The sequence below is a fragment of the Hemitrygon akajei genome, chromosome 9 (assembly GCF_048418815.1).
Source record: "Hemitrygon akajei chromosome 9, sHemAka1.3, whole genome shotgun sequence".
Classification (NCBI taxonomy): Eukaryota; Metazoa; Chordata; class Chondrichthyes; order Myliobatiformes; family Dasyatidae; genus Hemitrygon; species Hemitrygon akajei.
Genome location: NC_133132.1, coordinates 143443944 through 143566877, shown reverse-complemented (window position 1 = coordinate 143566877; position 122934 = coordinate 143443944). Strand labels below are relative to the sequence as shown.

The window sequence follows — 122934 nt, the reverse complement described above, 5'->3', positions numbered from 1 at the left end:
TGCTGTTCGCCAACCTGACCCCCAACTGTAAACCTGTGGCAACTAAATGCAGGAGGTACAGCGCGGGGGACAGGGCCTTCATTAAGTCGGAGGTGCAGCGGCTGCTCAGGGAGGGGATCACTGAGCCAAGCACAAGTCCTTGGAGGGCCCAGGTGGTCGTTGTTTGGACCGGGCAGAAAAATAGGATGGTCGTGGACTATAGCCAGACCATCAATAGGTTCACGCAGCTTGACACGTACCCCCTACCCCGCATCGCGGATATGGTCAATCAGATAGCTCAGTACAAGGTGTACTCGACCATAGACCTGAAATCTACTTACCATCAGTTCCCCATCCACCTGGAGGACCGCCCCTACACCGCCTTCGAGGCGGGCGGCAGGATCTATCACTTTCTGCGCATCCCCTTCGGTGTCACAAATGGTTTCTCTGTCTTCCAGAGGGAAATGGAACGGATGGTGGACCAGTGCCAATTGAAGGCCACATTCCCATATTTGGATAACATCACCATCTGCGGTCACAACTGGCAGGATCACAACATTAACCTCCAATGATTTTTCCAAGCGGCCAAAGCTCTTAACCTTACCTATAACAGGGACAAATGTGTGTTTGGAACCACCCAACTTGCCATCCTTGGGTATGTCGTGGAGAACGGGGTCATTAGCCCTGACCCCGACCGTATGCGTCCCCTGTTGGAACTCCCTCTTCCCACCACCCTCAGAGCCCTCAAACGGTGCCTGGGCTTCTTTTCCTATTACGCCCAATGGGTCCCTCACTACGCAGACAAGGCCTGCCCCCTGGTCAAGTCCACCACATTTCCCCTCTCAGCTGAGGTCCGCGCGGCCTTCAGCCGCATTAAAGGGGACATTGCCAAAGCAACGACGCATGCGGTGGACGAGACCATTCCCTTCCAAGTAGAGAGTGACGCCTCCGATTTTGCGCTGGCTGCTACCCTCAATCAGGCAGGATGGCCGGTAGCATTCTTTTCTCATACCCTTCAAGGCTCTGAAATTTGGCACTCCGCGGTGGAGAAAGAAGCCCAGGCCATAGTGGAAGCTATTAGGCACTGGAGGCACTATCTCGCCAGCAAAAGGTTCACCTTGCTGACCGACCAGCGCTCAGTTGCGTTCATGTTCAGCAACCAACAGCAGGGCAAAATCAAAAATGATAAAATTTTGAGGTGGAGAATCGAACTCTCCACCTACAACTATGACATCCTGTCAATGAGCCCCCTGATGCCCTATCCCAGGGAGCGTGTGCCAGCGCACAGCTCGACCAGCTATACACCCTCCATGCAGATCTTTGCCACCCGGGGGTCACCCGACTTTACCATTTTGTGAAAGCCCGGAACCTGCCTTACTCCCTTGAGGAAATCAGGACGATGACCAGGGACCGTCAAGTCTGCACTGAGTGCAAACCGCACTTCTACCGTCCTGAAAAGGCACAACTAATCAAGGCCACCCGCCCCTTTGAGCAACTGAGTGTCGACTTTAAGGGCCCGCTTCCCTCCACCGACCGCAATGTCTACTTTCTCAACATAATCGACGAATACGCGCGGTTCCCCTTTGCCATCCCCTGCCCCGATACCGCTGCCATGTCCGTCATAAAAGCCCTGCGCCAGCTCTTCACTCTGTTCGGATATCCCTGCTATATCCACAGTGATAGAGGGTCCTCCTTTATGAGTGACGACTGCGTCAATACCTGCTGGCTCGGGGCATTGCTACTAGTAGGACCACGAGCTATAATCCCCGGGGAAATGGACAGGTGGAGAGGGAGAATGCCACGGTGTGGAAGGCCACACTCTTAGCCCTTAGGTCAAAGGGATTGCCGGTCTCTCGCTGGCAGGAGGTCCTCCCTGAGGCACTCCACTCCATCCGCTCCCTGTTATGCACGTCCACCAATGCCACCCCTCATGAGCGACTCTTTTCTTTTCCCAGGAAGTCTGCCACTGGGACCACCCTACCGGCTTGGCTGACGTCCCCAGGGCCAGTGCTGCTCCGGAAACATGCGAGGAGCAATAAATACTCCCCGATGGTCGAGAGGGTTCACCTACTTTATGCGAATCCCCAGTATGCCTACATGGTCTTACCTGATGGGTGGGAGAACACGGTCTCCGTCTGCAACCTGGTGCCCGCAGGAACACCAGACCCCTACCCCGAACACTCCACGGTGACTATGAACTCCATACCCACCGATGTATATACCCATGAGACACCGCGCACACCAAGCCCTTCACAGACTCCTCACGACACTCCCATACCGGGCACCACGCACACGCATGAGGGATCACTGACGCCTAACGGGCTGGCACCTCAAGTCAGGCCGGAGCCAGCACAACCACCGTCACCGGTGCAATCACAGCCAGTGCTACGTAGATCGCAGCGACAGACTCGACTGCCTGATAGACTTAACCTGTAAATATACTTGTGAGAAACTTCGCCCCGTGGGGACTCTCTTTTAAAACAAAGGAGGGGTGAATGTGGTAAACTATGTGTATACCTGTCTGGACACGCCCCTCTGCTGACTGCTCCTGTGGCTCCTCCCACAGACCCCTGTATAAAGGCGATTGGAGGCACTGCTCCTCCCTCAGTCTCCAAGATGCTGTGGTCACTTTTGCTGCTAATAAAAACCTATCATTCGCCTCCTGTCTCCGAGAGTTATTGATGGTGCATCAAGTATGTAATGTGAAACATTGTGTTTCAGACAGAGGCCACATGTTTAACACATGAAATTTTTTAATTGTTCAAAGAATTGTGGAAGAGAATTGCTGGTTACTTTAATTATCTTTATCACTTTTATATTTTAATTTAATTCATTGCTTCTTGGGCTGTAGATGTGATGGATCTACATGTGGAACAGTATTCACGAAAAATTCTATGGATTATCTTTGAAATCCAGTTCTAATGTATGATTTGTTTGTCCTTCCATATAATACAAGCATCGCTTTCTTGTAGAAACATGAAAGCAGCTGCTGCCAGTGCTGAATACTAATGGCCAGTGTGTCTTACTGTTCCTCACATGGGTTAAGTTGACATAGTAACCTATTCATTCTGAATGAACACCCACTGAAAGAGAGTGACAACTAAACCAGTAGGAAGTTCCTCTTCGCAGCCTTGTCTGAATGGAGATAATCTGGATAAAATGAAGCACAATAAGATATGCTTTGGTTTACATATTAGAAAGATACTCGACATCATGGGTCCTCAAGCTTCTGTTGAACTAGCAGTACTTCATCTAACAAAACTCATACACTTGAGTTCCCTTCACTCAACCAGTTCAGTCATTTAGAATCAGTACAACCTGAAATAAAATTGCAATTTCCTTTCTCTTTAGGTTAAGAATTTATTTTCTACTCATCAATATTCTTATGAATATTGCACCTATGATTTTAAAATTTTCTCTCCTTTAGAAAATAGTCTTATGATTTTATTCCTTCTACCAAAGTGCATGACCATACACTTCCCCACACTGCATTCCATCTGCCTCTTCTTGCCATCTCCTAATCTGAGTAAGTCCTTCCACAGCCTTTCTGCTTCTTCAACACTACCTGCTCCTCTACCTATCTTTGTATCTTCCTCTAACTTAGCCATAAAGCCAAGTTGTCTCAACGTTGACGCCTGTGGATCAACACCGGCTACCAACAGCCAATCAGTAAGGGCTCCCTTTATTCCCACTCTTTGCCCCCCCCCCGCCAATCAGCCAGTGCTCTATCTATCCTGTAATATCATGCACTCTTGCTAAGTAGCCTCATGTGTACCACTTTGTCAAAAGCCTTCTGAAAATCCAAGTAAGCAACACCCACCGATACTCTCTTATTGTTCCTGCTCGTTATTTCCTCAAAAATACCAAAACTCCAGCTATTGCTGTCCTGCTGTCATCTCAGCTAGCGTTGCCTTCCAATCAACTTTGGCCAGCTCCTCGCTCTGCCTCTCTGATTCCCTTTACTCCACTGTAATACTGATAAATCTGACTTTATCTTCTCTCTCTCAAACTGCAGAGTGATTTCTGTCATATTATTTTAATGCCCTGCTAAAGACTTTACTACCAATGTTGTAGGGTTTTTCGTGGAATGGTTTTCTGTAGAAGCAGTGTGTTGTGCTGGCCGTGTTTGGGTTACCGTTAAAAGATAAGGGATGCTTAGGAATGTTGTGTCATCCAATCAGGATGGTGGAACTGGGAGAAGGTTCTAGACAATGCTGAGGGAGAGTTTTTTTGACAGACACTGAAGTGGGTCGAGGTCTTTTTCAGCAGGAGGTGGAGAGAGAAGAGATTGAGAGAACCGGCAGGAAATAGGATTTGATCCGGAGGGAATGCACGATTTGATAGTGTCCAAGAGGCGGAAATCTAGTGGAGATTTGTAAATATGGAGTTGGCGCTGTGAGTACGTCTAACTTATCAGCTTTTGGAAGATTTGAGCTCCACCCTGTACAGATTTGACTGTTTTAATTATAATGGGCCCTTTTGCTTTTTTTCTTTCTTTTCTTTGATAACTGTTTGGTTAAGTTAACATTCATAAATGTACTTTCTTTATAATTATATGCAGTGTACAGTCCATTATTCCTTGCAGATGGGTGATTACATGGGACAGAAATGACACAGTATTCACACAGATCGGGGTTCGGGTGGGTAAGATATCCTAACCTCCTGGGTTTGGTGGGACCCAAATCATATCTACCCTAGACACACGGAGTCTGGTGAAAATAGTTTTCACACCACTGAGTCCGGTGGCTGTTGGCGAGGGGCTAAAAGGCACATCTCTAGAAATATCCAGTAAAAAGGGAGTTCATTATGATCACTGCCTCCTAAGAGTCTTTTACCTTAAACTCCCTAAGCAAAACTGGTTCATTACACCGCACCCAATCCAGAATTGCTTTTCCCCATGTGAGATCAACCACAAGCTGCTCTAAAAATCCATCTCAGACTTTCTACAAATTCCCTCCCTTGGGATCCAGCACTGGTGTGAGTTTCTAGGAAAAATAAGGAAGGTGCAGGATAGATGTATTCCAAAAACAAAGCAATTCTCAAATAGTAAAATATTAGAAGGGAAGTCAAAGCTAAAGTAAAAGCTAAAGAGAGGGCATACAATAGAACAAAAATCAGCGGGAAAATAGAGGGTTGGGAAGCTTTTAAAAACCTACAGAGAGCAACTAAAAGAATCATCAGGAGGCAAAAACTGAAATATGAAATCAAGCCAGCAAACAATATGAAAGCAGATAGTAAAAGCTTTTTCTAGTATGTAAAAATTAAAAGAGAGGTGAGAATGGATATAAGACCACTAGAAAATGAGGATGGATACATAATAATGGGGGACAGGGGGCAAAGAGATGGCAGATGAATGAAATGAGTATTTTGTATCATTCTTCACTGTGGAAGACACTAGCAGTGTGCCAGGTGTTGAAGGGTGTGAGGGAAGAGAAGCGAGTGCAGTTACTATTACAAGGGAGAAAATGCTCAAAAAGCTGAAAGAGTTAAGGGTACATAAGTCACCAGACCAGATGAACCAGCCCCTAGGGTTCTGAAAGAGCTAGAAGTTGCGATTGAAGAGGCATTTGTAATGATGTCTCAAGAATCATTAGACACTGGTATGGTGCCAGAGGACTGGAAAATTGCAAATGTCACTCCATTATTTAAGAAAGGAGGAAGGCAGCAGAAAGGAAATTTTAGAACCTGTTGGAATTCCTTGAGGAGATTACTAGTAGAATAGAAAAAGGGGATGCAGTGGATGCTGTATATTTGGATTTTCAGAAGGCCTTTGACAAGGTGCACACGAGGCTGCTTACAAAGTTAAGAGGTATTACAGGAAAGTTACTGGCATGGTTAGATCATTGGCTGATTGGTAGGAGGCAGTGAGTAGGAGTAAAAGGATCCTTTTCTGGTTGGCTGCCAGTGACCTGTGAAGTTCCGAAGGGATCGGTGTTGGGACCGCTTCTTTTTATGATGTATATCGAAGATTTAGGTGATGGAATAGATGGCTTTATTGCCAAATTTGCAGATCATATGAAGATTGGTGGAGGGGCAGGTAGTGTTGAGGAAACAGGTCGGCTTCAGAAGGACTTAGACAGATTATGAGAATGGGCAAGAAAGTGGCACAGTGTTGGAAACACAGTGTTGGAAATTGTATGGTCATGCACTTTGGTTGTAGAAATAAATGTGCAGACTATTTTCTAAACAGGAAGAAAATCCAAAATTCTGAGATGCAAAGGCACTTGGCAGTCCTTGTGCAGAACATCCTGAAGGTTAACTTGCGGTTTGAGTCAGTGGTGAGGAAGGCAAATGCAACGTGACCATTCATTTCAAGAGGTCTAGAATACAAGAGCAGGGATGTGATGCTGAGGCTTTAGGAGGCACTGGTGAGGCCTCACCTTGAGTACTGTGAACCGTTTTGGGCTCCTCATCTCAGAAAATATGTGCTGGCATTGGAGAGGGTCCACAGGTTGACAAGGAATGATTCCAGGAATGAAAAGGTTATCGTATGAGGTACGTTTGATGTCTCTGGGTCAGTACTAGATGGAATTTAGAAGTATGCGGGGGGATCTGATTGAAACCCTTTGAATGTTGAAAGGCCTAGACAGAGCAGATGTGGAAAGGATGTTTCCCATGGTGGGGGAGTCTAGGACAAGTGGGCACAGCCTCAGGAGAAAGGAGCATCCATTTGAAACAGAGATGTGGGGAAATTTCTTAAACCAGAGGGTAGTGAATTTGTGGCATTTGTTACCAGAGGCAGCTGTGGAGGCCAGGTCATTGGGTGTATTTAATGCAGATTGATAGGTTCTTGATTGAACATGGCATCAAAGGTTACGGGGAGAAGAACAGGGAGTGGGGATGAAAAGGGGAAAAAAGGATCAGTTGTGGCTGAATGGCAGAACAGACTCGATAGGCCCAATGGCCTGATTCTGCTCTTCTCTCTTATGGTCTAAACTAACCTCATGTGTTGCATCTTGTCAAAGGCCTTCTGAAAATGTAAGTAGACAATATCCACCGATACTCCCTTATCTATCCTGCTTGTAATTCCCTCAAAAAAACCCAAATTCTAGTTATTGCTGCACTGTTGTCATCTCTGCTAGCGTCCCCTTCCGATCAACCCCGGCCATCTCCTCGCTTTGCCTCTCTTGATTCCCTTTATTAATCACTGTAATACTGATAAATTTGACTTTATCTTCTCGCTCTCAAACTGCAGGGTGAATTCTATCACATTATGATCACTACCTCTTCAGAGTCTTTTACCTTAAACTCCCTAAGCAAATCTGGTACATTACAGCACACTCAATCCAGGATTGCTTTTCCCCAAGTGGGCTCAACCACAAGTTGCTCTAAAAATCAGATAACCATATAACAATTACAGCATGGAAACAGGCCATCTCAGCCCTTCTACTCTGTGCCGAACGCTAACAGATCACAGACGTTGTTCTACAAATTTCTTCTCTTGGGATCCTGCACCAAACCAACCTGATTTTTTCAATCTACCTGCTTATTGACATTCCCCATGACTATTGTAATGTAGCCCTTTTTACATGCTGTTTTTATCTCCTGCTGTAATTTATATCCCACATCCTGGCTATCGTTTGGATGCCTGAATATAACTCCAATAAAGTATTATTTTTACCCTTGCAGTTTCTTAACTCTACCCACAAGGATTCTACATCTTCCAATCCCATGTCACCTCTAAAGATTTGATGTCATTTACCAACCATTGGAGCCATCCCACCCCCTCTGCCTACTGGCATATCTTTTCATACAATATGCATCCTTGGATGTTATAATCTCCTTTCTGGCTAAACTCTGATGCCCATGATGTCACACCTGCCAATCTCTAACTACACTACAAGATCACCCACTGTATTCTGTATGCTGCGCACTTGAAATCTATCACATTCAATCCAGTATTTATCACCCTTTTTGATTTTGCCTCCATGTTACACTTCAACTGACTGCAAGTTTGTCCTGTCACCTGCCTGCCTTTCCTCCATCTCACTTCACACTGCATCTACTTGTGTATCAACTGCCCTATCATCAGTCTTACTACACTATTTCCCATCCCCCGGCAAATTAGTTTAAATCTTCTCCAACTGCTCAAGCAAACCTACCCACAAGGATTTTGGTCCCCCTTGGGTTCATGTGTAACCTATTCTTCTATTACAGATCAAACCTTACCCAGAAGAGATCCAATGATCCAGAAATATGCCCCCTGCACCAATTTCTCAACCACACATCCACCTGCCAAACTATCCTCTTTCTACCCTCACTGGTGTGTGGCACAGGAAGCAGTCCAGAGTTTACTACCTTGGAGGTCCTGCTTTTTTCAGCTTTCTACCTGACCCTCTACCTATCCTCATATCGTCTGCAAACTTTGAACTTGAGTGTATGGAACATAAGGAATCTCTGATTATGGGACAGGGCAAACAAAAAACTCAGGACTATACAACAGTGCTGCACAGGAATTATCCAATCTATATACATTTGGAGTCTTCAATGCAGAGGAGACCAGATTTGTGAACACAATGCAGTAGGCTAGACTAAAAGTACAAGAAAATTGTTGCTTTACCCTTAAAGACTATTTGGGTCCCTGGATGGTAGGAAGAGATGAAGGAGTAGGTACTGTAAGTCCTATGCCTATTTTCCAAATAAATCCCAGGCACATTTCTTCCTAGTGCAGAATGGTAACAGGCTCTTCCAGCTCAATAAGCCCGCGGTCACCAATTACACATGACCAATTAACTTACTAACCAGTATGTCTTTGGAGTGTAGGAAGAAACCAGAGCACTCAAAGGAAGTCCACGAGGTCACAGTGAGCACACACAAATTCCTTACAGACAGCAGCAAGCATTGAACGCCAGTGGCTGGCGGTATAAAGCAATGTTCTAAACACTATTCTGCCATGCCAGAAGATTTAAGTTAGATAAGCTTCCCCTATGACATCCTTAATTGGGATCAATTCACTAACCATGAAGTTTGTTTTGGGAGCTGTCACACAAGATGTGACACTTCTCTATTGAACTAGAGTGGTGGAGTTGCACTAGGTGTAGAGAATTAAAAACTTTAATTTACACATTGCACAACTAATATACAGTAGGAAATAGTTTTTACTATGTATATTTTTTCTTTGAAGAGAAAGGAGAGGATAAAAATTTGAGTGGATTTTAAGTATATGGATCTTCAGAATACTATTAATAAGAGAAGTAGAGATAATGGTAGATATAATTCTGCCAAAACTGCTGAGGTTAAATGTCCTACTTCAGCACCCTTACTTATGTTTTTTTTTAAACAACTCAGAGTGGAGGTCTGATCATACTCTGATCACAAATAGAATCAGAGTCAAGTTTATTGTCATTGGGATGTGACGTGAAATTTAAGTTAGCAGCAGCAGTTCAATGCAATACATAATCTAGCAGAGAGAAAAAATAATAAGTAAAATAAAACATAATAAACAAGTAAATTACAAATGTTTGCAATTACATACATTGAATAGATTTTTAAAAATATGCAAATCTGAAATACTGTACAGTATATTAAAAAAAAGTGATGTAGTGTCCAGAGCTTCAATGTCCATTTAGGAATCAGATGGCAGAGGGGAAGAAGCTGTTCCTGAACCTGAATCGCTGTGTGTGTGCTTTCAGGCTTCCGTACCTCTTTCCTGATGGTAACAGTGAGAAAAGGGCATGCCCTGGGTGCTGGAGGTCCCTAACAATGGATGCTGCCTTTCTGAGACACCACTCCCTAAAGATGCCCTGTGTACTTTGTAAGCTAGTGCCCAAGATGGAGCTGATTTTAGAAGATTATGAGTGCATTTGTTGACATGCCTAGTTTCTTCAAACTCCTAATAAAGTATAAGCTGCTGTCTTGTCTTCTTTATAACTACATCGATATGTTGGGACCAGGTTAGATCCTCAAAGATCTTAACATCCAGGAACACAAATGACAATAATTACTGTTATTCAATAGCAGTATAGGCTACTGATACTGGGACATGGTGATATTTGAATGTTTTGATTTTTCAGAAATATAAAGCATGCACCATACACCAACAATTAAAAAGCAAAACCTGCCTTCAAAATATCCACATGAAAGCTGCCAAGGACCCTAGGTGGTGCCAATATGTTTGTGAACCCTGTAGATTTTCTCTATTTCTGCATAAATATGAACTAAAATGAGACCAGATCTTCACATAAATTCTAGAACTAGAGAAAGAGATCCCAATTAAATAAATTACCTGAAAACATTAACTTGTTTATTTATTGAGAAAAATGATCCAATATTATTTGTATTTGTTGGAAAAAGTATGTGAACGTTTGCTTTCAGTAACTGGTGTGATCCCCCTGTGCAGCAATAACTTCAACCAAATGTTTTCAGTAACTGTGAATTGGTCCTGCACATTGGCTTGGAAGAATTTTAGGCCACTCCACCTTATAAAATTGCTTCAACTTTGGGATTTTGGTGGGCTTCCTTGCATGAACTGCTTGTTTCAGGTCCTACCACAACATTTCTATAGGATTAAGGACTTAGCCATTCCAAAACACAAATTTTCTTCTTTTTAAACCATTTTGTTATTGACTTATGCTTGTTTTTCTGACCACTGTCTTGTTGCATTATCCAACTTATATTAAGCTTCAGGAGACAGACTGCTATCCTGACATTCTCCTGTAAAATGACTTGATACAATTTTCAATTCATTGTTCTCTCAGTGATTGCAAGCTGTCCAGGCCCTCAGGCAGTAAAGAAGCCACAACTAGGCTTCCACCATGCTTCACAATTGGGATGAGGTTTTGGTGCTGGTGTGTAATGCCCTTTTTCCTCCGAACATAGCAACTTGCATTTCTGCCAGTAAGTTCAATTTTTGGCTCATCTGTGCACAGAACATTGTCCCAGAAGTGTTGTAGAATATCCAGGTGGTCTTTTGCAAACTTGAGACTTGCAGCAATGTTTTATTTGGAGGCAGTGGTTTCCTCCGTGGTGTCCTTCTGTGAACACCATTCTTGTTCAGTGTTTTTCTTATAGTGGACACATGAACAGAGACTTTAGCAAGTTCTAGAGATTTCTGCAGCTCTTTTTCACCTCCTTCAACACTGCATGTTGTGCTCTTGGCGTGATCTTTGCAGGATGCCCATTCATAGGAAGAGCAGCAACAGTACTGAGTTTCCTCCATGTGTAGCCAATTTCTCTTACTGTGGACTGATGAACACTCAGGTCTTTAGAAGTGTTCTTGTAACCTTTTCCAGCTTCATGCATCTCTACAATACTTCTAAAGTCCTATGAAAGTTGCTTTGATCAAGGCAAGGTGCATATAAACAGAGCAGGCTCTGTCAGTATCCTGACTCTACAACCCACACCTCCAATCCCATCTCACTGATTGGTACAGCTGACTGCAAATAACTTTTGTAGAAGGCATTATCTGAGGTTCACATAATTTTTCCAGCAATAGTGGATCATTTTTCTCAATAAATAAATGAACAAGTATAATTTTTTTGTGTTATTTATTTAATTGAATTCTCTATCTAGCTTTGGGACCTACATGAAGATCTCATCACATTTTAGGTCATAGTTATGCAGAAATAAAGAAAATTCTTCAGTATTCACAAACTTTCTAGCACCACTGTATATGACCTGTAAAAATACAAACTTGCCAATAAGGTTAGACAACATTAAATTTCTGTTCTTATATATACAGTATCTACAGAAGGTGATTATTGGTTTCAACTTTACTGGATATTTTAAACACATATTATGGAGAATGCCTCATTTTCAATTGTTATACCACTGAACATTAAAGAATTCCAGCCTATAATCACAATTCAGCTGCTTCTCTGCTGCACTCAACAGGATGTGCCCTTACACTGCAACCTATTCTTAAAGTCTGCTGACCAGCCTTTGTACTATTCCCTCTAAAGGAAAATATTCAAAGTTCATAGTTTTACAATAAGAATGTTCATAATGGAAATACTCATCATAAATTATTCTTCTAAAGATCTTCGAGATATCATCTTTGAGTTCCATGGAAATTGTCGTTCTTTGGGGAATTGTGGAATTTGTGGCATGGTTAGATGCTCATCAAGTCTTTGCTAACAACTGAAGTCGTGCCTATCCAATTTCCAGCTCTGTCCACAAACATAGCTCACAATCACACACTTCAAATTATGAAAGAGCAACAGAACCTTAGGATATATAGCTGAAATATATGATTTAAGCTAAGATGATGTAGAGGGAATTTGTAGAATGGGAGGTTGGGATGCAGAAAAATAAATTAACTAGGAAAGCTAGAGGTTGCGCGAGTAGTGTATAAAACCCAAATATCAGCCACACTGCAGGAAGAAGTATAAATCAAGGGAAAATATGGCATGCAAAAAAGTGAAGTGTTTCAATCAGAAACAATTTAAATCTTCAAGCATATTCTGTTAATCAAATTGGAAATGAGATCCACAAGAATGCATTTGAAATAGTTGCCCGGAGAAATTCAAGGTTTAAAGTTCAAAGTAAATTTATTATCAAAGTACACATATGTCACCATACACAATCCTGAGATTCCTTTTCTTGTGGGCATACTCAATACATCCATAATAGATAACTATAATAGAATCAATGAAAGGCTGCATCAATTTGAGTGTTCAACCAGTGTGCAAATACAAGAAAAATAATAATACTACAAATAAATAAACAAACAATAACTATTGAGAATGATGAAGAGTCCTTGAAAGTGAGTCCGAAGGTTGTGGGAACAGTTCAATGACGGGACAAGTGAAGTTATCCCTTTTGATTCAGGAGCCTGATGTTTGAGGGGTAATAACTGAGTCCTGAGGCTCTTGTCCTTTCTTCCTTATGGCAGCAGCAAGAAGAGAGCATGTCCTGGGTGGTGGGGTCCCTGATGATGGATGTTATGGTGGAGAGGGCTTTATGGTGGAGTGGACCATATCTACTACTTTTTGTAAGATTTTCCATTCAAGGGCAATGGTGTTTCCATACCAGGCTGTGATGCAGCCAGTCAATACGTATACTCTCCACTACTGTCAAAGTTTTGTATGTCATGCTGATCTTCATAAACTCCTAGAAAGTAGAGGTGCTGCTATGCTTTCTTGGTAACTGTAGTTACATTCTGGGCTCAGGACAGGTGCTCTGAAATAGCAACACTGAGGACTTCAAGGCTGCTAATCCTCTTCACCTCTGATGAGCATTGGCTCATGGTCCTCTGGTTTCCTCCACACAAAGTCAATAATCAGCTCCTTGGTCTTGCTGAGATTGGAAAAGAGGTTGTTGTTATGGCACCACTCAGCCAGATTTTCAAACTCACTCCTATATGCTGATTCGTTACCATTTTTGATTTGGCCATGACAGCAAACTTGAATATGTCTTTGGATCTGTGCTTAGCCACACAGTCATAAGTGTAAGTAGAGCAGAGGGCTAAGCACACAGCCTTGTGGTGCACCTGTGCTGACGGAGACCACAGAGGAAATGTTGTTCCCAATCCGAACTGACTGGGTTTGCAAGTTAGGAAATCGAGGATCCAAATTGCACAAGGAGGTATTGAGGCCAAGGTCTTAAAGCTTATTGACTAGCTTTCAGAGGATGATGGTATTGAATGCTGAGTTTTGGTCAATAGAGAGCACCCTGCTATATGGATTTTTGCTGTGCAGATGTTCCATGATTGAGTTAAGGGCCAATCAGATAGCAACTACTATGGACCTGTTGTGCTAGTAGGCAAATTGGAACAGATCAAAGTTGCTTCTCAAGCAGTTGTTGATGTATTTCATCATCAACCTCTCAAAGCACTTTATCAATGTGGACATAAGTACTAATGGATGATAGTCATTAAGTCAAGTTCCCACATTCTTCTGAGGCAGCAGTATAATTGAAGCCTGCTTGAAGCAGGTGGGTAACTCAGACTGCTCAAAGGAGAGATTCAGGATCTCAGTGTGCACTCCAGCAGTTAATCAACAGCACAGGCTTTTAGTACTTGGCCAGGTACTTAGTCTGGGTCGGATGCTTTCCGTGGTTTGACCCTCCTGAAGGCTGCTCATATGCTGGCCTCAGAGACTGAAATCACAGGATTATCAGAGACTGTTGGAGTTCCTGATGGTTCCACCATGTTTCGATGGTCAAAGCAAGCATAATACAGCTAAGCAGAGAAGAGATTCTTTTGGATCTGGTAACGTGCAACCAGCAGGTTTAATAAATTATCTCCAAGTTAAAACATACCTGAAGTAGTGACCACAGTGTGATATAATTTAGCATTCAGACTGAGTGTCAAAATCTTGGATATAAAGCAATTGCATTAAGGGGAATTTCAAGAATAAAGACAGGGTAGTGTAAAGTGAGCTGACCAAGAAGAGCATCAGGTAGCTAGCTGAAAACAGATCTGGATAAGAGGCTAATGTCCAAGCTGGAAACCTGTTAGCAACATAATACAGCAAGGAAACAAACTAATGTAAAAGCAAAAGAGAGGACATACAACAATGCAAAAATTAGCAGGACGATAGAGTATTGGGAAGCTTTTAAAACCTACAGAAAGCAACTAAAAGAATCATTAGGAGGGAAAAGATGAAATATGAAAACAAGCTAGCAATCAATATCAAAGTGGATAGCAAAAGTTCTTTCAATTAAGTAAAAAAAAAGAAAGTTGAGAGTGGGTATAGGACCCCTTGAAAATAAGGCCAGAGAAATAATAACAGGGTTCAAGGAGATGGCTGATGAACTAAATTAGTATTTTGCATCAGTCTTCACTGTGGAAGACACTAGCAGTATGTTAGATGTTGAAGGGTGTGAGGGAAGAGAAGTGAGTGCAGTTATTATTACAGGGGAGAAGGTGCTCAAAAAGCTGGAAGACCTGAGGGTGCACAAGTCACACTGAACAGATGAACTGCACCCTAGGGTTCTGAAAGACGTAGCAGTAGAGATTGTGAAGGCATTAGTAATGATCTTTCAAAAATTATTGGACTCTGGTATGGTGCCAGAGGACTATAAAATTGCAAATGCTACTGCACTCTTTAAGAAAGAGGAAGGCAGCAGAAAGGAAGTTATAGACAGATTAGCCTGACCTCAGTCATTGGGAAGTGTTGGAGTCAATTGTTAAGGAGGTGGTTATGGAGTATTGATGACAAAGGACAAGCTCAGCATAAAGGGAACCTATTGGAATTTTTTGAGATTATAAGTAGGATAGATAAAGGGGATGCAGTATATATTTGGACTTTCAGAAGGCCTTTGACAAGGTGTGACACATGAGACGGCTTACCAAGTTAAGAGCCCATTACTAACATGGTTAGAGCATTGTCTGATTGGTAGGAAGCAGTGAGTGGAATGAAAGGATCCTTTTCTGGTTGGCTGCCAGTGACTTGTGGTGTTCCGCAGGGATTGATGTTGGGACCACTTCCTTTTATCCTGTATATCAATGGTTTGCTTTGTTGCCAAGTTTGCAGATAATACGAAGATTGCTGGAGGGGTAGGTAGTGTTGAGGAAACATGTAGGGTGCAGAAGGACTTAAGACAGATTAGGAGAATGGGCAAGAATGTGGCAAGTGAAATACAATGTTGGAAAAAGCATGGTCATGCACTTTGGTGGTAGAATTAAATGTGCAGACTATTTTCTAAAATGGGGAGAAAATCCAAAAATCTGAGCTGTGAAGGGACTTAGGAGTCCTTGTGCAGAACACCCTAAAGGTTAACTTGCAGGTTGAGTCAGTGGTGAGGAAGGCAAATGCTATGTTAGCATTCATTTCAAGAGGTCCAGAATACAAGTGCAGGGATGTGATGCTGAGGCTTTATAAGGTACTGGTGAGGCCTCACTTTGAATATTGTTAACAGTTTGAGCTCCTCATCTAAGAAAGGATGTGCTATCATTGGAGAGGGCTCAGAGTAGGTTCACAAGGATGATTCTAGAAAGAGCTATCATACGAGGAACATTTGATGGCTCTGGGTCTGTACTCATTGACATTTAGAAGGATGAGGAGGGATCTCATTGAAAGCTTTTTAATGTTTTAAGGCCTGAACAGAGTAGATGTGGAAAGGATGTTTCCCATGGTGGAAGAGCGCACAGCCTCATTTTTGAGGGGCGTCCAGTTAAAACAGAGATGTGGAGAAATTTCTTTGGCCAGAGGATGGTGAATGTTACTACAGGCTGCTCTGGAGGCTAGGTCATTGGGTGTATTGATAGGTTCTTGACTGGACATGGCATCAAAGGTTACAGGGAGAAGGCCAAGGAGTGAGGCTGAGGCATTGATTGACTGATAGCATAATCCTTGGGTGCGTTGGTTGTTAAAGCAAATGGCGCATTTTACTGTATGAATCTAAATCTAACGTCACCAAGTTTGCAGAAGATACAAAAAGTAGACAGAAAGGCAGACTGTGAGTAGGATATGGTTTATGCAGAAAGAAGGTTGAGCGAGTAGTCATAAAGTTGACAAATCGAGTACGACACTGGAAAAAGTGCAGTTGATTACTTCGGAAAGAATGAGAAACATTGATATTTAAATGGACAAAGACTGCATGTAATTAAAACAAAATGATTTGGAAGATCTTTGTACTGTACATGAAAGTCTTCGCAGAAGTGTAGCAGGTAATCAGGAAATGTAATGGAATGCTTGCCTTTAGTTCATGGAAACTTGGGAGTATAAAAGTAGGGAAGTCTTAGTGCAATTGTATAAGGAACTAGTGAGACATCTACTGTTCTAGTCTCTTTCATGATCAGAGTCAGTTCACTCAGACAATCCTAAGTATGGAATGACTAACTTCAGATCGGTTAAACATATTTGATCTATGTTCAATGGAGTTTAGAAAAATGGAAGGAGCTCTCTTGAATAATTATTAATGGTCTAGACTAAATGTTCAAAGGATGTTTCCAGAACCACAAAGAGGGTGCCCATTTCAGAATGAGATGAAGAACTTCTCTCAAAGCTAAATCCTTAGAAACATTTGACATATCAAATGCAACACACAAAATGCTGGAGGAACTCAGCAGACCAGGCAGCATCTATGGAAAAGAGAATAGTCGACATTTCGGGCCGAAACCCTTCAGCAGGAGGGTCGTTTCCTCCAGCATTTTGTACATTGCTTGGATTTTCAGCATCTGCAGATTTTCTCTTGATTGTGACCTATCAAATGATTTCCTGAAGTGAAAAAATAATTTTGAAATTACAAGGATCATGTGTTTCATTACTTTCTTGCTGATGAAATTAATAATTTTGCCAACAATTATGTTAACTCATTTGTAACTTTCCATTTTCCCTTACCGATTTTGTTTTGCAGTATTACACATTTTCCAATAGAACCATGGAAGATTTTAACTCTAGTTCTATCATGAGAACTATATGATTTGATCTACCAGGTCAATTTGTCTGCTTATAATCCCTTTAAGGTTCTCCAGTATTTACCCATTATTAAAAATGATGGAAACATTTGTACCATTGTTGTGTTCTCAGTTCCCTTCCATTTCTGCTATATTGAGTCTTCTAGAATAAGGCAAACCATATCATGCCAATATTTCTTCATTGAATTAACATTCCAAGACTGCTCTGAAAATTGCTTTAAAATCTGCAAAATATTTCAAACAGGGAGTGGAGTGAAAAAGTATAGAATAATGGCAATTTCTAGTTTTTAAATTTGTCAAAGAGTAACAAGGCAAAGGTAATGGAATAAGTAAAAGCTCCGTCTGGATAAAATACTGGAAACACTAAAATCAGGAAGCACTCACATAAATGAAAGATTGTTGGTCGAAAACATTAATACAAAATCGTTACCAGCAGCTACCACCCAAAAGAAACTTGGACTAATGGTAAACCAAAATTTAAATTACATCCCATTAATTCACTTTCAAGGACTCTACATCTCATGTTTACTGTATTGCTTATTTTTCTCTTTTTGCATTTGTATTGGTGTGTTTTTTTTTTACATACATGGCTGTTGTCTGTCCTGTTGGTTGTGGTCTTTCATTGATTCTATTGTTTCTTGTATTTTCTGTGTATTCCTGCAAGGAAATGGGTATCAGGATTGCAAATGGTGACATATATGTACTTTGATGATAAATTTACTTTGAAGATATTCTGCAGATCTTGGTAACAGTAAAGATGAAAACCTGTTCCAAGAGTGTCTATTCAGCTTTCATGAAGTGACAGAGAAAGGACACATCAGACTAGGATGTGGGTAAAACAAAATGATTTTCAATTGAAAGCTCAGAGCTACAGTATGCCTGCATTATGAACATTCATTCAAAAGGCTGGATATGCATTTCCTGCTCTTGCAATGGGAAGGCGAGTGGGTATTGGGTGATCTGCAACATCCAGGAGTACAGGCCCTTAAAGAATATTGAGAAGAGGTGAGTGAAGGTTTGATGGGAGTGTTACACAAACTAAAATAAATAGAACGCGAAGACAAGCATACCCTTAGTAACGTGACACAAGGAAAGCAGTGAGCATCCAGAATTGAATTTATCAATTGAAGGGAATCCTTGGCTAATCATGTTAGAAACTATTTCAAAGACGGCTATAAATATTGCTGACAATATGGTAATGTCAGAGAAAACAGAAGTTGAAAATTGTTCTTAAGAGGCCGAAGATGGTTGAAGCTAGTCAATGTGTATACTCTAGCCAGGAAGTAGCAGCACAGATAATGTATTCAAAAACATAATTAACACAAGACTGAGGCAAAATGTTCCATGCATTCCATGAAAAAAGAAACAGGTATTGGAGGGGCCACAACTTGTTCGCACAGAAATATCTTCATTTGGAAATGGGGAATAGAGTTCAGACAATTTATCAGTAGAATGGATCCAACTATCAAGATGGATTTTGTTTAGCTGCAGATAATTTTTGGACAGCTCAGATGCAGAATAACTATTCTCATAAAATTGCATATCACAAATTGCAAAGTGAAACCTTTTTAATCTTTGTCAGTGTACATGATATATTTGATTTATGACAACCTTCATCTCAGTTGTGAATGTGTGCAATTAATATCTGAACTGAAATGTAAAGCAATTACTGCAAAAACATCACACCAAAAACTATGCTATGGATGTACAATACACATCAATACTGACCATTAACACAAACTAAATCATGAGACAGAAAATTTAGAGGTAAGAATTCTTCTTTAAAATGGAGCAATGTTAACAACATGGATTAAAAATGTTTTAATAAAAGGCAAAATATGCAGTTGAAACAATTCCTACACAGGAATACTGCAAAGATGAAAAATTTATTAAAATAATTTGACATAAATAGACCCCAAAATAAATATGCATTTGATCTAAACTAGAATATAGCATTGCTATATGCTGAAAAGAATTATGCTCTCCATGGTCAGATAATTGTTTTTTACCTGAATATTGTGCTAAGTGGATAATGGATGTTGCAGCTAAATGCATAGGAAATAAAAGTTTGAATTAAGACATATTTGTATGCATCACTGACCAAAGTGTACATTTCAAAACAACTTAGTTTCTGGTGTCATCCAAAGGACATACCTTGCAATGACTGCAACTATAATACTGCTAATCTTGGAAACATCAAGAAAACTCAACTTCAGTTGCCAAGTCATCATACTTCTCTACAGTGGTTCCATTTCTAACTGGTAAAAAGTAAAATTACATGTAAAGCATCGCTTTGTAGCACATATTTCAAAACAAAAATTTGTGACATGGCTTTTATTTCTTCCTTGCCCACCAATTAATTGAATCGGGACATGTGTAGTAGATGTTTGCTGGAAAAATAAAAGAAAGCAACTGAATTACTGTAGCCCATGCAAAAGGGCTAAAACTGGCATGGAAGTAGATGTATGATCAAGCTATAATACAAATACCATGAGTGACTACAGAAAGGAGGTTTTGGTGAGTGCTATTATACTGCATTTCCATGATGCATATCTGGGTCAGAATCCTGAACTTAACTTTAAATTTCAGTACCATCAGACAATTCAGCTGACAGTGCACAAATAGACCAAATGTTTGATCCATGTAACTAATAACAGATTGCAGCACTTTTCAGTCAAATGGCCAATCATTCCCTCTATCATAGTTCAGTCTACAAATTGAAAACAATGGCTAAAACTTCATAAAACTACATGGGATTTGTTTAGTGCCTCATCAAGCTTAAAATTTAAACACAATGTATAAAAGATCATAACTTTTTAAGTACAGTTCTTATACATAAAGGACCAGTTTCTGTGACAGCAAATGATGGGTCAACTCCTCAGAACTGGCATTTTGGAATTTCTACCTATTTTTGATTGAAAACGCAAACCTCCAATGCAGCTGCCAATAATCAAGTACATTTTTACAGACTGCAATAAAGTATCTATGAGATAATTTGGCTGCTTACTTATCAGAAGGTTTTAGGTCAGGTCTTGCTGCAAAATTCTGGCCAATATAATTTGGCGAGTATTGTGCAAGTTTAAGATTACAAGTGATTTCAACCTCAATGTAGCCAAAGTAGTATCTCAATGTCATTTGATGAGGACAAAAACTAACTCTAATATTCTTAGAGTGGGCTATGTGCTTGATTACTCCTGTCACATCCCTCAACATTCCCTACATTTCCCTATATTTGCTGTCTTTCACTAAGACACAGCTGTACTTCCCCAATTCCTTTGCAAAATTTAATAGAAGGTGATTGCTGCAATTATACTGTACACCCCCCTCCACACACACATACACACACACACAGCTCAGACTTCCACTATCTTGGGTACATACGATTAATGTTTAACATCTAGACTGGGAAACAAAAATGCAGTTTACCAGAACAAATGTCACTGGCATTGAACTCAAAATTTTAAACATGACACTAATTATAGGACAGTAACTCCAAAAACAATTATACTGATATAGTAGCATATTGCAATTGAGCTTACAACTCAAGAATACAATTAAAATACTACTAAATGACTTCATGCCAAAACAACAGATGGGCTATTGAAACATCCACAACCAGTCCTTACAAGAAAGCAAGTGGCTCCAAGGACCATTATACTGGTTTTACTTGTAAAACCCATTAATTCAGATTGAGGTTTACTGGGATTACATGCTACACAAAGATTTCACACAGTCTGTCCACTGCACAATGTCACATACAATTAACAATACAATACATGCAATGGTATAAAATCCTGGAGGATTCCAATAAATAAATTTGTAGAATTAAAATGGGTGAAGGCATCATTCATATGCAATCTATATACAGCACCCAAAAGGACAACTATCCAAGTTTTAAAGTTACTATTTGCTGTAGTTTCATGACAAATTTATTCTTCACTTCAGTTTTCATTAGATGACAACAAAGCAGCATGTAACAGCAAAAATATTCAATTAAATCGGTCATGATTGAATAGTCGTTTTTAGAATGTCATTTTGACTTTTAAAAATATTTGCATTGGGTGTGCATAAATATACAGGACAGTTTAAAAAAGTATCAATATGCAGACACACCACTGTGGTGTACCCTATTATTTTTTTGTGTTGAAGAAAATGAATCCTAATGTAATATCACAATAACAATTTCCTTTTAAAAATCGGGAGATAAATATTGATATTGAAGGAAAATACACTTTTGCAGAAATTCTTAAAGCACCTGACTAGCAGCAGAATGCCAAGTCTACTGCAACATCCTGGCATCTCCCAAAAAAAATTAGCTAATTGAAGATTTTTAAAAAGTCATATGCACTAATGATAATGCATTGCAGCAGTGTGCAAGTACAAATCATTTTTCCCTTAATGGTACGCCAACTCTCTTGCATCTTCCCCAAGGAAATAATACATTACCTATTTTGGTCACACTCAGACAAATTTATAGTTACGTTTTATGTGCAGTCATATGCAGATGAAGTGTACAGTTTAAAAGCTGACACAGGGAGCATCTATCAAGCTGCATATATGCTATAGAGTAGGGACATTCAAATTGTTAGAGCGACAGGAGAAAAACTGGAATTCTGTCCAGAATGGTATTGAATCATCCCTGACATCACAGTATACTGTACTATGTAACCTTGTGCAGATGGGGTACAAAACCGTGTGATAGGACCAGGAAGGTCTTGCCCACTAGTGGAACAATCAAGCCTAACAACTACTGTTACAAAAAGGTTTGAATACAAATATGCAATATTATCTACAATAAAAAAGTTATATGGCATGATTTCATGTTCTTCATTTTGTAGAAATGTTTTAACAATTCATTTAAATATTCACATTGTAGTAAACTTCATTAACACATCTGTATAAGAAAGATGTCTTGAAGGCCATTAACAGGATGTGCAAATATTTCATTTTTCAAGATGAATCATGATCCATACTGCAACCAAGGGCCTCAATATCATGGCTAATGTCAGAGATCATTTTGTCCCATTCATCACCTTCGGAAGGCACTGATTGATCATCTGAGCCTGCAGTCGCTCCATTGCCATTGGTGGTTGAATTGGATGCATTACTTAAAGTCCTTCTGCATCGGCCAAAACTGTCTGTAATAATGCCCCGTCCATCTTTGACACCAATGGTTTCTAGAAAGTTTTCAAAGTGTAAGCTGTCTTTTTCTGGAATGAAAGGTCGGAGCCCTAGAAAACATAATGTGAGTATTTAAAAATAATTAAAATGCTGCCATCAGAAATTAAAACAATTTAGAGTAAATCAGAGCCTAATACCAGATGATTGGTTATTCTAAATACACCTGATTTATGGGAATTGATGGTTGCTCATAGTTTTTAATCATAAATAAATAAGCAATAAATATCTAGAACATGAAATAAAGAGTCCTTGAAAGTGAATCCATAGGTTGTGGGAACATTTCAATGATGGGGCAAATGAAATTGAGTAATGTTATCCCTTTTGGTTCAAGAGCCTGATGATCAAAGGGGTAATAACTGTTCCTGAATGTACTGGTATGAGTCCTGAGGCTCCTGGACTGTCTTACTGATGGTAGCACTGAGAAGAGACCATGTCCTGGGTGGTGGGGGGGTCACTGATGATGTATGCTGCTTTCCTGCAACATTTCATGTAGATGTGCTCAATAGTGGGGAGGGCTTTACTGTAATAGACTGAGCTGTATCTACTACTTTTTGTAGAATTTTCTGTTCAAGGGCAATGGTGTTTCCCTACCAGGCTGCAATGCAGTCAGTCAATATACTCTCCACTACACATCTATAGAAGTTTATCAAGGTTTTAGATGTCATGCCAAATCGAAGTAGAAATGTTGCTGTGCTTTCTTCATAATTGCACTTACGTACTAGGCCCAGGACTGGTCCTCCAAAGTAATAACACCAAGGTATCTGAAGTGCTGACTTCCTTCACCTCTAATCTTCTGATGAGAACTGTCTCATGGACCTCTGGTTTCTTTTTCCTGAAGTCAATAATCAGTTCCTTGGTCTTGCTGACATTGAGTAAGAGATTGTCGCTGTTATGGTACCACAGCCAGATTTTCAATCTCTTTCCTATATTCCTGACTTTTCACCACCTTTGTTTCAGCCTGCAACAGTGGGGCCATCAGCAAACTTGAATACGGTACTGGAGCTCTGCTTAACCAGTCTTAAGTGTAAAGCAAGTAAAGCAGGGGTCAAAGCACACAGTTTTGTGGTGCACATTTGTGCTGAAGGAAGATTGTGGAGATGTTGTTGTTAATCAAAACTGATTGGGGTTTGCAAGCAAGGAAATCAAGGATCAACTGCACAGGGACATATTGAGACCAATGTCTTGGAGCCTATTGATTAGTTTTGAGGGGATGATGGTATTGAATTCTAAACTGTAGTGGATAAAGAGCATCCTGATGCATCTTGGCTTTGCAAATGTTCCAGCGTTGAGTGAAGAGCCAATAAGACCATAAGACAAAGGAGCAGAAGTCGGCCATTCAGCCCATTGAGTCTGATCCGCCATTTCATCATGAGCTGATCCAATCTCCCCTTTAGTCCCATTCCCCTGCCTTCTCACCATAACCTTTCATGCCCTGACTACTCAGATACCTATTAATCTCTGCCTTAAATGCACCCAATGACTTAGCCTCCACTGCCACCCGTGGCAACAAGTTCCATAGATTTACCACCCTCTGGCTAAAAATTTTTTTCGCATCTCTGTTCTGAATGGGCGCCCTGCAATCCTCAAGTCATGTCCGCTCGTACTAGACTCCTCCACCATGGGAAACAACTTGGCCACATCCACTCTGTCCATGCCTTTCAACATTCGAAATGTTTCTATGAGGTCCCTCCTCATTCTTCTAAACTCCAAGGAGTACAGTCCAAGAGTGGTCAAACGTTCCTCATATGTTAACCCTCTCATTCCCAGAATCAATCTAGTGAATCTTCTCTGAACCCTCTCCAGCGTCAGCACATCTTTTCTTAAATAAGGAGCCCAAAACTGCACCCAGTATTCCAAGTGAGGTCTTAACAGCGCCTTATAGAGCCTCAACATCACATCCCTGCTCCTATACTCTATTCCTCTAGAAATGAATGCCAACATGGCATTCGCCTTCTTCACCACCGACTCAACCAGAAGGTTAACCTTAAGGGTATCCTGCACGAGGACTCCAATGTCCCGTTACATCTCAGAAGTTTGAATTCTCCCTCCATTTAAATAATAGTCTGCCCATTTATTTCTTCTACCAAAGTGCATGACCGTACACTTTCCAACATTGTAATTCATTTGCCACTTCTTTGCCCATTCCCCCAATCTATCCAAGTCTCTCTGCAGACTCTGTTTCCTCAGCACTACCGGCCCCTCCACCTATCTTTGTATCATCAGCAAACTTAGCCACAAAGCCATCTATTCCATAATCCAAATCGTTGATATACAACGTAAAAAGCGGCCCTAAAACGGACCCCTGTGGAACACCACTGGTAACCGGCAGTCAACCAGAATGGGATCCCTTTAGTCCCACTCTGTTTACTGCCAATCAGCCAACGCTCTATCCACGTATGTAACTTTCCCGTAATTCCATGGGTTCTTATCTTGTTTCGCAGCCTCATGTGTGCAACCTTGTCAAAGGCCTTCTGAAAATCCAAATACACAACATCCACTGCATCTCTCTTGTCTAGCCAACTTGTAATTTTCTCAAAAAATTGCACTAGGTTTGTCAGGCAGGATTTTCCTTTAAGGAAACCATGCTGAGTTCTGCCGATCTTGTCATATGCCTCCAGGTACTCCGTAACCTCATCCTTGACAATCGACTCCAACAACTTCCCAACCTCCGATGTCAAGCTAACAGGTCCATAATTTCCTTTTTGCTTCCTTGCCCCCTTCTTAAATAGCAGAGTGACATTTGCAATCTTCCAATCCACCGGAACCAGGCTAGAATCTATAGACTTTTGAAAGATCATTGCTAATGTCTCCGCAATCTCCACTGCTACTTCCTTCAGAACATGAAGGTGCATTCCATCTGGTCCAGGAGATTTATCTACCCTTGGACTATTCAGCTTCCTGAGTACTTTCTCTGTTGTAATTGTGACTGCACATATTTCCCTTCCCTGACACCCTTGAATGTCCGAAATATTGCTGATGTCTTCCTCAGTAAAGACTGATGCAAAATACTCATTCAGTTCCTCCGCCATCTCCTTATCTCTTGTTACAATTTCTCCAGCATAATTTTCTATCGGTCCTATATCTACTCTCACCTGTCTTTTACTCCTTTATATACTTGAAAAAGCTTTTAATATCCTCTTTGATACTATTTGCTAGCTTCCTTTCATAGTAGGCAGGTGAGAAGAAGTGAAAGTTCAGAGTGGGGAATGGGGCGGGGGGGGGGGGGGAGGAGAATCATGTTCACTGGAAGGAGAAATCGATACTTATACCATCAAGTGGAATATAAAGTGTAGCTCCTCCACTCTGAGGGTGGCCTTGACGGCGCAAGAGGAGGCCATAGAATCAACACAGCGGAGCAGGAATTGGAACTAAAATATTTTGTCATAATCTGCTTGTGGCAGATGGTGCAAAAGTGTTTGATGAAGCAGTCACCCAATTTATGGCGAGTCTCACCTATGTAAAAGAGGCAGCCTTGGGAGCACTGGACACAATAGACAACGCCAACAGCTTCACAGGTGAAGTGTAGCCTCACTGCAAGGACCATTTAAGGCCCTGAATGGAGGTGAGGGAGTTGGTGTATGGGCAGGTATAGAACTTTGCCACTTGCAGGGATAAGTGCCTGGAGGGAAATTAGTGGAGAGGGATGAATGGACACAGGAATCGTGGAGGAAGCTATTCCTGCAGAAAGCTGAGGGTGGGGAGAGATAAAGATAAGTTTAGTGGTAGGGTCCCTTTGGAGATGGTGGATCTATATGGGAAATTTATGGGAAATGGAGGCAAGGGCAGCATCAATAGCTCCGTTCTTTAAAGGAGGGGGACATCTCTGATGTCCTGAAGTGGAAAGGCACGTCCTGAGAACAGATGCAATAGAGACGAAGAAACTGGGAAAGGGGAATATCATTTTAGCAGGAGATAGGGTGGGAAGAGGTAGAATCCAGATAACTATGGTAATCAGTAGGTTTATAAAAGATGTCGGTTGACAGTTTGCACTCTAGTGAATTTAAGGGCAAGGTTGAAATTAGAGGCAAAATTGATGAAATTGACGAGCTCAGCATGGGTGCATGAAGCAGTGCCAATGCAGATGTCAATGTAGCGAAGGAACAGGTGGGTAGCATACCCAGGGAAGTCTTTGAACACAGAATGTTCTACATAGCTGAAGAGGCAGGCATAGCTGGGCCCCATGTGTATACTCATGACTACCCCTCAGGTTTGAAGTAAGTGGGAGGAGCCAAAGGAAAAATTGTTCACGGTGATCACCTTCAAAAGGCGATGCTTCAAAAAGGTAGCATCCATCATTAAGAACCCGCAGCACCCAGAACATGCCGCCTTCTCAATGCTACCATCAAGGTGGTGGTGCTGGAGTCTGAAGAGACACATTCAATATTTCAGGAACAGCTTCTTTTGCTCGACCATCAGATTTCTAAATGGATAATGAACTCATATGCACCTCCTCACCTTTCCTTCTCTTTCTGCGCTATTTATTTTATATTGCAATTTATAGTTTTTATCATCACGTATAGTAATACCACGGCTGCAAAACAACAAATTTCACAATATTTGCCAGTGATATTAAACCTGATTCTGATTGTGTTTCCATTGAAAAAAAATACTAATGCCAGTCTTAGGTAGTAACAGAGAAAAGTGGAGACTCTTTCCAGTAACAGAGGGCCCAAAATCAAAATAAGACAAATCAATAAATAAGCACAGTTAACAGATAATATAGCAGCTCTAAGTTAGAAATGTAGTGCATTGTTAAAATCATTAAGATGCAATTTATGAAAATTTGAAGGCATAGGAATTAGTTAATCTTCATAATCAAGCAACATATTCAGTATCAGTTTAAAGGTTAGTTTTGCAGAAAAGCTGCAGTAACAAAGCTCCTTCATAGATCGAAAACAATATACCCACCAAAAGCAAGTATATTTGCAATATCTGATCATAGTCTAACCCCCTCATCTCTGGAATCAACCTGGTGAACCTCCTCTGCGAGGCCCTTTAAGAGCTAAATCAGAAAACTACTGATAAAGGGCTGCGGAAATTTGTAACTTAATAGATGCTACATCAACTGAAACTTTCAAGCTTTAGAAAACCTCAAATAATCCTGGAATTTAATCAGTAACCTACCAAGTAATAGAAATTTTCTACCATCACCGTACAATTGTCGAAGACTAATGCAAAATTCATGAATTGAAGCACCATTTCGATATTCATGCAGAAGCGTAGCAAACTTTTGGATTTCTTCAGAAGTCAGCTTTGTTCTCAACTACAAAAACATAGTTCACAATTATTACAGTAATGGATTAGAGTTAACAATCAGAAGCAATCTGAGTAAATGCTATTCTAATACTATACAATACATCTTCACAAAGAATTAGGCAATAAAGAGGTTTTACATAATTCACAGCAACTTAATTCTCAAGTCCATAATCATATATGCAGGTAACTATCAGGTTGTTCCTGAACATATTACTTGAATCTGCTGTATTTCTTACCAAGCTGTCAAATTTTTAATGACAGAATTTAATAAAAGAATGACAGCTGATCTAGTGTCACCCTTGAACATTCACCAGATCATCTGTTTCCCCTTTATTGCAAAATTGTGCAGCTAACAGTTTAGGATAGCAACAGAAATGAAATCCAGACTACAGCGTGCTGTTGAAGCTACAATTAAAACTCCTGTACATCTATTTACATCGATATTTTTAAACATTTGTAAATTCCACACAATGTTAAATATTTCAAGTAAATTTTACAAAATAAAACAGTATTTTGGGTAGTGAATAAAACTATGAATGCCTTTCAACCTGGAGTTTACAGAGTGGAGATCTGCTACCAAATGGTACTTTCTTATAATTATAAAATTAGAGAAAATATGGGGGTGGGTAGTGATATTTTTCAATCTAGAAAACCAAGGACTTTAAAACTTATAATTTGCTTCAATGTTGATTGAAAGAACAATCAAACTTCTGACCTACTGCCAAAGGTCAAATTTATCAATTAGCTGCAGCGTAAATTCTGGAATATCTGTGGTTGTTTGGTCACTATTTCAAAAGGTTGTGTATTTCCAAACTTTCTGCATTCCTACCCTCAAACTACCACCACCCTATGCACATCAACCCAACAGAAAATTAGTGTATATGGATTTCTTTAAATTAAATGTTCACCATGTTTTGCAAGTACAATAGCAGAACATGTAACAAATTTTTGAAATATTTGTACATAGCTACAGCCATTTGGTCAATATATCAAGAAAATTAATAATTTAAAAGTTTTGCTTTGTCAATGAAATTGCATTTTCAGTACATTTATGTGTACCCAATTGATAATTACAAATTGAGAGCTGTGGTTATACTCATGCTGTCAATAAAATGATTATTAAAAAAAAGGAGTTTTAAAGGGCTCAGATCACTTATGATTCATATCAATTTCTAGGATGATAGAGCCAATGTCTAGACAGCACTAGAAGTCAGAATTGAACCCAGATTGCAGGAGCTAAGCCAACAACTCAAATAGCTACAGCACTTTTCTGCACCCTGCTTACCTATACATATTCAAGACAAGCATTCCACGTTTATTTCTGTCAGGTATATTTCAGGGATGATATTCAATTTTAAGCATTTCTACTGGCCTTAACAGAGGTCAAGCACGAATAAAACAGAACTGAATAGAACTTTATTATCATTGCTGAAGACAATGAGATTATGGATTACAAAGTGAGATTACAATGAAAAAGCCTGTGTTCTGATGCTTCGAACAGTAACTTACTGTCATCATATAATCCTGCAGGAGTTCAGCTGCAGAAGCACTCAGTTCACTTTCACTGACATTTTTTATCTGAGGAGATGGTAGAGTTGAAGATGGTGAATTTCCTCCAGTATCAGATCCCTGAAAAGACCTGCAGGAACAAAAGAAAATAATTTAACTCTATGCAAGTTGCAACAGCCAAAAGTAATCAACTCAGAAATTAATTTATATATTGAATGTTACATTTGATAATGCAAAGCGAATATTGTTACGTATTCGGGCAACAATAATATAGATGAGTTAGGCAAGGGGTTTATAACGAATAACACGTTTATTAAACACAGATAACAAACCCCCTTCAAAAGTAAACAAACCCAAACAATGACCCGAAACCAGCTGCTGGCAGCTGAATCAAACAGTTCTTAATAGCGTTGCAGTCCCAAACAGTCTTTAAAGCAGTATTGAAAAGAACTCAGTTCTCTAAAGCGAATTGCCGAATGAAAACAGTTCAAAGAACAATATGCCGACAGTTCAACAGCTCACGGTACTTTTAAAAGGAGAGACTTTTTAAAGCGATGTAAATTCTCTTCCACGTCGATGTCCTTCGATTCCCAGCGTCGAACTCCCACGTCGAATTTTATTAAATATAACAGCTTAAAGTGACTGACCTTCCTTCCACAATATTCTCAATCTCCCGCTTTTTCCCGCGGAGACTATCGTGAGAATAGTAAACGAAATCCTTCCGAATGAGGATCACACAAGGTCGAAGTCAATCCATCGAAAATCGATTCTTCTCGATTTGTCTTCCAAACTTCACTCTCCATCAGCAAAGAAACCGTTGGCTCTGACCTTTTAAACTTTGGGCATTATATAAAACTTCATTTTTAACTAAACTGCATCATCACATTAAATCACGCAGCAACATGAAGTCATCTTGGCAAATCCTGCCACGAACTGCCCCACCTGACAGGGTGGGTCTTCCTTTTATACCCTGTAGAAAAAACCTGTCACATGACCTCTACTGGCGGGAAAATGACATCACTCCACCATCACAAAACCATTACCTCATGTCCAGTATAACTTCAACCCCAGTCACGTGACAAGGGTACCACTGTCACGTGTCACGGGTACGTAACACCTCCCTCCAAAAAAAAACATTTTTGGTCTGACAAGAACAAAAATTTTAATAATCACTTACAAGAAAAACAAATGTATAAATTATATAACATACACAATATACAATACAGTAGGAGTGTTACAATAAAAAAAAACACTCCAAAAAAAAAACATTGTACATTCAACATCGAGATAGACAATCAGCAACCACATTATCTCTACCTTTAATATGAGTTATCACAATATTGTACTCTTGTAACATCAAACTCCAATTTAACAATCTTCTGTTTTTGTTTTTCATCTTACTCAGAAAAACTAACGGATTATGATCAGTGTAAACAATAAGTGGTTTTTGAGTTGTACCAACATATACCTCAAAATATTCCAAAGCTAAAACAAGAGATAACAATTCTTTCTCTATTGTTGAATAGTTTCTTTGATGCTTATTAAATTTCTTAGAAAAGTAAGCTACTGGATGATCAACCTCATCACCCTCATTCCTCTGCATCAATACTGCTCCCGCAGCTTCATCACTAGCATCCACAGCTAATGAAAAAGGTTTTTCAAAGTCAGGTGCCTTAAGCACAGGTTGTTCACATATCATTGTTTTCAATTTTTCAAATGCTTCCTGACAAAACACTGTCCATACAAACTTTACATTCTTCTGCAGAAGATTAGTTAATGGAAGGGCAACATTAGCAAAATTCTTACAAAATTTTCGATAATATCCTACCATTCCCAAAAACCTTCTGAGAGTTTTTTTCCCTGTCGGAGTGGGAATTTCCAAAATTGCCTGAACTTTTGCCTGAACAGGAGCTACCTTACCTTGACCCACAACATAACCAAGGTAAGTCACAGTAGCATGTCCAAATTCACTCTTGGCTAAATTAATAGTCAAGTTAGCTTTTGAAAGCTTTTCAAACAATTTCTCCACCGCAATAATGTGTGCTTCCCAAGTATCATTTCCTGTCACTAAATCATCAATATAAGCATCAGTATCTTTCAAACCCTGAATTACAGAATTAATCATCCTCTGAAAAGTACCTGGGGCATTCTTCATCCCAAATGGAAGAACATTATACTCATATAACCCAGATGGAGTTACAAATGCAGAAATCTCTCTACCTCTGTCCGTTAGTGGAACACACCAATACCCTTTCAATAAATCAATCTTTGTAAGGAACTTTGCTTTTCCAACTTTATCTACACAATCATCTACTCTAGGAATTGGATATGCATCTGTTTTCGTTACAGCATTCACCTTCCTATAGTCCGTACAAAACCTAATACTACCATCAGGTTTTGGCACCATAACACATGGCGAACTCCAATTCGAGTTAGAATGTCTAATAATATCATTCTCTAACATGTATTCAATTTCTTTCTCAGCAAGTTCACACTTTTCCATGTTCATCCTATATGGATGTTGTTTAATAGGTTTGGCATCTCCAACATCTACATCATGTGAAGCTATAGTAGTCCTTCTCGGAACATCTGGAAACAAATCCTTATACTTAAAAATCAATTCCTTCATCTGTTGTTTCTGCTCTAGCTGTAAATGTGCTAATTTCTCATCCATATTTTCCAAAATAGTCGAATTAGGTAACCTAACAGAAACAATGTTAGATTTAGAATGAAAGTCAGATGAATCATCTATCATGTTCCCAGTTAAATCCAACTCATTCTCCCTAACCACAACAGTCACAGTATCAGATTGTTTCTCAAAATATGGTTTAATCATATTTATGTGGCAAAGTTGTGTTGACCTTCTACGATCTGGAGTTTTTATTACATAATCCACATCATTAACTCTAGACACAATTTCATAAGGTCCATGAAATCTAGCTTGTAAAGGATTTGTCTGCACTGGGAAAAGAACCAACACCTTATCTCCAGGCTTAAACATCCTCATCCTAGCTTCCTTATCATACCAAGTCTTCATTTTCTCCTGAGCCAACTTCAAATTTTCCTTGGCTAAGCTACAAGCTTTATGTAACCTGTCCTTAAATTTCAAAACATAGTCCAACAAATTAGTATGCACTTCCTTACTAATCCATTGTTCCTTCAATAAAGCTAAAGGTCCTCTAACTCTATGCCCAAACACAAGTTCAAATGGACTAAACCCTAAAGATTCCTGTACCGATTCCCTTACTGCAAATAAAAGTAAGTTTATACTCTCATCCCAGTCACTTTCATTCTCCACACAATATGTCCTAATCATATTCTTGAGAGTAGAATGAAACCTCTCCAAGGCACCTTGCGATTCTGGATGGTATGCAGACGAAGTAATTTGCTTAGCTCCCAATTTATAAACTATCTGTTGAAACAATCCAGACATAAAATTACTACCTTGATCAGTTTGTATTTCCTTAGGCAATCCAAAATAAGTAAAGAATTTTATAAGAGCCTTCGTCACAGTTTTAGCTTTTATATTCCTAAGTGGTACTGCCTCTGGAAACCTAGACGAAGTACACATGATAGTCAACAAATACTGATAACCAGTTTTTGTCTTTGGTAATGGACCAACACAATCTACAATAACTTTAGAAAACGGTTCACCAAATGCTGGAATAGGTTGTAATGGAGCTACTGGTGTAACCTGATTTGGTTTACCCACAATTTGACAAGTATGGCACGTCTTACAAAACATCGCCACATCTTTTCTTAAACCAGGCCAGTAAAAATGTTTTAAAATCTTGTCCACAGTTTTCCTTACCCCTTGATGTCCACCTAAAGGCACACTATGAGCTAAAGTCAAAATCTCATTCCGAAAAACTTTAGGAACAACCACCTGGTAAACAACATTCCATTCCTCACTTGCAGGAATTGTAGGCGACCTCCACTTCCTCATCAACACTCCTTTTTCCAAGTAATATCCTACTGACACCTTCTCAATTTCACTACCTAATAAAGCTTGTTCCCTTAATTTTACAATCTCAGGATCTCTATTCTGCTCTGCTATCATCTCCTTCCGAGACAAAGATAAATCTTCATAGTCAGACTTACTCCCAGAATCTTGTTCAAACAACGAAGGTAAGAAAGTTTCTGACACATCCTCAAAACTCAAATCCTGAGTTGAACAGTCATGAGTAACAACCTCATTCTGCACATCAATTTTTTTAGCCATTGCTCTAGTCACAACACAAGAAGAATCTGTGTTAGAATTCACCTCAGGTACCTCTGACTCCATTGTCAAATGCACTTCAGGAAAAACTTGTCCACCTGCCAAGTCATTACCTAACAATAAAGAAATACCCCTCACAGGTAAGCTATGCTGTAATCCTACCTTAACAAATCCTGTAACTAACCCTGACTTTAAATTTACTTCATGTAAACGTACAGGCATAAAATCACTTCCAACACCTCTTATGTAATTTACCTCACCAGTATCACTCTCTTCATTAAACTTCAACACACTATCTAACATCAGTGATTGAGAAGCTCCAGTATCCCTAAGAATTTTTATTGGCACCAGAGTAGATCCTCCTTTCAAGGATACAAACCCTTCAGTTATAAAATGATCATATCCCTTTCTAACTTTGTCAGACTCTAACAAATCCTCATTTGTGTTTACCAAACCCTGTAACTTTACAGGTGCTTTAGTATGTTGCACACAAGCATCTGGAACTGCTTCCTTCTCTTTCTTTTTCAATTTGAAACAGTTAGCTATTACATGGCCAGGCTTCTTACAATAGTTACAAATAAGACCAAACTGTCTTTCCTTCACAGGTTTTCCTTCCTCCTTACCTCTCTCATTAACCTCTAATTTAATTTCTGATTTACCTTGAGTCTCCATATTATTTTTCCTCTTAAAAATTCTACCCTGAGGAAATTTATTCTTATGGATTAAAACATACTCATCAGCTAATCTAGCACAGTCCTGCAATTTATCAGTATCCCTCTCATTTAAGTAGGTCCTTACTTCAACAGGAATGCTTCTTTTAAATTCCTCCATTAAAATCAGCTCTTTCAAAGTCTCATAGTCCTCATTTACATTTTTAGAAGAAACCCATCTCTCAAAACACATAGCTTTATCATGGGCAAATTCCACATAAGTCTTTTCCACAGACTTCTTCAAACTCCTGAATCTTTCCCTGTACGCTTCTGGGACCAACTCATACGATTTGAGAATATTTTCTTTCACAATATCATAATCTAATGCTTGCGCAGCAGTTAAAGCTGTGTAAACGTGTCGTGCCTTGCCTTTGATTACACTCTGTAATAACACTGACCATTTATCTTTCGGCCACTCTGACATCCGAGCAATAGTTTCAAAATGTTGAAAATATCTCTCCACTTCTGTTTCACTAAATGGAGGGACCAATTTAATTTCTTGGCTAGCAACAAACGGTTTTCTAGAATCAGAAGACTGATTCTCAGACCTTAAATTCACCATTGCATATTCAAATTCTCTTTTCTTCTGCTCAGATTCCAATTTACACCTCTCTAACTCTGCTTTACTTTGTTCCAACCTCATTTGTTCAATTTGCAACTGCATCTCCAGATTACTTATTGGAAACGATTCTAAAATCGATTCTTCAAAATGACCCGAAGCCACAAAATGTGATGCGATCTTTCTCTGAATTACAGCTTTTGATGTAGTTTGCAAAATCCCTTTAAGATGTAACCGATTAGCAAGTTCAGAGACTTCAGTTTTTTTCGCCTTCGCTAACAAATCCGCGACTGGCGAATCCAGAAACTCATCAATATTCATCGTTGCCGAATACCACTCACAAGCCAAACAAACAAAAAGAAATCGAGCAATCCCCGTTACCAAAACACCGACTCAAAATTCAAAAAACTTATTAAACTTAAATAATTCAATCCCGAACGTAGCCCCCATAATTATGTTACGTATTCGGGCAACAATAATATAGATGAGTTAGGCAAGGGGTTTATAACGAATAACACGTTTATTAAACACAGATAACAAACCCCCTTCAAAAGTAAACAAACCCAAACAATGACCCGAAACCAGCTGCTGGCAGCTGAATCAAACAGTTCTTAATAGCGTTGCAGTCCCAAACAGTCTTTAAAGCAGTATTGAAAAGAACTCAGTTCTCTAAAGCGAATTGCCGAATGAAAACAGTTCAAAGAACAATATGCCGACAGTTCAACAGCTCACGGTACTTTTAAAAGGAGAGACTTTTTAAAGCGATGTAAATTCTCTTCCACGTCGATGTCCTTCGATTCCCAGCGTCGAACTCCCACGTCGAATTTTATTAAATATAACAGCTTAAAGTGACTGACCTTCCTTCCACAATATTCTCAATCTCCCGCTTTTTCCCGCGGAGACTATCGTGAGAATAGTAAACGAAATCCTTCCGAATGAGGATCACACAAGGTCGAAGTCAATCCATCGAAAATCGATTCTTCTCGATTTGTCTTCCAAACTTCACTCTCCATCAGCAAAGAAACCGTTGGCTCTGACCTTTTAAACTTTAGGCATTATATAAAACTTCATTTTTAACTAAACTGCATCATCACATTAAATCACGCAGCAACATGAAGTCATCTTGGCAAATCCTGCCACGAACTGCCCCACCTGACAGGGTGGGTCTTCCTTTTATACCCTGTAGAAAAAACCTGTCACATGACCTCTACTGGCGGGAAAATGACATCACTCCACCATCACAAAACCATTACCTCATGTCCAGTATAACTTCAACCCCAGTCACGTGACAAGGGTACCACTGTCACGTGTCACGGGTACGTAACAATATTACCAATTTCTTCATTTATTTTCAACAAGATGCATACAATTGCATGGCTAGTATTTAGTGCCTGTTCTTAATTGCACACAGGACCCCAAGACAGGAGCAGAATTAGGCCAAGGCCATTCGACCCATCAAAACTGCTCTGCACTTGATCATGGCTGATTTAGTTACTTTCTCAATCCCATTTTCCCGCCTTCTCTCCATAACCTTTGATGTTCTTATCAAAAACCTATCAAAGTTCACCTTAGATACACCCAACAATTTGGCCTCAACAGCCATTTATAACAATGAATTCCACAGACTTGCTACTCTCAAGCGAGAAAGTCCTCATCTGCTCTACAGTGATGTTCTTCCATTCTAAGGCTGTGCTCTCTGGTGCTTTTATAAGGTAATGTAATGGGTGACAGAAAACGCACATTGTTTATAGAAACTATTCTACATAATTCACAAACACCTACACTGAGTTGTTGTGTTTACTTTAAGAAACTGTGTCTGATGACACCGTATAAGACAACTGCTTTTGGTTTGTTCGTAATGGAAGGAAAGGGCAGCAGCTTTTGTTGAGCACATAAAATGACTCTCACGTTTTATTCACAAAAAGTTGCTACAAAGGCATATGGTGTGTTGGCCTTCATTAACCGTGGGATTGAGTTCAAGAGCTATGAGGTAATGTTACAGCTATACAAGACCTTAGTTAGACGCCATTTGGAGGACTGTGTTCAGTTCTGGTCACATTACAGGAAGGATGTGGATACTATACAGAGAGTGCAGAGGAGATTTACAAGGATGTTGCCTGGATTGGAGAGCATGCCTCATGAAAATAGGTCGAGTGAACTTAGCCTTTTCTCCTTGGATCGACACACGATGAAAGGTGACCTGATAGAGGTGTATAAGATGATGAAAGGCATTGATCGTGTGGATAGTTAGAGGCTTTTTCCCCAGGGCTGAGATAGCTAACATGGGGGGGGGGGGGGGGGGGGGTCATAGTGTTAAGGTGCTTGGAAGTAGGTACAAGGGGGATATCAGATGTAAGTTTTCCCTACACAGAGAGTGGTGGGTGCATGGAATACATTATAAGAGACTTTTAGATCACTACATGGAGCTTAGAAAAATAGAGGGCTATGCGGTAAGGAAATTCTAGGCAGTTTCTAGAGTAGGTTACATGGCCAGCACAACATTGTGGGCCAAAGAGCCTGTAATGCGCTGAGATTTCTATGTTTCTAAAATCCTACACTAGACTGTCCTACAATTGGAAACATCCTCTGCACATGTACTCTATCTAGTCCTTTTGATATTTGGTAGGGATCAATGAGATCCCCCTCATTCTTCTAAACCCCAGCAAGTACAGGCCAAGAGCCGTCAAATGCATGTTATACTCTCATTCTCGGGTCCACTCTTGTGAACCTCCTCTGGACTTTCCCCAGTGCCAACATATCTTCTTAGACAGGGGGCCAAAAGCCGCTCAATGCTCCAATTCTGGTGTGACCACAATTACGCATTATTACGTCTTTGCTTTTATATTATAATACACTTGAAATGCATGCCAACATTGCATTTGCCTTCTTGACTACCGACTCAACCTGCAAGTAAACCTTTATGGAACCTTGCACTAGGATTCCGATGTCTCTCTGTAGTTCTCAGAGTTCACTCCCCACTTAGAAAATAGTCTATGCATTCTTTCTAGCAAAGTGCACAACCATATTCCTCCCTACAAAGCATTCCATTTGCCACTTCTTTGCCCATTCTCCTAATCTGTCAATGCTCTCTGCAGACTCAGCTTCCTTACCACGGTCTGCCTCTCCACCTATCTTTGTATTGTCCATAAACTTGGCCACACAGACATTAGCTAGATTATTAACCTATATGAAAAGTAGCACAACAAAACCAAACCCTGTGGAACACCATTTGTCACTCAAGGCCAAACAGAAATAGACCCCTATATTCCTACTCTTTGTTTTCTGTCAGCCAATTTTCTATCTATGCTAGGATCTTTCCTGAAATACCATGAGCTCTTATCTTGTTTAGCAGCCTCATGATCAGCACCTTGTCAAGAGCCTTCTGAAAATCCAAGTAAATCCACTGATTTACCTTTGACTATCCTACCTGTTATTTCCTCAAATAATCCCAACAGCTCTGTCAGGCAAGATTTCCCCTTATGGAAACCATGCTGACTTCAGCCTATTTTATTGTTTGATTCCGAGTACCCCGAAACCCCATCCTTAATAATCAACTCTAAAATCTTGGCAACCACTGAGGTCAGGATGACTAATCTATAATTTCCTGCCTTTTGCTTCCCTCCCTTCTAAAGACTGGAGTGTCATTTGCAATTTTCCAATTCTCCAGAACCATTCCAGGATCTAGTGGTTTTTGAAAATCACTAATAATGTCTCCACAATCTTTACAGCCACTTCTTTCAGAACCCTGGGGTGTCAGCACAAGGAGCTGGAGCTGAGCTGTCAAGGTAAACTGCTGTGGTCCTTTTTGTGAAGGAGCTCCCACAGAACTGCTAAGGAATTCCAGGTTTTAGCAAAAATATTTTAACACTTCACTAGATTTAAGTTATGGTGTGTGGAAAGCAGCAGGTGGCAGTATTTTCATGCTCCTCTTTCACTTCTCATTTTTAACAGCATAAGTAAAAGATTTGAGAGTCTGATAATTTAGTATACTTTATGAATGTACAGATTTTAGCCAATGGTGTACCAATACAGGAAGAAACAAATGAGGCGTGTAACAGCACGCCTTGGACTATGTTAGCTTTCAGTCAACGCATTTTATACCGTAAGACAGAGCAGAATTAGGCCATTTAGCCCAATGAGTCTGCTCCACCATTCCATCATGGCTGATTTATTATCCCTGTCAACCCCCATTCTTCTGCCTTTTCTCTGTAACCTCTGATGCCCTGACTAATCAAGAACCTATCAACCTCCACTTGAAATATACTCAATGATTTGGCCTCCACAGCCATCCGTGGCAATAAATTTCACAGATTCACTACTCACTGGCTAAAGAAATTCCTACTCATCTCTGTTCTAAATGGATGCCCCTCTATTCAGAGGCTCTACACTCTGGTCCTAGGCTCACCCACTATAGGAAACATTCACTCCATATCCACTCTATCTAGGTTGTTCAATATTTGATAAGTTTCAATGAGATTGCACCTCATCCTTCAGAACTCCAGTGAGTAGAGGCCCAGAGCCAAACACTGCTCCCACATTAACCCTTTCATTCCCGGAACCATTCCTGTGAACCTCCCCTGGACCCTCTCCAATGGCCGCACATCTTTTCTTGGATAAAAGGCCCAAAACGGCTCACAATACTCCAAGTGCAGTCTACCATTGTCTTTTATAAAGCCTCAGCATTACATCCTTGCTCTTATATTCTAGTCCTCAAAATGAATGCTAATCAAGCGGTATAGGTGACAACAAGGCTTCAATGCTCGCTTTGACTGTCAAAACATGGTGGTACCTTCACGAACTCCCACAGTCCCCGATGACCCTGTGACTTCAGTCTCTGAGGCTGACCTGAGAGCATCCTTCAGGAGGGTGTACCCACAGAAAGCATCAGGCCCAGATGGGATACCTGGCTGAATACTAAAGACTTGTACTGAACAAGTGGCCGGATTGTTCAGCAACTTCTTTAACCTCTTGCTTCGGCAGTTTGAGGCACACACCCACCTGCTTCAAGCAGGTTTCAATTATATCATTGCCAAAGAAAATGGTAATCTGCCTCAATTACTATCATCCAGTAGCATTGACATCCACTGTGATGAAGTGCTTTGAGGGGTTGGTGATGAAACATTAACTCTTTCCTGAGAAGTGATTTGGATCCGCTCCATTTTGACTTCCGTCATAACAGTCCCACAGGAGAAGCCATTTCCTTGGCTCTTAACTGAACCCTTAAACATCGAGAACATTTGGACAGTGAAGGTGCATATATCAGTAAGCTCTTCATCAACTACAGCTCAGCATTTAATACTATCACCCGCTCAAAGCTAATCAATAGGTTTCAAGACCTTGGCCTCAATACCTCCTTGAGCAACTGGATCCTCAATGTCGTGACTAGCCAACCCTGGTCAGTCTGGACTGGCAAAAGTATCTCCATCAGCACAGGAGCATCCCAAGGTGGTGTGCTTAGCCCTCTGCTCTACTCACTTCACATTTATGACTGTTGATTAAGGACAGCCCCAATTCCATATTTAAGTTTGCTGACACCACTGGTATTGGCTGACTCAAAGGTGGTGATTCATGGGGGGGGGGGGGGAAGAGATTGAAAATCTGGGTGAGTGGTGCCACAACAACCACCTCTCACTCAATGTCAGCAAGACTAAAGAGCTGATTATTGACTTTAGGAGGAAACCGGAGGCCCATGAGCCAGTCCTCATTGGAGAATCAGAGCTGGATAAGGTCAAGAACTTTAAACTCTTCAGGGCTATCATCTCAGAGGATCTGTCCTGGGCCCAGCAAGTGCCATTTCTAAGAATGCAGGACCTCTACCTTGTTAGGTTTGCAAAGATTCAGCATACTATCTAAAACTTTGAAATATCTCTATAGATGAGTGATGGAGAGTATATTGATTGGTTGAATGGAAAATCCAACAAATAGTAGTAGATACAGCCCGGTTTATCACAGATAAAGTCATCCCTACTACTGAGCACATCTACACAGAGTGCTGCTGTAGGAAAGCACCATTCATGATCAAGGACTCCCACCATCCAGGCTCTGCTCTCTTCTTCTCTGCTGCCATCAGAAAGGTTATATTGGATCCTCAGGACCCACACCAGGTTCAGGAACAGTAAATACCTCAACTTTTAAAACTATGGGGATAACTTCACAGACCTACAACCTATAGAATCTCTTTTAAGGACTCTTCATCTCATGATCCTGATATTTATTGCTTATTTATTGTTTTTTTTCCCTTGGGGCGAGCTGTTAAAACCTGAGGTACAGGCTTAATCTAGCACATTCATTTAAAAAAACTGCGAGTCTTTGGGCTATTTAGTGGTATTTAGTATCATATACACACAAGACTGGAGAAACTCAACAGGTCAGGCAGCACCTATGGAAAAGCATAAACAGTTGACCTAATGGGCCAAGACCATTCATTGGGACTGTACAGTGGCAAGTTGACTGTTTACACTTTTCCACAGATGCTGCCTGGCCCGCTGAGTTCCTCCAGCATTGTGTGCATGTTGCTTTGGATTCCAATATCTGTAGATTTTCTCATGTCTGTGGTGTTTAGCATTATGGCTTTCTGGAGATTTACATAAATATTTCTGTGTCGGCCTAGTTGTTTAATGCTATTGCGTAGTGACTTTTGGGTGATACCAGTGGTAGATATTACTACTGGAAGATGTTTATGTTCTATAATCTTTCAAACTCCTCCTAATTCAGCATATTTCCAGTGATTTCACTTATTGATTTTTGTATGTAATGTGCATTTGGATGGTTATAGCTATCAAGTTGTCTTGCTTACTTATCCTGTAATATTATATCCAGATAGTTATGACAGATCATCTTATATGTAATAATGAAATCAGTTGTAGTCCAATTTGTGGGGCTCTAACTCTAAAACTGGATCAGGCTTGTATTTACAGTAAGATATGGTGTACTTTATAAGTTTGTATTTTAAAGCAAGGTTTTGATGAATGTTTGCCACTTCATTGCGCCTGTGTAAATAATCAGATTGAGTTAAAACTGCTGCAGGATCCTGCAATGTGTTGGATTGTTCCTTGATTCTCTTGGCATATTCTGCATTTATTGTCTTGAATTTGTTGATCTTTTATCATGTATTTCTGATTTTTTTTGTGTTAACCACCTGTTCCTGTATTGCCACAAGGAACCTCTGTTTATGGGAGGAGATCTCCAACTCTGAGCCAGGTATTTGATGCTTCCTTATCAACAAATAGTCTGCTCAGATTGTGGGGATGTCATCCATGGAGGATCATGTCCTTCTTCTAGAAGAACTTCTCTTCTAGTGCGATAATTTCTTCATTTTTCTGGGTTGTACTTTCATTTACGTTTAGTAGTGAGTACTTATTAGAATTGCATATGCTCACATGGAGTGCTGAATCTTTTTTCTCTTTGATGAAAATGTAACCTTAGAAGTGCTATCTGACTGTGGTGTAAACTTATGTCTGTAATTCCTCTTCCTACTGCTGTCCTAGGTAGTGTTAATCTAAGTGTGTTTGAGTGTACACTCTGTCTTCTAAAATCTGTCATTTCAGTTCTTAATTTTCTTTGTAAATTTTCAAGATTGGTTTTGGACCAAGATATTATACCAAAAGAATACGGAAATATGGTATAGCGAAATTGTTTATTGTATTGTTGTAGATTTTACTATTGAGCTCTGCTTGGCAGATTTTTTAAAGTCTTTTTGAAGTAAATTCTGCTGCAAGTTTTCCCTTTATCACACAGATCTATTTTCTTTGTTTTGCTGACATCCCAAATACTTGTTTCATATTTATCCACTGCTTGTCGTATCCTGCTGCTGTTTTATATTCTACTAGCTCTATTGCACTTTCATGTTTAATGTTCTGCACTTATCTAGTCCAAAGTTATTATTTTCTTTAGTACTTGCAGCTTGTCATCTTTTGCACATTGGTTGTTCATCCATCCTGCTGAGTGCAGTCTTTCACGGATTCTATTCTGTTACTTGGATTTACTGTGTCTGCCCGCAAAAAAATCACAAGATTGTATATAGTGACATATACGTACTTTGATAATAAATTTACTTTGAACATTGTATTTGCTCTCCTTACCACCAACTCAACCTGCAAGTTAACTTGTAGAGAATTCTGCACGAGTACTCCCAAGTACCTTTGCACATCTGATTTTTGAGTTTTCTCCCTGTCTACACAGTTACTGCTTCTACCAAAGTGCATGACTACACAGTTCCCTACACTATATTCCATCTGCTACTTCTTTGCCCATTCTCCCAATCCAAGTCCTTCTGCAATCTACCCTTCCCTCCATCCATCTTCATATCATCCACAAAATTGGCCACAAAGCCATCAATTCTGTCATTCAAGTCAACTAATTTAAGGTGAAAAGAAGCTGTCCCGACATCGACCCCTGTGGAACACTACTAGTCACTGGTAGCCAACCAGAAAAGTACCCCCTTTATTCCCACTCTGCCTCCTGCCAGTCAGCTAATCTTCTCTACATGAGTTATTTTTTGCAGTAATACCATGGGCTCTCATTAAGCAGCCTCATGTTTAGCGCCTTGTCAAAGGCCTTCTGAAAATACAAGTAAAAATATCCAATGACTTAATCTACCCTGTCTGGTATTTCCCCAATAGAATTCCAACAGTTTATCAGTCAAGATTTCACCTTAAGGAAACCATGCTGACTTTGTCCTATTTTATCATGTGCCTCCAATTACCCCGAAACCTAATCCTTAGTTATGGACTCCCAACATCTTCCCAACCATTGAAGTCAGGCTAACTGGCCTACAATTTCCTTTCTTCTACCTCTCACCCTTCTTAATGAGTGGAGAGGCATTTGTAAACTAATTTGCAAGGGGGATGGGACCCAGAGCGATAGAGCAGTGCAAGAAGTGCATGGAGTAAAGCCAGATCTAACATATAGAGAGGCTTTGAGGAAAGAGAAGCAGAATAAAGGGTGTAAAAGTAGTAAGGTAGAAGGGCTAAAGTGTGTGTACTTCAATGCAAGAAGCACCAGGAACAAAGGTGATGAACTGAGAGCTTGGATACATACATGGAATTATGATGCAGTGGCCATTACAGAGACTTGGCTGACACCAGGGCAGGAATGGATTCTCAATATTCTTGGATTTCAGTGCTTTAAAAGGGATAGAGAGGGGGGATAAAGGGGAGGAGGGGTGGCATTACTGGTCAGGGATACTACTACAGCTGCAGAAAGGGTGGGTAATGTAGCAGGATCCTCTTTTGAGTCAGTATGGGTGGAAGTCAGGAACAGGAACGGAGCAGTTACTCTACTGGGGGTATTCTATAGGCTCCCTGGCAGCAGCAGAGATACCGAGGAGCAGACTGGGAGGCAGATTTTGGAACGGTGCAAAAATAACAGGGTTGTTATCATGGGTGACATTAACTTTCCTAATATTGATTGGCACCTGATTAGTTCCAAGGGTTTGGATGGGACAGAGTTTGTTAAGTGCGTCCAGGACGGATTCCTGTCACAGTATGTTGACAGGCTGACTAGGGAGAATGCCATACTAGATCTAGTATTAGGTAACGAACCGGGTCAGGTCACAGATCTCTCAGTGGGTGAGTATCTGGGGGACAGTGATCACTGCTCCCTGGCCTTTAGCATTATCATGGAAAAGGATTGAATCAGAAAGGACAGGAACATTTTCAATTGGGGAAGGGCAAATTATGAGGCTATAAGGCTAGAACTTGCGGGTGTGAATTGGGATGATGTTTTTGCAGGGAAATGTACTATGGACAAGTGGTCAATGTTTAAGGATCTCTTGCAGGATGTTAGGGATAAATTTGTCCCGGTGAGGAAGATAAAGAAAGGTAGGGTGAAGGAACAATGGGTGACAAGTGAGGTAGAAAATCTAGTCAGGTGGAAGAAGACAGTATACATGAGGTTTAGGAAGCAAGGATCAGATGGGTCTATTGAATATAGGGTAGCAAGAAAGGAGCTTAATAAGGGGCTAGGAAGAGCAAGAAGGGGGCATAAGAAGGCCTTGGCGAGTAGGGTAAAGGAAAACCCCAAGGCATTCTTCAATTATGTGAAGAACAAAAGGATGACAGGAGTGAAGGTAGGACCGATTAGAGATAAAGGTGGGAAGATGTGCCTGGAGGCTATGGAAGTGAGCGAGGTCCTCAATGAATACTTCTCTTCGGTAATCACCAATGAGAGGGAACTTGATGACGGTGAGGACAATATGAGTGAGGTTGATGCTCTGGAGCATGTTGATATTAAGGGAGAGGAGGTGTTGGAGTTGTTAAAATATATTAGGACGGATAAGTCCCCGGGGACTGACGGTATATTCCCCAGGCTATTCCACGAGGTGAGGGAAAAGATTGCTGAACCTCTGGCTAGGATCCTTATGTCCTCGTTGTCCACGGGAATGGTACCGGAGGATTGGAGGGAGGTGAATGTTGTCCCCTTGTTCAAAAAAAGGTAGTAGGGATATTCCAGGTAATTACAGACCAGTGAGCCTTATGTCTGTGGTGGGAAAGCTGTTGGAAAAGATTCTTAGAGATAGGACCTATGGGCATTTAGAGAATCATGGTCTGATCAGGGATAGTCAGCATGGCTTTGTAAACGGCAGATCGCGTCTAACAAGCCTGATAGAGTTCTTTGAGGAGGTGACCAGGCATATAGCTGAGGGTAGTGAAGTGGATGTGATCTACATGGATTTTAGTAAGGCATTTGACAAGGTTCCACACGGTAGGCTTATTCAGAATGTCAGAAGGCATGGGATCCAGGGAAGTTTGGCCAGGTGGATTCAGAATTGGCTTGCCTGCAGAAGGCAGAGGGTCGTGGTGAAGTACATTCAGATTGGAGGGTTGTGACTAGTGGTGTCCCACAAGGATCTGTTCTGGGATCTCTACTTTTCATGATTTTTATTAACAACCTGGATGTGGGGGTAGAAGGGTGGGTTGGCAAGTTTGCAGATGACACAAAGGTTGGTGGTGTTGTAGATAGTGTAGAGGATTGTCAAAGATTGCAGAGAAACATTGATAGGATGCAGAAATGGCAGATGGAGATCAACCTGGAGAAGTGTGAGGTGGTACACCTAGAAAGGACAAACTCCAAGGCAAAGTACTGTTACGCCTGTGCCCAACTCTGAGGGGCCGAGGGGTGCAGAGTGGCCCCCTCCTTTTTGAGAATCGCAGGATCACTATTGATTCGGGTCAGGAGACCCAGGAAATGAGAGAAAGACATGCAGAATCCACAAAGGGGTTTGAAATGTCCTGGCCCGCAGCGATACAAAGCAACGGGAAGCGGCCATTGTCTCTTGGAGACGGAATTGTGTATTGAGAACTGTGCTTCGTGGAAGCCCTCAGGCAACGTGGGCTGGTTGGGGGATGGCATCATTCCACCCTGATTGACATCTGAGACCCTGTGAGTCAGGATAAAAGAGGGTCTGGGGAACAGCCCCTTTAGACGCACCAGAAGACCCGCTAGAAATCTCGTAACAGCGACAGCCGGTGGAAAGCCCACGTGCGTCCTTTTCCTTTTGCCTCGGAATTAGTGGGCCTTACCACGGAAGAACGGCTTTAGCTAAAACAAAGGAGAAATCAGCCACAACGACTCTCGAAGGATTGACATCATAAAAGGAATGGGCAAGTTTTAAACTCTCTCTCTTGACTCCAACCAAAGGCTGCAGCCTGCATAAACTTGAGAGACTTTTATATTTCCATTGGACACTACATTATCCCCTAGACAACGATAGAGCTATTTCTTATTATTATTATACCCGCGCTTTTAGATTTAGTATTGACGACATATTATCTGTATGTTGGCATTAATCTTATTTTTGTGCCCCTTTATCAATAAATACTGTTAAAAATAGTACCATCAGACTTCAACGGACCTCTCTATCTTTGCTGGTAAGTGACCCAGTTACGGGGTACATAACAGTACAAAGTAAATGGTAGGATACTTGTGAGTGTGGAGGAGCAGAGGGATCTGGGGGTACATGTCCACAGATCCCTGAAAGTTGCCTCACAGGTAGATAGGGTGGCTAAGAAAGCTTATGGGGTGTTAGTTTTCATAAGTCGAGGGATAGAGTTTAAGAGTCGCGATGTAATGACGCAGCTCTATAAACTCTAGTTAGGCCACACTTGGGAGTACTGTGTCCAGTTCTGGTCGCCTCACTATAGGAAGGATGTGGAAGCATTGGAAAGGGTACAGAGGAGATTTACCAGGATGCTGCCTGGTTTAGAGAGTATGGATTATGATCAGAGATTAAGGGAGCAATGGCTTTACTCTTTGGAGAGAAGAAGGATGAGAGGAGACATGATAGAGGTGCACAAGATATTAAGAGGAATAGATAGAGTGGATAGCCAGCGCCTCTTCCCCAGGGCACCACTGCTCAGTACAAGAGGACATGGCTTTAAGGTAAGGGGAGGGAAGTTCAAGGGGGTTATTAGAGGAAGGTTTTTCACTCAGAGAGTGGTTGGTGTGTGGAATGCACTGCCTGAGTCAGTGGTGGAGGCAGATACACTAGTGAAGTTTAAGAGACTACTAGACAGGTATATGGAGGAACTTAAGGTGGGGGGTTATATGGGAGGCAGGGTTTGAGGGTTGGCACAACATTGTGGGCCGAAGGGCCTGTAATGTGCTGTACTATTCTAATTTCTGTGTAATTCACCAGTACTCCAGAACCATTCAAGAATCTAGAGGTTCTTGGAAGATTATTACTAATACCTCCAGAATCTCTTCAGCTAAACCCTTCAGAACAATGGGGAGTAGTTCATCTAGGCCAGGTGATTTATCTATCTTCAGACCTTTCAGCTTCCCAAACACCTTGTCCTTAGTAATAGCAACTACACTCACTTCGGCTTCCTGACACTCTGGAATTTCTGGCATACTACTCGTCTCCCCCACCGTGATACCGATGAAAAACACAAGTTCATCCGCCATTTCTTTATTCCCCATTACTACCTCTCCAGCATCATTTTCCAGTGGTCCAATATAGACTCTCACCTCTCTTTTACTCTTTATATCCTCTTATTTTGTTGGTCAGCTTACCCTTCCTATTTCATCTTTTCTCTCCTTAATGCCTTTTTAGTTGTCATCTGTTGGTTTTTAAAAGCTTCCCAATCTTCTAAGTTCCCAATTTATTTTGCTATATTATATGCCTTCTCTTCTGCTTTTATGTTGTCTTTGACTTCCCTTGTGATCCACAGTTGCCTCAAGCTCCCATTAGCATACTTCATCTTTGGAATGGACCTATCCTGTCTTCCAAAATGCCCCCAGAAACACCAACCACTGCAGTACTGACATCATCCCTGTTAGTGTCCCTTCCAATCAACTTTGACTAGCTTCTCTCTCATGCCTCTAATTCCATTTACTCCTCGGTATTATTGATACATCTGACTAGCTTTTAACTTTTAAACTCCAGGGTGAATTCTAACATATGATCATTGCCACCCAAGGGTTCTTTTACTTAAACTCCCTAATTGAATCTTGTTCATTACAGAACACCCAATCCAGAATTGCCTTACCTCTAGTGGGCTCAATCATAATCTGCTCTCAAAAGCCATCTCACAGGCATTCTACAAATTCCCTCTCTTGGGATCTATCAACCTGATTTTCCCATCATATTCCCATCTACCTTCATATTGAAATCCCCATGACTATTGTCACATTGCCTTTTTTATTCCCAATTTTAATTTATTTCCCACATCCTGGCTATTGTTCAGAGGCCTGCATGCAATTCTCATCAGGGTCTTTTTAACCTTTCTGATCCTTAACTCTACCTATAAGGATCTTCCAAGGCTTGTTACCTATTTCTAAGGATTTTATTGCATTTTTAAACTAACAGAACCACCCCACCTCCTCTGCCTTCCTGCCTGTCCTTTTGATACAAGGTATATCCTTGGATATTAAGGTGCCAACTACGATCATCTTTCAGCCATGACTCAGTGATGCCTACATTATACTTGCCAACCTTTAACTGCACAGCATGATCATCTATCTTATTCTGTATACTGTGTACAGTCAAGTGTAACACCTTCAATCCTATATTCACCCTTTTCAATTTTGTCCCCATATTACACTTCAATTCATCCCACTGACTAAATCTGACCAAACATCAGCCCGTCCTTTCTTATAGTTTCACTACACACTGCATCTACTCGTCATTTTCAGCCCCATCACTCCAGCTCCCTCCTCCCTGCCAAATTAGTTTAAATACTCCCCAACACCTCTAACTAACCTGCCTGCAAGGATGTTGGTCCCCACAGGTTGAAGTGTAACTCATTTTCGCACAGGTCATACCTTCCTCAGAAGAGATCCCAATAATCCAGAAATCTGAAACCTTGCCCCTAAACCAGATCCTCAGCCACGTATTCACCTGTATTATCATCCTATTTCTGTCCTGACCAGCACATGGGATTGGGAATAATCCAGATATTACTACCTTGGAGGTGCTACTCTTTGCTTTCTTCCCTATAACCCCCTACACTCACTGTGCAGCTCTTCTGCTTTTGGTTGCTCACCCTCCCTCTTGAGAATATCCTGTAGCCACTCTGAGCCATCCTTGACCGTAGCACCTGGGAGGCAACACACCACCCTGGCATCTTTTTGGCTGCCACAATATCTCCTGTCCACTCCCTAATTATCCAGTCTTCTATCAATATCGCAGTACCTGACTATCTTTTTCTTCAGAGTCAGTGCTGTTCCCTCTGTGCCCTGATAGGACACTCCCACCAGCAGTATCCCAAGGCATATAATTGTTGAAGAAAATGGTCATAGGGAAACACTGCACTAACTGCTTACTCCCCTTACTTCTCCTGGTGGTGACCCATTTGCTAACAGAAGTTTGGACTCTGGGTGTGACCACCTCACTAAGAATCTCATCTAAGGTTTTCAGCTTCACAGATGGTGATGAGTACATTCAGCTCCAGTTCCTTGACCTTGTCAGTCAGGAGCTGAAGCTGGATGCACTTCCTGCAGAAGTAGTCATCAGGGAGACTGTTGGGTACTCTGCAATCTCGCATCTTACAGGAGGCACATTCCACTGCCTTAACTAACATCCTGCCTACACGTTACACTTTTGGCTCTAACTTCTTAAGTTTAAGTTCCACAATCAACTAAATTACTCCAAGTGACTCAGCACCTTTAGCCTACACCCAAGTTTGAGCCAAGCCTTGCCACTTCCACGCTGAGCTGCTCTGTTTACACCTCCTTTCTTTTTTCTCAAATTGGCTTAAATAAGTCTCACTCTTGACCAGTGTTTGATGGCTCTGGGCCTGTACTCAATGGAATTCAAACGAGAGGTGACCTCATTGAAACCTATCAACAGAGTGGATGTGGAGAGTATGTTTCCCATGGTGGGGGAGTCTAGTCTAGTCTCACAGAACACAAAATAGAGGGACATCTTTTAGAACAGAGATGAGGAGGAATCCCTTTAGCAAGAGAGTGGTGAATCAGTGGAATTCATAGCCACAGGCGGCTGGGGAGGCCAAATTATTGGGTATATTTAAGGGAAAGGTTGATAGTCAGGGAGGATACATGGAGAAGGCTGGAGATTGGGGCTGAGAGGGAAAATGGATCAGCCACGATGAATTAGCAGTGCAGACTCGAAGGAGACTTACAGTTTTCAAATGGCCCTAGCCCTGCAAGATGTCGCTCTCACTCACTTCTACATTTTACTCCTGACTTCTGCACTATAGGTGAAATGGTTTTGCAGAGTTAAAAAGGTGAGTTATTACTGCAGAAAACAAATCTCTGACACGTACACAACTGGTCCAGTAAAGTTTCAGTTCCACAGTGATGTCCATAATGCTGCTGGCATGATAAGAGTATCTTACTACAATTAAACAAGGTAATGGCAAGGTCGCACCTCAAGTAGTGTATAAAATTGATTTTTGTACAGAAATGTCCATGAGGAAAAGTTATTAGGAAAGGGCCTGCATTCCCTTGTCATGTTACACAGGTATTTTTTTTTTTAAATAAAGGACACAAGGAGCACCTTCATGATGGTGAGTATTTGGAATGAGCTGCAGAAAGAGAGGTTGAGGTACACAGATAAGCAATGTTTAAAAGCCATCTAGGTAAGTACAACCACACACAAGATGCTGCAAATGCAAGCAACATACACAAAATGCCGGAGGAACTCATCAGGCTGAGAAGCATCTATGGAAAAGACATTTCAGGCCTAGACTCATCAACTACATTGATAGGAGAGGTTTAAAAGGCTATGGGTCGAACACAGCTAGCAAAGAGTAGCTCACTCAGCAACAGTCTGTAAGGATGAATTGAGCTGAAGGCCTGTTTCCATTCTGCAAGTTGCTAAGACTATGACAAGTCATGTGATACAAAAATTCTGAAGGAGGTTACTAGGGTTTGTCTGAGGAAGTAATTCCCCTTGGCTAGACAATCAAAAATTAAGAAACAAAGCCCTAGGACAAGGAGTACGAAATTTACAGTTTGGAGAAAGTTCCTCACTCAGAATTGCAATGATCCCCAACTCCATGTCCTGAAATACTGTGGAATGTTCTTTGTTTTTTTTAAACTTCCTTGATACTTTGTTTTTACTAGTCAATGGTTTTAAATGAGATGTTGCAGAACGTTTCAAAAGAAAGCTTTCAAAACTAGTTTTGCTGTCTGTTAAGGAACCATAATTTCTGAATATCAAAGAATATGAATACTGTACCAGACATCACTGTTGTGCAAGAGGGCTGCAGCCATACAGGCTGTTGTTTTGAAGACAACACTGGATTGCTAGGAGCTACCCATCTTGAGATCAACAATACCTGTCACCCAGAAACTACTATCAAGGATGATTGCAACGTTGCCACATTACACTTTTTTTAAAAAAAATTCTTTTTTCTTTTTAGCATAGAAATCTCCAGCACGTTACAGGTCCTTCAGTCCACAATGTTCTGCCAACCTTGTAACCTACTCTAGAAACTGCCTAGAATTACCCTGCCGCATAGACCACTATTTTTCTAAGTTCCATGTACCTATCCAAGTCTTGTGATTTATAACAATCACAATGAGGAGGGGTTCCCAGAACAGATCCCTGTGGACCACCACTGGTCACTGACATCCATGCAGAACACTAACCATCTACAACTTTCTGTGGGCAAGCTAATTCTGGATCCACAAAGCAAGGTCTCCTTGGATCCCATGTCTCATTACTTTCTGAATGAGCCTTGTATGGGAAACCTTATCAACTGCCTTACTGAAATCCATATACACGACATCCACTGCTCCACCTTCATCGCTGTATTTTGTTACATCCTCAAAGAATTCATTCAGGCTCGTAAGGCACGACCTGCCCTTGACAAAGCCATGCTGACTATCCCTAATCAGATTATGTCTCTTCAAATGCTCATAAAACCTGCCTCTCAGGATCTTCAATAACTTACCCACCACTGAAGTAAGACTCACTAGTCTATAATTTCCAGGGTCATCTCTACTCCCTTTCTTGAACAATGGAACAATATTTGCAACCCTCCGATCCTCCCCGTCCTTTTTGAAACATCTAAAGCTGGGTACATTCAACAGCTATTCCTGCCTCGAGACATCCAAGCCTCTGTAATGGCTACAACGTAACAGTTCCACACTTTAAGTTCATCCATCTTTTTTTGTGATACTCCTTGTATTAAAATATACACATCTCAAACCATCAGGCTGAGTGTATCTTTGCTCTATCATCTGCCTATCCTTCTTCACAAACTCCCTACAAGCTGTCTCTGCTTGTGCGCCAACCGCCCCATCCTCTGCCTCTTTACTTCAGTTCCCACCTTCCTGCAAATCTACTTTAAACCTTCTCCAATTGCACTAACAAATCTCCTCGCCAGGATACTGCTCCCACTCAGATTCAAGTGCAATCCATCCTTTTTGTACAGGTCAAATCTGCCCCAGAAGAGGTGCCAATGATCCAGAAATCTGAATCCCTGCCCTTTGCTCCAATCCTCAGCCACGCATTTATCCATCACCTCATTCTATTCCTATACTCACTGTCTCGTGGCACAGGCAGCAATCCCCCGATATTACTACCCTTGAGGTCTTGCTCCTCAGCTTCCTTCCTAAATCCCTGTATTCTGCTTTCAGGACCTCCTCCCTTTTTCTCTCCATGTCGTACCATGACCTCTGGCTGCTGATCTTCCCAGTTCAGAACATTGTGGACACATTCAGAAACATCACAAACCCTGGCACCATACTATCAGTATTTCTTTTTTGGCTATATCATCAAGACGTGAAGATCAAAAATATAAATCCTTTATTTCTCATGTCAGCAAAACCACACTTATAAGACTGATTAATATCTTTAGGTTATTTTATTGACTCTTGACATTGATATGCTTTTTGTGTTATTTTAGATGTGCTTAGTTTTATTTGTTTATATTGTTTTAATATTTTAATAATGGATACGTTTTAGTTTTTATGCTCCACATACCAAATGAAAACTAACTGAGCATCCTAATCAGTTTCATCAACCCAATTTCATTCAAATCTATCTTGTTGCAGTCTTGAAGCTAATTTATAGTATCCTTACCAAACTTGTACAACAACTGAACCAAGGTTCTTTTGGACATGGACAGTTCAATTACAGTTTTTAACAGAACCTCTGGGGGAAGGGGAAGGGGGCAGGGCGCGAGCAACAGTACCAATGCAATGCTCATCGTGGCCAGTCACTTGAACTTGTTTTCCAGAGTTTGCACAAAATCCACATACAATTATGAATGGTGGTAAGCTAATGGAGGGAGATTCTACAATTAAGCATGAGAATGTATAAGTACAGCATGTAAGTGCAGAAGGCTGATGTGTTGCCATTTATGTTCAACCAAAAATGCTGAATAGCCAATCTGTTTCTGCTTTAAGGACTCAGCATTACAGAAGGCAGTCTGGTAAAATGGAACTAAACATCAAGCCAAAAAATATTTTTGCGACTGTAATGAGAAGTTGCACTAAAGGAGGTTCAAATTTTTGGCAGATAATTATTTCACTTTAAGATCAGAAATTCTTCATAGTTATGTCTTAGTCCCATCTTGTGGGAGAGAAAGTGGGGATAATTCACAGTCAACTACAGAATGACTGGTTTCCTTCTCAACTCAGATGGTGAGGCACTCCATAACCACATACAGCTAAGATCTCAGAAAGAATTCAGACAGATTAATGTGGAACAATCTGGCATCAGATAAATGCAGGACAATGACCATTTCCAAATAGAGTTCAAACACCTGTCACTAATATTCAAAGGGATTTCTATGAATGAACCTTCCACTACCATTATCTAACAGTTTGCCAAAAACCCAGAAACTTACAGGGTTACAATAAATAGCTTGGCCACAAGAACTGGTCAAAGAATGAGTATTGTCCACCTAATGATGATCTGCACACATCCCAAAGGCTTCCAAAAATCTACATGGGATAGAACTGTAGCAAAGTCATGATGTTACCGTCACCTACTTCAAATCATCTACCATCCCAGCTAAGAAATATTAAGTTGAAATCCTAAAATTGCTTGCTTCATACAAAATGGGGGTGGACTGCTTCTCAAGATAGCTTCTCACTAATCCTTTGAAAAGGCAGATACAAGCAGATATTTAATCACAAACTATACTGCAATGCCACAGAATTTAAAAAGTGCAGAAATCATCAGTCAATTTGAAATCGGAAGCAAAACAGCCAAGGATCTTATTACCTTATTCCTCAAAGTACAAGCAGCACAATTTTCTTTTAAAATTGTCAGAGTGACAAACACATTACTCAGGATAAAACAACTTGACAATTTAAATAATTAATGTGATTTTAATGGGATGGCAGCATCCATTATCAAGGACCCACACCACCTAGGACATGCTCTCTTCTCACTGCTATCAGAAAAATGGTACAAGAGTTTAGGACTTGCACCATCAGGTTCAGGAAGAGCTACCCTCAACCATCAGGGTCTTGAACAAAGAGGATAACTTCACTCAACTTCACTTGCCTCATCACTGAAATGTTCCCACAACCAGTGGACTCAATTTCAAGGACACTCTTTCTCATGTTCTTGATATTCATTGCTTATTCATGTTATTGTTTTTCCTTTTGGACTTGCACAGTTTATCTTCTGCACTCTGGTTAAAAGCCCTAGTTTGGCGATCATTGATTCTGTTAGTTACAATTCTATAGATTTGTGACTCTATCCACAAAAGAAAAATAATCTCAGGGATGTATATAGTGATATGTATGTACTTTGAAAATAAAATTTACTTTGAACTTTTGATTTTAAATGCAGAAACATGGAATTACACTTATTTCTCATGTTATTAAAAAGTTGAAAGCCAAAGCAAATACTTACAAATTACTAATTTCTGCATCATACGGCTCTTTAACATCTGCTTTACTTGAATCATCTGTTCCAAAAGAAATATTAAACTGAATGCAAGGAAGTTGAAAATTTTACATTAGAGCTTCGTAAACTGCAGTTATGAGTACTAAAACAAGCCTTATGACTGACCGAAGTAGTAAATTTACAAATGATAAAATACAAAATTGAAAAAAGTAACATCCTTACAAAATAATAAAATTTGGTTTGATCTGCCAGATAAGACAAAGATATTTGAAGTACAGCTGCAACTTGCTATGTTGAAAATGTTTGCTGGACTATAGCCAGTAACAAGCAACACACAAATTGCTGGGGGAACGCAGCAGGCCAGGCAGCATCTATAGGAAGAAGCATTGTCAACGTTTCGGGCTGAGACCCTTCGTCAGGACTAACTGAAATTAAAGATAGTAAGAGATCTGAAAGTGGGAGGGGGAAATCTGAAATGATAGGAGAAGACAGGAGGGGGTGAGGTGAAGATAAGAGCTGAAAAGGTGATTGGCAAAAGGGATACAGAGCTGGAGAAGGGAAAGGATCATGGGACGGGAGGCCTAGGGAGAAAGAAAGGGGGAGGGGAGCACCAGAGGGAGATGGAGAACAGGCAAAGAGTGATGGGCAGAGAGAAAAAAAAGGGGGAGGGGGAAAATAAATCAGAAATAGGGAAAGAAGGGGAGGAGGGGCATGAACTGGTTAGAGAATCCAACCTGAGTGTGGCTTCATCTTGACAGTAGAGGCGGCCATGGATAGACATATCAGAATGGAAATGGGACGTGGAATTAAAATGCGTGGCCACTGGGAGATCCTGCTTTCTCTGAGATGGACAGAGCGTAGGTGTTCAGTGAAACGGTCTCCCAGTCTGCGTCGGGTCTCACCAATATATAAAAGGCCGCACCGGGAGCACCAGACACAGTATACCACACCAGCCGACTCACAGGTGAAGTGGCCCCTCACCTGGAAGAACTGTCTGGAGCCCTGAATGGTGGTAAGGAAGGAAGTGTAAGGGCAGGTGTAGCACTTGTTCCACCACACTCAGGTTGGAGGAACAACACCTTATATTCCGTCTGGGTAGCCTCCAACCTGATGGCATGAACATTGATTTCTCTAACTTCCTTTAATGCCCCTCATCCCCCTTCTTTCCCCATCCCTGATTTATTTTCCACCCCCTTTTTTTTCTCAGCCCATCACCCTTTGCTTGTTCTCCATCTCCCTCTGGTGCTCTCCTCCCCCTTTCTTTCTCCCTAGGCCTCCCGTCCCATGATTCTTTCTCTTCTCCAGCTCTGTATCCCTTTTGCCAATCACCTTTCCAGCTCTTAGCTTCACCCCACCCCCTCTGGTCTTCTCCTATCATTTCAGATTTCCCCCTCCCACTTTCAAATCTCTTACTATCTTTTCTTTCATTTGGTCCTGACGAAGGGTCTCTGCCTGAAACGTTGACAGTGCTTCTCCCTATAGATGCTGCCTGGCCTGCTGTGTTCCACCAGCATTTTGTGTGTGTTGCTTGAATTTCCAGCATGTGCAGATTCCCTCGTGTGAAGCCAGTAACAAGTTACTTTTCTTTGTCACTGCAGTGATTCTATGAAGGCTCTCCAAGGGTTAAGAGATTAATTTTTGTCTCATTGTTGATTTTCTACCAGGTTCTGATCTGGTCCACACAATGCATAAGCTATCAATCAAGAGAAATACTTCTCAGCTGTAGGACAAACTGGCAAGCAGAGATAAAAGAAATAGGGATAGATTCAAAGGGCATTGAACTGCTCAGTAACTATTTACTTTGCAAACTAGGAGAAAACAAAGGTTTAGTTTCAAGACGTTGGAGAGACCTGACTTCGCTATAAAGGTAAGACAGGACAGAACACACTGAATGTTCATGAAATGGGAAGGAACCATTTTGCAAGGATGCCAATTCAACCAGATAGTCATCAGTTGAGAATAAAGGCAGAGTTTGCAGACGTTATACTTAAAATAACCAGCTTCTCATATTTGTTATACAACAGTTCCCAAAAATTATGCCCCATGAAGAGTTAGGGCTCTTAGAAACTGATACTAGAAAGTGATTCTACACAAGTCAAAACATCTTTCTTAGCTTTCATCATCCAATTACATTTGCTTTCAATGGATTAAGCTTGGGTAAAATCAAAATTTCAATCAAGCAGGTAGAATTACATTGAAAAAGATCAGAATAAAAAGCCTGAAGTTACTACCACCTTCCCCCAATGAAGCAATGTTACCTACCACTGTATATGGACATGGGCTTAGTTGGTGTAGAAGCACCATCGAATATTGCTCTATCCAAAAAGTCTATTGTGGACTCTGTGTAAACAACTTGGAAGACTTGACTAAGAAGCGAACAGAGTTCTTCGGCAGCTGCCTACAAGAAAAATTCTGAGTTAATTCAAAAGCAGGAGTGTTGAAAGGTTGTAGAATATTACTCTCCTCCCACATCCCATGATACAAACTTATTCTTTATTCTAGCATGGAGGAAAATAACGTGCTGAGAGAATGATTTTATCTAAAGCTCTGGGAATGAGTGTTTCATCATCAAAAGGAGCCTATTCAGCTATCAGAAACTAGTTTCAGGCTTCCAAGTTTAATTTCATACAAAATTCTTCAGCAAAATTTAAGTGTTGTATACATACACTGGATTTAAACCCAAATCCCAAGATAATGGCACAATCTAGTAAGGTTTTATGGGTAGAACTGAGAAATAAGAATGATATGACCACCTTAATGAGATTATATTATAGACCACTCAATAGTTTGTGGGATATAGAGGAGCAAATGTGTAGAGATTGTACACTGTTGCAAGAAACACAAGGTTGCAATAGCGGGCGATTTTAACTTTCCACATATTGACTAGAATTCCCATATTGTAAATGGACTGGATGGGAAAGAGTTTCTCAAACATGTTCAGGAAAGGACTCTTAATCAGTAGAAGTCTGAAAGAGAGAGAGTGCGATACCAGATCTCCTATTAGGGAATGAGACAATGCAGGTGACAGAAGGCTGTGTAGGGGAACACTTTGTATCTAGTGATCGTAATGTCATTAGTTTCAAAGTATTCATAGAAAGGAATCTGGCAGTATGGATTGAGATAGGTTGTTTTCTGGCAAAGGGAGGCCTTGAAAAGTGACATTTTGCGAGTACAGTGTTTGTATGTTACTTTCAGAATAAAAGTTAGGGATAACAGGTTTAAAAACCTTGGTTTTCAAGATATTGAGATCCTGGTTAAGAAAAAGGAGGTGCATAGCAGGTATAGACAGGTTGGAACAAATGAGATAACTTGAGTACAAGAAATGCAAGAAAACACTTGAGGAGAAAATCAGGAGAGCTAATATAAGAACAACGCACACAAAATGCTGGCGAGCCCGAAAAGTCGACAGTGCTTCTCCCTATAGATGCTGCCTGGCCTGCTGTGTTCTACCAGCATTTTGTGTGTGTTGTTTGAATTTCCAACATCTACAGATGTCCTCGTGGAGCTAATATAAGACATGAGGTTGCTCTAGCAGACAAGGCGAAGGAGAATCCGAAGGTCTTCTAGAGACATATTAAGAGCAAAAGTATAGCAAGGGACAAAATTGAACCTGTGGAAGAACAGTGGTAATGTATGCACAGAACCAAAAGAGACGTGGGAGATCTTAAATGGATTTTTTTTTGCATTGTAGCGGTGTGCTACATGCAACACTGCAATAACGACACGTAGTCGGTGCGCTGCAGTTGCAAAAGAGATTTATTATTCAAACTTCGCGACCTCGCTTTAAAACCTTCCTGATCCCGCCCTCCCCGGGCAGGAATGCTGTAGGGGGCGCGTATTCACAGTCCCGTCCTGCCCGCGGGCTTTTCCCCTTGCTGGTGAAGCAGGCTTGGCGCCCTCTTTGGGACCAGCCTCAATGCCGGTGCGCGCCACTTTGTGAGCCGGTTCGAGTGCGCTGGGAAGTGGGTCGCCACATAACCCCCCCCACCGACCCCAGAACCGGCAATACACCCCCCAATGTCCACAGTCTGGGTCAGACTCTGTTTGGGAGGTCTGCCTCTGCGCCGCGATGCCTGAATCTCGACTGGCTGCGCCAAGTCCACATGGGCCAGTTTGAGTCAGTCCACCGTGAAAACCTCCTCTTTCCTCCCAATGTCCAGCACGAATGTGGACCCATTGTTTCTGATCACCGTTAACGGCACCTCGTAGGGCCACTATAGCGGTGCCCGATGTCCGCCCCGTCGTACAAAAACAAACTTAGAGTTTTGCAGGTCTTTGGGTACGCAGGTCGGGTTCTGCCCATGCTGTGAAGTAGGTATGGGGGCCAGGTTACCAAGCCTCTCGCGTAGTCTGCCCAGGACTGCTGCGGGTTCTTCCTCTTGCCCCCTTGGGGCTGGTATGAACTCCCCGGGGACAACCAGGGGTGCGCCGTACACCAACTCGGCCGACGAGGTGTGCAGATCCTCTTTGGGCGCCGTGCGGATTCCGAGCAGGACCCAAGGAAGCTCGTCCACCCAGTTAGGCCCTTTGAGGCGGGCCATGAGAGCTGACTTCAGGTGACCGTGGAAACGCTCCACTAGTCCGTTCGACTGTGGGTGGTAGGCAGTTGTGTGGTGCAGCTGTGTCCCCAAAAGGTTGGCCATAGCTGACCACAGGCTGGAGGTGAACTGGGCGCCTCTGTCGGAGGTAATGTGGGCCGGTACACCAAAGCGAGATACCCAGGTGGCAATCAGTGCCCGGGCGCAAGATTCGGAGGTGGTGTCGGTGAGTGGGACTGCCTCTGGCCATCTTGTGAACCAGTCCACGATAGTCAGGAGGTGCCGCGCTCCTCGTGACACTGGCAGGGGGCCCACAATATCCACATGAATGTGGTCGAAACGCCGGTGGGTGGGGTGGAACTGCTGCGGCAGAGCTTTGGTGTGCCGCTGCACCTTGGCTGTTTGGCAGTGCATGCACGTTTTGGCCCATTCACTGACCTGCTTGCGGAGTCTGTGCCAAACAAACCTGTTAGCTACCATCCAGACGGCTGTCCTGATGGAGGGGTGCGCTAAGTTGTGAATGGCCTGGCGTTTCCTGGGAACTTGCAGGGCGGGCTACAGCGGCGAGTTTCTGCGCCCCACTGCTGGTGGTAGAAGCACCATTGTTCGTTGGTCTCCTCACCCCTGCATCTGGGGTTAGCGGGCTCTGCGGCCGGGCCTGGTCTGGTGACCTGTGCAACGGACGCCCCACTCTCCTTCTTGGCTTTCCACAGCACGTCCGCCTGGGCCGCCACCTTCCGGGGGTCGTTGAAATCCACGTCGGAAAGCAGCAGGCGTATGTCCTCGGGCAGCTGCTCCAGGAACGCCTGCTCAAACATGAGGCAGGGCTTGTGACCTCCGGCCAGGGACAGCACCTCATTCATCAAAGCCGACGGTGGCCTGTCCCCCAAACCGTCCAGGTGCAATAAGTGGGCAGCTCGCTCGCACCGTGAGAGTCCGAAAGTCCTTATGAGCAAGGCTTTGAATTCTGTGTATTTGCCGTTCGCTGGGGGGCGATTGTATGAACTCCTCAACCTGGGCGGCTGTCTCCTGGTCGAGGGAGCTCACCACGTAGTAGTAACGTGTGGCATCCGAGGTTATCTGCCGAATGTGGAATTGGGCTTCTGCTTGCTGGAACCATAGGTGAGGTCGCAGCGTCCAGAAGCTTGGCAGTTTTAACGAAACTGCATGAACAGATGTGGCGTCGTTCATCTCCAGTCGATGAGCTGCAGCTGCAAAAGAGGTTTATTATTCAAACTTCGCGGCCTCGCTTTAAAGCCTTCCTGATCCCACCCTCCCCGGGCGGGAATGCAGTAGGTGGCGTGTATTCACAGTCCCGTCCCGCGCGCAGGCTTTTCCCCTTGCTGGTGAAGCAGGCTTGGCGCCATCTTTGGGACCTGCCTCAATGCCGGCGCGCGCCACTTTGTGAGCCGGTTCGAGTGCGCTGGGAAGTGGGTCGCCACAGCATCTGCATTTACTCAGGAGATGGACACTGTCTATGGAAGTGAGGCAAAGCAGCAGCAGGGTCATGGACCCTACACAGATTAAAGAGGAGGTGGTGTTTGGTGTCTTGAAGCAAAGTAGGGTGGATAAAATCCACTGGGCCTGACAAGGTTCTCTCCAACCCTGTGAGAGGCTAGTACAGAAATTTCAGGGGCCCTAACAGAGATCTAAAACATCTTCAGCCAGAAGACTGGAGGATAGCTAATATTGTTTCATTGTTTAGGAATGGCTAAGAATAGGCCAGAAAATTATAGGCTGATGAGCCTGACATCAGCAGTGGGAAAGGTACTGGAAGGTATTCTAAGGGACCAGATATATAAATATTGGAGAGACAGGGACTGATTAGGGACAGTCAACCTGGCTTGGTAAGTCGTATCTATCGAATCTTACCAAATTTTTCGTGGAAATTACCAGGAAAGTTGATGTAGGCAAGGATATTGCCTATATGGACTTTAGCAAGGCCTTTGACTTTAACAAGATCCAGCAAGGGAGGTTGGTCAAGAAGGTTCAGTCATTTGGCATGAAGGATGAAGTAGCTTCTGGGGAGCAGCCAGAGAGTGGTAGTGAACGGTTGCCTCTCTGATTGGAAGCCTGTAACCAGGGGTGTGCTGCAGGAGTTAGTGCTAAATCCATTGTGTTTGTCATCTGTAACAATCTGGATGATAATGTGATAAACTGGATTAGCAAATTTGCAGATGGCACCAAGAATGGGGATGTGGTGGACAGTGAGGAAGATCAAAGATTGCAGCAGGATCTGGACCAGCTAGAAAAATAACTTATTAATGTAATCCAAATCTCTATGTACCATTATCAATATTGATATGTTTATTAATTTGAAATTTAATAAAGATTGAAAAAGAAAAATGGGCAGGGAAAAAAAATAGCAGTTGGAAGCTAATAAAGACAAGTATGGGCGGCTGCACTTGGGTGCACCAAACAGGGTAGGTCTAACACGGTGAGCAGTAGGGCACTGAGAAGTATAGTAGAACAGAGGGATCTGGGAATACAGATCCATAATTCCTTGAAAGTGGTGTCCCAGGTAGATAGAGTGATAACGAAAGCTTTGGCACACTGGCCTTTATAATACGATGTATTAAGTACAAGAGTTGGGATGTTATGTTGAAATTGTACAATATCCTGGTGAGGTGTTATTTGGAATAGTGTCCACTTTAGGTCACCTACCTACAGGAAAGATTTAAATCATTGACTTGAGGATCTGAGTTTATAGGGAAATGTTGAATAGGTTAAGAGTTTATTCCCTAGAATGTAGATGACTAAGGGGAGATTTGATAGAAGTATACAAAATTATGAAGGGTACAGATAGGGTAAATACAAGCAGGTTTTTTCCAGAGATTGGGTGGGATTCTGAAAGGTGGAATGCTCAAGTGGAACATGAGGGGTAGTGTCTTCAGAGAGTCATGAGAGTGAGGAACAAGCTGCTAGCACGTGGTGGATGCAGCGTCAATTTCAACATTTAAGAGAAATTTGGATAGGTAACGTGGATGATAGAGTCATGGTTGGCTATGGTCTGGGTGCAGTTTGATGGGCATGTTTGTGCTGTAGTGTTCTATGACTCTGTACACCAATGTTATAAGTCATGGCAGATTTATTAGGGACATCGAAAAAACAGATAGGCACATGGATGATAGAAAAAATGAGAACTATGTAGGAGGTAAATGTTAGATTAATCTTATAGTTAAAAGTTTGGTACAACATTGTGGGCCAAAGGGACTGTGCTGCGCTGTATTGTTCTATGTTATAAATCAAGAACTTCAATACAGTTTGCATGGCCTGATGAACCAGACCCAAATCAGCAGTTTTCTTAGGACTAGCCAAGTACCAAATGGGTTTACAACCTTCAAATGATTAAGAGCAAGTGTCCACAAAATAATCTCCCAATTGTGAGATGCAAACCTCTTCAGGAATCTACTATAGCTGATCTTTTTGCTTTCTATGGACTGCTGGTTAGAATGCATGCAGCCTTTAAATAGATTATAATTTCAGAAAATTATAACAAATAATTGGCCATGGAACAAAGCTGAATTACCAACCACTGTGAACCAAAATTGTACTAGCCATTTTTTTTTTTTTTAAAAGAGTGTATTACTGCAGAGTTTAAGTGTTATTTAATCATTAACTCATTTTCATGCAATTCATCAGGTTCATTAAACTGAAAACTTCTTACTTTGTTCTCTACGACAACAACGATTAGACTACATGCTTCCATGGTTCCAGCTCTACTTTCTGATGTCTGTATTTTAGTGAAACCTTCAGTGCTCTGATTGGTTGAATTTCCGGAGTCGCTGGCTGAAAGAAAACACCAACAATGAAATAGTTTTATGTCTGTCCCAGCCTTAAGATGTTGGAATGCAACTGAATTGCAGTATACATTGAACAGGATCACTGTTATTTTTAAGAGAAGGAATTCACAGCTTGGACTAATGATACAGAGACTGGAGTACAAATCTTTCTATGGCATTTGAAATTTAAATTCATGAACCTTGAGAGAAAAGTCAACATTCAGCATTGGTGACCATGAAACTACATTTCATTAAATATTCTTCAAGGTATGAACCCTGCTACTTTTACTTAAAGTGTCTACCAATGACCTCAAATCCAGAGCAAAAAGGACAGCTCTTAACACACTACAAAATAGCCCAGCAAGTTCTTCTAGTTCAAGACAATTAAAATGAATGCTGTTCTTGCCAGAAACATGCAATTAATTTGCAAAGACAGTATGGTGACAATGGTTTGATATCACTTTCCTTTAAAAATTACATTGATAGAGAAATGTTGACAAAGTCACCAGACCTCTGAGTTTTTGAAAAGTGCAAGAGAATGTGAAAGATGAGAAGGTAGAAAGAATCTCTGTTCAACACCTAGATCTGAAAAGTAGATCTTTTGATTCAACACTACAGAATTCTCTGGATTTTTGACTCAAGTCCCTGTGTAGAGTCGATATCCATACTCCTTATAAACGATGAGGTTATGCATACTAATATCTTGCCTCCAAATCAGAAAGTTCTACTTTTGGAGGGTCAGGGTGGGAATGTGAGCTCACCTGGAGTGCACAGTCCAGGCTGGCACTCTATTACAGTACTCAGTGAACATTTCGCTTGCTCACTATGTGCCATGTCATATGATATGGTCCTTACATGATTCTTGGCAAATTTTCCTACAGAAGTGGCTTGCCTTTGCATTCTTCTGGGCAGTATCTGTACAAGACGGGTGACCGCAGCCATTATCAATACTCTTCAGAGATTGTCTGCCTGGCGTCAGTGGACTCATAACCAGGACTTGTGATATGTACCAGCTGCTCATACAACCATCCACCACCTGCTCCCATGGCTTCGTATGACCCTGATTTGGTTGGGGGGGGGGGGGGGGCAACAGGTGCTATACCTTGCCTCAGGGTGATCTGCAAGCTAATGGAGGGAAGGACAGCCTTACACCTCCTTAGGCAGAGACACATCTCTACCCCACCACTCTCAGTGAACATTAGACTTGAGTAAAACCAGATCAGACAGTATCTATGGAAACAGCAACAATTCAAGACAATGACCCTTGTACAGGCATTGTATCCAGATATAAAGACTAAATTACAGAGCTTAAATGAGAAAGCATCAATGGACACAAATCAATATCTGAGTTGTTTATGCGATCAGCATTTTTAAGGCTTATATATTAATTTTCTATTCATGGACACAGTTTCAATTAAAGCTTGTCTAAATGGTAGAATATATTCTGTCCACTTATTCATATTCTGTTCAAGATCCAATACTCATTTCATCTATAATAAACATGTCATTTATCATCAATCAATTAATACAGTAGTTTGATTATTTCTTCTACTATTAAAATCTTGGAGACTGAGATGAGTGCACAACTTAAGTGCCCCTCTCCAAATTAGTGCCACTTAGCCCTTTCTGCACCCATTGACTACCACCAAAATCAACCTTTGCTGAAAAGCTTTAGCTTTTCTAAAGCTCTGAAGAATATCTACTCTAATCAATAGTTCTTGGCCTTTAGAAAATGTGTGACGTTTCAAGTAATTCTTATTCCAAAAGAAAAAAAATCAAATCAAACCTATTCATTTGCACATATCAATAACTTGTTCACTGATGTTTTTGCTTAATCCGTACTATTACAGACAAAAAGGTGAGAATATCTCGACAAATGCTGCCTTGATGCCAGTATCACAAAGTGGCTCTTTAAAAACTCATTTGGGTCTAGTAGAAAACTTTGTTGATGGAATTAAACAATCAGGAAAACATATATAGTACTGAATTAGGTCAATGGGGATGAATAAAGTATCTATCTATCTATCTAAAAATTGTTAACAAGAATGCTAAGTGAGGTTTCCTTAAAATGCTCGTTCCATTTACTTTTATTATTTGACTCACCACAACAAACCTTAAGCTATACATGAAAAAACAAAACAAACCTTGGCATTTTATTATGCCACGTTACAAAAGCTGTACCAAGCAGTTTGAACTGAGGATTTAATCCAAAAGCATAGGACTTACCAGTTTTAAAAATAACCAGATGAAGGGAATCATCTCGAATATAAGAGACTGCTGCAATATCATGGATTGGAACTCTAAGGATGATATCTTCTCCATCCCGCCATACCAATTTAATATTGTATGCAGACACGGTAATTACTGCATCTTGTTCTTGTGTTAGTGGTCCTGGGATTTGATGTGCCCTCTAAATGAAATTGTAAATGAAGGTTTTTTTTAAACTTTCAGCTATTTTCTTAGTAGGTATACAAAAACTTGAGTGATTTTTCACAGTTAAGCACAGACATTTGTAAAATCTGACTTTAACAAATTTAAACCAGCCTAATTTTAAAACCACATAACATTGAATCTCCAATAAATGGCAATTGTGGATTTCAATGGATAGCCACAATAAAAATTACACCTTTTATAATCAGTGCCTAAAACAGTTAACAGGCAATGAAGTACAATTCATAGAAAGTAATATTGAGGTGAAATACATAAACAGTGCTCATTAAGGCCTTGAAAGTAGCTGAAAGAAACAAAAGGAAATCCAGTGGAAACTTTACAGATACAAGGAATATGGAAAGATAAAAGCTTCTAACAGAGGATACTGACAGGGCTGCAGTCTGTAATATTACAAGACTGGCAGTGAGGTATCAGAATGCATGCACAGGAATCAAACATGCATCAGAAATAGCTCAGGAAGGTTTCATTTTCATAATGGAAACAGAATTGACCAGCGTAAAGAAATGTTTTTAATCTTCACAACTTAATTTTGTCATTTTAATGCATTAAGTAAATTTTTTAAGTAGCTGCTCCCCTTCTGAAGAAAACTTGGACAGCAGCTAATTTTCACAACTTTGGGATGTTTCATGATCTTCCTTAATTCACTAAGAAAAAATATACCATTTTAAAAAAATCAGCATTCTATCTGCTATTTAAAGAATTTTTACTACTTTTACAACATCCCTGTTCATGTTACTTCTGGATTGTATTAGTTTTGATTACTTGATAGAGAAGTTGTAAATTTGACCATGAGCTCACTCAGCACTAAGTATTCCCAGTTTTATGAAAAAAAGATTAATTTTAAATAAAAACCTCCTCAAACATATCATGAAAACAGCATTACTCACCCTTGCATTATCTAACAAGTGCAATATTTCGGTTCGACTAGATGGATTCAGATACCCAGGCACTGATGTGAGCTGTCCTAAATACTAAAATTTAATGGATGTAACTGTTAGGATATTAAACTAGACAAGAATTACAAAATAAACACATTTTATAGATGTTAACAAAGATTTTACACTAAAATCTAATATTTTCAATTAACTACAAAATACTCATCAAAAACAAAATCTTAACTAATTTTCTACATGGCAAAAACTCTCAGAAGACCCTGCTTTGGCAAAATGATTTCTGATGCGGCAAACCAAAGAAGCAAACTTGTTGAATATGGATCATGAAAATTAGAGCTGCAGATGCTGAACAGTCCAGAATCTGAAACTTTCCACAAATGCTACCTGACTAGTTGACCGTTCCGGCATTCTGTTTTCACTTCTGCTGAACACAGACTACAATGTGCTGGGTATCTACCATTCATTAATTGTCCTTGGAGCTTCAGCACTAACACTAAGCTCCTGAAAGTGCAAGCTGATGACGAGGAACTAAAAGCACAAAGGGAAGATGGAACAACGAGGTAATTTTCTATTTGTAAAATACAGAGATTGGAAAGTAACATGGGAATCTGAGGTAGATGACTTGAAGGTTAAATGGCATATCAGCTAGAACTGACGGAGGTAAAGAGATTTGATTCAGACACGGCAAACAAAATATCCATATACTAGAACAACTTAAAACTAGTAGTGGAACTCCAAGCTGGTTACAGTCAACTACAATCCCTGGAATTCAGATGAGCAAATGAAAATAGCTGTTAAAAGGATCCCTATATCCATATTACTGGCCTTCAAATGCAGAGCAGAGGCCTGGACTTAAGCATGACTTCCAGTTCATCCACAACCCTATCCCTGAACCCTAACCTGATCCCCAACTCCTGTCCGCCCCCAAATCCATCCCTATGAACCTAAACAACAACTAAGACCATAAGATCATAACACAACAGACTCTTCCAATTAGTTCAAGTCCTTCTGCAATCACATTGCTTCCTCAGCACTACCTATCCCCCCACCTATCTTTATATCATCCACAAACTTTGCCACAAAACCATCAATTCCATTATCTAAATCATTAACAATGTGAAAAGCAGCAGTCCTAATACTGACCCCTGAGGAACACCACTAGTCACTGACAGCCAATTCCATTATCTAAATCATTGACAAACAATGTGAAAATGCACATGCAGGTCAACTCTGAGTGATTATGCAGAAAGTTTTAATTAATAAAGCATCTCCTTCTATCATAGGGTGATTGATAAGTTTGTGGCCTGAGTTATTAACTTCAAGCTTTCTGCATAATCACTCAAAGAGTTGACCTGCATGTGCATGTAACGAGAGCTGTATAACTCATCTCCTCCTACCTTAGGCCACAAACTTATCAATCACCCCTTCTGTGGACACTTTCTGGAAGTCCAAGATCCGTATGCTCCATGACCGCTGGACTAAGTGTGTAAATGTAGGAGGGAATTATGTTGAAAAATAAATGTGCTAGGTTCTTTAAAATTGACTTTCTATTTTAGGCCACAAACTTATCACCCCTCGTACTTTGATAATAAATTTACTCCAAAACTTTGGAAGGAACAAAATGTTTAAAGTAGTGCACAAGGTACCAATCAAGCCTGGAAGCTGTCTAGATTTTTTTTTAAAAGATGAAGTTGTTGGAGTTGCAATCAGACAAATAGATCTCCTTAATTGTGCCTTGAAGAGGGTGGAAAGGCATGGGGCATGATCAGCAAATCATAGGCCTCTCACTTGCACTTCCAAAATATTTCATTCAGCCTCTTGAACAAGTTGTTCTACAAGTACAAGTATCAGTTTTTTCATCATTTTTTCCTTTCATTCAATTCCATTTTTGTAGTAAATCTTCAGGGCATGGAAATTCAGCAGTCACTCTTAGTACAACTTAATGCCACTTCCAAGAAAATGCCAACTAAGAGCATCTCTAATTGCCCAATGTACATGGATTGCTGATTTGTATTCATGAAATATCTGCCTGCTGACCCACGATTTTCATTAAAAATAAAAGTAGCTAACGAGATTATCCTCCACAAACAAGAGAGAATCTGCAGATGCTGGAAATCCAAGCAACACACCAAAATGCTGGAGGAGAGTAAGCAGACTATGTTTTTTGGCAAGACCCAACTCATGAAGGGTCTTGGCCCAAAATGTCAACTGTTTACTCTTTTCCACAGACACTGCCCGGCCTATTGAGTTCCTCCAGCATTTTTGTGTGTTGTTCCCCCTAAGTTGAAATTATAAAGAGCCAGGATCACAAAGGATCAACATTTTTAATACAAACTCAGCCTAAGAATCAAACATTCAAAATTCTCCATGCTTTCAATGTTCCTGTGTTAACACTGCTGTGTAGGGAGTATATTTGTCCCATAACTACGCATCACAGTGTAGTCTTCAATATCGTTTAGAAACCAGAATTAGCAGAAGGGCACAGCTAAGAATGTGCCAACATCTTCAAAGTCACTGATGCTCATTAAAATAAAAAATTCATCTGAAAATAATCCATATTCACATAGTTCCATTCCTTAAAAGATCCACAAGCAGTAGAGAAAGAGCAAAGACACTAAAAAATTCTGTTAGTTACACAAGCTGAAAACTATTTAAGAGACAGCATACGCCCCAATAAGCTGTTCTTTAGTTCCCAAAGCTAAATAAAAGGGGGAAATCCACAAGACTACGTGATTTATTGTGCCCTCTCTTAGAGATATTGCACACTTCTTTCCAAGCTTTATCCCTGCTTCCAACTTACTATGTCTACTGGGTTGCTGCTCAGTCAATTGCACTTGTCACCTCAAAGTTTACAGAATCACCTTATCCGAATGCTTCCAATTTATGTAGTGACCCACACATCATCTGTGGTCAGATCTCATCAATGCAGACAAAAAGATACCATCAAAGGCATTTTTAAGTGGTTATCCATATGGTTAAAAACTGCAATTACCGTAGATGTCGGATTATAAGCCGCTACTTTTTTCCCACATTTTGAACAGCTTTGAACTCTGCGGCCTTTAATACGGTGCGGCTAATACATGATTTTTTTCATGCCGCCAAAAACATTTTGCCTCGTAACAGTAGACCAATAAAATTGATGAGTAGTTCACAGAGGTCCAATGAAATTGTACGATAAATCAAGCGCACTTTCACAATTAAATTATTGTAAATCAGTCATTTGTACTCACCCTTATCAACATGGAAAACACTCGAAGAAAAGTATTGTGCTGCCTTTATGGCAGTTATTTAGTTTATAATATTTTTGCTTAGTAATTCATTTTCTAGTTAAAGTTAGAAGTGTTTTAACTATATTTGTTTTCTGTACTACATCGCGGGATGCTATGACGTCACACCCGGTTTTGCCGCGTCTTGTGGGAAAAATGCCGTTTGCGATAAACGGGAAGGCGGGGGGGAGCACATTACGCGAGCGGCATTGGATCTGAGCGAACGCTGCTTTTAAGTTAAAGGCAATCAATAACTTTTCCTGGTAGGCTACAGTATATATATTTTTTACCAGTCGTTAGGAGATATTGGAATGTTGTTCAGTAAAAAAGTATACGCAACGTATATTTAAAAGTAGCCGCGTTACAGGCACGGTTCGAAAAAAAGCATTTGCAATATGTATTTGTTTATGTTACCATATGGATTTAATTAAAAGTTAAAAAATCCTCACGTGTAATATCTTTCTGTGTAAATATCTCATATTACAACGTGGGACACCTGCGGCCGAAAATCCGGTGCGGCCTGTACAAGTAAAAAATTGATTTTCTTTCTAAAATTAGAGCCAGCGGCTTTTAATCAGGTGCGCTCTGTAGTCCGGAATCTACGGTAGTTGAATTTAGTGTGTGCAAATGTGATCTACAATTTAATGCAGAGTTTTATCCTGCTATAGAGGTTTTTGTTTGGAGAATCCTACAATTTGCTTCAATTGCCCAGGTCATGGAGGGGAGAAACTGAAAACCATCCAAAGTCAAATCTCCATTCACTGTAGTAATCTGTTCTAAGCGATGAACAAAAACATAGTACTGCTGATAAATACATTCGAAAATGGCCACCCATACTGAACAACAAATATGCAACCATAATAAAGATTCAAACATGTTGACACTTAAGAAAGGCAAGAAAAATTATCTTGAAAGGTCAGCAAATTCAAAAATCTATACATTTAGTGATTACAGAAGATCTAAAACAACCATCAAAACTATTGATTATGAAATGATCCACCATTGTTGTAAGTTAGAATAACGTTATTACATCCTTTAAATGCATATGCATCAAATGCAATTTCAACTAATGCAAAAATGACAGATACAAATCCATAAAAATTATAGTAAAAATAAAAATACCTTTACTTCCTTTTCAATGTAATCATTCAAAAGAATCTCTGGGTCAACTCTATGATCTGGCAAGGCCAGTGTAACTGTATGCAAGGGTCTTCGCTCAGTGACCTTTTCTTGTGCCTTCTTATCACGCCCTTTCTCTCCTTTCAGGAATACCCGCTTAAATGGTGACACGATTCCAGGCTACAAATAAAAAACAGATTTAGATAAATCCAACTTTTGAAAAAAAACAATACTCTGCCAACTATGTAAAAATTTTATTGACGACTTAATAAAAAGCAAATAAGACCAGTAGACAGCAACTAGATTATTTTGGCTCCTTATGCAATCGAGTGATTTTGATCTAACACGAGTTTTAAAATGATAAAGAATCAAAATGCTGGTGGAACTCAGCAGGCCAGGCAGCATCTATGGAAAAGAGCAAAAATCAATGCTTCCGGCAGAGACCCTTCATCAGGACCTAGTATCCTGATGAAGGATCTCAGCCCCAAATATCGACTATTTACTCTTTTCCATAGTAAGCACAAAGCACGCTGCACACACTGTGGTCAAAGCAACACGTACAACACGCTGGAGGAACTCAGGTGGTCAGGCAGCATCCATGGAAACAAGCAGGCAATGTTTCAGGCCCAGACCCTTCGTCAGAACTGAAGAGAGAGGGGGCAGGGGCCCTATAAAGAAGGTGGGAGGAGGGTGGGAAGAAGGGTGGTAGGTGCAAGGTGAAAAACCAGTTAAGAGGAAAGATAGAGGGGATAGGCAGGAAAGGTGAAGAAGGAATGGAAAGGGAAAGCACTAAGTGTAGTAGAAGGCAGAATCATGAGAGACGTGATAGGCAGCTGGAAGAGGAGGCAGAGTGAAACTGGGATGGGGGATGGGAGAGGGAGGGAATTACAAGTATCTGGGAGTACAGTTAGACGAGAAGCTAGACTGGACTGCCAACACAGATGCCTTGTGCAGGAAGGCACAGAGTCGACTGTACTTCCTAAGAAGGTTGGCGTCATTCAATGTCTGTAGTGAGATGCTGAAGATGTTCTATAGGTCAGTTGTGGAGAGCGCCCTCTTCTTTGTGGTGGCGTGTTGGGAGGAAGCATTAAGAAGAGGGATGCCTCACGTCTTAATAAGCTGGTAAGGAAGGCGGGCTCTGTCGTGGGCAAAGTACTGGAGAGTTTAACATCGGTAGCTGAGCGAAGGGCGCTGAGTAGGCTACGGTCAATTATGGATAACTCTGAACATCCTCTACATAGCACCATCCAGAGACAGAGAAGCAGTTTCAGCGACAGGTTACTATCGATGCAATGCTCCTCAGACAGGATGAAGAGGTCAATACTCCCCAATGCCATTAGGCTTTACAATTCAACCGCCAGGACTTAAGAACTTTTTAAAAGCTATTATTAATGCTTTTTGAGATAGTGATTTAGATGCATATCATATTTTTTACTGAGTTAAGTATTGTATGTAATTAGTTTTGCTACAACAAGTGTATGGGACATTGGAAAAAAAAAGTTGAATTTCCCCATGGGGATGAATAAAGTATCTATCTATCTATCTATCAGAAGTTGGAGAATTTGAAGTTCATACCAAGGGGCTGGACACTACCCAGATGGTATATGAGGTGTTGCTCCTCCAACCTGAGTTTGGCCTCATCATGGCAGTAGAGGAGGCCGTGTATGGACATATTCAAATGGGACTGTGAAGCAGAGTTGAAGTGGGTGACAACCAGGAGATCCTGTCTGTTGTGGCGGATGAAGCGGAGGTACTCAACGAAGTGGTCCCTCAATCTGCGTCGGGTCTCGCCGATGTAGAGGAGGCCACACCGGGAGCATTGGATGCAATAGACAACCCCAACAGACTCACAAGTGAAGTGTTGCCTCACCTGGAAGGACCGTTTGGGGCCCTGAATGGTGGTAAGAGAGAAGGTTGTAGGGACAGGTGTAGCACTTACACTTGCAGGTTTAAGTACCAGTTGGGAGATCTGTGGGGAGGGACGTGTAGACCAGGCAGTCGCAGATGGAACGATCCCTGCGGAAAGTGGAGAGGGGTAGAGAGGGAAAGATGTGCTTAGTGGTGGGGTCCCGTTGAAGGTGGCGGAAGTTGCAGAGGATAATATGCTGGATCCAGAGGCTGGTGGGGTGGTAGGTGAGGACAAGGGGAACTCGGTCCCTGTCGTGGTGATGGGAGGATGGGGTGAGGGCCGAAGTGCGGGAAATGGAGGAGATGTGGGTGAGGGCATCATTTATGGCTGTAAATTAAATCACTACCACAAAATGGAATCCGTAGCCAGAAATTTGAGTAATATGCCTTGTCAAAAGGAGCACTAAATACCAGATGACATCCACCTGTTGTAAGCATTGGAAAATAGAGCTTCAAAATGCGAAAGCACAGGGAAAACAAATAAAACAAGCAGCTATGTAGGACTTCTTGTACTAGTCAGGCAGATTCTTCAAGCAAGACAGAGCCTACAGCTGGAGTAAAAGGTGAAGATTAATAATCAGTCAATCCACATTAACAGATGCATACATTTTCATAAGGAAACTACCTTCAAAGCTCAGATCTAGACCCAAAACTAATCTCCAAGTATGGCAACATAGGAAGAAAAACAAGTCCATTACCTAATCAAAATTTTGATACTAGGCATCTTAAAATCTGAGCACTTATGTCAGACACTACCCCTCAAGAGTGAAAAGTCATGGACCCAAAAATGTAACCAACATCCATCTTGATCCTCTGCAGAGCTTGATTTCAATATATCAAATGCTTGGCTTGATTTGATGTCCAGACAAATGAAAAATACTGTTGTGATTTATTTAATTGGACCACCCTCAAGGACACCCAGAGTAGTCAATGTTCAAAAGCAAGCTGGAATGCAATGATCCTGCTGGCAGACTTAAACATCAGATAACTTCCAGAGCAGAGCACATTCACGAATGTGAAGGAGCCCATTTGGTGGTAACATCGAGAGGAAGGGCAGCACATTGTAATGGACACTACTAGTAGCAAAGTTTAAACCATATAGATCAATAAACTGAATACTGTGAAGGGGCATCAAGAAGATATTGGAAGTTATAATGGATACTGGACAGGAAAAATACGTGGCAAAATTGGCTTTGACTTGAGGATTTCTAAGTGGAACCTGCTTGAAAGTTGCAAGCCTAGCCTTTAACGGGAGAGAGAATGGCATCCAGTTTATATACGCAGACACAAAAAAGTTTGTAACATCTTTGCCAATGTCTTTCTGCTTACCATATCCAGAAAATTGATTAAGGTCAACAGCTCAAGTTGGCAGACCCTTTATTCTTACAATATCAGTATATTTTGTTTCCTCCTTCAACTGTTCCCTCAGATATCTTTTCCTACTCTCTAAACATCTGTCTAGTTGCATTGTTCTCAATTGAAGACCATTTCCCAATTATGCACTCCACCCACTAACTTGTTTTTCAGCAAAGTACAAATGTATATTGAATGGCAATGTTATTCAAATGATTCATTTCAAAAGGACTATCTTCTAAATTAACTGAGGGGAAAATAGGAATTAATCAGCAAAATCATTCATGAACTTGTCAAAATAGTTCTTCAGTAAACTAGCTTCATTAGCAGATAAAAAACCAATGCAAGTGTTTCCCTTAAACTTGGAGTCATTAACATTAACATGAAACAGGCTGCACAATAAAATGTAAAAACTCCTTGGTTTGGAGTTAATTGTCTTGCACTGTAGATTAAATGAGAATCAGGAATACCTCTGAGCTCCCGTGGCAGTAAAGAACAAGAAATTTTGCCACCAGTTTCCTTCCCTCACTGGTAATAGAACCATCCTACGTTTTGATATACTGTAATATGCACTTCACACATAAGAAAAATCAGCATGAAAGGAATGCATTTTTATATTGTTAAAGCTCCATGTTCAAGGTGTGAAAACATTTCCTAAAAGTTTGGACAATGTTAGCGCTGTTGAACTTATTTCAGTGAAAGAATAAAGTGAAATACTTTATTACAGTTGACTGGTAAACTTTTCATAGTTCATTTGTCTATCATATTGTTGATTCAATTCTTTAAAAACTGCTATAAACTTTCAACTGTATCAACTGAATTATACTACGGATGACAGTGAATGATTTATGCTCAAATATTCAATGTGCAAGTCATTAGGCTTAAAACGTGTGTTCCATTCCACATCACACGTTATAGGTGGTTCAATTAACTGGCAGAAACATCAGGTTTTATCACTAATAAAAGAGATTCTGCAGATGCTAGAAATGTATTTATTTAGAGATACAGTACAGAATAGGCCCTTCAAGCCACACTGCCCAGCAACCCCCTAATTTAATCCTTGCCTAATCACAGGACAATTTACAATTAACCTACCAACTGGTACATCTTAGGACTGTGGAAGGAAACAGGAGCACACAGGAGAAACACACACTGTCACAGGGAGAAAGTAGAAACTCCCCTCAGTGATGGGAAATGAAGCTAGATCCCCTGTACTGTGAAGTATTATACTAACCCCTATGCTACCATAGATATGCTATCTTGAGAAACACAAAATGCTGGAGGAACTCAGGTCAGGAAGCATACGTATATGCAGGGGAATACCAGGTGAAGGGGATGTGGCAGCATAAAAGTTACTGAACTGACATCCAGACACTTAGTTCACAGATATAAACAACACATTGACAGTTGCTCATATACAAGAGGCTAATTTCTGTCACACACACAAAATGAAGGAGCTCAGCAGGCCAGGCAGCATCTTTGTAAATGAATAAACAGGCAACATTTTGGGCCGAGACCCTTCATCTGTACTTATTTTCCAGTACAGATGCCAGGACAAAAAGGTGGGGAGAGGGGGAGGACAGCTAGAAAGTAATAGGTGAACAGGAAAGATAGAAGGGCTGGAAATGAAGGAATCTGATTGGAGAGGAGAGTGGATCGATCGTAGGAGAAAGGGAAGAAGGGGTAGACCCAGGGGAGTTAATAGGCAGGTGAGAAGATGTAAAAGGCCAGCATGGGGAATAGAAGAGGTGAGGGGAAGAGCATTTTTTAAAAACCGGAATGAGAAATCGATATTCGTGCCATCAGGTTGGTGGCTACCCAAACACAAGAAAAGGTGTTCCTCCTTCATCCTGAAGGGTGAAAAAGAATTAAAGAGTTTGGCCACCGGGAAGTTCCACTTTTGGTGGATGGAGTGGAGGTACTTGACGAAGCTGTCCTAATTTAGGACGGGTCTCACCAATGTAGAGCAGGCCACATCTGGAGCACTGGAAACAATGGATGACCCCGGCAGATTCTCAGGTTAAGTGTTGCCTTACCTGGAAGAACAGTTTGAGCCCTGAATAGAGGTGAGGGAAGAGATCGATAAGCAGGTATAAGTGCCGGGAAGGAGATTAGTAAGGAAGGATGAATAGACAAGGTAATTGCAGAAAAAGCGATCCCTGCCTGCAGAAAGTGGAGGTGGGGGGGGGGGGGGGGAGGAACTAAAGATATATTTGATGGTAGGATCTCTTTGGAGATGGCAGAAGTTGCGGAGGATGTTGAGTTGTTGCAGACTCAACAACTGTCACTGTTAAGGCAGCGGGAAGATGGGATGAGTGCAGATGTTCAGGAAATGAAGATGCAGGTGAGGGCAGCATAAATGATGGGGGAAAGTAAACCCTATTATTTGAAGCAGGAGAACATCTCTGATGTCCTGGAAAGAAAAGCTGCATCCTGGGAACAGATGTGGTGGAGATGAAGGAACTGATAAAAGTGAATAGCATTTTTACATGCGACAGGGTGGGAAGAGGTACAGTGAGAATCAGCAGGTATGTAAAAGTAGTTTACAATGTCTCCACAGATGGAGAAAGGGGAGGGAAGTGTCAAAAGTGGACCAAGGGAATCTAAGGGCAGGGTGGAAATCAGTTCAAAGTTGATGAAACTGAGTGCACAAAGCAGCAGCAACGCAGTTGTCAACATAGTGGAGGAAGAGTTTGAGAGCACTACCAGGGAAGACTTGGAACATGGACTGTTCTACATAACCAATGAAGAGGCAGGCACAGCTGGGACCCATGAAGGTGCCCACGGAAAAACGAGAGGAGCTGAAGGAAAAATTGTTGAGGGTGAGGACCAGTTCTGCCAGATGGAGGAGGGTGGTGGTGGAAATAAACTGGATGGTTTGTTTGTTGAGAAAGAAGCAAAGAGCTTTAAGGACTTCTTGATGGGGGATAGGGGCGTATAGGGACCGGACATCCATGGTGAAAATGAGGGAATTAAAAGTTACTGAGGAGACAGGGAGCATGAGATGTGTTGTGGATGTAGGTGGGAAGGGAAGGGAAGGGACTGAGCCAAGGGGGATAGAATGAAGTCGAGGTACGAAGACACGAGTTCAGTGGGCAGGAGCAGCCAGAGACAACATGCCTACCCGGAGAGTCAGGTTTGTGGATCTTGGGTAGGAGGTAGAAGCAAGCAGTGCGGGATAAAGGAAAGTTTGGTGACAATGGATGGGAGTTCTCCAGAGTTAAGGAGGTCAGTAATGGTACTGGGAGACAATTTTCTGATGGTTTAGAGTGGAGTCCTCTTCAAAGGGATGGTATGAGGTGTCTGAGAGTTGCCGCCTGGCCTCAGCAAGGTAGTGGTCAATCCACCACACTACAACAGCACCCCCTTTGCTTTGATGGTAAATTTGGGATGAATAGAGAATAATTTCTGTAATTTTTATCTCAAACTACCCGACTCTTGCTAAAAAGACATCTGGTTCACTAATGTTCTTCTGGGAAGGAAATGCCAAGCTTCACTAATATGGCTTACATGCATCTTCAAATCCATCAATATGGTGACTACTGGCTCAATTCAAGGCTAATTAGAGATGACAAATGTATACCAGCCACCAGTGACATCACACAAACAAATTTCCTTAAGATAAAAGGCCATTAATTCAACTATATAGTGGTAAGAAACTACACTCAAGAGATCCATTCCTTTTTTCATAGACTTAAGCACATTTAATGATTCTATCAGCACTGTGTAATGAAGCCCTCAATGTGTAATCACTGACAATGCAGGAAATTGAAGCAACTTCCATACAGCAAGCTCCCCAAGGTAGAATTTTGGTCACGACACCAGGAACAATACCCTGGGGTTTCCAAAAAAAAAACCAAGATGATATCTTTTTACAACTACCAGAACAACAGTTAAGCCATTTAGTTTGTTCCATCCAAATCAAGTCAGGCCACAGGAGAAACCAGACTGGGTTCAAAAGAGCTGATCTGGCTGCAGACTATGGCGATACCTGTTACTCGAAGGTGGTGCCTTTCTGTTGGCACGAAGGCACCGTTTAGTGACTATCTTGGATGTTTCTTCTGTGATTGCACGACCCTGTTGGACACCTATTGCCACAGGTCTGCTTCCCTTGGCTGGTGACAATCCAGACAGTGAGGCAGCAGTGTTGCCTTGGTTAGGGGGGTGGCTGCTCCCACTGGTGCTGCCCCCAGTGGTCGATTGGTAGAATTACAGGCCGGACTGCCAGGAACCAACAATTTGCGGGACTTGCCGCTCAGGGTCTTGGACTAAAAATGTGTTTCCATACATGACTATGCTCTTTTGCTTTTTTCCTTTTTTGTTATTTTGAATGTGTATATATTTCTGCATCTTGACAGAGGAACACCATCTCATTCAGCTGTATCCATACATGGTTTGAATGACAATTAAACTTTATTTGATTTCATTTTATTCTATCCAAAACCTACAGGTCTAACATGAGAATGCCAACTGAAATAATTCACAAAATTTCTTATCCCAATGCAAGTGCTAAAACTGAGCCACCTTGGATTACATTTTATACAGTCTAGGTACAATGAGAGAAAATTGTTTCCAGGCAACAATTTAAAAGACTGTCTTCACTGTTGGAACTGACCAAGAACCAACATGAAAACAATGTAAAAATCAAAAATGCATATGATGCAAATCTAAAAGCAGAATATGCTGGAAGCACAAGATCAGGCAGCATCGGCGAAGAGAAACAATGCCTAGGTTAACAACCTTTTATTGGAATTAAACAGTCCCCCTCTATTTAACGTGGAATGTGGGAGGGAACCACAGCACCCGCAGGTAACCCACACAGTGACAGAGAAAACGTACTAACTCCTTACAGACAGTGTGAGAATTATACCCTGTTCTTACAGCAGAGCTCTGTAAAGCAGTACTCTAACCACTATGCTACCATGCTTTTACACGAGTAACACACATATAGGAATGATTTTTATTTTCTAACAGTAGATCAACAGCTTATTTAAAAAGGTACCAGAAAGGAAAAATACAAATTTTGCTGAAGAGTACAAGTTCAGACTTGAGTTCTAAGGAAGGTCTTCTAGGAGACGGAACCAAAAGGAAAATTTTCTACTTTTTCTTCAAAATTCTTTAGCTTTTGGGAATTTTAGACAAACAATTAATCCATACTAACTTCACATTTCACTTTGTAGTAGCCCTCTCCCAAATACTCAAATATGGATGGGAAGGATATGAATACAAGAAATTTACTACATGCTAACACAATCTGAGGTAGAATCTATGTCCCCAGATCCAGAGGAATCTCTTTCCCAAGTATTTTTTCCAAACACTCTCACAGAAGGTCTCTTGTACTATTCAGTGGAAATACAATTACCGTAGATTCCGGACTACAGAGCGCACCTGATTAAAAGCCGCAGGTTCTAATTTTAGAAAGAAAATCAATTTTGTACTTGTACAAGCCGCACCGGATTTTAAGCCGCAGGTGTCCCACGTTGTAATATGAGATATTTATACAGAAAGATATTACACGTGAGGATTTTTTAACTTTTAATTAAATCCATATGGTAACATAAACAAATACATATTGCAAATGCTTTTTTTCGAACCGTGCCTGTAACACGGCTACTTTTAAATATACATACGTATCGGTAACACACAAATTACGTTGCGTATACTTTTTTACTGAACAGTGCACGAACAACATTCCAATATCTCCTAACGACTGGTAAAAAAAATATATACTGCAGCCTACCAGGAAAGGTTATTGATCGCCTTTAACTTAAAAGCTGCATCATATGCTGGCAGCGTTCTCGCGCGGGTCTAATGCGCTCGCCCCCTCCTTTCCGTTTATCGCAAACCGGTATTTTCCCACAAGACGCGGCGAAACCGGATGTGACGTCATAGCATTCCGGGATGTAGTACAGAAAACAAATATACTTAAAACACTTCTAACTTTAACTAGAAAATACTAACAAATGAATTACTAAGTGAAAATATTATAAACTAAATAACTGCCATAAAGGCAGCACAATGCTTTTCTTCGAGTGTTTTCCATGTTGATGAGGGTGAGTACAAATGACTGATTTACAATAATTTAATTGTGAAAGTGCGCTTGATTTATCGTACAATTTCATTGGACCTCTGTGAACTACTCATCAATTTTATTGGTCTACTGTTACGAGGCAAAATGTTTTTGGCGGCATGAAAAAAAACCATGCATTAGCCGCACCGTAGTAAAGGCCGCAGTGTTCAAAGCGTGGGAAAAAAGTAGCGGCTTATAATCCGGAATCTACGGTAATGACATAACACAAGGTATATGTTGTTTAGGATTTTTTTGTGCACTTTTAATCAATGGATAGGCACACTTCTTGGAGCCTATACAATATTAAAATGTGTTATGCAACATTTTAGATACGTGCTTTAGAATAAAGCCAAAGAGACTTTTAATACCTTTACTGAAGTAGTAATACAGATTTTTTTTGATTGGTGTACAGGTTGAGTGCTGGAATACAGATGATAGATTAGGGGAATGCAAATTCACACACAATCTATATCAAGAAAATAACATGGTTAATAAGATTATACCAATTAGTGAAAAATTAAGAGCCTTCATCTTAGATACTGGCAAGGATTTAAAGCACATTAAATGTAATCAATTCGAGAGACTGAGAATGTTTAAGTTCTGTATTAGAGTTTGCAACCAATGAAAAGTAGAACATTTTGGAAAAACAGTTCAGCTGCACAATTACCAGTTCTGATCTTAGCATTCTGCACTAACTGAAACTCAAGCTAATGTATGTAATGAAAACAAAAGTAAAAAATAACAGTTTTCTTACAATGAAATTGGAGGTGTATACTTTCAACTTAAGTGAAACTAATTATAGTTGAAAAAACTCTAGGGCTGGTACATTTTCATATCCAATCTTTAGTACAGGCAGCCCCAAGTTACGAACGTCCGACTTATGGACAACTCGTACTTGGGAACCAAGGAAGGAGAACACCGTCCACCATTTTAAGTCATTGCTGTTGACACTGCGTTGAGTGTTTAACTTTGTATTTGGCTTAAATTCTTTCTAGTAAGATTCACCCTGGCCCCCCCCCCCCCCCCCCCATTCCAGACTGCTGATGACGCAGTGAGATCAGTGCCGGGCTCAAGAACGGAGTTTCCCCGAGTTCAATGCAGTGACAGACCGCTCCCATGCCTGGTTGATGTCGATCCAGTGACTCCCATACCATCTGTGCCAGGTTGATGTCGAGCAGGCAACTCGACCTCGTAAAAAAAGAACACTGCCACCTCCAGTTTAAATTCCCACGCGGAATATTGTGGAGGATCAAATACCCAAACCCAGCACATTGTCCCATTTAGCCTATCTCAGTGCGGTGTTCCTTAGGACCCAGCGGACCTTGGGACCCGCCACCCACAGTGTTTCTGTTCCATTGACGAGAAGCGATTGCGATTGAAAATATAGTGGAAATAATAAAGCGTTTGGAAAGAGGTGAATCGCCATCGGTCATTGGAAAAGCGTTAGGTTACAGTCGGTCAATGATCGGAACAATTTTAAAGGATAACGGATGAAGTGAGAATAATGGAGCATGTGAAAGGCCCTGCCCCAATGAAAGCTACAATTATTACTAAGTAACGCAGTGGTTTAATTATTGGAATACATACGTTTCTTAAGTGTTTTATATGCATGGAAAGGTAAAATATATACCATATACTAAGACAAACTTTTAACTGACGCTAAATAATACCGGATGTACTCGTTCTGACTTACATACAAATCCGACTTACAGACGGACTCAGGAACGGAACTCGTACGTAACCCGGGGACTGTCTGTATTGAAATAACATCTAAAGCTGCACCACTAAAATGATGCAAGACTTCTCAGAGAAATCACTTGAAATGAACATTTGCGGAAATTCAGCAAACTGTATTCAATTCTTTCTACGTAGGCTGCAGAAGGAACAAGCCTTTGCTTTGCATGTCTCATGAACAATTTGTGCACCCCATGGTTTAAATACAAGATATTACATCTACAGTGGATTAGCCATTTTAAATCTGATCAAATTTCAAGAATAAGTTTAGCAAAGTGAATAAGTGAGGAAGCTATCCAAAGCTCTCACTCAATAGCATGTCAGTGTTCCTATTGACAGTTTCCCAATAGATGCTCATAAATGGGCATCAAACATGTTGTGGAATGCATCTGACTGGCTGCTGGTGACTGGTGGTGTTTCACAGGTTTTGGTATTAGAGCTCCTTTTCACGCACGTCAATAACAGAATTGGTGGCTTTGTGGCCAAGCTTGCAGACGATACGGAGGCAGGTGGAGGGAAAGATAATGTTGAGTAATCAGGGAGTCTGCAGGATTGAGAGATTAAGAGAATGGGTAAAGAAGTGGGAGATGGAATATAGTATAGGGAAGCGTATGGTCATGCACTTTGGTAGTAGAAATAAAGGAATAGACGGGGAGAAAATTTAAAAATGAGATGTGCAAATGCACTTGGGAGACCTTGTGCAGGATTCCCTAAAAGTTAACATGCCGGTTGAGTTAGTGGTAAGCAAGGCTCAGCGAAAAAAAGCATGATCTTCATGGTAGGTAGGGGTCCTTGATAATACTGCATTCCTGCGACAGTGCTCCATCTAGATGTGCTCAATGGCAGGGCTGGCTTTATCCGTGATGGATTGAGCAATATCCACTATTTTTTGTAGTGCAGAAGAATAGAGTTAAAAGGGAATAATAAATCAGCCAAAATCAAATGGTAGAGTAGCCAAAAAGCCCAATTCTGATCAGCACAAATGGCTTTCCCATAGGAGTTAGGGTCAAGTATTAAAAAAATACTCTATTGACTTTCATCATACTGTATTCCAAAACAATATACACACATTAATATGTACTCCAAGTCAATATATACCCAGGATAACACAAGACCCTCTGTTGGTCAGAGGTCGACCACAGATGTTGCGTCCCAGTTGTCTAAATGATATCCAAACCAGTATGCTGGCTAGGACAGTATGATAAGGAGAGCAAGCTGTTGCCCATGTAACACACACAAAATGCTGGAGGAAATCAGCAGGCCAGGCAACATCTATAGAAAGAAGTAAATAATCAACATTTCAGGCAGAGACTCTTCATCATAACTGGATAAAAAGATCAAGGTGGGGAGGGGAGGAAGTAATACGAGGTGATAGGTAAAACCGGGAGAGGGACAGGGGTGAAGTAAAGAGATGGGAAGTTGATAGGTGAAAGAGATAAAGGAATGAAGAGGCAATCAGATAGGGGAGGGTAGAAGACTATGGAAGAAAGGAAAGGGGGAGGAGCACCAGAGGGAGGTGTTGCCCATGTAGCTGCTCCCCCCACCACACAGCTGATGAATCTAAGAGACCAGCATGCCTTCAGGGCGCTAGATTTTCATGGCTCTGGAAGCAAGGTTGTTGCCGCCGCCGCCGACTGGTACGTCACGGGAGAACAAGGAAGATTGAAAGCAGCGGGCTTGCTGTGCCCAGAGTCACAGATCCCAGAAAAAGCAAAGCAACAGACCTTTAACACCATAGATCAGTGAGTTGTTTTGTCTCCCCTGTCGTTATGAAAACAGGGATACCTCTCTTTCCCAGTATGTCGAATACCGGGTGAACGAGTAGTCTTTGGGGTTTTGCCAGTCTGTGTCCTTATTGATGGTTTGCTGCATGCTTGAGTGCTCGGTGAGGGGCACCGATGCTTTTTCCCTGGTGGGGGAGGGGGGTCATTGTCTTACTGCTGCTTGTGCGTAGGTGGGGGTTGTTGGGGGGCTTTGGGGTTCTGTCATTCATTCTTTGGGGCACTTCTTTGTTTAAGTGGATGTTTGTGAAGAACAAGAATTTCAGGATGTATATTGTATATATTTCCCTGACATTAAATGTACCTATTGAGACCAATACAGTTTGACACCAAAGTGTTGCAGAGTTGCCATTCAGTGTTGCACTACCAAAGGAATTCCATCTCCAGGTTTTTCCTCAGGGTTTACGCCCACAGCCTTTCCGATGAGTGAGTATAGTTGCAAGGAAGCAGTGGTTTCAGATCACAGTTTTCCTTCTCCTAAATGAGCTGCCAGCCACAGCTGACAAGCCCTACGTGGCTGAAGCAACTGGTTTTAGGTGCTAGAAACCCGACTTTGCCATTTCTCCTGTCAGTAGAAACTCTTCTAAAGGGCTTAGTAGCTAAGCCACACATGAAGGCCAGGTGCTGGACTTGGTTGTCAGAGGCTATTTCAGATGTATGCCTAGCAGACAGCAATTTTTAAACAAAATATCCTAATGCTTCACTGAAGTGTTACCGTAATTTGGTTATCTTATGTGACCTCATATCAAAAGAGATAATTAATGGTCAAAAAGCTGTTCTAAGGAGACAGCTGGAGGTGCAGGAGGATACATAGATGAAATTCCCACAAAGTGATCAGAGGCAAATGAGGTACAGCAATATCAATCATACTTATAAACATTAAACTTTAAAATCAAAGTACCAGTTAGACTACAGGCAATTGAAGACAATACACATAGCAGCAATGGGTACAAGTGTCCCCCGTTTTTCGAACGTTCACTTTATGACACCTTGTTGTTACGAAAGACCTACTTTAGTTACCCGTTTTCACTAACAGGTGTTTTCACTGTTACGAAAAAAGACAGCGCACGCCCCAAGCAGCCAGCCGGCATTGCTTAAACACATGCCTGTGAGCATCTGTGTTTTATGTCGATTTATTTTGTGCATCCATTAGCAAGATGAGCTCTAAGGTATTGGAAAAGCCTAAAAGAGCTCGTAAGGGTGTCACACTTAGCGCAAAACTAGACATAATTAAGCGTTTCAATTGTGGTGAACGATGTAAGGACACAGAGTTTGGCTAAGGAGGCTGGGTTTGTGGAAGCTGACGAAGATTATGTTGAAGAGGTTTTGGCATGACCAAGAACTGACAGCCGAAGAGCTGATGAAGAGGAAAGGATAACAATTGAAACCAAACGTAGTAGCGAACGGCCCGAAAGTGAAGTCGTCCAGGAAGTGAACGTGAACCAATTGCATGAGATTTTCGCTGCGATTGACAACACTGCAATGATTGCAGAGAAGAATGACTTTAATTTTGAAAGGGTACATAGGTTTAGGGCATATTTGCAGGATGGTTTGAGTGCTTACAAAGAACTGTATGGCAGAAAAATGCGCGAGGCTAAGCAATCAAGCATACTGTCGTTTTTCAAGCCTTCCACATCAGCCACAACAGCCGACGAACCTCGACCTTTGACATTGAGGCAGGCAGACATAGAAGGTGACCTGCCTGCCCTGATGGAAACAGACAACGACGACGAGATGACACCCCAGTCTCCAGTACCTCCCACCACCCCAACCTCTGACAACTCAGCCTAACACATCATCAGTGTGCTCACTGTTTTCCCCATTCTGGTAAGTGAAACTATACTGTACATACATTATTTCTACTTTATGTAGGCTGTGTATTTTTATGTGTTATTTGGTATAATTTGGCAGCTTCATAGCTTAAAGCTTACTGGAAAGAGTGTTTCTGCCAAGAGCGCTTGCGCTGAGTGCTTCTGTCGAGAGCGCTTGCATGAGATTTTCGCTACAGTGAAATGATTGCAGAAAAGTATTTCTATTTTATATAGGCTGCGTATTTATCATATCATTCTGCTTTTACTATATGTTACTGTTATTTTAGGTTTTATGTGTTATTTGACATGATTTGGTAGGTTATTTTGTTGGATCTGCGAACGCTCACAAATTTTTTCCCATATAAATTAATGGTAATTGCTTCTTCACTTTACGACATTCCCGCTTACGAACCATTTCATAGGAACGCTCTACCTTCAGATAGCGGGGGAAACCTGTATATGGAACTTGGGAAGATTGGAAATTGAGCAGAATCCTGGAAGAGATTGTAAAAGGAAGTTAACCAAGAGCGCCAAAAGTCTAATGGTTACAATTCAAGCCCAACTATGAGGAATTCAGAAGGCTTAGAAAATACACTCAGTAGCCACTAAGTATCTTTGTGGTCTTCAGCTGCTGTAGCCAATCCACTTCAAGGCTTGACACATTGTATGCTTCGAGACACAACTGTGGTAACACAGTTATTTGAGCTACTGTCCCCTTCCGGTCAGCTTGAACCAGTCTGGCCATTCTCCTCTGACCCCTCTCATTAGAAAGGCATTTTTGCCTCAGTGGATTTTTTTTGTGTTTTTTTTTTACACCCTTCTTTATACAGTCCAGAGACCGGTGTGTGAAAATCTCAGATCAGCAGTTTGAGATACTCAAACCACCCCATCTAGCACCAACAATCATTCCGCGGTCAAAGTCACATAGATCACAGTTCTTCCTGATTTTGATGCTTAGTCCCATGAGGCGGCGCGGCATGGCAGCAGCGGCCTTTCAGACCTGGTGTTACTTTAATTTAATTTTCTATCTTAAGTTTGATACACAATTTTCCATTAGGGCACATGGATAACAGAGCAGCTATCTACCATCGCCAGATACTACTACAATACAGAGATCGCCCAAAAACAAACCTCCACAAAGATCTGCTGGCTGAATTATGCAACGTCGGCTTGCTGAGGGGAATGGGCCTACAATCCTTGGACTTGCCTGATGCTGGGAGCCGGAGATGGAAACATCGAAAGCGATGTGCGAGGAAGCAGAAGCGAGGCAAACGGGCAGGGGTCCGGGCCAGGCTAAAAGCAAACCCTAGCCGGCTGGCTCTCCCGTCCATTCTGCTCTCCAATGTCTGCTCCCTGGACAATAAAATGGACTACATTTGACTCCAACGTAATACTCGGTGGGAGTACAGAGTTTGCTCCGCATATGTCTTCACAGAGACATAGCTCACTGATGGGATTTTGGACGCTGCCATCCAGCTAGACGGGCTAGCTTTGTTTTGTTCGGACAGAGATGCAGCTGTCTCCGGTAAGGTTCGCGGTGGCGGTGTCTGTGTTTACATCGACACGGAATGGTGTAAGAACTCTGTGCTGGTTTCCAGACACTGCTCATCGTTAGTGGAGTTTGTGGCAGTACTGTATGGGGCTATTAGCGAACTGCAGAACACACATCCTGATGATCTGTTTATTGTCGCCGGTGATTTTAACCACGCAAACCTTAAGTCAGTGCTCTCCAATTTCCAGCAGTATGTGGACTTTGCAACGAGGGGGGAGAACGCATTGGACCTGGTTTACACACCATTCCCGACGCGTACCGGGCAGAGCCCCGCCCCCACCTCAGATACTCAGACCACATCTCTTCCTGACTGGGAGATCTCAGTCAGTCTGGATCGGATGCAGCATCTCCAACACCATCACACTGAGCACGGGCGCTCCCCAGGGTTGTGTGCTCAGTCCATTGCTGTTCACTCTGCTGACCCACGACTGTGCTGCAACACACAGCTTGAACCATATCATCAAGTTCGCCAATGACACCACCGTGGTGTGTCTCATCAGCAAGAACGATGAGTCAGCTTACAGAGAGGAGGTGCAGCGGCTAACGGACTGGTGCAGAGCCAACAATCTGTCTCTTAATGTGAACAAAACGAAAGAGATGGTTGTTGATTTCAGGAGGGCACAGAGCGACCACTCCCCGCTGAACATCGACGGCCCCTCGGTAGAGATCGTAAACAGCACCAAATTTCTTGGTGTTCACCTGGCAGAGAATCTCACCTGGTCCCTCAACACCAGCTCCATAGCAAAGAAAGCCCAGCAGCGTCTCTACTTTTTGCGAAGGCTGAGGAAAGTGCATCTCCCACCGCCCATCCTCATCACATTCTACAGGGGTTGTATTGAGAGCGTCCTGAGCAACTGCATCACTGCCTGGTTCGGAAATTGCACCATCTCGGATCGCAAGACCCTGTAGCAGATAGTGAGGTCAGCTGAGAAGATCATCGGGGTCTCCCTTCCCGCCATCATGGACATTTACACTACATGCTGCATCCACAAAGGTAACAGCATTATGAAGGACCCCATGCACCCCTCATACAATCTCTTCTCCCTCCTGCCATCTGGGAAAAGGCTCCAAAGCATTCGGGCTCTCACGACCAGACTATGTAACAGTTTCTTCCCCCAAGCTATCAGACTCCTCAATACCCGAAGCCTGGACTGACACCTTGCCCTACTGTCCTGTTTATTATTTATTGTAATGCCTGCACTGTTTTTGTGCACTTTATGCAGTCCAGTGTAGGTCTGTAGTCTAGTGTAGCTTTCTCTGGTTTTTTTTATTGCGTAGTTCAGTCTAGTTTTTTGGAAACCATGGTCCTGAAAAACATTTTCTCATTTTTACTATGCACTGTACCAGCAGTTATGGTCAAAATGACAATAAAAGTTGATTTGACTTAGTCTGAATAATCTGACTTAGTCTGAACAGTCTGACTCTCCCTTGATCAGCCAGCAGGCAAAGATTTACAAGTGGGAAAACAAGATACGTTTACACAGAGGCAAACACGAGGAAATCTGCAGATGCTGGAAACTCAAGTAACACACACAAAATGCTGGTGGAACGCAGCAGGCCAGGCAGCATCTAACGTCGACAGCGCTTCTCCCTATAGATGCTGCCTGGTCTATGGCATTCCACCAGCATTGTGTGTGTGTTGCTTACATTTACACAGCATTTGTTTGGAAGAAATTTTTGATTTTCACTAATTTGAAGTAGTCTAATTATAGACATTGCAAAGTTTAAATAATGTCACCTAGATGAAAAATTGGTAATCACAGCTGAAGAGGCAATGTTCAGACACAAGAGAAGCTATTGCTGATACTTCTTTAGCTGTACCAGATAAATACATAGCAATCAATGGTGGTGTCACTCAACCAGCAAATTTTTTGAGGGCTGTCAAAGATTGCAGTAATCAGAACTTTGTCATGTTTAACTACCGTAGTTTGGATGAATAATGTTGACAATTTCAAAGACCCCTTGAAATGGCTCAGATAGCCAGTTGTATCAGGCCACTGGCATTTAAACTCATATCAAAAGTTCACACATTACACCTAGATATGGAAAAAGGTACTTCTCAGCTCATTGAAATTCTCACAGACATCTGTGGCTGATCCCAGATATGTTCCAAACGATAGTCAAGCAAAAGCCCAATAGTTGTGCTCATAAAAAAATCACCCGTTTCAGACAGTACCCGAAACACATGATTGACATTGAACACACTAACAGAAGAGGATGGTCCGGGAATCCTCAACCTTAACTTCTGAGTCCTTGAAGTTTCATGGTATCAGAGCTAACACATACAAGGAAAAACAAAGAAACTGCCTACTAGTCATTAATCAGCTGTCCTCCACGTTGAGTAACACTTGGAAGAGAACAGCAAGGGCACCATGTGCATTTTAAACACAAGAGATTCTGCAGATGCTCGGAATCTAAAGTAACACAGAAAATGCTGAAGGAACTCAGCAAGTCAAGCAGTACTGAAGGAGGAGAATAAACAGTCAATATTTTGGACTGAGACACTTTATCAGGTCCCAATTTGTGCTGTGTTTTCATGATTGGCAAGGAGAGGAAATAAAAATTCAAAATTCATGAATGGCTCAGTAGGACCAGCACCAAAAAAAAAGGTTGATACTGAAGGTGATACCTGCCAGATTCTTTCACCAGAGCTCTGTTCAAGAAAGGGAGTAGCGACAACCCAGGAAATTATAGACCAGTGAGTCTGACTTCAATGGTGGGTAAGTTGTTGAAGATCCCGAGAGGCAGGATTTATGGCATTTGGAGAGACATATTCTGATTAGGGATAGTCAACATGGCTTTGTCAAGGGTAGGTCATGCCTTACGAGCATGACTGAATTCTTTGAGGACGTAAAAATCACATTGATGAAGACAGAGCAGTGGTTGTAGTGTATATGGATTTCAGTAAGGCATTTGATAAGGCTCCCCATACAAGGCCCCTCAGAAAGTAAGGAGGCATGGGATCCAACAGAAGGCAAAGGGTGGTTGCAGATGGTTCATATTCTGCATGGAGGTCAGTGACCAGCGGTGTTCTGCAGTGATCTGTTCTGGGACACCTCCTCGTTGTGATTTTTATAAATGACCTGGATGAAGTTGAAGAGTGGGTTAGTAAGTTTGCTGATGACACAAAGTTTGGGGGTGTTGTGAATAGTCTGGAGGGTTGTCAGAGGTTACAGCAGGACATCAATAAGATGCAGAACTGAGCTGAGAAGTGGCAGATGGACTTCAACCCAGATTAAGTGTGAAATGGTTCATTTTGGTAGGTCAAATTTGAAGACAAAATATAACATAACCGGTAAGACTCTTGGCAGTGTGGAGGATCTCAGAGATCTTGGGGTCCTTGTCCATCAGACACTCAAAGCCGCTGCACAGGTTTACAGTTTTGTTAAGAAGGTGTATGGTGTGTTGGCATTCATCAACCGTGGGACTGAGTTCAAGAATCGTGAGCTAATGTTACAGCTATACAAGGCCTTGGTCTAACCCCACTTGGAGTACCGTGTTCAGTTCTGGTCACCTCACTACAGGAAGGATGTGGATACTATAGAGAGTGCAGAAGAGATTTACAAGGATATTGCATGGATTGGAGGGAGTACCTTAGGAGAATAGGTTGAGCGTACCTGGCTTTTTCTCCTTGGAGCGATGGAGGATGAGAGGTGACCTGACAGAGGTGTATAATATCCTGAGGAGCACTGATCATGTATATAATCAGAGGCTGTTTCCCAGGGCTGAAATGGGTAACATGAGGAGGCAGAGCTTAAAGGTACTGGAAATGGGTACCAAGGGGATGTCACACAAGTTTTTCCACACAGAGTGGTGGGTGCGCGGAATGCACTGCCAGCAACGGTGGTGGTGGTGGTGGATACGTTAGGGTCTTTTAAGAGACTTAGATAGGTACATGGAGCTTAGAAAAAGAGAGGGCTATGTGCTAGGGAAATCCTACTAGGCAGTTTCTAGAGTAGGTTACATGGCCGGCACAACATTGTGGGCCGAAGGACCTGTCATGTGCTGCAGACTTCTGTGTTCCAAGTTCTCAGAAGACCAACATTTCCCTCGCCATTTTCAAGCTGGAGTCCAATATGTGTAATGAGAATTGGGAGTCACACCAAGCACTGCTAAAAATGGAAAAGCCAGGGCAAGTGGCAGAGGGCTACATGTATAAATAGTAAGGCAACATAAAACGTAGAGCAAGATAATCACATGACCAGTAGGACAGAAAATAGTTTGGGAACATATAGTCTTGAATTGCAGTGGATAATTAACCAAATAGAAAGCAGGTACTTTCCAGTCTTCCACAGGAAAGCCCAGCATGAGCCAAAGATAAATGAAAAGAATTTGCAACCATCCTTAACCAGAGATTTCAAGTCAATAATACACATTTCATCATGGCATCTCTACTATCACAAAAATTGGCCTTCAGCCAATTTGATTCATGCTACTGAGTAATGACTGAGAAATCCATTCTAATGGCTCAGCACCTTCAAGAGCAATATACAGTCGGCCCTCCTTATCCACGGGTTCTGCATGCGCGGATTCAACCAACTGCAGATCGGGAAAACCCAGAAGTTCTCTCTCCAGCACTTGTTGTTTGAGCATGTACAGACTTTTTTTTCTTGTCATTATTCCCTAAACAATACAGTATAACAACCATTTACACAGCAATTACATGTATTAGGTATAAGTAATCTAGAGATGATTTAAAGTATGCAGGAGGATGTGCGTAGGTTACCGCGGGGATCGAGAATATAAAAAAACAGAAGTTCTCCAAGTCGGAACAGGTACATCTGGTATTATTTAGCGTCAGTTAGTCAAACGTTTGTCTTAGTATATACGGTAGTATAATAATTAAACCACTGCGTTGCTTAGTAATAATTGTAGCTTTCATCGGGACAGGGCCTGCACATGCTCCATTATTCTCACTTTATCCTTTAAAATTGTTCCGATCGTTGACCGACTGCAGCCTAACGCTTTTCCAATGACCAATGGCGTTTTACCTTTCCAATCACTTTATTATTTCCACTTTATTTTCAATTGTGATCATTTTCCAGAACAGAAACACTGCGGGTGGTGGGTCCCAAGCCCCGCCAGGTCCTAAAGTCCACTGCACCGAGACAGGTTAAGTAAGCTCCGGTGTTCCGCTGGGTCCTAATCCACCAACTTAAGCATCTGTGTTTTTTGGTATCCGCGGGGGGGTCTCGGAACCAATCCCCCACGAATAACGAGGGCTGACAGTATAGCAGCCTTGCTAGCAATGTCTAAACCCTAATTACATGTGCATTTTGTTAAACAAGTTTGGTCTATTTAAACACTGATTCCACATCGTTGCTCTTCTGAATACAAAGAGTGTGTGTATATACTTGGGATATGTTCTGTTTCTTTGAAATTGATATGTTCAGTTGGTGACAAAGGTTCTAATAGTTCTTTTCTGCAAAGAGGGGTAGATTCAATGGCTTATTAATCTTTCACAAAATTGAAGGTGGAAGCAGGGAAAAAGAAAGAGATCATCTTCCGTACCAGCTCTATGAGGTAAATGCAAAGTAATGAGAACAGACTTCCAAAGAGTAGTCAAAAGGCTGCCTGTAAGATGAATCTCAATTGTATATAGTATACATACTTGGATAATAAATGTACTTTAAACTTTGAAATACCCGAACATACTCTAAAGGATGCTTAGAATCAGCCAATAAACCTCATCACCTTCAAATTACTCTATTAGAATAGAGACAGCTGAAATCTAGATTCTCAGTGTATCAATGTAAGAAGCATTTCTAACAATAGTCATATGCTTGTGACCCACAATACATGACAGTGCACAATTCAATAACATTCACAATACCTGAATTTACTCATGCAAGTGCAAGGTATGGACATCACTTCAAACATCTTATAACCATAAAGGTCTATGATGAACCCTGGAAAATACAAATCATTTCCCCTATCTCAGCATCTATCTGTCAGAGGCAGACATGATCACGAAGTTGACCAGTCGCTCCACCAGCACAACCTCCAGCCATCTGACAGAGAGGATGTTTGAAGATCATCTCAAAATGGGCACAAAGCTCATGATAGAGAGCAATGACCCCCTTCCACCTGTACAGTTGAGTCAAGATGATGACAGCAAGCACCAGAGTGATAACATCAATTTTAACTCTGCAAAATTTTCCAAACCTTACACACTATTCTGAGCTCTTTTGTGGCAAGGTTACCAGCTGGACAAAGGAAAAGGTTTGTATAATCCCAAAGCCTCCTTTCAAAAAGCTAACATTCCCATCAATTCCTGGGAACTGTTGGCATGACTGCTCAAAATATATAACATCTAGGTTGACATTGCATGAGCTCATCAGGAATATACAGAAGCCCAGCATAGTTGGAAAAAATGCTGGAGAACTACCCAAATGCCTCACATGACAGAATGTGTCAGCCTGCAAACTGCCTCCAGCTACCACAGAAGAGAAACAAATCATCCAGTCCTTAAGTACTGCCTTTAGAAAGAAATCAAAGGCATTAGCTACTTCATTTGCTGAGAAGATTCTAATTGAACAGCATGCAGTCAACAGGCATCTCCATTTTGGGATGGTGGACTTTTAATAATCACAATCACCTTACTTTGTGCACAACTGATCACTGGAGTACTTTCACTTTGGACAGCCACTTAGTTTTACAAGGCTACAAAAAGCTGAATAACATGTGATGTCATTTTAATTTTTGTTTAGGATCCTTGGAAAAGTTTGAAAGGCCAAACATACCCAAGTTTGGCTAAACAAAGAATTTGAGAAAAGAACAAACGTCAAATAGATTAGTAATCTACTCTGTGATCAGTCTGTCCAAAGCAGGGCCACAGCACTAAACAGGAAATGAGCTGGGGATTATCTCTCTGGCAATATGCATTTTTCCTTGTGGAATCAGATTGGAAGGTTACTGCAAATGGACCAATCATAATCAAGGGGAGTCTTGATTAAAGGTTGAGGAATTAAGTTTGTAATAGAAAAACAAAAACAGCAAATACTGAAAGAAACAACATAACAAATGAGATACTATTCAGCATTTGTGAAGGGGAAAATAGTTAATGTTTCAGATCAATAACTTAACAACAGAAATAGAAAAGTATAAAAGTACAACATGTTTTAAGGCATAGAGGGAAGAGCAGAGGCAAGAACAGAGGGAATGTCTATGAAAGAATGGAGAAAAAGATTACACAGGTGACAAATATAGTTAATGATTTGGAGATGAGGTAAGTAACACAAGAAATCAAAACCTACTGGAAGACACAGAGCACAGCAGAAAATATGAAATAAAAAGAAATCTGGAAAATCTGATAATTGAAATTGTTGAGTATGTACATAGCATAGTTAAGTTTACCAACAACTCTACACTAACTGGCATTAACACTGAAGTTCAAAGAAAACTTATTATCAAAGTATATACAAGTCACCATATACAACCTGAGATTAATTTTCTTGCAGGCATACTCAATAAAACCATAACAGAACCAGCCTGGGCATTCCACCAAGGTGCAAAAGACAACAGACTGCAAATATAGAAAGAAAAATAATTATAAATGTCAAGAACAGGAGATTATAAAGGCCTTGAAATTGAGTTCATAGGTTGTGGGAACCTTTCATTGATGGGGCAAGTGAAGTTGAGTGAAATTATCCCCTTTGGTTCTAAAGCTTGATGGTTGAGGGGTAGCAACTGTTCCTAAACTTGGTGGTATGAGTCCCGAGGCTCCTGTACCACCTTTTTGATGGCAGCAGCAAGAAGAGAGCACATGTGGTGATGGGAGTCCCTGATGATGAATGCTGCTCTGATAACAGTAAAGTTTATCGCAAGTTATGAGTGCACCTTGATGAGGCAGACAAGTGGTCTGAGCAATGACAAAAAGAGTTTAGATACATTTTGAAAAGTCAAATCTAAGAAGGAATAGCAAGATTCCGAGGTGTATTGTAGATCAGAGGGACCTTAAGAGTTCAGGTACATGGTTCTCTGAATCTGGAGTCATGAGCAGACTCCAATTTCAGGAAACATCTTGTTCTCATCATCTCTCCAATTTAAATGATGCACATAATCTAACCTTTCCAATTCTAAGTGTTATTGACCTGAACCTTAACTCTCCATGGCATTTTACCTTCACCATTTCTCATTTTAATGTTCTTTACCTGGATGCAAGCAGATAGAAATTTCACTCTAGTGATAGAACACAGCCAGAGATCTGTCATATTTTTCATGGAACTTACACCGCATTGGATCATACCACTGACCTGAGACAGTGAAGTTTAAAAAAAGGATCTCTTTAATGCAAGTATATAGTACAGGAGTCTCCCCCTTTACAAAGGTACAGTGTTCCTGTGAAACCTTTCTTAAGCCAAAATGGTGTAAAGTGAAGAACCATTAATTTATACGGGAAAAATTTTTGTAAAAGTGAAAATCCTCTTTGTAATGTGAAAACAGGTTACTAATGTAGGTCTTTTGTAAAAGCGAAGTGGCGTAAAGTGAACATTCGTAAAGCGGAGGCCACCTGTAGCTCCAAATGGCAAAATAAATGCTAGATGGAAGTGTACAGAATTTAGCCTTGAAAGTGTTATTTTAATTACCATTTTTATACATGAAAAGCTTTAGAGAGTGTTGCACGAAAATGACATGCATGTGAGCCCTAACAAATCCACCCACACTGAAGGCAACATGAAAGAAAAAGGAGACCAGAACTTTAGAAACAAATAATTAGGGCGAGAAGATCATATCACCCTTCCAGAAAGGAGCTTGTGAATCTTTCATGTGAAGGTTTTCAAACTTTCATGAATTTAGGTAGAACAAACAATGGAAAACTGTATATAATCAAGACTGAGACAAGGAAGAATGAGTGTATTCATCCATGTATGATTCTTGCTCCAGGGCCCTTATAGAAAGGAAAAGAAAACTTCCTAAATGTTTTTGTGCTCAACACTAGAAATAACAGCATGAACCTTCCACTAATCTGCAGACTATATAAAATTGCTTGCACCTCATCCCCAAAAACCACACTACCATGGAATAGAATTTTGTGAGCTTTTAATTTGAATCAACCTGATCTACAAAATTAACAAGCTCTGCACCAAAGTTATTTTGATACAAGTCTTCTTTAACCACTCAATGAGGTCAAAATTTGATCAATCACAAGCAATCAAGACTCAAACTAAAGATACTAAAACAATACGACTCATCTGCTGGAGGCATTCCTTTCCATTAAAATGACTGGACCCACTCCTTTTCTAATTGAAATAAAACCATTGTTAACTGACATTTCGAGCCTTTTATCTGAATTTCATTACAAGTTAATTTACTACTGAAAATTTTACTAACAGGAACTAAACAATAAAAAACCAAAAATACCCTGAGGATTAAAACCAATCTTTCCTGTTAACAATACAACCTCAAATAATGCTGTGAACATCCGTTTCTTTTTCATGCCCTACAGATCTGATGCACTTACATATGGTCACCATGTCACTTTCTCTTACATAACCTAATGCTCATTAAGGCAGCAGCTATACTACTGTTTTCAATCTGATTGTAAAAAGACTCAATCTAGACAAAGGGAGGAAATAAGAATATGATGGTGTTATCCAAATTTGCTGCACATCCAGAAGGGGAGGACATTTATTAAAAACTAGAAAACATCAGTTTTCTACTCAGATCAAAATTCAATGTAACTAATACAGAAGTGCACAAATATGAAAAACAAAAACTTGACAGTACTTCCCTTGAGCAATAAAACTCAAATGATCCACTATCAGACTATTTGGAAGTTGCAGGTACTGTAGGCTATATCCCTTTTCCTTTCACCAGGTTTCTGATTCTCATGCTCCCTTAAAATTACCCGGTTCACTAGAAAAATACAACACCTCCTATTACACAGAAAAAGAGGAATTTAAAATAGAACATCCAATAGTCCAGGAAATCTGCTAATGCAAAGTTTAGAATTTACAGGACTATGTTTTCCTGTGACTCCCCAATACGTACTATTTTGACAGAGTAGCATTATATTGCTATCTGCTGATAGGAAAATAATTTGCAGTATTTAGATTCAGAATTCAGCAGGGAAACCAATATCCATTACCAGGGACGATAGATTTCCAGAACCAAATAAGCATCTGTAACTTTGTTCTTAGTATTTTATACTCCATGCCCAAATACATTTAAAGATTTTACTGCCAGTATGAATACTGCTTAAAAAGAGGAGACTTGCTTAAACATAACCAGGGTCCACTGACTAAATTCTGAATATAACTAGCTCAAATAATAAATGGAAGAATACCTGAAATTATTCATCACAGCTTTCCTTTCAGAGCTACTGCAAATTGAATTCCCCCAGTTCCTCCACCTGCTTTGCATTCAGTCCAATGATGAGAAGTCACTGATATATGCCTCTAAAATACCTTCTGGTTCCTGAATTGTACCTTCAGAGCCCTTTGTCGCAACTCATCTGAAGTCCCACACCTCAGTGTCTGTCATCATGGGCAGAGCAAGAACAGAGCTCCCCTGCTCCTCACCTTCCACCCCACCAGTCTCCACATACATCTTCAGTAAATTTGCCAGGTCCAACAAGATACAACTTCCAGCCATGTAGACTCTTCCCTTTGGGATTTTGATGGGATCACAAGCATTATACCTTCCAAGTTCATTCTCCTGCCCTTAATCATTCCCCATCTTACTGCACTTTCCCAAGAAACTTCTCCCATCCTTTTAACTCTTCCCTTTATCATACAAGAAGCTAAACAATCCTTCAGGTGAATTTCCAAACTATATGCACTTCTCCCAATCTACTGTCGAAGTTGCCCCAAGCTACAACGGTCCAATCCAGTGAACAGTTTGGAAATATGGTCATGAACCGAGTTCACATGCAGCGGACGTCTGCAGTCTCAACAGCTAAAAATTCCATCCTGCCGATCTCTCAAACACTTGCCTGTACACAAATCAAGCTTTCACAAGCTGGAGTTGGGGGGAAAGAACCTGTACTGCATTCGGCATTTGTTTGTGATCTCCTCTATAACAAGGATCCAAAAATAGTTTGGGTGATTGCTGAGTATTTCCATTCAACCCACCTGACCAATCAAAAACTCCTTCACATCTGCCACCAATTCCCAAGAAATCAAGGAATGACTGCGCAAGTGCGTAGACATCAGCGAGTTAGAACAGCAGGGAGAGTTTAAAAAAGACAGCTTTATAGAGCGGGTGACAGTGTAGATGTAGACAGAGTAGGAGGGTTTTGTTTCAATGGGGCTTAGGCGATAGCAGGTCGAGGCGAAGTCAGTTACTTGTGAAGAATAGAAACAGGAAGTACACGTGCAAGGCCAGTGTTCTGTACTGGGTGTAAGATGTGCGAAGTCCAGGAGACTCCCAGCCTCCAGAACGGCCAGATCTGCACCAGGTGCGTCAAGCTGCAGCTCCTTAGGGACTGCATTAGGACTGGAGATGCAGCTTAATGACCTTTGTCCGGTCAGGGAGAGTGAGGAGGTGATAGAGAGGAGCTATAGGCAAGTAGTCACACTGGGACCTCAGGAGACAGATAAGTGGGTAATAGGAGAGGGAAGGGCAAGAGCCAGATATTGAGAGCACCCCTGTGTCTATCCCCCTTAACAATAAGGACTGTTTGAGTACTGTTGGGGGGGGGGGGGGGGGAGAAAACAGCCTACCTGGGGGAAGCAACAGTGGCCACGCCTCTGGCGCAGAGTCTGGCCCTGCAGCTTAGAAGGGTAGGGAAAGGAAGAGGATGGCAGCAGTGATAGGGGACTCTGTAGTTAGGGAGTCAGACAGGCAACTCTGTGGACAAAGGAAAGAAACACAGATGGTAGTTTGCCTCCCAGGTGCCAGGGTCCGGGATGTTTCTGATCACATCCATGATATACTGAAGTGGGAAGGAGAACAGCCAGAGGTCATGGTTAATACTGGTACCAACAACATAAGTAGGAAAAGGGAGGAGGCCCTGAAAACACACCACAGGGAGTTATGAAGGAAGTTGAGAAGCGGGACCTCAAAGGTAGTAATCTCAAGATTACTGCCTGTGCCACATGACAGTGAATATAGGAATAGAATGATGTGGAGGATAAATGTATGGCTGAAGGATTAGAGCAGGGCGCAGGGACTCACATTTCTGGATTATTAGGACCTCTTTCGGGGCAGGCGTGACCTGCACAAAAAGGACAGGTTGCACTTGAATCCGAGGGGACCAATATCCTGGCAGGGAGGTTTGCAAAAGCTATTGGGAAGAGCTTAAACTAGATTTGCTGGGTGGGGGGGGGGGGGGGGGGGGAACCGAACTGAAGAGAGACAGAGTAAGGGGCGGTTGGCTCACAAATACAGAAAGCTTGTAGACAGTGCAAGAGGGAGGATAGGCAGGTAATTGAGACGGGATGCGCTCGGTCCAATGGTTTGAGACGTGTCAATTTTAATGCAAGGAGTATTATGAACAAAGTGGATCAGTACTTGGAGCTATGATGCTACGGCCATTACAGAGACTTGGATGGCCTAGGGGCAGGAATGGTTACTTTGAGTGCCAGGCTTTAGATGTTTCAGGAAGGACAGGGAGGGAGGCAAAAGAGGTGGGGGCACGTCACAGCTGCAGAAAAGGAGGAAGTCATGAAGTGATTGTCTACGGCATATATGTCAAACTCAAGGCCCGTGGGCCAAATCCGGCCCGCGGTGGAATTATCTTTGGCCCGCGAGATAATATCTAATTACTATTAAAGCTGGCCCCAGTAATCGAAGCGCCTACGGCGTATGATATGGCTAATGCTGAGTTTATTCAGGTACCAGGTTTTCAGGGGTTTTAGTGTTTATTCGGCAGTCTTCTTTATAAGAAACGGAATTTGTAAAGTGAAACACTTTGTAGTTATAGCAGAGACCGAGACACATGAGAGCAGGCTGAAAAAACGGAGGCAACAAAAGCTGCGTTCGCACGCGTCCGACTGATCTGGCCCGCATGAAGCTGCATTTTGCTCAATCCGGCCCGTGACCTAAAATGAGTTTGACACCCCTGGTCTACGGTGTCGCTGTGGGTGGAAGTTAGGAACAAGAAGGGGTCAATAACTCTACTGGGTGTTCTTTTTATATAGACCGCCCAATAGTAACAGGGACATCGAGCAGCAGATAGGGAGACAGATTCTGTAAACGTAATAATAACAGGGTTGCTGTGGTGGGTGATTTTAATTTCCTAAATATTGATTGGCATCTCCCTAGAGCAAGGGGTTTAGATGAGGTGGAGTTTGTTAGGCGTGTTCAGGAAGGTTTCTTGACACAATATATAGATAAGCCTACAAGGAGAGGCTGTACCTGATCTGGTATTGGGAAATGAACCTGGTCAGGTCTCTCAGTTGCAGAGCATTTTAGAGATAGTGATGATAGTTCTATCTCCTTTACGATAACAATGGAGAAGGATAGGAACAGACAAGTTAGGAAAGTTTTTAATTGGAGTAAGGGGAACTATGAGGCTATCAGACAGGAACTTGGAAGCATAAATTGGGACCAGATGTTCTCAGGGAAATGTATGGCAGAAATATGGCAAATGTTCAGGGGATATTTGCGTGGAGTTCTACATAGGTACGTAACAATGAGACAGGGAAAGGACGGTAGGGTACAGGAACTGTGGTGTACAAAGGCTGTTGAAAATCTAGTCAAGAAGAAAAGCTTATGAAAGGTTCAAAAAACTAGGTAATGATAGAGATCTATAAGATTATAAGGCTAGCAGGAAGGAGCTTAAGAATGAAATTAGGAGAGCCAGAAGGGGCCATGAGAAGGTCTTGGCAGACAGGATTAAGGAAAACCCCAAAGCATTCTACAAGTATGTGAAGAGTAAGAGGATAAGACGTGAGAGAATAGGACCAATCAAGTGTGACAGTGGAGACGTGTGTATGGAACTGGGGGAGATAGCAGAGGTACTTAATGAACACTTGGTTTCAGTATTCACTACAGGAAAGGATCTTGGTGATTGTAGGGATGACTTCCAGCAGACTGAAAGCTTGAGCAAATTGATATCAAAAAGAGAGGATGCACTGGAACTTTTGGAAAGCATCAAGTTGGGTAAGTCTCCGGGACTGGACAAGATGTACCCCAGGCTACTGTGGGGGGCAAGGGAGGAGATTGCTAAGCCTCTGGCAATGATCTTTGCATCATCAATGAGGATGGGAGAGGTTCCAGAGGATTGGAGGGTTGCAGAAGTTGTTCCTTTATTCAAGAAAGGGAGTAGAGATAGCCCAAGAAATTATAGACCAATGAGTCTTACTTCAGTGGTTGGTAAATTGATGAAAAAGATCCTGAGAGGCAGTATTTATGAACAGTTGGAGAGGCATAATATGATTAGGAATAGTCAGCATGGCTTTGTCAAAGGCAGGTTGTGCCTAACGAACCTGACCAAATTTTTTGAGGATGTGACTAAACACATTGAATAAGGTAGAGCAGTAGATGTAGTGTACATGGATTTCAGCAAGGCATTTGACAAGGTACCCATGCAAGGCTTATTGAGAAAGTAAGGAGGCATGGGATCCAAAGGGACATTACTTTGTGGATTCAGAACTGTCTTGCCCACAGAAGGCAAAGAGTGGTTGTAGACGAGTCATATTCTGCATGGAGGTCAGTCACCAGTGGTGTGCCTCAGGGATCTGTTCTGGGGCTCTTCCTCTTCGTGATTTTTATAAATGACCTGGGTGAGGAAGTGGAGGGATGGGTTAGTAAATTTGCTAACACGAAGGTTGGAGGTGTTGTGGATAGTGTGAAGGGCTGTCAGAGGTTACAGCGGGACATTGATAGGATGCAAAACTGGGCTGAGAAGTGGCAGATGGAGTTCGACCCAGATAAGTGTGAGGTGGTTCATATATGATGGCTAATATAGTACTGATGGTAAGACTCTCGACAGTGTGGAGGATCAGAGGGATCTTGGGGTCTGAGTCCATAGGACACTCAAAAACTGCTGCACAGGTTGACTCTGTGGTTAAGAAGTCAGACAGTGCATAGGCCTTCATCAACCGTGGGATTGAGCTTAGGAGCTGAGAGGAAATGTTGCAGCTATATAGGACCCTGGTCACACCCCACTTGGGAGTACTGTGCTCAGTTCTGGTCGCCTCACTACAGGAAGGATGTGGAAACCATAAAGGGTGCAGAGGAGATTTACAAGGACGTTGCCAGGATTAGGGAGCAGGCCTTATGAGGATAGGTTGTGTGAACTCTGCTTTTTCTCTTTGGAGTGACAGAGGATGAGAGGTGACCTAATAGAGGTGTACAAAATGATGAGAAGCATTGATCGTGTGGATAGTCAGAGGCTTTTCCCCCAGGGCTAAAATGGCTAGCACAAGAGGGCACAGTTTTATGATGCTTGGAAGTAGGCACAGAGGAGATGTCAGGGGTAAGTTTTTTTTTAAAAAAAGTGGTGGATTGGGTTGCCGGCGATAGTGGTGGAGGCAGATTCGATAGGGTCTTTTAAGAGACTCCTGGAGAGGTACATGGAGCTCAGAAAAATAGAGCACTATGGGTAACCTTAGGTAATTTCTGAAGTACATGTTTGGCACAGTATTGTGGGCCAAAGGGCCTGTATTGTGCTGTAGGGTTTCTGTGTTTCTATGTTCTATGTTAAAACAAATAACAAATGATTTATTATGCTAAATGCTTTGTGGACTTGGTTATCAACATATTTTTAAGAATAGGTTACCTGTAAATAGCTGATGAGCTCTGATCTACAGCTTGTCACAAGTTACCCTTAGCAATTAGCTTCAAAGACAGTCAACAGAAGGAATTAGTACCGTCTTTTAAAATGGCTACTGATACCTTGTTACCTGGATATCTCTGATGGATTTTTGCTTTAAAGCAATGTACAAGAACAGTATTGCCAATTTCTTTACCAAGCAGATTACTACAGCTATATGGTCCAAATTTTGTAAAAGCACTAATACTAAATAATGAAAGAGTCAATGTTTTGTATTGCAATCCTGTTGTCATATAGCACTGTCATAAAGTGCACTGTTTGCAGACTTCTCTATAGCATTAAAGGAAACCACAAACTGACCTGAATTTCCTGCACTTATTATCACCTTAAGATATCTTCAAAACACAAGAACTGAGTATTTAAATGGCACATAATACTCCTTCACCACTTATTGAATAATTAAATTTTACCAATCCAGTAACACCCTTCATCATACCTTTATGTTCTGAACTTTACGTGGATGAACCTAGCACATTTATTTTTGAGTGATTATGCAGAAAGTTTGAAGTCAATACCGTAGATGTCGGATTATAAGCCGCTACTTTTTTCCCACATTTTGAACAGCTTTGAACACTGTGGCCTTTACTACGGTGCGGTTAATGCATGATTTTTTTTCATGCCGCCAAAAACATTTTGCCTCGTAACAGTAGACCAATAAAATTGATGAGTAGTTCACAGAGGTCCAATGAAATTGTACGATAAATCAAGCGCACTTTCACAATTAAATTATAGTAAATCAGTCATTTGTACTCACCCTCATCAACATGGAAAACACTCGAAGAAAAGCATTGTGCTGCCTTTATGGCAGTTATTTAGTTTATAATATTTTCGCTTAGTAATTCATTTGTTAGTAATTTCTAGTTAAAGTTAGAAGTGTTTTAACTATATTTGTTTTCTGTACTACATCGCGGGGTGCTATGACGTCACACCCGGTTTCGCCGCGTCTTGTGGGAAATACCGGTTTGCGATAAACGGGAAGGTGGGGGCGAGCGGCATTAGATCTGAGCGAACGCTGCTTTTAAGTTAAAGGCGATCAATAACTTTTCCTGGTAGGCTGCAGTATATATATTTTTTTACCAGTCGTTAGGAGATATTGGAATGTTGTTCAGTAAAAAAGTATACGCAACGTATATTTAAAAGTAGCCGCGTTACAGGCACGGTTCGAAAAAAAGCATTTGCAATATGTATTTGTTTATGTTACCATATGGATTTAATTAAAAGTTAAAAAATCCTCACGTGTAATATCTTTCTGTGTAAATATCTCATATTACAACGTGGGACACCTGCGGCCGAAAATCCGGTGCGGCTTGTACAAGTACAAAATTGATTTTCTTTCTAAAATTAGAGCCAGCGGCTTTTAATCAGGTGCGCTCTGTAGTGCGAAATCTACGGTAAATCAGTTAATAACTCATCGGGGTGATTGATAAGTTTGTGGCCTAAGGTAGAAGGAGATGAGTTATTAACTTCAAACTTTCTGCATAATCACTCAAAGAGTTGAACTCCATGTGCATGTAACAAGAGCTGTATAATTCATCGCCTTCTTGCTTAGGCCACGAACTTATCAATCACCCCTGCTATGGGCACTTTCTGGAGGTCCAAGATCCGTATGCTCCACGACCGCTAGACTAAGTGGGTGAATGTAGGAAGGGATGATGTTGGAAAAATAAATGTGCTAGGTTTTCTAAAATTGACTCCTTCTACCTTAGGCCACAAACTTATCAATCACCTCTCGTATTCCACTTAAGTGTTTGGAAAAGTGATTAAGAACTTCATGGCAAGTGATAACTTCTGTTCTTCGCTGCTGACTAATTTTGACCCAATATTCACTAACTGCATTACCATGCTGAAGCAAGCACTGGAAGATGGTAGAGTGCAACGCATTCCAAAAGCACTTCCCTACTTTGGTCTCCTCCAGAGTAGAAGCATCAAGAACAGCACAGCTCTAGGACCATCATTAGCAGAAAACAACAAGCATGGCCTTGACAGCATTGTTCATATGCTTGATAAAGATCACCAAGCTGATTTATGGCATTGAGCAATACTGTCCCAAAACAAGTGACTGACCCAGAGCTTTGTGTATACCAAACTAGTTGGAGAGTGGGGGTGGGGGGGAAAGTTTTAAAGTGGACTGGCCAACAATAACAAAGACCAAAGAAAGATAAAGCAAAAATACACTAGTCAAAAATGCAACTTAATGTGGTCCTAAGGCAGAGGTTTGACATGGGCAGACTACTTGATGAAAATGCTTTAATATTGAGACTATGGAGAAAACAAATATAGAAATTGAGTATTGAAATTACGCAAGGTCAGGAGAGATGTGGGATAAAATTAAGGGAATAACCTGGGATTACAGTTTTTGGAACAAGTTCGAGCAAAATGGTGTTAAAGTCCTTCACAATGTCAATAGAATTGCACTTTCAGACTCCCCAAGTGATTCCTGGACAAAAAGGGTTAAATTCTGTTACTGTAAAATAAAAATCAGAGCTTAAAGGAAATGAGTTTCAAGTCATACACTTTCTACTCCCATCGGTCTGTGTGAATAGCTCTCTCAAGGCGTCAGAACCTGATAGTGTACCTGGTAGGGCTCTGGGGGGGGGGGGGGGGGAGGGGGAGGGGGGGAAGAGTGTTCAGGGATATCTTCAATCTCTCTCTACTGAGATAGAGGTTCCACCTGATGCAAAAGGCTGCCAATCATAGCAGTGCCCAACAGCAAGGTAAGCTGCCTCAATGACTATCACCCAATGACACTCATATCTACTGTGAAGTGCTTTGAGAGGTTGGTCATAGACTTCAACTTCTGCCAAAGAATCTGGACCGCTACAATTTGTCTATTGCCACATTAGCTCTACAGTGGATGAAATCACACTGGCTCTCCTTTCAGCCTTGGATCACCTGGACAATAATGAGACCACGGTTTATTGACCACAGCTCAGCAGTCAACACAATCATACCTTCCATTCCAATCAACAAGCTCAAAACCTAGGCTTCTGTACCTTCCTTTGCAACTGGATTCTTGACGTCCTCACCTGGAGACCAGAGTCAGTGTGGATCAGAAATAACTTCTCTGCCTGACAATCAATACTGGTGCACCTCAAGGATGCGTACTTAGCCCACTGCACTACCTTCTCTACACCCACAATCATGTTGCTAGGCACAACTCAAACACAATCTATAAATTTGACGATGACAAAACTATTATTGGCAGAATTCCAAATGGTGACAAGAAGCTGCACAGGAGCAAGATAGATCAGCTGGTTGAGTGGTATCATAGTAACAACCTGGCACTCGTCATCAGTAAGAACAAGGAACTGATTGTGGACTTCAGGAAGGGGAAGTCTAGGGAACACACATCAGTCCTCGAGGGATCAGAAATGGAAAGGCTGAGCAGTTTCAAGTTCCTGGGCGTCAGCATATCAGGATCTATCCTGGGCCCAACATATTGATGCAGTTACAAAGAAAGCACAACAGCTGCTAGATTTCATTAGGAGTTTGAGAAGAAATGGTACGTCACCAAAGACGCTCGTAAATTTCTAGATATACCATGGAGAGCATCACCATCTGGTATGGAAGGGCCACTGCACAGGATGGAAAAAGCTCCAGAAAGTCATAAATTCAGCCAGCTCCATTATGGGAACTAGCTTCCTCAGCATCCAGAACACCTTCAAAAGATGCTTCCTTTACTTTACTTTATTGTCACCAAACAATTGATACAATCATCACAGCGATATTTGATCCTGCACTTCGCGCTCCCTAAAGTACAAATCAAAGTAAATATAATAAAAATTTAAATTATAAATCATAATTAGAAAATAGAAAAGGGAAAGTAAGGTAGTGCAAGTCAGGTCTGGATATTTGGAAGGAACGGTCCAGGTCCGGGTCAGGATCCATTCAGCAGTCTTATCACAGTTGGAAAGAAGCTGTTCCCAAATCTGGCCATACAAATCTTCATGCTCCTGAACCTTATCCTGGAGGGAAGTGGGACAAAAATTGTGTTGGCTGGGTGGGTCGTGTCCTTGATTATCCTGGCAGCACTGCTCCGACAGCATGCGGTGTAAAGTGAGTCCAAGGATGGAAGATTGGTTTGTGTGATGTGCTGGGCTGTGTTCACGATCTTCTGCAGCTTCTTCCGGTCTTGGACAGGACAACTTTCATACCAGGTTGTGATGCACCCTAGAAGAATGCTTTCTACAGTGCACCTATAAAAATTAGTGAGGGTTTTAGAGGACAGGCCAAATTTCTTCAGCTTTCTAGGAAAGTAAAGGCACTGGTGGGCCTTCTTGGCAGTGGACTCTGCTTGGTTAAACCAAGTCAGGTCATTTGTGATATTCACCCCGAGGAACTTAAAGCTCAAAGAGGCAACATCATTAAGGACCCATTCACCCTCTTCACATTGCTATCACCTAGGTTGTTATGCAGAAGCATGAAGACATGTATTTATTTCAAAACTCATGAACACTACCTCAGTTTTTTCCACTCTCTTTCTGCAATACTAACTATCTCTATCTCTCTATATCTATACACTTACACACACTTATTGTAATTCACAGTATAGTTTTAATTATTGTTTACTGCTGTCGCAAATCAACAAATTTCATGAAATGCTAGTGATATTAAACCCAATTCTATGAGACAGCATTTTCATACGAGTTAATTTGCATTCATGCATAAGTTCCCCAGTTTAGGGCTACCACAGTATTGCACCTTCTCATTCGAAATGTTTCTGGTCACCAAACCAAACTAAATTGGCTACTTTGTGCTTTTCTGAAAGTATCTGTCATTTGCTATTCCTTAGTAATAAATGACAACATTGTACCACACCATATACTACAGTCCTGAAGCAAGGTATAAATATTAAGATTTCTTGCTTAATACTGTGGAAGTGATCTCTGCATCCTATTCCAGCCAGTCCTCTCAGAAGAATGACAAATGATTCAATGGACATTCCTAAAGCTACAACACAACAAAACGCTGGAAGAACTCAGCAAGTCAGGCATCGACTATGGAGGGGACTAAACAGTTGATATCTTGGGCTGAGACCCTTCTTCAGGACTGGAAAACAAGGGGTAGCAGCCAGAATTGGGAGGGGGGGGGGAGGGAGAGAGAGAAGAGGAGGAGTGCAACCTGGCAGGTGATAGGTGAGGAGGACGATTGAGAGACTGAGGTGATAGGTGGAAAACTGAAGAAGGAATTTAATAGGAAAGGACAGTAGAGAAGGGGAGGTGGGAAACTGGAGCTAGGTGATGGGCAGGTCATAAGGGCAGGCAGGAAAATGAAGGGAGAGGGCACAGGAATGGTGGGAGAAAACAAAATGGTAGGGGAAGAAAATAGGGGAGAGTTGTTATGAGAAATTAGCCTAATCAACAGTAAGCAACAGGTTGGAGACTACCTAGATGGAAGGAGGTGGTGCTCCTCCAAAATGTCTTTAGCTTCCAGATGACAATAGAGGCTATGGACCGACACGTCAGTGTGGGAATACAAAGTTGAATAGAAATGATCCTGTCTTTTACAGTGCACATAGTGACAAAACAGTTCCTCAATCTTCGTCAGGTCTCACTGGGAGCGCTGGATACAATAGAAGACTCTGGCAGATTCACATGCGCTGTGTCACCTCACCTAGAAAGACAGTTTAGGACACTAATTTGGTGAGGGAAGAGGTGTAGGCCTCCCTCAGACCTCGACTGCATTTTATCAACTTTGGTTCAGTCCCTTCCCACATATATCCATGACGGTTCACATGCTCTCTATCCCTTCAACAACTTCCAGTTCCCTGGTCCTGACTTTCTTATTTTCACTATGAATGCCCAGTCCCTGTACACTTCCATCCCCCAAGAAGGAAGGCCTTAAGACTCTCAGATTCTTCCTGGACAACAGACATAACCAATTCCCCTCCAACACCACTCTCCTCTGTCTAGCGGAACTGCTACTTACACTCAACAATTTCTCTTTTGGCTCCTCCCACTTTCCCCAAACCAAAGGTGTTGCCATGGGCATCAGATAAGTTTGCCTTTTCGACGGCTACGTGGTACAGTCCATGCTCCAAGCCTACACTGGTAATGCTCTAAACTCTTCCTCCCTAAATTGACAACTGTATTGGTGCTGCTTCTTGCACCCATCCTGAGCTTATTAATTTCATCAACTTTGCTTCCAACTTCCACCCTACCCTCAAATTTATTTGGTCCATTTCTTGACACCTCTCACCCCGTTTCTTCATCTGTCTCCATCTCCAAAGACAGATTACCTGCAGATTTTTTTTCTTTTTTTTTTAAACAACCCCATTGACTCGCAAGTATTTTGTCTATTTTGTCAAATAAAATTGCTATTCCCTTCTGTTACACCAGCTCCACTATATCGGTTCTCAGAATGGGGCTTTTCAGTCTAGAACATTCAAGATGCCCTATTCTTTCAGAAAACAGGGTTTCCTTTCAACTTGTATTAATGCTGCCCTCACCCCATCTCCTCCATTTTCTGTATGGCTGCACAATGCATACTTCAGGGTGCTATCATCAACTACAGCTCAGCATTCAATACTATCATCCCCTCAAAACTAATCAATAAGCTTCCAAGATCTTGACCTTAAAACCTCCTTGTACAATTGGATTCTTGATTTCTTCATTTGGAGACCTCAGTCAATCTGGATTGGCAACAGCATCTCCTTCATGATCTCCATCAGTATAGGTGCTCATGGTTGTGCGCTTAGTGCCCTGCCCTACTCTTTATACTAATGACTGCTAGACTAAACACAGCTCCAAAACCATATTTAAGTTTGCTAATGACACCACTGTTTTTAGCCAAATCAAAAGTGCAGATGAATCAGCATGTAAGAGGGAGACTGGAAATCCGGCTGACCACTGAGGCCATGCTCTCTTCTCACTGCTGCCATCAGAAAGGTGGTACAGGAGCCTCAGGACCCACACCACCAGGTTCAGGAACAGTTACTACTCCTCAGCCATCAGGCTCTTGAACCAGTGGGGATAACTTCACTCAATTTCAATAGCCCCATCACCGAACTGTTTTCACAAACTTTCAAGTGACTCACTTTCAAGCACTCTTTATCTAATCTTCCTGATATTTATTGCTTATTATCTTTCCTTTGTATTGCACTGTTTGTCTTCATTTGCACATCGGCTATTTGTTTGTCCTGTTGAGTACAGTCTTTCATTAATTCCATCATATTTTTTGTATTTACTGAGTGTGCCTGCAAGAAAACAAATCTCAGGGTTGTATATGATGATATATGTACTTTGATTAAAAAGAATTACTTTTAACTTGCCCCTTTCCCACCTCGTCATAACAGGGATAGGATTCCCCTTGGCCTCACCCAACACCCCCTCGAGCCTCCATATCCAGCACATAATTCACTGCAACTTCTGCCATATCCAAATGGATCCTACCACCATATACATCTCTCACTCACCCCCCAAACTTTCCACAGGGATCAGTCTCTACATGACCCCCTGTTCACTCATTTCTCCCCACAGATCTCCCTCCAGCACTTACCTCTGCAACTAAGTTCTACACATGCCCCTACATGCACATTGGGGGACCGCTCAATCAAGCACTTTCACTCCATTGTGCCGAGAAAAGGAAGCATTGCCTAGGGACCTCCCATTCAATTTGACTTCTGTCTTCTTCTCTACTGCCACGATGAGGCCAAAGGCAAGTTGGAGTAGAAGCACCTCATTTCATCTGGATAATCTCCAAGCTGATGACATGAACTTCAGCTTCGTTAACATTAGCTTCCATAACAACCACTTTTTTATCTGCTTCTGAGGGATTTTTCACCCACATTCTCCTCTTCTGCCCTTATCTCCATCCCCTTACTCCACTGTTCTCTCCCATCATATTCCTCCTCCTTTAGCCCTTTTCCACCTCTCACCTCTGGCTCCTCACATCATTCTAACACCCACCCCACCCACCTTAGCCTACATTTATACCTGAGAGCTTGTACTACTCTCCCTCCCATTAAGGGGACAAGGAGATGGCAAATGAACTAAATGAGTATTTTGCATTAGTCTTCACTGCGGAAGACACTAGCAGTGTGCCAGATGCTGAAGAGTGTGAGGAAAGTAGTGAGTGCAGCTACTGTTACAAGGGAAAAGGTGCTCAAACAGCTGAAAGACCTGAGGGTACACAAGTCACCCTGATCAGATGAACTGCACCCTACGGATCTGAAAGAGTTAGCAGTAGAGATTGTGGAGGCATTGGTAATCTTTCAAAAATCATTGGACTCTGGCATGGTGCCAGAGGACTGGAAAATTGCAAATGTCACTTCACTCTTTAAGGAGAAAGGCAGCAGAAAGGAAATTATAGACCAGTTAGCCTCACCTCAGTGGTTGGGAAGATGTTGGAGTCAATTGCCAAGGATGAGGTGATGGCATTAAGGAGATTACATGTAGGATAGATAAAGGGGATGCAGTGGATGTTGCATACTTGGCCTTTCAGAAGGCCCTTGAAAAGGTGCCACACGAGGCTGCTTAACAAGTTAAAAGCCCGTGACATTACAGGAAAGTTACTGGCAAGGTTAGAGGATTGCTGATTGGTAGAGACAGAGAGTAGGAACAGAGGGTCCTTCTTCTGATTGGCTACCTCATGGTGCACTTGTGGTCTGCAGGGGGTCTTTTTATGCTGTATATCAAAGATTTAGATGAGGGAACAGATAGCTTTATTGCCAAGTTTGCCAGTGATACGATGATTGATGGAGGGGCAGATAGTGTTGAGGAAACAGGTAGGCTGCAGAAGGACTTAGGACAACGGGTAAGAGAGTGGCAAATGAAATACAATATTGGAAAATGCATGGGCATGCACTTTGGTAGTAGAAATAAATGTGCAGACTATTTTTTAAAATGGGAAGAAAATCCAAAAATCTGAGATGCAAAGGGACTTTGGAGTCCTTGTGCAGAACACCCTGAAGGTTAACTTGTAGGTAGAGTCAGTGGCAAGGAAGGCAAATGCAACGTTAGCATTCATTTCAAGAGGTCTAGAATACAAGAGCAGGGATGTGATGCTGAGGTTTTATAAAGCACTGAGGCCTCACCTTGAGTACTGTGAACAGTTTTGGGCTCCTCATCTAAAGTGCTCAAAAAGCTGGCTTTGGAGAGGGCTCAGAGGAGGTTCACAAGGATGATTCCAGGAACGAAAGGGTTATCATACGAGGAACGTTTGATAGCCTGGAAATTTAAAATAAGTGAGGATCTCACTGAAACCTTTCAAATGTTGAAAGACCTGGACAGAGTAGATGTGGAAAGGATTTTCCCATGATGGTGGATTCTAGGACAAGAGGGCACAGCCTCAGGATAGAGGGGTGTCCATTTAAAACAGATGTGGAGAAATTTATTTTGCCATGGGCGGTAAAGTGGTGAAATTTGTTACCACAGGCACTTGTGGAGGTCAGGTCATTGGGTGTATTTAAGGCAGAGTTTGACAGGTTTTTGATTGAACATGGTATCAAAGGTTATGGGCAGAAGGCTGGGGAGAGGGGTTGAGGAGGGGAAAAAAGCATCAGCCATGATTGAATTGTGGAGCAGACTCAATGGGCCCAATATCCTAACTCTGCTCCTATGCTTTATGGTCTCCCCGTGTTCTTAATCTCCCTTCCTTTCCAGCTCTGATGAAGGGTCTTGGCCTGGAACATTGACCGCTAATCCACTTCCATAGAAGCTTCCACATCTGCTGAGTTCTAGCATTTTGTGCATGGTGCTCAATTTTCAGCATCTGTAGAATCTCGTGCAGCCACCCTACAAGTTAGCATGGGGGAAAGTAACCCAAGTGCAGTCACTTTAACTTGTTTTAATTTATGTTGTGTTCATATTTTTTCGTGACCTAGATTTTGAATATCAAACATTTAAGCAGTCTTAAAGCTTTGGCAGATTTAGTTAGACAAGGATCCAAACTTAATATGCAAAGGCCTATTCACCAAGCTCAGGTACATTAGGGAACAGTTTAAACATACCTGGGCTTGAGTCTTTGCAGTCTTAAAGGATGAAAAAAGGGGCTTTCAATTTAATAGGGGATTGAAAACATAAGATATACAGTTAGGATGAGGAGCTAAAGTGCAGTCAAATATAATATCAAAACCAAGTAAATCCGGTCATTTCTACAGATGCAGGAGAACATTCTGATTAGTTGCATCACTGCCTGATTGAAAGATTGCAATTTATAGACTCAGCAAGCTCCACGGGCGCAACCCTCCCCGCTGTCAAGGACATCTTCAAAAGTGTGCCTCAAAGTAGTGGCATGCATTATTAAAGACCTTCATCTGGGAAATGTCCTCTCCATTACTATCATAAGGGAAGAGGTACAAAAGCCTGCGGACCCATACAACATTTTAGGAACAGCTTTCCCCCCCCCCTCTGCCATCTGATTCCTGAATGGCCCACAAACTACCTCATTATTCCTTATTTACACTATTTTGTAACTTATATAGATTTTGCATCTCTGCACTTTGCTTCTGAAAAACAAATTTCACAGGGATCAGCCATAAACTGACATGGACATGATGAGGCATATAGGAATGTATGGTTAAACTGCATATGTTTTAATACAAAAAGCCCAAATGGTGAAGCACTATTCCTTAGACAGCACGCTTTAAGCTCCCAGCTTCCACCAGCTAGAAGAATAAGGGCAAAAGCAGAGGAACACCACCATCTGGAAGTTGCCCTACAAGCCACACACTTTCCAGACTTGTAAAATACTGCTGTTGCTTCACCACTAGGTCAAAATCCCAGAACTGTCTTCCGAACATACACACATCTCAAGGACTACAGTAGTTCAAAGCAATTTATCACCATTTTCTCGACAGCTCAGCTTGTGAATCCCTGACCCCTTAAATGAACTTGTATGTAAATAATGAACTCTAATCTCCACATGGAATTATTGACAAACAAGAGAAAACCTGCAGATACTGGAAATCCAAGCAATACACACAAAAGCCCAGAGGAACTCAGCAAGCCAGACGGCATCTATGGGGAAAAAAAAGTACAGCCGATGTTTCGGGCTGAGTTTACTTATCAACAACAACCCGTGCAGCCTGATTAGTGTCTTATAAAGCTTCAGCATCATCTCCTTGCTTTTATATTTTATTACCCTTGAAATGAATGCCAACATTGCATTTGCCTTCTTTACCACAGACTCAACCTGTGAATTAACCTTCTTGGAGTCTTGCACCTCTGATATCTGAATTTTCTCCTCATTTAGATAATTGTTCCTTTTACCAAAATGCATTATCATATATTTCCAGCACTATTCTTACAATTTGTCTAAGTCCTGCTCCAATCACATTACATCCTCAGCACTAACTATCCCTCTACCTATCTTCATCAGCAAACTTTGCCACAAAGCCATCAACTCCATTATTGAAATTATTGATAAACAACGTGAAAAGTAGTGGCACCAATACTTACCCCTGAGGAACATCACTAGTCACTGGCAGCCAGTCAGAAGAGGCCCCCTTTATTCCCACTCACTGACTCCAGCCTGTAAGCCATTCCTCTAACCAGGCCAGTACATTTCCCATGATGCCATAGGATTTTTATTTTGTTAATAAGTCTTATGTGAGGCATCTTATCAAATGCCTTCTGAAAATCTTAGTAAATCACATCCACTGTCTCTCTTTTGCTCACCCTGCTTGTTACTTCTTCAAAGAACTCTAACAGATTTGTCAGGCAAGTTTTCCTTTTACAGAAACCATGCTGACCTTGACTTATTTTATCATTAGTCTCCAAGTACCCTGAAACCTCATCCTTAATAGTGGACTCCAAAACGTTCCCAACCACTAAGGTTAGGCTAACTGGCCTATAATTTCCTCTCTTTTTTCTTCCTCCCTTCTTAAAGAGTGCATTGGTATTTGCAATTTTCCAGTCCTCCGGGATCATGCCAGAATCAAGTAATTCTTGAAAGATCATGGCCAATATATCTGTTACCTCTTCAGCAACCTCTCTCAGGACTCTGGGATGTAGTTCATCTGGTCCAGGTGACTTATCCACCTTAAGACCTTTCAGTTTGCCTAGCACTTTTTCCTTTGTAATAGCAATGGCAATCACTCCTGCTCCCTGACACTCACAGACCTCTGGCACACTGCTAGTATTTTCCACAGTAAAGACTGAAACAAAGTACTTAACTTCATCTGCCATTTCTTTGTCCCCATTACCACCTCACTAGCATCATTTTTCAGTGGTCCAATATCAACTTTTACCTCCGTTTTACTTTTTAAAATAATGAAAAAAAAACTTTTACTATCCATTATCGGCTAGTTTGCCCTCAAATTTTATCTTTTCCCTTCTTATAGCTTTTTTAGTTGCCTTTTGTCAGATTTTCAAAGCCTCCCAATCATCCAATAGGGAATATTGGAGGAAAATAGGGAATTACAACTTTCTGAATATTAACTGGGATTCCTTCAGTGTGGAAAGGATAGGGCGAAAAGAAATTCTTTAAAAAGTGTATCAGAGGACTTTTGTGAGCCAGTACAGTTAGCCCTGGAGGGAAGGGACAAAACCAAACCTAATTTTAGGAAACAAAGCCAGGCACATGTTTGAAATATTAGTGGCAGAAAGGCTTTGGCTAGAACCAAGTTTCCAAGTAAATGATAATTTTAATCTGTAGAAAGTGGAATTTTGAAACATGCTGAAAAACTCATATCAGGCAAACTCTGAAGGTAAAACATTCAATTCAGATCCTACGCTCTGTCAGAACTAGGTAAGAGAAATCAAGTTAATTTTTAATAGCAAAAGGATGGGGGAAGAATGGGTTGAGCAAAGGGACTACCCCAGAGCAAGATGAAATGAGATACATGTAGAAGTATAGTGGTCACGGTAACAAACAGAAGCACTTAATACCTGTTTGTTTATGCAATGCATTAACAGCAAAACTGAAATATATGCAACAGGTCAAAATGAAGTTCAGAAAAAAAAAATCTTTAAATTATGACGTGAAATGTCCAGCTGGGAAACAAAGAAATAATGAAGTTCAGAGTACATTTACATTCAAGTGTGTATACTTTGTAACAACCTTGAGATTAGTCTCCTTAAAGGCAGCTACAAAACAAAGAAACCCAATATAACACATAAAAAACCTGTCAAATACCCAAAGTGAGCAAGTAACATTCAGAACTGAGGCTCATGGAAGTGAAGCCAACTATCACTGCAGCCGATTCAGGAGCCCATTAGTTGCAGGCCACAGACTCAGAGCAGCGAGCTGAACATCATCTACCCCTCTCCTCTGGTCTTGACACCTCTGACTTTTTCAATCTGGCCTGGCACTTAATATCGGTCATTTCTCATTCTCACTGCTTTGATCTGCTCTCGGGCCCAGACTCCACTGCCATGATTCAGCTGATACCCAACCTTTCCAATTCCGCCTGGTGTTTAAATTGGTCAAACCTCATGCCTTTCCTAACTCTCGGGCACAGGCCCTGTCACCCCAACTCTGTTCTACCACTTCGAATCACCTCCAAGTCTTCTCCAGCAACAGCCAAGCATTGGCTCATTCCCCAGTCTCAGGCACTAGTGTGGGGGAAAAAATACCAAGTAAGCACTAATCTACCACTGCAGAAAAGAGATGGTGTGCACTGAATGCAATCACTAGAGGGGAATTGCAGATGAACTGTGACTTCACCTGAAGTGTTTGGATCCCTGGATGGCAGAAGGAAGAAATGAGTTAAGTTACATGGGAAAGCACAAAGTGAGTGGTTGCTGGGGACAGAAGAGCGAGTCAGGAAGTCTTGACAGCAATCTCTTCAAAATACTGAAATGGGAGGGGAATATAAAGTGGTGGAATCGTAAAAGAGCTGGCAAAAACTGCAAAGCTTGATCTGTTGACATGAAAATTGTTGGTGCTATTTTCATAGTGAAAAGGACCGTTTTTGCTGTAGGATGATCAATAGGCAAGAATGTCAGGTGGAATTTAATCTTGATAAGTATGAGGTAATACACTTTGAGAACTACCAAGTGTAGGACATGCAATAAATGGTAGGATCATAGACTTGTGGAAGAGAGATCTTAGTGGGCAAAGATCGCAGAAGGTAGTCACACAGGTAGACAAGGTCCTTGTTTTTGTCAGCCACTGCACACACAAAAAAAGGGCTGTCTGTTTATATTACAACTTGACGGAACATTAATTGGGCTATGCTATGCAATTCATTCAGATCATTACATAATAGAATGTGAGAGCACAGTAGATTGCCTGCAGTAGAGCGTGGAGAGAATGTTTGTTTGCTGTTATTGCAGGAAAGACAAGTGAAGGGGGTAATTGACGGAGATATACAAAATTTGAGTGACAAAGATAAGGTTAATCATCACAAAATTTTTCTCCATGGGGGTGGGGGGGGGGCAATGCTAGTAGGCATAAGTTACAGGATAAAGGACATGAGATTTCCTCCCCCCCAGTCTCAGAGGCTAGTTGGAATCTACATCACACTGAAAAGATGGCAAACACGAGAACAGAGTGCTGAACACAAAGGCATAGAACGCCATTAATCAAATGCTGATAAATGGAATAAGTACAGATGGGAACTTATCTATCCCAGAATAGATAGAAGTATTCTTAATATTTGTTCTGCGATATGATTTTGCTTTAAAGGGCAGAAGCAAAACCATGCATACACAATCTCTACAAGAATTCTGACAACTGGGAGGATATTGCTGTAGTTTTGGGCACCCAACTATGGCAAGTAGGGCAAAAATATGTTGTAGATTGATACCGATCAGATGGTATTCAAAGATATACGGAGATTAAATTAGAAGAACAGTTTTTTGTTAATCACCTGGAGTTCAACACCAAAGATTTATGAGAAGTAGCATTATTGGCAGGACTATAAAAGTAGAAATAAAAGGATACAAGAAAAGCTTTAAAATGGGTGTGGTTAGAATGAGCTTCTTTGTCAACGCCAGAATTCTGTTAAACAGGAATTTAAGAACTGGCCAAAACTAGGCCTTTTAAACTGGCCAGCAAACAGTATGTTAAGATTGGGCCATGAAACTGACGTGTTGTAGGAGTCTATGCGTATACTGAATACTGTATTACAGAAATTCGCTGAAACTGAAACCTATTTACCGTTCGTACATGCCACGCTTCATGAAACAGCAGATAAAATTTGAAAATTGGAGATTACCAAATATCGGGTATGTGTCTAACCAAGTTGCCTGTAAAAGATTAAAGTAGCTTTTATAAGAATCCCAATTTTAAATAAACACGAACAAATCATTTCCGAGCAAAACATCTATTAGATTTATGCGCCGTATTTACGTTAATGGACCAACGAAATGCCAAATATGAAGCAAAACACTGCAGCCTCTGGGAATAATGCAGAACGTACTGGAAACTACACGTTTACATTTCGAGTACGAACCCTTCCTTAACTAGGATGGCAGCATAAGGGTCAGAAGACTTGCAGTCATCACCCACTGAAGTACCCACGCCTAAAGCTCCTGAACGGACGTTAAGAAAGTCTCAAGTGAAAACAACTCAACCCAAAACAAGCGACAGAAACGCCCTTCAGTGCACAGCACGTTTTAAGTTTACCCAACTGTGTCTGGTACTTAAAAAAAATCTCAAGTTTCTATTTTCGGTACATCCTCTCAGCTCCAAACAATCTGCATTACAGCCGCGCACATCGTCCCCACGAAGTACATTCATTTTCGGTGCAAAGACAAGTTTCGAGAAACAGGTTTAATCTTTTTTCCGTTTTTAAAAGAACCCAACCTGTACACCCGCCCCCCCCCCCCCACCCCCAGGTCAGTAACTACACATCACCCACCTTCCTCCATCCCTACACACTCCGAGCTCCCTATAGTCAGGCTGAAGGCCGGAGGGAGGGTAAAGGTACCTACGGACACACACACCCAGCGGTCGGGGGTGAGGGTGGGGTGGGGGTAGGGCGACGGTTACTGAACAACCATCACTTGCTCACAGTAGATTGCGCCCAACCCAGAGCTCACCTTTTTACCTTTCTTCGCATCATCCTCCATCTCTAGCGACAACTCCTCGCAACCCGGGCAACGACGGCGACAGACCCCCCGACTCCTGCCCACAATGACATTACTGCAACGACAGCCGACGGATGTCTCAACAGACGGTGCGAGAGCGGGCGGCAGCCGCCAGCCGGTCGGCCGCTCCCCAACGGACGGACAGACAGATGGTTGGTTGGTTGGTCGGTCGGTCACCTACCTACCTACCCACCCACCCACCGGCCGGCCGCTCACAGCACTCTCCTCCGGGCGCAACTTTTCAATCCTGCCGCCATCTTGGGCGTGTCTTCCCAACTCGCACCGGGCTGGCTGCTGGAACCTCCTCCTAGCCGACAGGGGGCAGCACCTGCAGGAGCTGACGGGTTGCTGCAGCCGCCACTGCGTCTGCCGTCCCCAGCGGCTCTGGGCGACTGCAGCAGCAGGTGGGAGGACCTCCCGGCAAACTTAGTGCTCTTGAGCGCCATCTCCAGGAGGACCTTCAGTTCCATTCATTCCGCCCGCAGACCAAAGCCACTAATCACGAAAGTCTGTCCTAGACAGCAGGAACCCGCACTGTTTGACAAGTATTGGAACAAACTATCACCGAGAAGAGGCTGAAAAAGACGCAGAGAGTACAAAAATTTCGACTAGATTTTAGGTTTTATATTTTTTATCTATCTCAAAGGGCAAATGTTTAATATAGCTTCAGTTTCTCAAAGTCTTAATCAGTAACCTCCAACAGCGCTCTACCTTTCTCGTCACAACTCTGATCCCCTGATGTGCTGATGCTCAGAATATAATGCTTTCCCTCATTAACGAGAAAGCTCTTAAAGTGATAGCAACCCTGCCACCCTTAAAGTGAACATCACCTTTACAGCTTTTGGGCATATACCAACCACACTGCTTCCGCCTTTAATAAGAAAAAAAAGTTAACAAGGCTCTCTATATAAGCAGATAATGTGATCATATAGCAGATGTGGTAAATTAAACAGATCATTGGAAATTTTACTTTTAGTTAGAGTCAAAGACATCAATTTGCAAATCTATTCACTTTACAGAAAATAAGTGCATGGTAACAACTCTTGAACACACAGAATGTTTCAGGAAGTTATGTTGCTGATTACAGTAGTGTATATTGGTGGATAGACTCTTGTCTCTAAATGGACACTGCATATGTGACTCTCATCTCTTGGGCCACAGCTGGAGAAATCAGCTTTCCCAAGGCAGTTACTGCACTCTCTCTGCTTACCAATATTGCTTCTATGCTCAGTCTGGCATGGACTAGATAGGTCTGCTTCTGTGTCTCATTACTCTATGACTCTACTCCAATTGTCTACTCCTTTTTCTACTCTTCCACACCTGTGCTCTCACTGTTTCCTGTTTGAAGCTTTTATTTGCAATCTACATTGCTTTTCGTTTCAGTGATCTTCTACTGAGTTGGTTTAAAAAAAATAAAGAAAGCCAACTGGGTCATTGGCAGATTGAGCTGACATTATCAGTGTTCAACCAGTCTCCAACTCATTGTAATGAGTTGCTTATATCCCAGTGCTGTTGTTATGGTGCTACGTATTCTTCTTTCATTTGATCCGTGCACCATCTGCAACCGGTTAATCCATATTGGAAGGTTCATTATTAATTTATTAATTACATGCTGGCTGAGATCAAGTCTCTTTCGATAGTGACTGTACCTGTTTCAGGACTTACTCAGACTGTGCTCTCACTTCAGGCTTCAAGAATGCTTTCAGTCAGTCATAGAACTTGAATTCACATAGGTGATGCAGGAAATTTACATCTGTTCAGCATTTCAGGCAGTATCGACGGAGAGCATAACAGAACTAATATTTCACTTGGGCAACCTTTCTTCAGAACTGAGCTCAGTTCAGGTAAAGCTTCTCCTAATGATACAGTTTCTCAGTGTTGGTTCTGACGCTAATGTTCATAAAATAAAATCTATATTTCCCGTGTTGCTACTTCAGCAACATGTCAGTGGTGCTCAACATGGCATTACTCTTGGTCAGTGGTGCACAATATTTTGTAAGGAGGACCAGAACAAGGACAGATTCATTTCTCAGGGCCACTCACGTGACCTCAGAAGATGCAAATATTCCAGTAGCTCCATTCAGACTGCCCTTTTATTTATTCTAGTGGGCTGGATTGGCTAGGATGAGTGGCAAGTTTCAGATAATTTACAGCTTTTGGAATTATTTGAATTACTATGGTTAACTTACTGTATTTGTAGTTAACAAATTAAAATGCTTTTCAACATTTTGGTACTTTTGTTCAGAATGAATACTTTTTAACATTAGTAGTAATTTTCAGATCGAGTTAATGGTTGATTCATTTTTAATAGTTTTTTGAATATTTTTCAATGTGTCTGAGAAAAGGACTTTGACAATTTCAAAAGGCAGTAAGATTTAGACTATAGTATAACATGGTGACAAAGTATTTCTGGGGCCAATCAGGAGCTTGCTTCAGTTGCCATAGAAAACCCACTTCTGATAAGTGATTTGGGAAACTACAAGCATATCTAGTTTGCCATTCGCTGAGGTAAGCTTTTAGTCCATTAGTATCCTATGCTGATTTGCACTTGGACCAGGTAGGAATCCAGAGATTACGGTCTAGAAGTTCAGTCTCAAAGCTCGTGTTCTTTATGATTGGTTCATTCTGTAAAATCAACTGTTAAACACATAAACACATAGCTCATAGGATGCTAAGCGTATGTTGAAACTCATTTGTGTGGTTCTGTGTGCATTACATGCAGAAACCTGAAGCAAACTGGGCATGTGTTTGTAGAATCATACAGCCCAGAAACAGGGCCTTCAGTCCACCGTGCCCAATGTCAAGCACCTAATCCACATCCTGCACTTCTCTCACGTGACCTCATCAACTCCTGCCATTCATGTACCCAATCAATCTGCTAGCCAGCATGGGTATGGCTTGTGAGAGGAAACCAGAGCACACAGACCTTCACAGGGAGGACATGCAAACTCCACATCAACTGCATCCAAGGTCAAGTGTCTGGAACCGAGGCACCGTTATTAACCACTGTGCCATTGTGCCACAGTAATGACAATTGTCACCAAGTGTTCTCTTAAAGTGCTTCTAACATTAGAAGGCCTACTCTGAATGTGAGAGGGGGCAAGATTTATTTTTGCACTGAGTGGTAGGTGTCTGCAATGCCAGTGGAGGCAAATGTGACAGGGACATTTAAAAGACCCTTAGGTAGGCATGTGAATGTGCGGAGAATGGAGGGATATGGGCATTGTGTAGCAGAAGGGATTAGCTTATTTATGTAACACACACAAAATGCTGGTTGAACACAGCAGGCCAGGCAGCATCTATAGGAAGAAGTACAGTTGATGTTTCGGGCTGAGACCCTTCGTCAGGACTAACTGAAAGAAGAGATAGTAAGAGATTTGAAAGAGGGGGAGAGGGAAATCTGAAATGATAGGAGAAGGCAGGAGGGGGAGGGATGAAGCCTAGAGCTGGGAAGTTGATTGGCAAAAGGGATACAGAGCTGGAGAAGGGAGAGGATCATGGGACAGGAGGCCTAGGGAGAAAGAAAGGGGGAGGGGAGCACCAGAGGGAGATGGAGAGCAGACAAGGAGTGATTGTGAGAGGGACAGAGAGAGAAAAAAGAGAAAAAAAGAAAAAAAGGGGGTGGGTAAATAAATAAATAAATAAATAAATAAATAAATAGATAGATAGATAGATAGATAGATAAATAAATAAGGGATGGGGTAAGAAGGGGAGGAGGGGCATTAACAGCATTAAATCAATGTTCATACCATCAGGTTGGAGGCTAATTGTTCCTCCAACCTAAGTGTGGCTTCATGTTGACAGTAGAGGAGGCCATGGATAGATAATTAAAATGTGTGGCCTCTGGGAGATCCTGCTTTCTCTGGTGACAGAGCGTAGGTGTTCAGCGAAACGGTCTCCCAGTCTGCATCGGGTCTCACCAATATATAAAAGGCCGCACCAGGAGCACCGGACGTAGTATATCACACCAGCCGACTCACAG

General features: G+C 41.5%; 1 protein-coding gene across 3 annotated transcripts; it reads right to left on the bottom strand.

The window, feature by feature from the left end:
* Positions 1 to 18827: 18827 nt before the first annotated feature.
* Positions 18828 to 119225, bottom strand: ccm2 (CCM2 scaffold protein). 3 transcript variants are annotated; one of them, XM_073057172.1, is made up of 10 exons: positions 118905 to 119225; positions 71046 to 71222; positions 66652 to 66735; positions 65540 to 65723; positions 63199 to 63320; positions 57256 to 57391; positions 55000 to 55054; positions 29228 to 29357; positions 27587 to 27725; positions 18828 to 22512 (listed from the first exon to the last, which is right to left on the bottom strand). In XM_073057172.1, exons 1-10 carry the CDS (start codon positions 118932 to 118934, stop codon positions 22232 to 22234), a joined length of 1338 nt encoding a protein of 445 aa, XP_072913273.1. In that variant the 5' UTR covers positions 118935 to 119225; the 3' UTR covers positions 18828 to 22231. The 3 variants fall into 3 exon arrangements, with proteins under 3 accessions (XP_072913273.1, XP_072913274.1, XP_072913275.1); XM_073057173.1 differs by having other exon boundaries at positions 118913 to 119225; XM_073057174.1 differs by lacking the exon at positions 66652 to 66735.
* Positions 119226 to 122934: the final 3709 nt, after the last annotated feature.

Excerpts from the sequence above, each read along its gene's own strand:
- ccm2 (XM_073057172.1), bottom strand. The coding sequence starts at position 118,934 with ATGGAGGATGATGCGAAGAAAGGTAAAAAG. Across the intron at positions 55,055-57,255 it reads GCCCATGTCCATATACAGTG|ATGATTCAAGTAAAGCAGAT; the intron begins GTAGGTAACATT and ends CTTTTGGAACAG. Across the intron at positions 29,358-54,999 it reads GATGCAGAAATTAGTAATTT|GTCTTTTCAGGGATCTGATA; the intron begins GTAAGTATTTGC and ends TTGTTCCTGCAG.